Genomic DNA, 105,711 nt, shown 5'->3' on the forward strand with positions numbered 1-105,711 from the left:
AAAATACTTGTCTTTACCGTTTGTAGGGACAAGTTGTCTTCCGTGCAGGAGGTGCTGAGAGTCACCACCAAGTTCTCCCAGCTGTCCGGCAATGTACACATCAGGATGATGGCTTGCATTGCATCCTCCAACGGGAACTTGATCGCCGCAAGCTGGTTCACGAATCCCATGAACGTACTTACGTGTTCCACCATACTCTCGCCGTCCCGGTACTTGAGATTCACAATCTTCCTCATCAGGGAGGTCCGGTTCAGCGCATTCTTCCTCTCATAGAGGCCCGACAGCTTCTTCCACATTTCGTATGCGTTGGTGTCGTTCGCCACATGTTGTAGGACGCTTACGTCGACATATTGTCGGATCGTCGCTACGGCTTTCCGGTTCAGGAGCTTCCACTCCGACTCAAGTACCCCTTTCGGTATTTCCGACCTGTCAATCGGTTCGTACAGGTCCCGAACAATCAGAAGATCCTCCATCTTGATCTTCCAGTCGGCGTAATTCTGTGCATTCAGCACCATCATCATCGGCTGCCCGCTGCCGCCGCCTTCCATTTTCTGCAACAGTCACTCTGATACCACTTTGTAAAGCTTTGACGCTATCAAAGCTTTCGCCTCTCGGCCACAACCAAGACAACACGGATCAATGCAGCAGAAAAATGAAAACAAAGACACAGAGAGATGAATACACAGGGTATAACGTGGAAAACCCTAAACGGGAAAAACCACGGGAGTGCACGACTCCAACTACCACTATACACTGGAATATACAATGGCGAGGCTACAAGGCAACAACCTTGAGCTCGCTGTCCTCGCCACAGGCGGCGGTATTACACAGAGGCGTCGACCTCTTCGTTTCTCTCTCTCTCTCTCTCGGCTGCTCTCACTTCGCTCCCTCTAAGTGGAAAAACAGACAATGAGCAACAACCACATAAAACTGTTTGCCCTAAGTCATATTTATACACATATGACTTTCGGGCTATTTACAAATATAGCCTCAAGGGCTCTTGGCAAACATATTCACAAATATGTCTCCGCATCCGGATCTCTCTCCGGGTACATTCATCATCCGGTTCCGTAACCGGGGTCTTCATCATCCGGCTCCGTAACCGGGGTCTTCATCATCCGGCTCCGTAACCGGGGTCTTCATCATCCGGTTCCGTAACCGGGGTCTTCATCATCCGGCTCCGTAACCGGGGTCTTCATCATCCGGCTCCGTAACCGGGGTCTTCATCATCCGGTTCCGTAACCGCAACCGGGCTTGCCGTCATTCATCTCCGGACATCCCATCCGGAGGGACCGTAATCCCAACATAAGCAACATTGCTTTTAATTTGTCTTCGATCGTCATCCCTTGAGCTGAAATTTGAGAGTTTAGACTTTCGTACTCGTGGAGGTGTGCCTAAACCGAGTCGTGGTGCAGACAATTCTCTCCAGCCTTTGCCACGCATTCGGCTTGAATCCTTTTGGAGTGTTTTCTGTTTCGATTGGGTCAATTTGACCTTTGACTATTAGATAGTCTTGCATCAAACTTCCTTAGACTCATTTCTGATGAGCTGGATGATGATGCCATCTGTGTCAACCTTGGAAGATTATGTTTAGAGTTGACTACGAACAGTGGTAGTGTGCAGCTGACTAGCTCACCCAAATTCATTCTTGCCAGATTTGGACACGAGTTTGCCCATTGGGTTTCGAAGGACTTTTTGATGGTGAGTTTGCTCCAAGTGGCTACAGCGAGTGGAGGGACAGAGCTGACTGGTCTTACCGAATATCGCTTAGTTGAGTTGAGCACAACTATATGCCAAATAGGTTCTTAATACCAATTTTAGAGGACGGTCACAAATTGCGTGCCTCCTTTTCAGGTCGATATTGCTTCGAGTGACTACGATGATTGGAGGGACGGATTTAAACTATTCTTCCCGGATTTCGTATAGCCAAGTGAAGCACAGATGAGGTTGCTCCTAGGGTTGGATCTGCTTTGAGTGATTACAACAAATGAGTGGATAGTGTCTAACCTAGTAAAGCACGATTGACGCCGGTTTGATAGAGATTCCACTTAGAACGGTTGCAATCACAGAAGCAAGGTACAACCGGTTGGCTTACCTTAAGAATGATCTAGCTCACTAGAGTGCAAATCTTCGGATGTCTTTCTCTTCTCAAGATGAGATCTTCAACTCGGGATCTTCAGGAAGACAAGGACAAGAATGTTGTTGAAAATAAATGACAGCCGACAACGAGTTGAATAACCTGGCTCTAATACCAAATGTTGTAGTATGAGACCATCAGTGCGGAAACAAGAACATCATCTATGCTTAGAAGATCACTGAGTTAGCATGATAGAGCAAGATCAAACAGACAAAGTGAGAAAGAAACAAAGATATATTAACGTCTTCTGAGAGAAGGAGAGAGACACAATATGTAACCGTATTATTCGAACTCAAGAGTCAAAGTTACAATAGAATGGAGGCAACAACCTTATCAGCTAGGTTACAAAGCCCGTTATATAATAACGGGGCTAGGGCAACTGCCCTTTTTGACATATTTACATAATTGTCCTAAACCTAGTCTGTCCAAGGGACAATGTGAATACGGCCATTAAACACCCATATTCGACAAGATGCACTTGGATTTTGACTTAGTTTGGGCAATAGTTGTTGGCAGTTTACAAACTATCATTAAGGATTATGATCAATTGTATGTTTCAATCCAATATAAAACGAAATTAGTATCGCATACTAGACCTGTATCTTTTGTAGAAGAGGATGTGGTTTGTAGAGTAAATGTTCTCTAACTCAAAAACTCTTACCCTTGTGTCATATGAATGGCATGCACACACGTGGCCAAGGCACATAATTTGCCTATATGCGATGATAAGGCATATTGCTTGTCCCCTCAGTCGAATGGGTTTTGCTAAGAATTGGACAAGAATTCATTTATTGGGAGATAGCAACTTGATCAATACAATTCTTTTTAAGGAGAGTAATCGATATTGATATTGATTGTTTATCTACAATGTCGTTTACCTCTTATTGGTTGGTTCATGGACATGGTGAAAACAAAAGTTTTTAAATATTTGGACCATTTTTTGAGCTCTAAACATGGTAAGAGAGTGAGGTCTTTAGCTTTTGTCACAAGCAAAGTTAAGCATGCCACTTATATTAAATTTATTTGATCTAAAGGTGCTCACGTTGAAGAGGAACGTTACAATGAAAATTTGTATATCTTTGTGGGTTTTTACCTCACAGTGAGTTTCCCTACTAGAAATATACCTATAGTAGGTGTTTATATTTATTTACCTCTCATGTATTCATTCTCCTTCATTTATCACATTTTGAACATCCTACTATATAGCTTAAATTCTTAAACGCCCAGGAGATGGTAAAGAACAAAACAAAAAAACTGTTGCATTTTTCAGTATTGATAATTTAGTTTTGTTTCGTCATCTTTCAACAATATTACATAAATAGTCATAAAACAAGTTCAGTAGGTTACAAAGGAACAAGCACATTATACATTAGTTCACTTTACATGTGAAGAAATCATAAGGAGAGCTCATGGCTGCATCTATTTGAATTTATATGCATATTATCATTTATTATAAACCTCGCTATGTACGAAGGTTTCTATCCAAAAGAAGAAATTGAGATGGGTGTTTCCTCTCTATTCGGAAGTCACACCTTGGAAAGATGAGCTATTGATATACAAATGATCAACGATTGAAGAGAAGTGGGCATTTCCTCTGTATTCAGAAGTCACAACTTGGAAAGATGAGCTATTGATGTACAAATGATCAACGATTGAAGAGAAACATCATCGATATAAGAGCAAAAGAGAATGATACGTCATATAAAATGAAGATAGAGACAAATCACAAGTCACTATGAACTAGGGAACCATCCTTATTCAGAAAAACGTGATAGTCTTTGGTTCCACTCCAATATAGCTGAACGTAAAGACAGACTGGGTGTCAATTGCTTGTTTCGTAACTTCGCATTGGTCATTGGCGAAGTCTTATGATCCCGAAGCCATTGTTTGATTGAAGAGTACTCATATGTATAACCATCAGCTGCAATATGGGGATCTTTCATTATTTCCTAAAGAAAGAAAGAAAGATATATTTAAGTCTTTTAAAGAAACATGACATAATCTCAAATATCACCATTTAAATTAAATTGTCAGGCGTGGGTTACTTGGTTCTAGTAAGATAACACTTTGAATTTATTTAAACATCATCTAAATACATTCGCATGAATTTAATTCAATCTCATTTTAATAATGCAAATTCGGGACAACGTAATGCATATGCTCTATCTTTACTTATGTACATTGTAGACATAAACACAACATATAAGGGATGCTAAAATCTTTTGAGTTGTTAAGTATTCAGTCTTAAATTAACATTCTTTTTAGTGCACAATGATGAGAACCCTAATGGCAGTGCAAAGACATGGCTACAAACATAGGCAATTTGACGAGCTGTATTTTTAATCTTCTTTCATGTTTTCATGTTTTTTTTATTTTGCACTTGCTCCCCCTGAACTTTTGGAATCAGGCAAAATGTGTGAAACGGCCAATGTCCAATTATCAATCCCTAGACTGGAGGAGCCAGAGTTGGCTGGCCCCAAGATCAGCATGTAATTAATCTAGTTGGCATCGGGTTCTGATGTGCATAACATGTGTGCATCTTATTGTTAAGTTATGCCTTTTAAAGTCACTTTTAGGCTCCATCTTATGGTATCGTGTTCTATTAGTTTATCAGTAATAATGAAACAAAAACAAGTGGCAGTGTTTGGGACCAATGCAGTGTCAACTTGCTTGTTCAGAATTATTCTAGTTTTTTAGAATGTCGGGAGCAAAAGATGGTGTATATTAGATAATGAGCTTAATTAGTTCCGAATATACAAGAATGCTGCTAAGAGCGGTTTTTACGAATGCGTTCTAAAATACTGCAAAGCTATAACTGGTTATTACCATAAACACAAAATCATGAAGTGGGAAGACCAACTGTCATAACCAAGAAATCATGAAGTGGGAAGACAGGCAGTTATAACCAAGGAAGCTTGCCACGTTAAGTATACCACTCGTCTCCTAGATGTGAAATTAAGTTTAGTCGGTCCAAAAACTTAAGGAGATATTTCTGTTGGGAAATCGGTCCCTCCGGATGGGATCCGATTATGAATGAAGAGGACCCGGTGAGAACCTGAAGAGATCCAAAAACCGGATCGGGTGGACCCAGTGAGAACTGGAAGAGATCCGGAAACCGGATCGGATGGACCCGGTGAGAACTGGAAGAGAAGACATATTTGTAAATATGTTCTGAGTAAATATGTTCATATAAGTATAAATATGACTTAGGGCAATCGCTTTATGTGTGATGAGTGTTGAGTTGTTGTCATATTGTTGTATGTGTATAACTGCTGTACAGAGAGAGAGTGAGATACATAGCGATACTCTGTTGTAACCACCGCCTGGCGAAGATACAGAGCTCGAGGTAGTTGCCTCCGAACCTCTGATTGTACTGTTCTCATATAGTGATAGTTGGAGTCTGTGGGCTCCCGTGGTTTTTTCCCATTCAGGGTTTTCCACGTAAACATCCTGTGTACTCTCCTTTGTATTCATATCTATTCCCATTTCCGTGTTTCATTCTCATCGAAGTGATTCAAGACTCGGTTGTGGCCGAGCAATATTCTGCACTATTCTCGTCAGTTTCTTCATTCATATGAGATTTCCCAGGTTCAAAATTTTAGCTAGATTGGTGGTTCAACTGGTGTTTTACAACCCTCTGGAAATCTCATGTTCTGGATGAGAATGGCCAATCAAGAACCTTTTGGTTAAAAATCTCATGTGTACAAGGAAAGTGAGAAAATCAATTTCCGATAATAGATCAGGGTCAGAGGGTGTTGAATGTCTGCAACCACCCCTAGGGACATTAAGAATGACCCCCATGATACTTTTGGTCATGACATATGCCAATCAACATCTTTACTCTGAAGGTGAAGACATGGTCAAGGCCTAGAAGACGAGATAGATGTTTCTCTCATTAAGTATACTAATTACATTTCCTTATTCCAACTCTCTGTCTTCCAAATAATGACGGTTCATGCTGCTCATCTATTTAACTCTTGTAAACGCCAGAATATGCTTTCATAAGTAGCCTTCACATCATTTACTCATTCTATTTTCTTTGTTGTTCTAAGGTTAACCTCTTGCAGCGGTTTGGTCTATTACCAATGTTAATACTTTTTATTTCTTTTTGTAGGCATTTTGTTCACCATTTTCCTAGATGAGAATATCTTCAATGGTAATCTCTCTAACAGGGCTAAGCATAACAATATATCAGAGATTTTAGGCCTTACAAAAATTTCTCACAAATGACAAATATACCAGATATTATGAGGTTTACTGAAATTCTAAATGACAAATATACTATGAGCTATGGTCGTGTGGTGCTAAGGCTTGGGCTTTGCCCCTTAATGGTGTGAGTTCAAGTTTTTTGCAATTGGATTTAAAAGCTGCATCATTTATAGAAACTCTTCGAAATTTTAATTTGAGATCACACATTATAGTTTGCCCCTAATAAAATGGCTTTATAAAATTGACATAGACACATTTTCTACAATAAAAGAAGTGGAAATTTTGTGATGCTAACAAATGTATACTTCAGAGGCAATTAATTGCTAGGTTTCACAGGCTATTTTATGACAATGCACTAAACTGATTCTCTAAACTTGAACTAATCCTATAATTTGTACAATTTTAGTATTTCCTAGTACACTCAACATCTTGTTTGAAGTACGTTTAAAATATAGAATCAAATTAATCTTAACTATGCCTCAGCAAATTGTGCATACATCACATACTTTTGATAATAAAAAGACACATTCTCAAACTTACTCTACAGGTACAATATTTGCATTCAGTGCACAATTTTAGTCCTTCGAACATTTACACTGAACAAACTATAAATTCACAAAGCAGCAATACTAGGTATAATCTTAAATAATGAAACTGAGAATGCAATCTTACCTTTGAGATCGGACATATAAAAAAGCTCGGAACAGGTTGGCGAGAGTCCGAAAGAGCTTGTGTTTTCTTCCATGCTGTTTGAGCAATATAGTCTTCAGCAACGGATTTCAGCTTTAAAAGTTTTGGTAAAATATCTGTTTCAAGACAAGGGCGGTTTTGCCTCTTTAACTGTGAGCAATTGATAGCCATAATAGCCATCTCTGTAGCTTCAGAAATGGGCCAATTACCAGCCATTGGATCGAGAACTTTATCCAATGTCTTCTCTCGTAAAGCAATATCAACAATAGCAGTCAACCCTATTGGACCCCTTCCTGTCAAAAGCTGTAGCATGATAAGTCCAAGAGCATATACATCAGACTTCGGAGTGAAAACACCCGTCCTTTGGTACTCGGGATCAATATATGCAAAAGTTCCAACAGGATTGGTATCTTTATAGACTGTAACACTATGTGAAGTGATACTTGGAGCCAATCTTGCTAAACCGACATCGCCAAGTTTAGTTGAGAAGTTCTGGTCCAAGAGAATATTTGCTGGCTTCAGATCCCTATGAACATATGGGTCTGGTTTTAATGAATGAAGAAAAACAAGGGCAGTTGTGACTTCAGCAATGATTTGGAAGCGAAGATGCCATGGCAACGGCAATGTTCCACCCTTGCAATATAAACGATCCTCTAAACTGCCATTTACTAGGTATTCATACACAAGACACCCTTGCTCACGACAAGCCCCTAACAAGAGTACCAAGTGCGGGTGATGCATTCGGCTAAGAAAATCAACCTACAAAAAACAAAGCAACTATCATGTCACTTTTTTTTCTTTTTGATCCATATTTGTTTCATGTTTCATTTTCTTCATCTTTGTTCTTTTTCTTTTCCTTTTTCATCTTTTTTTTGGGGGTTTAAACAGGCTTATGTTAACTATACATAAAGTCCATCACATTCACATTTGGCCTAATGTTAAGGAAAAGTAGAAAAGCTAGTTAGGTTACAAGTAAATATAAATACATAGTTTCTTTTCAAAGGAGCTTTTCTTTTACCAAAAACAGAGCTTTAACTTAACTCGTAAATCCTAGCCCTAAATTTCTGTATGAATCAACTGGCACCACAGTACGTACAAAAATTTACCTCATGCTGAAATTCCCGTGGACCTTGAACACTATCTTTTTTTAGAACTTTTATTGCCACCATTGTATGATGAAGCATTCCTCTATAAACAGGTCCATATCCACCAAGACCAATTTGATTTAGCTCCGAAAACCCATTTGTTGCAATCTTCAGTTCTTCAAAACTATATTGTCGATATTTCATTTGGGCTTGCTGAAGGGCAGACAAAGCTGTTTGTCTGTCCAATGCTTCTTTGTTTGCTCGATCTTCTGCTTCTCTGCGCATTTGTGACTCTTTTTCTGCCATTAATCTGGCAGCTTTTAAAGCAACCAATGCCTCATCGAACTTCTTAGCTTCTATAGCAGCTTCTCTCTTGGCTTGCTTTGCTATTACCAAGGCTTGCTCTCGTTTCCTTCTCTCTTCTTTAGCATAAGTGTGAAGTTCATTTTCCTATCAGACATAATACATTGTCATACTTCTTTGCAAGCCTAACTTAGAAAATAATTGAAATGGCGTTCCTTTCATGTTCCACTCTTATTAAACTAAATGTTTAAGGGTGTGAAAAAGCTTTGCCAAAAAATTTAGTCTCATATTGTGCACATGCATAATTACCAAGGGGATTAAGAAATTCTCCTCATCATTTAAAAGTATGAATTTTCTTTCTTCGCCATACAAAACTTCGTAATCTTCTTTGAAATTCATGCCTTACCAGATAATCAATCAAGCCATCTATGAGAAGTAATGAAAAGGTTTTTCACTTGATGACAGTTACTCAATAAATGAGATATTACATAGCAGGGATGGAGGCAATTCTCTCAGCTTCTAGACACAACTATACACTACCACTTGTCAAGAATGGTAAATACATAGGACCTTCTATATGTGACAATACTCCTGTACTAGAGAGGTCCTCTATATGGAATAATACTTCTGAAGAGGTCTTGTACATATTAAGGACTTGGTACTACTTGCATGAAAGCTTTGCATGCTCTGTGCATATGCAGTACATAAGTTTTATCTGAACGTTATGCATATACATTACTTTGTTTCTATATAATCACATACTTATAGTGTACATGACAGTAAAGTTGCACAACCATGTAGAATATATTGCCCAAATACCATAGAATTCCTCTTAGTTATTGTAGCTCCAATCAAAAAGCCTTTAGCTGTTATAAAAAGGGGATCCCGTTTTACCTTTTGTACAGCCATGGCAACAGCTTGCTCTGCACTCATCACCCTTTGCTGAACACGCTTGAGTTCAACCTTCAGCTTATGGACATCATTTTGAACTTGATCCTATATACATAGATAAATATCCTAGTGAAATCACGTGTATCATAATGGTTGATTTGAAAAACTTCTTAAATTTAGAGACATTCACCTGGCTAACAGTCTTGTGAGCTGACTCAACTTCATCTAAGCCATTTTCAGCGTGAGCTGACTCAACTTCATCTAATCCATTTTCAGCGTGAGCTGACTCAACTTCATCTAAGCCATTTTCAGTTTCATTCATATAACTGACAGCCCCATCAAATGATGATCTTGTATCATTCAATACAAGAAAATTTCCTAAATTACCAAAATTTTCCTCAGAAACCATGGAATCACGCTGACTTTTCATTTGTTCCACGTTAATACCATCTGATCCATAACTATCCAAGACCTTGGAACTATGAACATCAATATGATCATTCAGTATTCCTTCAGGATCTTGTGCACTGTTTTCCCCTGGGTTGTAGTCAGAGATACAATTATTGGTAGATTTTTCTTTTAAAGAAGAAAAATGGTGTGCTGTAGCATTATTGTTACGCAATGCACGCACACTTGGCCATCCATGTTGCAAATTTGTTAAACAGGCAGCTCTCTGTATCTGCAATGGCAAAGGAGTTGAAATGAGAACTCTATCCCTCCTCCGTACCACCTCTGATTCACCATGATTTCGATTCAATTTTTTCTCAGGAGCTAATGCACCATGAACAGCTGATAACGAGTCACTGCTACCATCACAACCTGCACATTTGCAGCTGCTTAGATCATCAGAATATAAGGTGGTCAACTATTTTTCACGTTCAACAAAATGTAGATAGAAATTCGTTAGTGTGGTATGAATTCCTAATCCATTACAAAAACATTATGCACATTTGGTTTCAAAGAAAACACGGGTTTTTTTCCAAAAAAGATATTGTATTAGTATTAAGAAACGCCCTAAGGCTATATATAAAAGATCTACATTTCGGTAATGAGCCCCTTTCTAAATTCTAATCGTCGGCTTAAATAAATACTTCGGTGTAGAGTAGAACCACTCCACCTTATCAGAAATCCGTCTATAAAATATTCCTTTGTCCCAGATGGCATGAAACTCCAATCATTTGAGCTCCACTTGTTGCGTATTACCTTTTATGTTAGCCAAAGAACCTCTGAGATTATGCACAATCTCTGAGATTATGCCTCTATTTGTGGATCATATCAAATATTTCAAAGAAAACAAGGTATTATATCATAAAGCTTTTCATAACAGCCTATACCCAATGGATTGGAAACACAATAACCACTAAATGATATATCTTTAGTCTTACTCAAAGACCAGGCATACAGGATCCATAGAAATACTCAGGCACCCATAAAAACGACTGGCCAAGCAATCTGTCACATCACTTCAAAAACTCTTCACATACAATCTCCGTAATGGCATGTCCACGAGGGAAACTTCTATGATTGTAGTTCTGCAAACTTGGTAACAAGATGCAGTGGACATTGGTTGGGTTGTGTTAAGTTCATGAACCTTAAAAGTGTTCAATAAGATCAGCTTCCATGAATGCTATTTCAGAGAAGGCCTACCAGCAAGAATTACAGATAGAGGTACTGTTACAATGTCATAAGTTCATCCTTGCTACTTGTAGGAGATGTTAAGGTGATAAGGTTTTTGGATATTGACCAAATTTCTTTGGATGGGACTGTCTTCCTATTAAGCAACCACAAGTATATTACAATCAATATCTATCATCATCGCAATGTTTGAGAAAATGCTACAAGAGCAGGGGGCTATGATGGGGACAGATGGATATCAACAAGATCTTACAGTGTGACAGCCAATTTGAGGATCATAATGCAACTCCCCAGTTGGGTTAATCGCCAGATTCATTGTGTGGAGGCAGAACCACCATGGTCCTGAACCAGGTGCAAATTGAGATCAAAAAGGAAAATGAGCATACAAGGAGTAGGCATTGCCAGTGAAAGGATGGAAATTCGCAGTGTTTATGAGCCGTGATTCAAGAATATTTACAATCAACTATTAATATTAATGAAGTGTTATGTGAACAAGGGTCAAGCAAAAATTCTTAATAATAAAAGAGATGGAAGGACTACAAGTTAAGGTGGCTTAAACCCTTTATAGTTTACAAATCTGGAAGAGTTGTGGAGAATCATTGAACAAGAAGAAGAAAGACGGTGTTTGTACGACAATCAGTTCTAAGTTATTAATTCCAAAGGGCAACTTATTCTCTTCTACCTGTTGATAATTAACCAAGAACAAAACTAGCACCTTCAACTCTTGAAGCTTGGTATTTAACCCAAGATGGATCAGTATCTCTATGGTCCCTATCGTTTTTTGTCCAAACTAAGAAGAAAGAAAAAATAAACAAATAAAGTTTACAGCTTTGGCTCCCTGGAGTCAGAATTAAGTCTATGGGCAAAGACAAATGGCTATCATTCAGCTGGATAGGCAGGATTTCAAAAGGGGTTCACAATTGTGGATCACATATTAACCCCCTGAGTCATTATTGAGGAGGGCAGAGCCCATAAAAAGATGATTTAATGCTGATTTGTGGATTTCCGAAAATCCTTCAACAATGTACTGCATGTTCAATCCCCCCCCCCCCCCGTACATATGCAATTGGAATGTATGCACTATATGAATCTGTGTCAGGAAAAGGGTGATCTCACAATGGGTTGTCAGAGGCTGTGGCTAGCAGAATTCGAATAAAACAACAATGCCCACTATCATCCACTATCTTTGGTCTCTATATAGATGAGGTATTGCATTACACAGATTTGGCAGTTCAAAGGTACGCTTAGAGGGTATAGCCATACAGATATTACTATATGCTGACCACCAACTCACCAAAGGAACTACAAAGACATCTCAACACTTTAAAATCATTTTGTATAGACAAAGGTTTTATGGTCAACCTGGATAAAACTAAAGTGATGGTGTTTGACACAACTCAATCCTAGGAGTAACATTACAGAGCCTCAATTTTCCTTATGTGAGGCTGCCTGCGCTCAACTTTCTCGTGGATATATCATATGCAGTCCTTTGTGTGCTTGAAAGACAATGTACAAATATACAATTGCAAGAGCCACTAACTAGATTGCTGCTATTTGAAGCACTCGTTACAACGACACTTCTCTACGGAACAGAAATCATTTTGTATAGACAAAGGTTTTATGGTCAACCTGGATAAAACTAAAGTGATGGTGTTTAACACTACTCAATCCTAGAAGTAACATTACAGGGCCTCAATTCTCCCTATGTGAGGCTGCCTGCGCTCAACTTTCTCATGGATATGCAGCCCTTAGTGTGCTTGAAAGACAATGTACAAATATACAATTACAAGAACCACTAACTAGGTTGCTGCTATTTGAAGCACTTGTCATACCGACACTTCTCTACGGAACAGAAACCTGGGGACAAAGTCTTCACAAGGCAAATAATTGGACAGATTTGAAGAGACTGTTAGTCTCAATCATTGGCCGTATTTAAGGAGCAACGCATTGGTGCCCCGTAATATAAATCAGGAAGAGATGGGAGCAGCCCCGGTAATCACCAAGGCATTATTCCAATCAGTGACCAGTATCCAATGTCTTTGGGAGCTCCGGAAATGAATGTACTCAAGGTGGCACTTATGTCATCAAAACACCTTTCTGATCATGGAGACGATCATTGTTGGTATACTGAAATGCAACAATGGTTTGAGTCCCATGGCATAAGCATAAATGCACTAACCCCATTCTAACATAGTTTGGATTGTCCCCATCTGAACCTGACCAAAGTGCAAAAGAATAGAGCGATCAGAACTTATATTCTCAAATTGAATAACGGAAGAACATGGAAAAGCCCCACAACATTTCTTGGTAGGAAGATGGCCTACAACAAGGCACACATTTTACACACATCAGAGGATGGATTTATCATCAGGCCCTCTTATATTGATATACATCTATCGCATGCACTGTGTATTGTGATAGAGCAGCTACCAAACCTCTTCACATCAGTTAGAGATTGAGGTACCCAAGCATGACCTTCACTCCTACCCAAGCATGGTTGGCCAATTCGTATACTCGATCAGTACTGATACTCCAACTAGGACCAATTCCAATTAGCCATAGATAGTAGACATATTACAACATTGTGAGGCCCAATTGGATTAATGACAAGGCACTCCAAGGATTGCATTCCAAGCATCCCCATGCCTTTCTTGGATGACATAGCTATAAATTGATGCTGGGATGATGATAAGGATGAGATCAGAAATTGGAAAAATTGCAGGAGTTTGTGATGGATCACATATCTAATTGCAAAAGGATTATAGGCAAAATTTGAAGGGGCGCACCTGACACTATCTGGAGAAAAGTCAAAATTTGGAATAACTTGAGATCCTCATTGTTGAAAACCTTGTAGGCCCTACTATTATCGCAAGCCACCTCCAGCAAAGGTTGATGCTATCCAAAAGATGGAGGCATGTGAAACAGTCAGAAATAAGATGGCGCTTGGAGTCCACATTATGCACATATTACGAACCTGCTTTACTACTTGTTAAAGGAAAAAGTTAATTTGGATGGACAAACACAGTCATGCTATGTGGATACTACTCAAGGCTCTAGCACTAAAAAGTCAGATTAGGCCATTGGACGCCCACTCATAAGGGTTGCTGACACAAACCCAACCTAGATCAGCTAGATTATCAGCCAAACCATCCAATTCGCTTTGGGACAAAGGGTTTGAGTGAAAGACGAAGAGGGTGTGTCCAAGTCAAGCGTCTATGGGTAATTGTGTTGACCACCAAAATTGGTCAAGATCACCTTAAATAGCAGCACATACTGGAGGATGTGCCATGTTGTCTTCCTGTTGTCTTGCTTTGTCACACTGTGTGAACCACCTCTAAACCAAGCACAACGGAGAAAGTCTAACTAGGTCTAGTCTAAGAATCACAAATGAATTGGAAGAACGGGTTTTGAACCTTACATCTCAACATTACGAAGAATTATAACTATTGATGAGATAGTAGTTAGAAGCATTAAATATTCTTTAGTACTTAGAACTTACTTAGATAAAGTGTAAAACATATACATGTATATAAATCAAGTTAATGCCAGAGCACCAAGTGAAAAAATATGAACACACTATCTAGCATGTGTGCAGCTATATAAAGCACCTCAGTAACTCATACGTAAGCTAGTGTTTCATCTTTTCTTAAGTTTCTTCTATTCCATCCTCCCCTTGAGTTTTCTTAAAACATCTCCTATAAGATTCAATCCTCGAACCTCTTCTTTCTCATTCCAAATCAATTTCCATTGTCCTATATCATATCTTCTTTATCTCTTCCTTCTCATGCATTGGGTCCAAAACCCAGCCAATTCCACCTAGGTACGCATACATCAGCTAAGAAGCTACAACACAACATACGCTCTTCTTTTTAGTGGTACCTTGAATAACTGCCTTACACACATAATAAATACATGTTTTATAAGAACCATCATTTTCAAAGAAATTCTGAAAACTTCCACACATTAGATGACTACTGCCCCAAGTTTCATACCTATAACTTTGAATATTTCAGCTCAATGACAGTAGAAAAATATGCAAATTCCCTTCATAGTTTTGTTTACAGAGAAGGATTTTCCCATACAGGTGAGTGTTGATGGTAGCTGTCTAGGTTGCTTGTGAAACTCATTTGGTTTTATATGAGGATCACGAGAAAGAAGGTTCTGAGACAGCTATGTCACCAAAAATAAAAATATATTTTCTCTCCGTCATCATATTATTCTCTTAAAATTTTCTCTACCATAAAGAAGATTTCCCACACCCTAATTTGGAAAGCGGGGAAATTTGTCCAAGTTGTAGCTAGAACAATTAACACATATAGAACATATGATTTTATAACATCCACTACTTAAACAGCTTTAGTGTCGGGAACATTACTGCTATCATTTGAATGCATCCCGTCTTTCCAGTGAGGCAAATCATGAACCCAAATTGCTTCTTTAATAGCAATTAATTTGTCTTTCGCGACAACAATGATCGTGCAAGAATCAGAAGAATTCTTTATCACAAAATCTGGTATAGTGGGGCCCTTCAGCTTCCTGAACAAATAAATTTTTATTTGGTTACACTCAAGGAAACATATCCTACACAGCAATGTCATAATGTAAGATATAGCCTTCAGGGCTTTAGTGTGGAAGTGCTATATATACATCTACATGTATGTAGTAGGTGTGTGTTCTTTTTTTACTTCTTTTTATTTACCTTAAGAAGCCAGTTCTACTTGATGTCCCGATGATAAATTTCTTTGCTTTCAATCTAATGATATGATCCACCAGAGATTTTCCTACCTCATTACCCTCAACTATAATCAACTCTGCATGAACCTTCAGTAATCCACGGATATTGAAAGGGATGAAAAATCTCTTGTTAGCTCAAACAGAAAGACATCCACTCCAGAAGCAAAAGAATTTGAAGAGCAGAAAAAAAAACTACCTTCCATTCATCACAAAGCGTCTTGTGAGGTTCTAACTGTTTCTCTGTTTTTGCACGTATTTCCCTTGTGTTTGTTACCAATGCTTCTGGGCTTACCTGATCCACTGAAACAATTTTGGTATTAGCATCATCTTTCTTGATCATAAAACTGGAATTTCCTTTTTTCTAAAACGTTAAATGATATATTCGTAATTTACATTTTCAATCTGCCAAGATATTTGAAACCAGCCTTTCATTTTTTCTGTGCTCAATTGTCCATAGAGAATGTAAAGCTACAAAGATCAACAATATCAACGACAGACCAGAAACATGGGAAGGTATCTCAAATATTAAAAGTTCAATGATAGTTTCATACACCACATCCAAATGGAAACAAGACACGATTTTAAACAAGGAAATCTGGAAACGAAAAATAGGTACACAAACTACAGAAAGGAAATTTCCATCTCAAAATGACAGGTGATAACTCTGACCAATTTATTCCTTTCATTGAGTGGCTGATTGAATTGTCAAACAATGAACACAGTCAAAGAATATTAGAAACCACACCATACAAAAAACTATATAAATTGACTCAATCATCATTGAGAGATAATACATTTGTGACATTACACCGAATTAATTCTTAAATCAAATTTAGTTCCTTTCATTAGACTGCTGATGAATTGCCAATTAATAACATTGTCGATCAATTAACAAACCAAAGCATACAATGACTATATAACTGCAATCATTGTACAATTCTAAATTTCTGACACATTTGTATATAATAATAAAAGGAAAGAAAAAGAAAAGAAAGGGGGAACACCTGATGTTGGATTGGAGCAGAGGATATGCAAAAGTTTCAAAGAAACATTTGTTTTCACAATCTTATTAGATAATGACCATTTCAAAGCAGAATAGCTACTCGGATGTTTGCTTATAGCTACCAAAACAATTTCTTCTTCTGCAGCTGCTGTTGCTGCTTCTTCTTCCTTAAGACCCATCTCTTATCATATGTTAATTTATCTCTCTCTCTCTCTGTCTCTTTCTCTCTATCTATCTATCTATGATCTATCTATCTATGATCTATCTATCAGAAGGACCCAGCAAAAGAATGAATTGACAACCAGTGATCAAACTTCGTTCCACTAAGGGCACTTTTTATTTACTTTTGCTTTACTGGGATTTATTTGCTTACTCTGTTTCTTTTGTGTGTGTGTGTGTGTGTGTGTGTGTGTGTGTGTGTGTGTGTGTGTGTGTCTGCCTCTCTCTCTCTCCATTGTTTCTATCTCTTCAAAAAGAGGCAGGAAATGGCTGGTCCAAAAAGGTGTGTGGAAATGGCCACTCGGTCAACAAAAAGTTTTCTGCCTTTCTCTGTCTCTTAGGTGTCCTCCCAACCACCTCTAGACTCTCCATCACTCGGTCTTGAAAAGTCAGTCAATTACATGGTCCTTTTGAAATGTGTGAGAAATATGGTATGGTTCCTTGATCATGTAATTATTTATTAATGCCGACCCGATAGGGCAGCACTATAAACCTAATTATTACGCTAATATATGTGTTTGTTTTGCCTTTGGGGCTCTGCAATTACTACATCTGGGCTTGAAATGCAAGCCTAATATGATGATTTCTGTCGGTGAAAGGAATAAGAATTTGTATGCTCATGTTATCCGAGCCTAATATGATGATTTCTATCAAATGTTGGTCTCCACTATTTTGCCACGTGCTCTAGCATGTGTAGTGTAATAACGATTTCTATTGTGTACATCATACCCCTTTTCGCGCCTTCTCGATTATGATGCATGCTCTCCTTCGATAAGAGGTGTGTTGGAAAGCATACGAAACACGAAAGAGCAAAATCCAAGCATATAGAGACATCGTTGTTTAGACCAATTCTATATATAAGTACGAGTTCGAAGTATAGAGGTTTGTCATGGAAGAAATCAAGTGATACTTGACTATGTACAAAGAATAAGTATGATGCATAGCCATTCTTTGCAAACGAGACATATATAAAAGAGAGACTATGGGTAGATATACATGTAGTGTAGATATCCACATATATCACGTATGGAATCTTCAATTTATCGACCTTTAAAGTAAGACAAAGTTGACCTTGAGGTGTGGGTCTCGCTATATTGTCACGAACCCATATATGCGTATATCAAAGTGTGATACTCGTACTCCCAAACTTGCTTTAGGAAAAATGTGCACACTAAACTAGTCTTCACCACTTGTGTCCCAATGTTTCATTGCATATCGAAGTGAGTGTGAACTAAGTAAGTCACATGAAAGCAATGATTTGGTTGATAGACAACAAAATGGCCTCCAACATGTATCCATGCGTGGTTTCCCAATTCGACTAAGAGTATGGTTTATATAATTAGGTGCAACATATATAGCATAATGAGTGACGTTGAGCCTTTTTGCATGTCACAATACACTAGTGTTGAAAGGTCTTGTCCACGAAGGAATTTATTCATAAAGAAGGAAGTAGTTGTGTTGCATCCCATCTTCCAAACCTTTTTTTTATATGTAACATCCAACTGGAAACACAAAAAATTGCTTTTATGTGTATACATATTGGATATTTTCACTTACTTTTCATGTCATTCCATCAATCAATGCATGTAACTTATTTGAACCCTAAGCATGTACTAAACTACCCTTTTCATGGCCATTATCTCAATGGGAAGTGCTCTAGTCTCATGAAGTATCATGGTGTATGACATTTGTTTATTCATTCAAATAAACTTTGTAACAAATAATAGAATAGATTTTTTGTAGTTCATGAGGAGTCCAACTTTGACCTATGGTATCAAATTAACATTTCATATTGTATGTGAGTCCTCCTAAGAACGAGGTTCGCTATTCCATAATAAAATATATGTCTATGTGAAAATAATGCACGCATACGTGATCACCCTTATCAGTGGACATTTGAATTACATTATTATGCCCAATGGTTTTCATTGCAAACCTTGCATATCTTTGAATTCGGGTGATGATGCCATGATGTCACCATACCTAACTTCAGTGCGCAAGTTTGAAGAAGTTTGAGAGCCAATGCTCGTGGGATTGAAAACGTTTTTGTGTTTTTACCTTATATTCAAGCCAACTTTGGGGGTTAATATTTGCAATGTGATATTCCAATTTTGATAGTTCCACATTTTGCCACTTCATCATTAATGCCTCTAGTAATCTATCCTCGATGATCACATACTTCATATCGTCACTCCAATGTATCTTTTACTCTTGTCTTAAACCATTTCATAATGTCAAGTTCCAACTAGATGAGAGCACTTTGTTCTTATTAGTTTTTTGTACCTTGCACCGTATGTTCTGAGCTTGTTTTGGCAATATCTGACCAAGTCATATAATTGTATACTCTTTACATTGATAGTACATGTATGGGCCTAGCATTTGTTTCTAATAGTACAACAGGATATTATGTTTAGGAATTTACCACAATTGTCCAAGTAATAACATATTTTGGACTTTCTCTATTTCATTCCATGCATTGCACGAGATGATGACACTCCGCATGCAATAGACAATGAATAAACAAAATGGTGGATGATTATGAAATTGTAAAAAACTAAATACATTGGCTCAAAGTAACACCAAACTCAGACCTTTGTCTTGATAAGTTTTGTGGCCTATAGTTGAGGTCATCAGTCAAGGCAACAAAATCATATAACCTATTGTTAGTGGCATTGATAGGAAGAATTGTCAATGGTTCATAAGCTACCAATCAAAACACTACAAAAATAGAATAATCAACCCTTAATACGAATCAACTACGTTTAACACAAGTTATTGTTGTAAGGCTCAGAGTAAAACATTTGAAACCACTCTGAAGAGAGAGAGAGAGAAAGGAGCCAAAGTCTAAAGTGGGGCACAAACTTGACATTTAGGCTATTCCAAACAATAAATTAGATTCTCCTAAGGACACATGCTATTTACTACATCACAAACGTGTTGGGGTGGAAGCAAGCACCCTTTGTTATGACTTGCGACTATGATAATAAGGCAAACACTTATTTTCTAGACCACGCGGTGTTTTTTTTCTTCGTGTTACTTTCCCTTTCATGTAGTAAAAATCATTTAATCCATACAGATAGAAGATGTCACCATTTATTTGTATGTACTAGTAACATAAATGCTTCTTATTGACTCGGGTAGGTATTTGAGAGAAAATTTGAAAAACATTATTAAAATCTCATATATCTCAACTCAAGAGAATGTTAGAGATACCATATTTCACAATGGGCTTACCTTAGTGGTAATTTGGTAATCAACTAGGTTATCAACATAAAATTGTTTCACACAAATTTTGTTGCATTGCATATCACTTTCCCTAAACTACATGCCACATTGGCAAATCAAAGTAATGGCCTCACTATCTCCAAATCATTGGCACAACCATCTTAACTATGTTGTATATCTTCCTCTCCCTCTATCTCTCCAAATAATTGGCTTTTAGGATTGGCAACACAGGCACCAATTGACATACATGATAAAATGATCTCGGAAGCAAGATAGTGAGCATTAATTACAAAGTCCACAATACGACCCCCAATGATACTTTATCATTGTTCAATTTGAAATGTAGCGGTATTTCTGGTAAATATTTAAAAACTGTGAGATAAAAGGTTTAAAGAAAAAATGAGGAATATCTTTGCAAGACTATGATGATCATGAAAGCGTGCTTTAAAGACACGGGGGTCTATTATTTTGTGATGATATGAGTGAATTTAGAAGTGGAGGAGAGGGGTATTTTGGTGAATCTTTAAGAAACGTTTTGGGGAGGGGGGGGTATCATTGGAATTACATTAAAGGGGTAGAATGGTAAATTATGAAAACTTGGAGACAAACGAAGAAAAGACGACGACCAAAAGGGTAGAAAAAACAGAAGGAAAAAGAAGAAGAAGAAGAAGAAGAAGAAGAAGAAGAGGAAGGGCTGAGCGAAGGACGGCTTCATATCCATCTGCGTCTTCGTTCCTTCGTTCGTTGTCGTCGATCGTTTCGATCCCTTCTATTTCCTCTGCAGGGAAGTAGAGATGCCGTCATTTGCTCTTTCTTTGGCTTCTCAGATTTCGTTGCTCGTTCAGAACTTGTCTGTGTCGAACCAGAACTCCGTGCTCTACGAGCTTAGCCTGGTAAGGTTTTCTTGTTTCTCTCTGGACTCGGAAAGAGATATTTTGAGTAAGATGCAAGGTTTAGGTATGTGTATGACCAGGAAACTAGCAGAGAGACAGAGCGAGGAGGGGGAGGGAGTTTATATTAGTTATGTATATGTATTTAAAGTTAGCACAGAGAGAGAGCTTAGGTAAGCTGCAAGGTTTCGCCATGCATATGACCAGAAAATTAACAGAGAGGGAGATAGAGAGTGTGGGCAACCTGCAAGGTTGAGCTATACGTAGGACCAGGAAATTAATAGAGAGACATGAAAGGAGAGTGATTTACTTCCCATGAGAGTTTAAATGGTTTTTGAGACAAATCATGAGTACAAACAGGGGTGACTTAAAGTTTTCCATACCGGAACAAATATGTATGAGATCATATATTGAGGAGTATTTGGAATCCTTTAGCTCTGTATGAGATCAGAGCTAAAAGCTCTAGATTTCTTAAAGATACATCATAGTGATCTTAATGCATGTTGTGCAATGATTCTTGAGATGGATTGCGTGCATGAAGTGCATAACTAATATGCATGAGACGAGTATGAAGAGGGAACATTGTGGATGATTTTGGTTGGGGTGGTGGGTTGAGGGCCAAGGCTGGGAGAGGGAAAGTATTTATTCTTATGTATAAGGTCATTTCTGAAGTGAATTTGGCTTAATTTAGCTCTATATGAGAGAGATTTTTTTATTGACTTTGGAGGGCCAAATGTGACAGGGACCAAAAATATAACAATTTCATGTAATGCGTGTGAAAGTGAGTAGCGATTCTCAATTTTCACAAACTTTACTGACTTGCCGATTGTGATTGTGAGAGAAATTCGTGCAAGGATTGGGTTTGGTCAAAGATGTGTGGAAGGCATAACTGAATGTGATTAACGTCAAAGTATTGCATTAAAATGTGATACTCAGACACCCAAACTTATTAGGAAAAATGTGCATAGTCAACTACTCTGATCACCTATGTCTCAAAGTTCCATCTCATATTGTAATCAGTGTGAACTAAGTTGTATGGGAGCAATGGCTTGGATGGTAGACAATGGGATGGGCTCAAATATATATTGATATGTGCATTTTCCCTATTTGGCAAAGACTGTAGTTTTGTTGTTAGATGCAACATATGTAATGGTGAGCCTGCACATTTTACATTGAATCACCTCTTCCAAACCTTTTTTGCATCCAACCAGAAGACAAAAATTTTCTTTTGTGTCTTTTGGATCTTTTTGCATGCAATTCTAGGAAGTCAATGTGAAGGACTCTTTTGAACTTTAAGCATGCATTCAGCAACCCTTTCTGTGGCCATGATCTCAATGGGAAGTGATCCCATCTCAAGAAGAGAGAAAGAAAGAAAGAAAGAAAGAAAGAAAGAAATATTAACATCTTTTAAGAGACCAAAATGACCTATAAGACCAAACAAGAGATTACATCTAGAGAGAGAGAGAGAGAGAGAGAGAGAGAGAGAGAGAGAAATGTAGACTAGAAAGCCTTGTCCCCGAGCTAATTTTGGTTAGCTATAAGGTTTAGTTTTGTATAAGACCATAGAACAAACATGTTTCAGTAAATCATAAAGTTTAATTAAATGCAATACTGCAAAAGAAAGAAAGAAAGAAAGAAAGAACTATATATGAACTAGGAGGCCAAAGTGGTCTATCAAACTGAACAAGACTAAACATAGAGAGAGAGAAAACTGAAATGCATGGCTCAGATAATTTGTTTGGTAACTTGTATTATTTAGTTTTGTATAATGTGATAGAGGCTTGGAATCCTCTAGTTTTGTATGATTTAGTTTTCTTTAGCTATAAGGTTGGTTATGTATAACACCATAGAGAGAAAGAAAAAGATGAAAAGAACAAAAGACAATATTCTCTCTGTAGAGGCCAAACTGGATCAGTATGATTTAGCTTTATATAAGACTATATAGAGATAAATTCAAGAGACTTGAAAGCCCCTAGCTCAAAGCAAATGTTAGTGATTCATGATGCTTACTTATGTGTAAGACCATAGAGGGAAAGAAGGAAGATGATATTAAACTCTCTGTAGAAATCAACTTGGACAATGACCCAAAAACATTAATATCTTAACATTCTGTCATATCCCTTGTACAACACAAAATTCAGTATGCTAGAAGGTTCCGTTATGTATAAGATCATAGAAAGGAGCCAGAAAACGCTGGCTCCAATAGAATCTCTGCATACTGCAATGTTGAGTTATGGATAAAGCTATAGAAAGAGGCAATAATATCCAGATCAAAGAAATTTTCAGCGGTTGCAATGTTTCTTATGGATTAGACAATAACAAATACTAGATAGTCGTTACACACATGAACATACAAATAACTGAACAGAAATATGAGTTCTGTACCTGTCATGATACACGTAACATGTTATACACATAGGTCTTTTCTTACTCAAAAGAAAAGTCTTTGTAAACATAGATGGTTGATCATAAAGGCAATACCTTTGCCTTTCTTGTTCTCTTTTTGTTCTCTTCTCAGGGGTTCTATTTAATTGGATTATGAAAAGTTCAAACTCTTGGTTTGATATTTCTATTTGTCTATGCTGGATTACAAATTCTGAGGTTTAGTTTATCTTGATATTGGTTTATTATAGCAATTTAAGGCTTATCTATTCCATAAGTTCTTTACAGTTCTATGGACCTCTTTAAGCACAAGGGGTAAATACTACTTCAAATGAAGCATATGCAAGGATTTCATGTATAACTTAACTTGTTACAATCTCTGATTTTTCTGTTTACAGCTCACTGAATATGGAAGTGGTGGTAGCCTTCTTATGCTCCAGAGTTGCTTGGGTCAAATGAATTTAAAGGAAGGAGATGTCCAAAACTTACAACTAAAACTTGATCTATTGGCGATTGTAATTCGGCATTTGGTTCAACAACCAAATTTTAGTACAATTTTTTGTGAAGCTGTGAAAAATTTCCCATTCAGTGAGGCTTTGTTGGATAGCTTATCTGAAGCTTTGAAGCTCTCTCTTTTGGAGCAAATTAGCTTGGGCTTGGCATTGACCAATGCTGAAGATTTGCGATGGCAGCAGCACGGTAAGGAGCTGATGCACTTTAACTTTCTTTTCTCGGATACTTACTTTAACGAAAAACTCCGAAATATCCTAAAATGTTGACCAGGGGCATTTGGGGAAAGAGAAAAAATGAAGGGTACTTCAGAGTGTTTCCTTGATGTTATTGTCTTCTAAAGTTTGTACTCTTTGAATCCAGGCTACAGATTTTGCCAGACAAAGATAACAGAATTGTGTCAGACTCCATGTTCTATTAATGACAATGTTGTAATTGATCAGATTCTTTTGTTTCTGCATGAAAGTGAGGGTCTGTCAAAGCTCATACCTGCTTTTGTGAAATCATTGCCTTCTGATGCTCATACTTCCTTGATGTTGATGCCACTTCTTCAAGATGAAGCAAATGACTTGGATTGTCTAAGGTAGCTGTCATGTCAGAATGCCGCATTGAATTTTACTTCAGTTATTTACCAATAGGCCAACTCTATTATAAGGTCAAACGTTGCATGTGTTGTTGTTTGATACTGGCTTGATTGATGTTTGTCGTGATTTTTTTTAAAGATTTGATACAATATCGAAGTATACTTCACCAATTCCCTTGGATTTAATGGAGCAATTAGAAAACACAGTTGAAGTGGAAGACATTATGGAGGAGCTTGGATACAGTTGTACTGTGGGGGTGGCACAATGCAAAGAGATACTTAATTTACTTCCTTCGTTGCAAGAGGCAAATATTGCACGAATAATTGCAATGGTATCTCGAAGCCATACTGGTTTAGAGGATTCCCATGGGACCTGTGGTACCTTCTATAGTGCATTAACTGAAAGTGCTTTTGTGGATGGTATATGGGCAAGTACCTGGAATATTGAGGTTTTGGTTGAATCGATAAAACTTGTGGTAAGTTGGTATTAGTTAGCTGGTGATCATCCTATGTGAATGTTTTTATTAGTGCCACATGCATAGAGAATGTACATCACCTGATTTTATATTTTAAACTTTTACAGGCCCCTGAAACAAACTGGGCATTGGTAGTAGATAATTTTGATTATGAAGGTTTTTATTTGCCTGATCAAAAAGCTTTCAACACTCTGTTAGGGATTTATGGCAGGGCTTGTGAGGTATTCATTTGGTGAAGAAAGTAACTTTTTGGTGTGATAGATTTGGAATATTAACTTGAGATAACATCTTTATCAGGATCCCTTCCCCATAGAGAAGGTTTGTACAGCTCTGTGGAAGAATGCTGAAGGACAGATATCCTTTTTAAGGTATGCAGTTTTGTCCTCTGCAGATGTACTGCAGTTCGAAAGATCTTTCTCGAGTCAGGCAAGTTCCCCTTTTTTGTTTGCTTCTTTGTCTCCTAAAAATTCAAGTTTCAGGGAAAACTCTGAAATACTCCTGAGGTTTTCATTATTTCCTCAAAAACTCTTGATTGATCAACCCCTCTCAGGAAATTATATGTCCTACTTGAGCAATTGTATCGACAATACATTCCTTTTCCTCTCTTTTGGGAACTAGCCATGGGTATTTGAGGAAATAAAGAAAACATAGAGGCATCCTAGATCCTGTCTAATTTTTTATTTGCTTGCAATAGTTCACTGTGGAAAATTTACCTGGAACTGAGGTTTTACCTCGTGGTGCAAGCCATGCTTGGTTATCTGTCCCATTGTTGGAGACATTATGCTGGCTTGCTGAAATTGGACATGCGAGTGCTATACGGTCCATCCTGGAGTATCCCTTAAAACATTGTCCCAACATCCTATTGCTTGGAATCATCCAAGTCAAGGTTAGTGTAGCATATTCTTGGTTTTCTCCTTTAACATTTAAAGAACCCGTTGCTGTTACTAAGATTACCTGTTTTACAGACTACGTGGAATTTGATTCAGCATGAGATTCTATCGTCCTTATTTCCAGTATACCTTGGGGTGTTGAATAGTGGTGCTATGTTTCGCCAATTGTGGCTATTAAACTCTGAAATGGTCATAAGGGGGTTGTTAGAAGTGCATTCAAAAGATTCTACCTGTGTTGCAAAGATCCTGGATATTTGTCAGGAGATGCAGGTAGGTCTTTAACCTAACAGACTTTTCAGTTGGCTCACATTTGCTCTGCAGGAGTTTTGAAGTTCAAGTCTTCTTTTTTGCTTCCAACAGGTTCTTCCTCAGATTTTAGAATCAACCCCATTTGCATTTAGTATTGACGTTGCGGTCTCAGCATCAAGGAAATATGCGCTAAATCTTGAAAAGTGGTTGTTTGATAATCTGACAAATCATCGTAATATGTTTTTCCAAGTATGTTGTCTCTGTTTGTGCTGAGGTACATTTCTTTTGAGAGAATATATTGTAATCAAGTTCTGGCTTTTGTAGGCCTGTTTAAGGTATTTAAAAGAGAGAGCCTTAGGAGATGTGCATGCTGGAGCACTTAGAGGCTCCTCACAACGATCAAACCACTCTGCCACACTCCCTTTGGAGATTACTGCCACTATATTTAAGGTAAACTGCAAGATGACTGCATAGTTACATAAGATGCACACGTGCTTCCCCTGTATATGCAAATAGACAAACAAATGATTTAACGCATGGATGGACTAATATTTAAGATAAACTGCACAGTGACTGCATAGATACATAAAGTGCACACATGCTTCCTGCATATATGCAAATAGAGAAAAAAATGAACTAACGGATGGATGGACAGATGAACGAATGAAGAGAGGCAGAGAGGAGGGGGCCAAGGAATGAATGATTAAATAAATAAATGGATAGATTAGTGTATGCATATACATGCTCATACACATGCTCATATACAGAATCCAGATAAATAAATACATGCATGCATACATACATGAATAGATGTTAATATATATGCCCATATATGTATGCATACCTACAGACAGACATAGTTGATATCGATGGTCATTGATACGCATGTGTAAAAATTCTATCTTTTTCCAAAGTTTGCAAACATAGACAGTCCTTTTCCAGGTTCTTCAAACGGCACCCAGTCATGCAGTATCTCATGATCTTATGGAGGAAATGAAACACATGTATACCGATGCAGTTCGTGGAAATCCTCGCCTCTTGAGTGTGGGAACTCCTGATCAGACAACATCAGAAAGTTTTTCCAGTGATATAGAGGAAGAAGCTAATTCATATTTTAGTCGAATCTATAGTGGAGATTTATCCATTGAGAATGTTGTGAAAATGCTGATTCAATTTAAAGAGTCACCTGTAAAGAGGTCAGTATGAGGTTACCACTTTTGATGCTGCTGAGTTTTTTTACACAACTACCATGTGATCCAGTGGTTTGGCTTTTATAGGGATCAAGAAGTTTTTGCATGTATGATTCGGTGTTTGTTTGATGAGTACCGCTTTTTCCCAAAGTATCCAGATAGGGAGTTACGAATCACTGCGATTCTGTTTGGTATATTTTTATCCTTTCATATGGGATCTGAAACTGTGTAATTAATCACCCTGCATCATCACACTTGGATGATTGTTTTGCAGGTTCACTTATCAAGCACCAGCTGGTTTCCTCTTTGACTTTGGGAATTGCATTGCGTTATGTATTGGATGCTCTGCGGAAACCTGTGGATTCGAGGGTAGAAATAATCATTCTTCTCTACAAGGACATCAAGGTATATAAGCAGAAACAACACCTTTTCTAATGTTTATATTTTTATGATTGCAGATGTTTTCATTCGGACTGGCAGCATTGGAGAAATTTAGGGATCGACTGGTAGAATGGCCCCAGTATTGCAATCATATATTACAAATTTCTCACATGCGGGAAGCACACGGTAGCCTTGTGGAATTTATTCAACGTGCTCTGACTCGAGTATCTTCAGAGTCAACCACAAGTCACTCTGTTTCTCAACCTGAGGCCCAGAATTCCACTGTACAAGTACCAGCAACCATACCAATTGTCTCTACTGCAGAGAGTACAGAGGTAACAGAGAAACAAGTCTGCACAACATGACTTGCATTTACAATGGTCTTAGTGCAATATTTGGGATTTTGTTCATTAGGTTTCAGAAGCTTTTACTATTGGCAATTCTGACCCTCAGCAGCAACTGACACTGCAATTGCAACATCCTCAGGGTCAACTTCTGGGTTTATATGACGAAAAGTTCAAGAGTAGCTCAATGACAGCACTTTCATATTCTAAGCCATTTGTTTCCACATCAAATGCACAATTGCAGCATTCTGCGTCTACCAATCAACTTTTTGATGCAGTGAATGCACAGAAGGTAGTGTTACTTTCGTCTCACTTGCACTTTCTATTTAATGGAACAGTCATGATTGTCTATTACTGTCTAAATTCACCTTGGTGCTGTCATACCAAAATCATCACTTTTTCTTGTGCCCATTATCAGTGTGCTAGCAAAGTGAAGTTTGAAGATTTGCTGTCGAATCTTACTTCTATAATTAACTGAATCTTTCATATGTTGCTCTTCTTGTATCTTTTTCTTTAAACTGATAATAAACAGCATTGTCAACATTTTGGAAGTACAATAGAGGTTAACTATTTTGCACGTATGGTATAGCTCTGTTTTATAAGTTTTAGGGGATATCTTGTCAGGTGGTACAATCCTCTCAACCTGGAACTTTCCAAATTGCCCAAAGTCCAGGATTCTCTCGATCTTCCACAAGGCCTGGGGGAGGTAACTTTGAGTTTTTAACGCACTGGACCAAATAGAGGCTTAAAATTGAGTTGTTGATTTTCTTACCTAATGTTTTGGTAGTACGACAAGGTTTTGGTCATGCACTAAACATTGAAACGTTAATTGCTGCTGCTGAGCGAAGGGACATCCAGATTGAGGTATGTGCATTATCGTCAAGATTTTAATGCAACATTAAACCTGGGTTTACATTGCTAGCACATTGGCATAATGCATAAAGGATGCATTCCTTCTTTCTGTCATAGGCTCCAAGCTCAGAAGTACAGGACAAGATTGCATTTATTATCAACAATATTTCTTCTGTTAACCTGGAGACAAAAGCGAAAGAATTCATGGATGTTCTCAAAGAACAGTACTATCCTTGGTTTGCGCAATATATGGTGATGAAAAGGTGATATCCAAGCTCAACATATCATTGATTTAAATTTAAACTTGAGTCGTGCGTGATGTTCGTACTCGACTGTCCCTGTTCAGAGCAAGCATTGAGCCAAACTTTCATGATACCTATTTGAAGTTTTTGGATAAAGTTAATTCAAAATTGTTGCACAAGGAGGTGGTGAAAACCACTTATGAAAATTGCAAGGTTTGCTGTAACCAACTTAATCAACTTAGTTTCTCCTTGATTTCTTTTTATTTTAATTGTGATTTGTGAAGCATGTAACCTTTTGAACCATTTTTTCTTGGCAGGTTCTTTTAAGGTCAGACCTTATTAAATCAAGTTCTGAGGAACGATCTCTATTGAAAAATCTGGGTAGTTGGCTTGGAAAGCTTACTATAGGTAGAAATCAGGCTCTGAGGGCCATAGAAATTGATCCCAAACTTTTGATTATTGAGGCAAGTGAAGGCTATTTATTTCTTTTTCAGAGGCCAACTATTAACTATAATAATTAGTAGCACTCAATCATTTTGATATCCACGATTGAGAAAGTGTTAATATTTCTGTTTTTGCAGGCTTATGAAAAGGGTCTTATGATTGCAGTAATTCCTTTTACGTCAAAGGTATGGTTCAATGGACTACAGTGATGTCATTGATTGTAATCTTATGAAAAGGGTCTTATGCTTGCTTTAATTCCTTGTTTTATAGTTAGTTTTAATATTGTATATCATTTTCCAGATTCTTGAACCTTGCCAATCTAGTCTTGCTTATCAGCCACCCAATCCGTGGACCATGGGGATATTGGGTTTGCTTGCAGAGATATATAATCTTCCAAATTTGAAGATGAACATAAAATTTGATATTGAGGTAACATTTGAAATCACAATCTTTACAATTCTGTGCAGATGAAGATTACGCACAGTGGATGTGCAGGTAATAAACTGCTGTAACTACCATCTGTTTTCAGGTTCTATTCAAGAATCTTGGTGTTGATATGAAAGATGTGAAGGTTTCACAGCTGCTTAAAGGCCGTGTTCGGGAAATTGAAGGAAATCCTGACTTTTCAAACAAAGATGTTACCTTGCATCAGCCTCTATTCACAACAGAAAATAGCACAGTGTCTGCTCCGAGTTCCTTGGGTCATGTAGATCTTCCATCTGAGGCTTCTGTTTCAGCTTCTCACGCAGTCATACCATCTTCATCGATGTCTCAGGTTTTTTTCATATTTTTTTAACATTGACTGGAGAATAAATACACAAGTAAATTTTTTTCTCATATTCCTGCACATTTAGGTCCAGCTTGGATCATCTCATATTTCAGCGGGTCTTAATGTTCCTGAAGACGAGAAATTAGCTGTATTAGCTTTGGCCGAACGTCTGCCAGCTGGACAAGGTCTGCCTCAAACAGCAGGCTCAGCAGCACCTTACTCAGGAAATCAGGTTCATTGAAAGTGATGTAAATGTGTTGAGCATTTTGTGGAGGAAAGACTAACCATGGGCTTTTTCGTGCATTTTAGCTCCCAACGCCTTTGCCAAACTTGTCTTCATATGTGGTCATGAATCCTAAGCTTGCTGCTCTAGGTCAGCAGTTGCAACTGACAAGGTCTGTGCTGTGCTATTATGGGTGTCACTATTTTTAATCCTTATCATGTAACCTTTAGTAAATAAAATCTGCGTCCTTTATTGGTATTCAGGATAGTTCCTTTGGCAATGGAGCGGGCAATCAGAGAGATAATTTCGCCAGTTGTTGACCGTAGTGTTACAATTGCATGTATGACTACAAGAGAACTTGTAACAAAGGTAGCTTCACTGTTCATTTTCATAGTTTTAGCACCTTATCTATATATGTGTAAATTTTCCTACAACTTTTCTACTTCATGCTATGTAGGATTATGCAATGGAAGGTGATGATAGCCATATTCATCATGCTGGAAATTTGATGGTGTCAAGTTTAGCGGGAAGCTTGGCTCATGTAACTTGCAAGGTATTGATATTCCTTTCCTATTCATAAGTTTTTCCTTCATGCAATCACTTAATCTATTGGAATCTGCATTGCATGGTGACATGCCTTGTAATAAAATGTCTTGTTCATGCCACTGCACAATCTGTTTGAGTGTGTTGCAGGAACCTTTACGCGTGGCAATGGCAAATCATCTTCGAAGTCTGTTACAAGCCTTGAATATAACTGGGGAAGTGCTTGAACAAGCTGTTCTGCTTGTGACTAATGACAATCTTGATTTGGGATGTGCGGTTATAGAGAAATCAGCTACAGACAAGGTATGAATAAAGATTTGTGTCAGATTCTATATACTGTGGTTGTTTGTATTATATATCTCACACATTTTCTTGTCAAGGCTCTTCACGACTTAGAGGAGGTCATTGGACCTCCACTTGCGCACCGGAGGAAGCAAAGAGAATCTGTTGGAGTTAGCTTTTATGATGTGTCTGTATACTCACAAGGGCACCTTGCTCGCCTCCCTGAGATTCTTCGGCCCAAACCAGTACGACTGTCTTCTGCACAGCAGCGTGTATACGAGGTTAATTTTTTTTACTATTTCTCTGTGACAAAACTTTATTATTGGTACATTAAAGTTTACAGTGATGACAATAAATTCTGCACGTGTAGGATTTTGCTCGATTACCGTGGCAGAATCAACCAAGTCAGACTACAATAGTTGCTCCTTCTGGTTCTAGTGTTTCTTCAAATATTCCGGCTTCAGCCGGTCTTGCTAGGGCAGGCTATACACCATCTGTGCAAGGCCTTGGAGCATATGGTGGAATGACAGGACCTCAGTCAGCCATTTCAATGGGAGTTATGAATCAGAATCTTGATTCCAGTGCTGATGAAATTGATCACCGTTTGACCTCTCCTCTCAGGTTATTGGCCTCCCCTCCCAGGTTGCATTTTGTCCCACTTAATTCAGACATGGTGAATGTTCATTTCTTTTGTAATGAAACCATTCTGTATTCTGCAGCCATTCCTCAGCAGTTCCAGTTTTGGTTCCGGACACAGGAGTTCATCAGGCTTTAGCTGCAACTACAGGGCTTGGAAATCTAGGAAGCCCCACAATGTTTATGGAAACTGTTACTTCAACAGAACGTCAACCAATTCCTAAGGTAGGAGTCTCTCTATGATGATAGGATCATCTTTATCTTGATTTGGGATGTTAACTATGCTTGAATGCAGGACGTGACTCCTGGCATGTCAGTATCAGCTTCTCCTCCGCTGCCAATGGATCAGGTGAGCATGCCATCTGCAGAACCATCCTGGACAACTGGCGAAGCAATGGAGAAGTTTCAGTCTGTTATACAAAGGGTATGCTTCTTGCAAAATGTTTAAATGGTAATTGGGGTGATAGTGGCTAATTCTTCTGCATCTGTCTTCAGTTGGATAGTGCTTTATCTAAAGGTATTCCAATGGGCCTCTCCGTGCCTTCTCAGGATCAAGAAGTTCAGGTATTCTGATTTTCTTTCACATCTTTGGTGGTGCCATTGATAAAACCCTTTCATGACAAAGCGTTTTTTCTCCCAGTCTTTGATTATGGAGGTTGCGGATATCATTTCCCAGTCTATTAGCAAAGAAGAAGCAGCAGTTGCTTTCTCCCAAAAGGTAATGTTATAACCTGCCAATATTTGCGTGTAGTTTTTTGATTCTATTACTATTGCACCCCACTGGATTTTTCTAGAGAGAACGAGAAAGGGAGGTTGGGTAGGGATGGAGGGTGAGTTATTAAATTCCTCAATGGCCACAAAAGCTAAGACCGAAACAGGCCATTGATGAGTGAGTGAATTCCTCGATGGCTATAAAGCTAAACCCAAAATGGGTCATGAACCTGTTGTTTATAGATAGGTTTTGCATTTTGTTCTTTAACTTTATACTGAAACCATGCAACTTTCAATGGAAAATCCTTAATTTTGTTCTTAGCTAGGCCGGGTGTGAATGAAGATGTAGGAAAAATGTTTGGAGATTATGTTAGCATTATTTTTGTTTGCCTCATCTGAATTTTTTTTGCTACATAAAAACATTTATGCACTTCAAAGATTATCTCTGCGGTTCTTGTAACTTCATATTTTTGTCCAATTTCAGGCATTTAAGCGCTTGTATGAAAATGCAAATTCAACTCTATATGTGGCCACATATTTGGCACTTCTGGCATCCATCCGTGACATTTGCAAACGGGTTGTGAAGGAGATTACGAGTTGGGTATGTTTTTTTCATGCTTTTGATGCATGTTTGGACATTATTGGCAATGTCATTTGTTATTCTCTGGGGTACTGAATGCAGGTTATGTATGCTGATGAGGAGCGCAAATATAACAAAGAAATCATGGTTGGTCTTATCCGGTCAGAACTAATTCATTTAGCTGAGTACAATGTCTACCTAGCAAAGCTAATTGATGGAGGGCGAAACAGTACGTGGCATTCTTAAAAAATGTTATAGTCAAGTTCTGATTCTTACTCATCAAATTGGTGCATGATGCTCTGTTATATGTCCAGATGCTGCTATGGATCTTGCTATATACCTTATTCAGACTTGTGTTATTCAAGATAATGTCGTTAGTGCAATTGAGCTGTCTAACGTTGTTGATGCCTTGGCAAAGGTAATTGTTACTGAAAATAAAGGGTTCTAGAATATAAAATAAGTTTAAATATTGTATGGTGAATTGAAGTGGTTATTGTTATGTCTTTTAGAGATGTACATATATTAATATAGTTCTTTCCAATTGGATTTGTAATTGCATGATTTGATTTTTCAGGTTGCACAAAGGCCTGGGTCATCAGAATCATTGCAGCATCTTGTTGATCTTGCAAAGAACTCATCTTCGGTGGCTGGTAGTCAAAGTGGTTCCAAGGAGGACAAAGCACGTCCTTCAAAAGAGAGAAGAGTGTGTTCTTGTCTGGCTTTGTGTGAAATATTTTTTTTTATGCCTCTACTAAACTTAGCTTGATGAATAATGAATTGCAGCCCTCTTCTAGCCGTGGAAGCTCCCTACGGGACGAAGGTAAAGCGATTGGCAAAGAGTCTGCAGCAGTTGATCCACCTGGACTTCAAGAACAGGTATGTATTGAATTTTTTTTGAGTTGATCCATATGTTTGCCGAACAGCTTTGACTAATTTTTGGGTTTTTTATTCTACAACTTGAATGTTTCCATAGACAATTGGTGCCCATTATACGGTACACTTATCTTACAATCATAACTCCTTATTATTTCTTTTATTTCTTGCTTTTTGATGTGTAGGTGGCAATTTTATTTGATGAGTGGACAACTATTTGGGAGTCTTCAGGAGCAGGAAACAGTGATAAAACTTGTGCTGTATATATTTCAAAACTCCAGCATTCTGGAATGCTGAAGGGCGATGATATTACAGATCGATTTTTCCGAATTCTTTTGGTTGGTTATCTGTTTGCCATGTTCTTCTTTTGCAGTTTGAATTGTGGTAGAATAAGGCAAGCCCTATATACATATATGCATGCACATGATAGCTAAAAATAATCTGTGTGATTCAGGAGCTTGCTGTGTCTCATTGCTCAAACTTGGATGGGGGTGTGCCTGGTTTTCAACAACAGGCTGTTTCGTTTGCATCAATTGATATGTATGCCAAACTAGTTGTTTTATTAGTGAAGGTGAGTATCTAACTTTATTATTTTTAAGAAACTCATTTTCTTGGAGTACTTCAATGGATTTGTTGGCTGTTTGTTATGTTGTACGCTTGCCTCTTTCAGTACTATGGTGTGGATCCTGCTATGGCCAAAGTTAATCTTCTCAATAAGGTATTTGACCTATTTCACGGTGTCCAGGCATATGATGTCAGTAGATCATATCGAGCTGTGTATGATTATTTATATATTACAGGTGCTGGCAGTTACTGTGAAAGTAATACAGAAGGTGGCTGACGAGAAGAAGGCAAACTTTCTACCTAGGCCTTACTTTCGGTTATTTGTGATGTGGCTTATGGAATTCAGTGCACCTGACCCATTGCTAGATGCTAGCAACTTCCAGGTAATGTGTTTTTTTTTGGTGTAGCTATTTTGGCTTTATGTATTTGAATTGAGCATGCATGAATTTTTATACTTGCCTTGATGCAGGTGTTAACTGCATTTGCAAATGCTTTCATGCAACTTCAACCTTTGAAAGTCCCTGGGTGGAGGTATATCATTAATATGAGGTTTATGCATTTTGTCATGAGTTGTACATGATGTGCATGATCCCATTTATTTGTACAGCTTTGCGTGGCTTGAACTAGTCAGCCATCGAATGTTCATGCCTAAGTTACTACTAATCAACTCTCAGAAAGGATGGCCTTTGGTTCAACGACTCCTTGTTGCACTCTTCAAGTTCATGGAGCCCTATTTGCGGAATGCAGAACTTAGTGATCCGGTACAATGTGCTCAAATATCTCTGAGAAAACTCTGTAATATAATAAACACCGTTGGCTCATGGCTTTTATTGGTCTGTTTTGTAGGTACGATTGCTGTACAAGGGTACATTGCGGGTATTGCTTGTTCTACTGCATGATTTTCCTGAATTTCTGTGCGACAACCACTTCAGCTTCTGTGATGTTATTCCAACAAGCTGCATCCAAATGCGGAATCTCATTCTTAGTGCATTTCCAAGAAATATGCGCCTTCCTGATCCATTCACACCAAACTTGAAGGTGCACACAATTTATATATGGACTGATAGTTTTCATTTCATGCAACTTACACTGTTTCCTTCTAATTACTGTAGCCATGAATTTTTATCTAGCAACCTATAGATTTATAGCATTGTTTTACCCTTACCAATGCAATCTTATTTCTCTTTAAGATTTAACAGTTAAATATGTCTTATGGTATATCTGAATTGCTATTAGCTATTCCCATAATCTTCTCTGCATGCGTTGACTGAAATGAAGGAAAATGAAGGTAAATAGGTCATCTCTAGGTGATGTTACATATGCATCTTGTCATTCTTGATAATATCAACTTATTTCTATGAAGGGATGAGTATACATGAATCATGTCGAGGTAAACAGAATATAATATTAAGAGTCTGTCAGCTTTAAGCAAAATCTGCAATTTATAAATTGTAATGGTATTGTGGGTCTAAACTTGACCTTGCTCTCTGCCTCAGTTTCACAGGGAATATAGGAGTCTTTTGTCTCATCTTATATAAACAGAAAATTTATGGCTGGTGCCAACCAATACATCTATTGTAGATATTTCTCATCTCTGTGTAATAAATGCATATGCATCATAAACTCAAGTACAGTATCCAGTTGTAATCTCCTTTCTTTTGTGCAGGTTGATTTGCTTCCAGAGATCAGTCAACCTCCACGTATACTCTCTGATATTGAATTTTCATTGAAAAACAAACAACTGAAGTCTGAAATTGATGAGTATCTGAAGGTTTGTAGAAAATAACGACACAAGAAAGTTTGTTATAGAATGAGTATCAATTTTAAAGTGAGATTCTAACAAAATACCTACTTAATCACAGACTAGGCAACCAATATCCTTACTTTTGACGGACTTGAAGCAACGTCTGATGCTTCCTCAGCAAGAAGTTATATCTGCTGGAACCCGATATAATGTGCCACTCATCTATGCATTGGTTCTTTATGTTGGCATGCAGGTTAATCTTTGTTACTTATAATGTCGTTGTAGCAATGTGCAATATATGCATTGGTTATCTCAATGGTTAAGTTTCTGTGAAGGCAATACAGCAACTGCAAAGCAAGACAACACCTCAACAACTAGCTGTACCAACTGCTCCCATAACTCATAGTGCTCCAATGGACATATTCCAAAGGCTCGTGGTAGATCTGGATACGGAGGGGCGCTACCTGTTCTTAAATGCTGTTGCAAATCAACTTCGCTATCCAAACAATCACACTCACTACTTCTCTTGTGTTCTACTGTATCTCTTTGCTGAAGCTAATCAGGTAATGCTCCAACAAATAGAGGAATTGGGTTTAGCAATAAATGGTTGTGTAATTGTTTGGTGAATGTCATATATTTCAGGAGATTATACAGGAACAGATAACAAGGGTTCTTTTAGAAAGGCTGATCGTGAACAGACCCCATCCATGGGGTTTACTTATCACTTTCATTGAACTCATCAAGGTGGGTGTCACATTCTCCTCGGATATTTGTGGTTTAATGTTGATCTATGCCATTGATGCCTTTCTATATAAACTGTTTGACATATTTTTTCATTCATTTTAGAATCCACGATACAATTTCTGGAGTCATGCATTTACTCGCTGTGCTCCAGAGATAGAGAAGCTTTTTGAATCAGTTGCAAGGTCATGTATGGGGCCACCAATTAAGTCAGTTGAGGATGACCTCGCCTCTAGTATAACAGCTGAAGGCTTGAAGGCTTGATAGAGATCTACTATCGAACATGAATATTATGCCCGATGTGAGCAATTTTGCCATTCATTCATAACATGACTTACGAGCTCCTGGACATCTTTCATTTGCTATTTTTGTATGTTAGTTTCTAATTATGTCTCACATTAAGAACCTTTCCTTTCAACACCATATATGGAACTTTATAAGAAAGGCAATCATTTTTTTACAACGGATTCAAATGTGTTGATGCACATGATGACTTAGTGATAAATCATATGATTTACAGCATCAAGGTTATGGTGTCAAGTCATTACCTGCTTATTTGTGTCAGTATAGACATGCCAATAGTGGGTCTTTTGCCCTCCTATAATTGTTCCATATGTGTTAACATTTTAGTCAAGGAGAAATGTCCAGTTACTTCCATGTCCTTGTGCTATATCTTGATGACTCTCCATTCCCATGTTGAGACTCAGTTTCTTTTATGAAATTCATATCGTCTTAGCTTTCCCTTACTGGCATTGAGTTTGTGGCTTTCTCTTCTAATTTCCTATTGTGCATTATGTGGTTTGGTACAATAAAGTGATCATGTATCAGTATCATATGGGATGTGATGATGCAGGAGCATTTTGCCTTTTGCCTTTTGCCATTTCAGCTTAAATGGTCAATCTAGTGCATTCATTGTTTTGGTTTCAGCATGTCTTGGCAACTTCATGCTTAGTATTCCGAAATTTGGTTTTCCATCCCTAACGTCAAAGTTTTGTATGAATAGAATTGAAGGAATGTTTGATTATGGCACCGTCAATGACTCTTGTTCCTTTGCTACATCATATTGAATTACTTGAGACTGGTATATGTGGTAAAGAGCAAGAAGTCTTTTTTGACCAAAAGGTAAACTACAAAATATTAAAGAGAGACTTCTAGTGGCATTTGCAAATATAAGGGAAGTTCCAAAGTGTCGTGAGGCTTGATACATAATATTAGAAGGCTAACAAAAGCAATGCAACATAATGGGAAAATGTGAGGTTCACATATTGCATATCAGAATCATCGCTACCACCTTTCCTCTTTACACAAGATTTTATTTCGGTGTACTATGGCTAGAATTTGAAGCATAAGGTGGAAACCATAGTTTAGTTATTTTTCTAACAATTGGAGTGCTTAAATAACTAATGTGATCAATTCTTAAGTGTATTGAGACAATATAATGTTTGTGAGAAACTTTTGAGGAAATCAAGGTTTGAAGGTAATGCAAAACATCATGTAAATATGGTATCAAAACAAACTAATGCACAAAATCCAACATAACATGATGAAGAAATATTTACGTTAGGCTTAATAGTGAATTATGAATGTGTTTTCCTATTAATGTGTGTAATACATAGGGCTGTCCTTTATATAATCAATGGGAGATATTGTGTGCAATGAAGAAAACCCAAAACCCAATAAGGTTCAAAATGATGTTCATGTATGATTCATAGTGGTTGATAGTAAAAAGGAGGGGGAAAAGATATGGATCTTTGGCCATGGAACAAATCTTGATTAGACCTTTCAATCTACATGCAATATACATCAATGTCATCACATGTGTAATGCACGAAGGTGCATTCTTGATGATGTGTTGATATTATAGTTGTGTTGCACTCACAAAAACAGGATAACTACATTCACAACATGGCCTCGTCAATAACTTTTTACTTTACGAATGCATGAATGACATCTTTTAAATCATCAACACAAACCAAAAGAGAGTTGATGATAGCGAGGAGAGGAAGGGACATTGAGTCACCCTTTAGGAGTTACCTTTATCTTAGTTGAAACAAACTTACATTTTTACCTAGCAATAAGATCCTCACTAACAAAGCAGGTTAAGCAAGGAGTTTTGTGTTGTCAAATTTTTTTGGGAAACAAGAGATATACATACACATAAGGAAAGTAATCTACAAAATTCATGAGGATTATGTGACATGTCACATCAGTTGTACTTTGTATGACAACATATTATCAATTAAGTGAACGATATCAACGAACGGGTCATGTGAAAGCAATCAGTGTCAATGCACTTTTGCCAAGGAATTATGCCACTCAATGTTACTCCGCATGCTTCACTTTATAGTGTGATTGTGTATCTATAATCTTACTGACAAAGTTAAATGTTTTAACTAATAACCTAAGGAATAAATTTTTATTGATTCAATCATATCACATCTTGAAATAAAAGTAAAGACTAGTACTGGGTAAAGTTTTTGCCCTAATCACCCTATATCCTCTTTAAGAATATACTCTTTATGTGGGTTCTCCTTTTAATGAAACTCTTTAATATTTGATTTTGTATAGTTATTTCTCGTTGCCACATTTATGAATAGTGACAAACCATACCATTCGAATCCTCAAAAGGATACAACAAAAGCCTAAAATTTAGATTTCCATTATAGAATGACCAAAATACAATCACTAAGGTATTATTAGCACTAGAAAAGAAAACACAGAAATTTAGGAAAGCAATGAGACAAGTCTTGGGTTTCGAGCTTAAAATGCTTACTCAATAAAGCCGTCATTGTTGGGACACTTTAGTATCCACAACATGATAAGTTTCTCACACCATTTGATTTGATGTTAATCTAGGAAGATACCATACATACAATGTTTGGATGGGTATCATGGTGGCCATGTTTGGATGAGTATTTTTAACCTCCATAATCATTGTAACCCAATATTCCAAGAACTAAACTAAGTTCTCTTATGTTTCCATTGCCTAATGCAGAATCCTCCATCCTAAAGTAGGGCATCATAATCAATTTCCTTGCATACAACAATACCACATGACAAAGAGACAAATGTGACAAATTATAATGAACCAATTATCTTGCCTACTTTCCTTTAAAATATTGAATATGTACCTTGCCAAAGTGAACGTAAGCTTCTTCTTTTTTGTCTTAACAAACCTTTGCTTTGATTCTTGATTATCTTCCTTACAAGTGTGGAATAAAGTAACCGTCTATAGTGACGCTAGAATTTGGCTTTTGTAGGCACAATTGAGTGACATTCCATTTCCATATATATATTTGGGTCATCATTGTGGGGCCAAATCAAAGGGGCTTGAAAGATTGTCGCACTTTGAAGAGGCCAAACCCAACTGTCCATGAATGTCATTCTCAACCATCATAACACTTACAAAAAGTTACCATCATTGAGTTTGGGGTAATATTAGATCAATCATAGGTTGTTCTTAAGCACAAGAGTATAATATGGGGGGAAGTATCCACTTCATGTTTGTCGAATGCATCCAACCTATCATCAATTAGTAGAAGCCTACGAAAAATGGTGATGATTCACGAACAAAAGCTAATTCAAGAAAACCACTCACAGTTCTTGGTTTTAGAAAATACTCTTTCTTGAAGATTGAGAGAATATCTAGAGATGGAGGATAGAGCATTAAACCATTACACCAACTCAGAGAATATTTTGCTCCATTTGAAGAAAACAAGAATCTCATATATCTATGCATATGAATATTCAAAGAAAATATTCAAACACATGAATGGCAACCCTTGTAAAGCATTTATTAAAGCTCTTTGGATTTGAGAGAAAAGAATATCCTTTTGACTCTTGAGTTTCTAGAACAAAACAACAATGATGACAAAAAGGAAGAACATACTAAATACTAATTTTGCTAACACATTCCATGATATATGAGAGAAATGTCAAGCATCAAATATGGCTTAGGTGACCAATATGCTTAATTATGCTTAAAAAGTAAATGCATGGTCCTCGAATGTTTTAGCCATGGCTAGGAGGAACTTCACATTCTCAACTTTGAAATCGAAGGCACCTCTACGCATGGAAATAGTGAAAGTGGTATGGGCTTTATATGTAAGAATATCTATAAAGTACAAGTATTTTGCTCTAAAGCTTGAACGAGGGCCAAAAGGAGATTAAGATGACGTACCTTGAGGTCTAAGCTAACCATGAGGAGAAAATGCACTTGCATTGTGCCCATTGTGTTCAAGAACTTTACCAATGAATGTTGCAATAGAGAAAGAGAGAGAATTTGAAATGTACTTACAAACTACTTGCCTATGGAAAGGATTTAGACCCCAGTACATAAACATCGAGGGATATTTAGAAAGTATCGTGCTTCTACGAATACATTGTTGAAAGACAAGTGACAAACCATATGGTCAAAGTGAGTCCACAAAGATGGATCAAACTTACTTCCATTTTCTCTTTCCCAATTGCGCTCGCCATGCTCATTTTGCATATCTTTTCATGTTGAACGGATATGCATTCAACATGTAGAGGGGAGGGAGGGGGGTATGTAGGTAATCTCTTCGATAGTGTTTTCTGTTCGTCATGAATGAGCACTTCAGATCCCACGTACGAGGTGAAACACGATGGTAAGATTGTGGAGATGTTAGCATAGTTCATTCTCGGTCCATCAAGCGGGCAAAGCAAAGCAAGGCAAGTCCCACACCACAGCAACAATGCCTGGGATGGGCGGGCCAACCGACAAACCCATGAAATGGGTGGGGCAAGCGAGCAATGGGCCGTATTTGATCCGCTAAGTTTGGAGTTGGGTGGGTTTGATTGATAAACAAAGAAAAGTGGTGAAGATTTGGGGGTTTTGAAACACAGTTCTAAAATAGAGTGAGTGAGTTAGTTAGTTCTGGGACTACTACTACTACTACTATTACTATACTCTTCTACTATTAGTAACTACTACTACTACTACTACTACTACTACTAGAAGTAGTAAGAGTAGGTCTAAAAAGAGAGGCTTTGTGATATGATCTATCTATCTATCATCAGCATGTGAAGCTTTTGTCAGAGAAGCTTCAGACCCACTACCACCATCTCCATCTCCATCTCCGTCTCCATCTCCATCTCCACCATTCCCATTCATTCACTGAACATTCCTTCTTTTGCTTTTTCTTCCTCAGATCTTTCTTCATCATCGAGCATTAATTTCGCTCTGTCTGCCCCGTCCGTCTTTCTCCTGTTTCCTTATTCGCATTCCTGTTTTTCCCGTCATCCATTTGTTTCATCCATTAATCAGACATTAGATCTGTTTTGGGCCGCGTGTAGAAAACATATTATCCATCCGTTTCCTGTCATTTCCCCTCCTGTTCCTTTACCTTAGTCCCTGTTTTCTTCTAGGTATTCAGCAGCCTAATTTCTACCGTGTTAATTCCTTTCCTTACGTTTCCATAGCTTAAAACGAGGAGGAGTGGATTCTGACAATATGCGCTTCTATACAATCATCATCGTTTTCTTTTATTTTTCTTTCTTGTGCAGACATAACGTCGCAGATTGCAGACTTTTCACCCCTCGCGCAAATTCTGCCATAACCTCTCCTGAGGATCGCCAGGTAAAAAAAAGCCAATTCTTCTCTTCTTGTTTTTTCCCACAGAATTGGCCTGTCATTGTATGTCTTTCTTCGCATCAACATTATTCCAGATGGATTGATGACCTTCGATTCCCAACCTTCTTCTTCTTCTTCTTCTTCTTCTTCACAAGTTCATAAGATGTGCAGTTTTTTTCACATGGGAAAACTGTCCAAACCCTAATGCAATATGCATGTTGCTAGTGTGTAAGATTACATGTGTTTTTGGATTGCATTGTACTAATTGAACATTGTTTGTCACCTTGGATGAGAGTGCCTAGATGTGGTTAGTGTGTTAGATTACATATGTTTCTCAATTGCATTGTACTAATTGAACATAGTTTGTCACCTTGGATGAGTGTCTAGATGTGGTTAGTGTGTAAGATTACATATGTTTTTCGATTGCATTGTACTAATTGAACAATGTTTGTCACCTTGGATAAGAGTGCCTAGATGTGGTTAGTTCCTTGGTTTGGCTAATAATGGTTTCTCCTAGCTCGATACAATGTGAATTGCTTAACCATTTGGCAATGCTAATCATCATCATCATCATCGTGATAAGCAGGCACGTGGTGATGCTCAACAAAGTATAGTTGCCAGATTTACTCATGAGCTTCTTAACAAGAAATTGGTTGCAACAATAAGGCATGAAGATTATGGTGACTTGGAAGCACCTCCTAAGCTACCACAAGCTCAACATGGACCCGTGGTCTTTAATCACAAGAAAAAAAGACCCAAACATCCTTCAACCGACACTCATCATCGATCCCGATCTCACCCCTAAACAAATGCTACAAATTGAAATAAGCTTGGAAAACATATAGGTGATTGAACCTTCTTTGGATTTGCTCAAGAAGGATGCTCCAATAACATGGCTAACGTTAGCATGCTTTATACATAAAAATATAAATAAAGGGTTTTCATTGGCACATACATATAGATAATGCCATGATCGTCAGTCAACTAGTGATAGAATGGATTTAAGCCAACACCAAGTTGCACCAAATGGCACCAAATGTAAGACTTCTTTAGAGCTTGTCACAAAGTGTTATATCACTATCTTGATAGCAATCATGATGGTATTCCAGAGTCTTTCTCACAAATAACAATTTTTTAAAAATGTTTTACAAAGATTCATATTTTGTCGGAGTAGTAACTCAGCTCATGTCAAATGCATTTCGATTGATTTGGAGCCACATATGATCATATTGATAGAAACATGTAGCAGGATAGTTAATCTTTGGCATTGGTAGTTTGTCGTAACATTTTCATGGATGTGGATAATGTTACAAATTCCTTGCGAGGCTTAGGCTTTACTAGCTAGAACACAAGGAATTCCCCTCATGTTAAGGTACTCGCATTGATGTATATTGGATTGAGGCCCATATTAAAACTTGGGATAGTCTTGAGGTTGGTCATCCACTCGACTAGTCTATAATAGTCAACACCAATTTAGGCTTTTCATTCGTACATAGTTTCCTAACCATTAAATCTTTTGAGAAATGAGCAAGTAATTATATTCGTTCGTAGTTGTGGGAATACCTAAAATTAAGAAATAGATAAAATTAAGCGTTTTTTTTTAAAAGTCAAGATTCACCATGGTATTAACGAAAAGATGCCCAAAGGCTTCAAAGTATCCATACAATATATTACAACCCTCCCACCCACATGAATCAACATGTCTATTAGCGGAAACCCTCATGCATGGTCTTTTCAAGATGGGGACGGAAAAAGCCATCTTGGTGGAGCATATCTCCATTTTATTTTGTCCCCAAAATAGGTGAAGACCTCTGCCTTTTTCCAAATTTCTCTAAATTGTTGATGCTTGCGAAACACAACATCAGGCTCATCATGTATTGCCTCATATTGACCTCTTAGAGTATGCAGGAGCATCAACCATATCTCCTGGACTAACTCAACTGCATTCGGTTGGACATTCTGAAATACACACTTATATCTTGCCTTCCACAATATCCAAACTACTAAAGAAGATACAGTAGACCAAACCTTGTCTTCTTCCAAACAATGGATTGGTGTAGTATAAGAGGCCTCCAACACATGTATTCCATCGGAGAGGAGAAGAAAATCAACACAGTCCCTTTCATAATTCTGTATTTCTTCAGCCAGCCTTCCCCATCTCACAAAACCCCATGTGTACACCTGTTTACCATAAATAGGATACAAAATTCTCAACACTCTTTTCCATACTGCTCTAGCTATAGGATATACCCATAAAACATGGTTCACCATTTCATTGGGAAAACCACAATTGTCACATTTTAAATCATGACAATGCACCTTCATCCATGACTTCCGAGGGGTGCCATAATGTACCAACAACCATCTAAACAAGATAGCTTTTCTAGGAATTTGCACGGCCCATAGCCATTTCCAATAAGCATTTAACCAAGAGTGTCCTACATACCCAAGGTCCAAAATTTACATGTTGCTAACGTAGCAGCCACATGCCTCAGCAATTCTCAACCCATTTTTACCGAGTACTGAAAAAATGGGATTTGCTTTCCTAACATTCCTTGTGGTAATACGCTTTGCCATTTCCATTTATTGGGATCCCACAAAAGTTTGTCAATGGGATTATTCTCGTAGACCCACAAATTTTGGGTGTGAATTCAACATCCATTTTTTATCGTTTTTCCACAATATACGAACAAGCAACATTCTCCCTTGAGATACAACTTCGTCTTCCATAACAATAGAATGAAGCCGTCCAGACCGCAAAACATCGAAATATAGACAGTCATGAGAGTTTTTATAACCTCTGACCCCCAACAAGACATTTAAGGATGAAAACATACCATACCAAAATAGACCACTTTGAGAAGGTTGAAAGGAATACATCGTAAACACTCTATCGATTTCTGCATACATAATGTTTCCACCCCAAATTGTGCGACAAACCTGGGTTTTGTTTTTGATTGTCGAAGAAGATAAATACAGCCAATTCCTTACCGATCCAGCTTCTCCTCTATCAAAAGCAGCCCATTTCAACCTAGTTCTTTTCCTTAACATTCCCTCCTCCTCTGATAGAAATAATGGGTTCATTATTAGGGGTTGTCGCAACCATTCCTCCATACATGATGGTAGAGATTGGACCAAGTTATGTTTCAAATCCCACCATGCCTTCATGATACCCCTAAAAAACTTATCTTGGCGAAAAATATCAAGGGAACGATTAAAATCTCTTAAAAACCACCATCTAGTACTATCTTGCCAGTTGCCACATGTAGAAGGCATAACCTTAACCATTTTGTGCCTTAATACTTTTTTCCAAGGCTCCCCACCTGGCAACAAGCCTCTTATAATAAATTTTCCCAAAAAAGCCTCACATTGTAATAGAGGATCAATCAACCCAAGACCCCCCTCGTCCTTTGGAGCTATAATACCTTCCAAGATACTTTAGCTCTCACATATGAACCATCTTTCAATCCCCAAAGGAAATTTCTAATAAGCCTTTGTACTTGTGATAAAGCCAAACATGAACACAACCAAGCCGACAAAATGTACCACATGGAAGCCAACAATACTTGATTGGCAACAACAACCCGACCTACCAATGACAATTTAGCAGCATTCCAATATAACAATTTCTTCCTTATAGCAAGCAACAAAGGAGCTATATGATCTTCCGATACAAGGTTAATTCCTATCTGACATCCCAGGTATCTTACAGGTTTGCCATGTGGAATCCATTGAAACCCTTATTGTGGACACCACAAGGGGTTTACTGTAGTACTTACTTAGAATCCCACCGACTTATTCCAATTAATAACAACTTCAAAAGCATAGCAAAAACTATCAATAGCCCGATGTACTCTACACAAATTATTGTGAGAACCTTGCAAATACAGGGTTGTATCATCAGCAAATTGACAATCCACAATTTGCTCCTCTGACCAAGGCCATTGTAGTCCTTTAATATTCTCGGCATTACTTATAAGAAAACTACTAAAAGCTTCTCTAATCATCAAATATAAAAAGCAAGCTAACAGACATCCTTGTCTCACTAACCTTGAAATTGAAAATTCTTGGCATAGCTCTCCAGCTACTAATACCCCACTAGTAGCTGAGTTGTAAAGAGCGGAAACTGTCGTTAACCATTGATTAGGAAAACCTAGCTTTTCCATAATGCCCCTCCAAAAAGACCAATCCACCCTATCATAAGCCTTTTCAAAGTCCAACAACAAGATAGCTAGATCCTCTTTCCTTTCTTGTGAAATTGCAACCGCTTCCCAAAATAAGAAAATGTTATCCAATATACTCATATCTTGTAAGAACCCCGTTTGGGTATTATGAATGATGTCTGTTAAAAAGGGTTGGCATCTCATAGCCAACATCTTAGCATATAGTTTGTAAATAGTATTCAATATAGTAATAGGTTGCTACTTCCTAATATCAGCCACTACCCCTTCCAACTTCAGAATAAGATATATCATACCTTCTATCCATTTACTTGACATACTTCCAATATTAAACACCTCTTGAAATGCAACAGTAATGTCGTTCCCAAAAAATTCCCAATATTTCCGGAAAAAATATGTTGAAAGCCCATCAATACCAGGCCATACATGGGAGCCAATTGCATCTAGAGTAGCTCTTACTTGAAAATTTGAAATTGTCTTAACTAAAATAGTTGCCATATGTAGTGAAACCCATGCATACATGGTCTGCCACACACATTGACGAGTTTCCAAATGATTAAGTGTAAAAACATTGAGCGGACAATAGATTGCTATAAAACTGTGTAACAATATCCCTCATTTCCCCAACATCCTCCGCGATGGATCCGTCATCCCTTTGAAGTTGTTTCATCCCATTACAAAAAAAAAAAAAATCCTTTTCAATTTTGAAAAAATCAGCAAAGACTTTATTCCCCACTTGTGCCCACTTTGCAGCAAATGAATTATAAGAGAATTAAGCCCAAGAATCTTGTAGTTTAGAGAGCTTATCCATTGTATTATTCAATTCAGACATCACCCACGTTGTCCACGGCATGCGTTGTTGAAAATGTTGCAACGAAACAACCGTTCGGCTAGTACTCAATATCTTAGTTTTTAGTTGATATAGATCTTCCTTTGCTTTATTACAAAGCCACTTAATAACATTGGCAATTGCATATGCAACTCTATTACACCCCATCACTTGGGATACATCTGTATCCTTCCAAATTGCTAAGACATCTCGTCTAATGATAACATAAGCATACAACGAGGAAGGTATAGGTGTCCTAAAGGCCTTCCATTTTCCCCCTTTTTTCAAAGTAACAATAAGAGGTGAGTGATCTGAGAAAGTTGACCCAGCTAATATCTATAATGAACCTCCTAACATTAGAAAGAAGTCATCAGCATAGAATTTGTCTAATCAAGCAAGATTAGTACCCAACAACATGTTTGCTAAAGGAAGAAGAGTACCAAGTATCCTGAAAACCATACTTAAAGCACAAACTCTCCCAAAAGCTTAACTCTGAACCATATAAAACAGCTTGGCTACCTCAACTTCTATCCAACTTATCCTCAATCATATTAAAATCTCCAACCATACACCAATGATCCACATGCGGCAAAGTATCACACAGATAAGACCACAACCTCCTCCTGTCCGATAATGCATTATAAGCATATAGAATTATAAAACCCAATTGTAGATTTTGGATTTCTACAATAATAACTTGCACTCTTCCTTCCACTAAAATCCTATAGTCAATCACATGAGAGGACCATTTTTGGGCTATTGCTATACAGACACCAGCTTTATTGTAGGATTCGCCAATAGCGGGACTCCAAAAATGGGTCCAGGATCCATACGAATCTACCCTTGATGGACTCAAATGATGTTCTTGTAGAAAAACCATATCTACATATTGCATAAAGCTTTTATGCAAGTTTTGCCTAAGACTGGCCTTAAATTTCTGTGCTCGTGCACCACCCAATCCTTGAACATTCCATGAGACAATACGAAAATTATCCATAGGCTAACAAAAGTTGTTTACCTTTCATCCTCTTCTCCTCAATCGTTACTTTCTTAGGCTTATTGATTTGCCCAACAATCTTGAATCCTTTCCAGGATTTCCTAGCCACAACTTTTGCGTATGTATCCTTCTTTATTGATGAAGAGAGTGTGTTCTTTCCCTCCACCATCATACCTCCATTCATAACCATAGTATATGACCGCATAACCGATTTCCCAAGCATGAATCCTTATGCATTCTTATCGTGGCTTGCTAAGGCTTTTGTTTTAGCCCGAGTTAACCTTCCAGAATATTGCAAGCCATCCATATGACCATCCTCAAGAGATATCATGGTTTTACTCTCGTCATTCTTTTCTACCATAGCTAACTCCATGTGAGACTCACCTTGTAATGAGGAAGGCTCAAAGGTTGTCATATGTTCATGATCATTCCCTCCTTTCAAGGGTTTGACCGTCTTCGATTTGACAATATCACGGTCAATTACAATATCGTAATCCTCCTCTCTTTCAAGTTGTATATCATTATTATTAAAAGGAATTATTTGTAAATTTGTCTTGTTCAATTGTGAATCATCATGCGTTGCATGTGATCTTTTGGTAGATGTTATCCCTACACCACTAGATGTCCTCACCGAGGATTTCCTATCATGGTTCCTTCTACCTTCTATCCAACCTTCATCATTAGTGTTGTTAGAAAACCATTTTTGACGATTTTGTTCATCTCGAACAAGACAATCCTTGACCACATGTCCAATACGATTACAAACAAAACATTGATTAGGAAGTCTAGAATATTTAACTTTTTTTACCCTCACTAGGGCCTGAAACATAACGGGCAGCCTAACATATGAAGGCAATGTCATGCCCTAATGACCAATTAACCATATGTATGGTAGGTTGAAATTCCCAGTCACATAATGCACTGCATCAGATTCTTCATCCAACAATTGAGCAATCATGGAGGCCATATATGGCATCACTGATTTCCACTCTTTTGGCAAGGCCGGAAACATAATTGAAAAGAGAAAGTAATGAAATAATTGTTCACTAATGCATGCAAGCGTATTTTGTGGGGTATTGGTGGTTTACTAGCTTCATGTAATGATTTTGCATAACGTGCCTTAAAGATAGGTATTCATGGGAGCTTTTGGATCAAAATAGTGGTCGGTTCTAGATATGTTGTCAACATCCCCACACATGCAAATAATTAACATATAGTTAAAGTTAATTACAATTAACCTTCAATCAATTTGTAATATGAAACTATGCACTTTCACTTTGTGATCTCAAATTTTCTTTGAATGAAGATTTAGGTTTAATGGTTACCGTAGAGGTTTTCCTCTCTCTCTCTCTCTCTCTCTCTCTCTCTCTCTCTCTCTCTCTCTCTCTCTCTCTCTCTCTCTCTCTCGTAAATAATGGCTTTCATTACAAAACAAAAAACACCACCATGACTAACTTACTAAAAAGTATAGAACCCTTCTATCTAGGGATCTAAAGAATACTACGACACCAAACTCAATGCCACCCTACACACCAATTCAAATGGCGAGTATGATGATATGTGACCTTGTAGAGTTCTCTCTCTTCCTGGTTGAAATTTCGTGCCTTCTCTAGCACTGTCAATTGCCACAAAAGAAGTCTTGTTAACTTTAGAACATATTTTCTCACCCCAACTTGTGAATCAAAAATTAAAGCATTTCGCATATTCCAATTGAATCATAACCCCCAATACCTCAAGAACTCAAAAATAATTTGAAAATGAGGCATCAGTTCATTGTTCTCCATATGTGCAAAAACCCAACTGAAGGAAGATAGACTCCTCTCTCTCTCTCTCTCTCTCTCTCTCTCTCTCTCTCTCTCTCTCTCTCTCTGGTAAAAGCACACAATTATATTAATTGTATGTAAAATCCACTTAGTTACAACACTTCTTAGTCTCCTCTACCTATCATATGCCTATGTAGGGAGAGGGAAGTCATGTAATGCTATTAAAAACCTAAATATGCATTTGAGGAAATGATCCCCACATGCTCTAACATCCAAAATTTCTACATGAGAATACCTTTCAGCTTCTTTATATAGGCTTTCACCCCATGTCTATTATCAAACATGAAAGCATTACGCATATACCAATTGTGTTGTAGACCCCAATAACGTAAAAATTGGAACAATATCTCCATCTCATCATTTGAACCATTTTGAACATATTGAGAAAAAACCCATTGTTGAGGTCTCTCTCTCTCTCTCTCTCTCTCTCTCTCTCTCTCTCTCTCTCTCCCAATGTAAATGTAATAACATTGAGCATGTATCACCATAATTACACTTTTTTACCCATAAAAATATCCTCCATTGGTATTAACATAAAATGGCCCAATGCAATATATAAAATAGTCCACCATTACAAAGAAAATTGCAACATAATTAACTAGAGAAGTATTGAACGTACGTGTAGCTTCAGTAGTCTCAACAACACCAAGTTCAAAAAACCCCATCTTTTTACAAACTAAATATGGATTTTTGGGCTTTATCAAAGTAGTCTATGCCACCTATATTGCTCAGCATCTCTTATATTTTGATGCAAATTGATAGCGTCATATGTTACATAGTGCCTTTCCCTACAATTTGAATACAACTCTGCCAATGAGTTCCAATTTTTGCTGTCAAAAAATGTGTGTTGCTGCTAGCAACATGTAGAGCCTGGAACCAAAGTGATATAGATTTTCACAGTTTTCTTCCCCATCATCTACAACAAAGAAAAGAGGAAAAAACTCTCCAAATCTGAAAATTATTAAACACATAAACAATCTCCCTTTCACTCCCTAGAAATGCTTCATCCTCCATTAAAATCTTCCATCTCTTCCACCATAATTACACTTTGATCATATGAGGGGTGGATTCTCGGATGACTATCGTAACTCAAAGGATTGATTTGGCAATTGTACAATAATAAATTGAAGCTTGACCGAAAATATATATATATGATGTGTGAAAACATTTGTCTAGCAACACTATAGTTGAGTGCCAATAATCCAAACTAAAGTACCCTTTCTGGGTAGTATCAATGTTTGGTGAGGTCTTTGATGGTATAAACTTGTGTGCAACACCATTTGCAGTTTCATAAAAGTATAAGGATGACGATATTGGGGCTGAGGGGTACTTTGGGTTTGTTAAAGTTTGGTGAACTATTTTGGTAAATCAACCCAACATACCAATTTGATTTATTTCGCATCCACACGCATTCAATTCTAAAGATACATTTTTTGTACTTGACCAAGAATTTTGTTTGTGAATCCCAATGGATCTTGATGAGTGCGCCTAAAGGGTTTGTTCTTTGTTAACACATACAAGCATTCTTAATGTTCTTTGCTATCATCTTATGTCATGCACCTAACTAGTGTATCTTAACTTAGAACCCAAAGCTCAAGTCTGAATCAAGTGTTTGAGTCGGTGATTGTAGCTCTTGTAGAGAGTCTCTTATTAGAGCTCATTGTTATTTCTTGGCTTTGACTTCCGTATTTATTGTATTAATTACTTAGCATTAATATTTAAGTGATTAATTATGTTAGGTCAAGTATAAACCTCTTGATTGCATGATTAGTGATATTAGGTTTAGAGTTTCATTGCATGTTTATTGATATTTGTTAGTAGGTTCATGAGTATTGATACCCACTCCTCATCTTACGAGCAATACAATAGAATTTTTGTCAACCCCATAGACTAGTTAGTTAGGTATTGATATTTGTTAGTAGGTTCATGAGTATTGAAAGCCACTCCTCATCTTACGAGCAATACAATAGAATTTTTGTCAACCCCATAGACTAGTTAGTTAGGTAAACTAGTTAGAACAACATGAGATAAGCCTTATGAACTTCCCAAAAGCACGATCAAAACAAGATCATGCTTGTGCTTTGTTGTACTAGAGGAAAGATAGTGAGGCATTTGACAATTAAACCAAGAAAAGGTAGATTTTGATTCCTATTAATCACTTTTCATAAGTAGTAGGACCCATGAAGACATCGGCATTGGTACTAAATACCAAGCACATGACCAAGAGAAGGGAATACAACAAAGTTACGAAGAATATCAAGATTAACTTATAAAGAAGATATGAAAGTTTAGTCACATTGTTGCAATAGTAGACTAGTTTAGTTTTTTATTTTTTCATTTTGATAATTTTATATAATTGTGAACGATTTTCAATACTTCTTTTTTGACATGTTGGAGCAACAAACATAGACAAACTTTGCCTAGATGGGTGTAGCTTAGTTGGTAAGGTTGTCCAATGGAGACCACAAGGTCATTGGTTTACCTACATTCCACAATGGCATCTGGTAAATTAATAGAGATATATATGGAATAATAAAGAGGTGAGAAAATCAATTTTCGAACCGAAAACGTGGTGTTAGTAGTATTATATTAGACTCCTTCCTAAGAATGGGGAATTACTACTCTATAGTAAAAATTCGCTATCTCAAAATAATGCATGCACATGTCCTCACCATTGTTGGTGGACAATTGCGTATGACACATACATCATTTTAACCAAAGTAACATTTGTATTATGAACATTTATACTTTATTTAGGAAACATTTCTTTAAAGAAATATGACGAAAGGAACCTTTATGTTATTTATATTTTGATTTCGGAAACCCTTTGTTAAAGACAGATGACCAATGGGAAAATTGCTCTTGACAAAAGCAATTTGGCAAATCAATTTCTACTTTATTTGTCGGTATCCTCTATTATTGAAACATCTGTAGAAATGTCGAAGTCTACAATTGTTTCTGGTTCGAATTGTCAGCTTCCCCAACTTCTCCGTGGCTTTTTCAAAGGATCAGCCATAAATAAGAGGATGTCTTCAACCTTGAACTAGGATGGAAATTATTGGTTAAAAACTTTTTGAAATTCTGTATAGATTACACGTCACATTGAGTGTAATTGTGCATTGGTATTTCGTTTATTTTTACCCTTCATAAGTTTTTACCTCATCCTGAGGTTTCTCACCATTAATATATGTATTCTAAAAACACAACGAAGATGATGGGCATTGGAGCATTCAATACACCTAAGGAACCTTAAGTGTAAAAGCCATGGTCCACAATCTGGAAACATAGAAAACATTTCAACAATTTTGTCTAACTTCTCACTTTTCATTGGCCCCCCTTGTATTGAAAGATAAGATTTCAATCGTTCAGTAGCAACCATGAGTGTATCCCAACCTTCGTCGGTAAATACATCCAAATACCTCCTTCTACGGTTGATGCATGGGAGTACAATTCAAAACTATATCATTGTCTTAGTCCATAAACTTTACAACTTATGCATGCTTCTTGTTTAATTGTTTCTTGTTGCATTCGATTTAGAAACGTTATCCCATCTTGGGGCCTACTATGATGACAAGAAAACTAATTGCAAGAAGATGAAAATCTAATTACCGACAATTCTGAAACAAATGTCTAATATAGTAGAGTTCATATACCTAATGGGCCCATAATGCATCAAAAACTTAACATGGGCTTTTGAATCACCTATGCTTGATCATTGAATCAGGAAAACATGAATTTAAAAAAAAATGGTTGCAAATGCATATAACCACTTGCCTCCCTCTCACAGATCAGGAAATTTAACTAGACAAAACGTTTGCGGGCCTTTTATAAATCATGTTCATGTGACAATGGATTTGTTGATAAGAAAGTGGGACCAAATTTATGAAGGTCCTAAGCAGTTGTATGTAATTGCAAGAGAAATAGAACCAAGAAATCAACAAATGTTTATATTATTAAAACAAGAAGTTCCTAAAGATTTAGTCTTTGTATTGAACGATGTTCATTAGAGAAAGGAAGAAATGGATCAATGATAGCAACTCTTTGTTCTAATACAAATTGACGTGTAGTAGCTAGATTACATTGGTTTTAGAGGGCAATTTGGTCTCAATGAATGCTCCGAAATGCATGCCCAAATCAAACACAATAAAGAAACTCAGAAATATTATGTAAACAAACCTAGACATTCCAAGAAGAAATAGAAATTCACACTACCAAGTGGTACTGCCTAAAGTAAAGGTTGAACGAAAAAGACCGAAATGAAAAAGATTATGGTTCCGAGTTCCTTTCTAGGCCAGAAGAAAATCAAAGAAATCAAAATAAAGTGGATTTCTGAATAATAAAAAGCATGGGATCATTTAATACTTTAAAAAGGCTTCTCTAAGCCACACATAGTAGAGGAATCTTTGAGTTAAAAAAAACAAATTTCTGAAGCATTTAAGTCTTGTGGAGACTTTAATTGAAGGTGCATGTGCAGAAAGTGCACAAGCATGTTTAAAGCAACCATGGAATGGCAATCCATGCATCAAAGCAAAACGAATTGTTCGCTGGTTATAGCATTGCTAAAAGAGATTATGATAACCAAAGTGTATGTTCACGCCATAGTGCAAGTCAGATATATCTATGTGGTGGTTTCTTGACTAGACAAATTAAGGAATCCATATTATATTGTGGGCTTTCATGGTGATGGATGAACATGCTCAAAGCCCAAGGAGTATAGGAAACTAAATGTGGAAGAAAACCGAGGCTTTGACAACATACACAATGAAGGCAAATGAACTACTATGATTTGGCATTATTGAAAACATCCAAATGAGCAAGGAAGATAGTTGCACAATTGCTCTCACATGCGTATGTATGTTAGAGGAAAAAAAGTAGAGAACACATAGTCTTGCATTACTACATGACTGCCACTACACACTGAGCAAAGGCACCACTATACAAGGACCATGTCACATTCCTACCGACCAATTGGCTTGTTTTGATGGGGCATATGGGCAGACATGACTTGGAGACAAAGTATGTCCTACCTACCGTAAAAGCGAAACCGAAAAGCATTGTTAACAAGATCATCCAAGAAATGCTTTGGCATAGTAGAAAAAGGCTGCAAGTAGAGGCAGCAATATGAAGGTGTGCAAAGTGTAATAATGAGTAAAACTCTAAAGATCAGCACTTCCTCACAATGAGTGAGGTGTACTACGAAGACAATCGGCACCAACACCACACATGGGCCAGACTCCACATCATCTATCTATCTATCTATCTATCTATTATATTCGGTTTTGTTGTTTGAATCATGACCATGTGAGGAAGGGGGGAGAGAGATTAGGAATTTTTAAATTTAGAGGAAAATAAAGCAGCTGTTGGTTGGATTTGTGGGATTCAAAAGAAAAACAAAACAGAAAGAAAAGCCCAATTTTTTCTCCAAAACAGAAAGAACATATTGTAATAACTACAAGATGTTATTATTGGAGAGGTAGGCCCAATTTCTGTACAGATAGAGAAGAAAATAATAATGGATAGGGAGGAGAGAGAGAGAGAGAGAGAGAGAGAGAGAGAGAGAGAGAGAGAGAGGCCACATGACTGTGACAGACTGACAGTGACAGATTTGAAAAAGCCAAAAAAGGAGGAAGTGCTATTTTTTTTTTAAGGTACACAACAAAAAGCTGCAGCTTGCTTTTGCTGCTGCTTCTCTTTGGTCTTTCTTTTTTCTTGTTTTGTTTTTCCTGACTCCCCCAACCTAAATATGTATATATAGGACACAGACATCTATCTGACAGACCACTACTAGTATTAGTAGCACTACTAAACCTGCCAGATAGAAGAAAGAAAGCACATATATACATATATCAAAGGAGAAATAAATAAATTTAACAAAAAATAATAATAAAACAATATGTATAGACTAGACAGGTCTAGTTGTGCTCTGTTTCGGGTGTCAGCCCTACTCCTCGATTATGGTTTTTCGATCGAGAGAACAGGCGACCGAAAGCCGACCCTGACCCCGAATTGGCACCTCCTGTCCCCTGTTTCGTGGCCCGTGGCGTGACAGCAGCCCCCTCCCCCGATTGTGCCGACACCGTGGCCATGGTGTTCATTGTCTCGGCCAAACTCATCCGAAAACCCCCTACTTGGCCAGAGTTCTTCCTCGTCTGGGCCACTGCAGGTTGTAGTGGCGCCCCTCGGAGCGATGCATCCTTCTGTTGTTGCGTAAAACGGCCCGGCGACTGAGCCGGTGACATCATCATCATCATCATATTATGGCCACGTGTCATCATCGTGGGGCTACCGCTCCGGCTCCGGTTGTTGTTCATGTAATGAGACCCACCCACATTGTTACCACCACTAGGGTTATTATAGCATCCCACATTGAGTGGTTGCTGCCTTCGATTATGAGGATGAGGATGAGGTTGAGATTGAGATTGAGGATGAGGAAACTCACTTGTGCCTTCCACCATGAATGATTCCTCCTCACAATAACTACCACCATCAGTTGTAGTGTTATTGTGGTTATTGATGCATTGAGCATTGCCATTACCATAGCCTTCTAATGGCAATGACCCCCTCCTGTGTACAACTACTCTGTTATTATTGCTTTGATACATGTCCACTTGCCCATTGCTATAGGGGTTCATATTCATCATCCCTTTGTTGCTAGTATTAGGACCACCATTGTACCAACCACGTTGTAGCACCATTTGATCGTCGTCGTATAATTGTTGCCGCTCGGTCTGAATGTATCCACTGCTGGCCCGGTGTTGATAATGATGATTTTGTGGTGCCACCACTCCACCTCCACCATTGTAGTACATACCTCCATTATGAATACGATCGTGATGATGATGATGATGATTATCGTCTTCCTCTCCTTCTTCATCTTCTTCTTCCTCCATGAAGCCCATTGATTGTGTATTCATATGTTCCGCATGCATTGACCTTCGGTCTAGTTGTTGCGATGCAGAGTCCATCGATGAGGACCCTGTCCCATCAAAAGAGCCCATGGACGAGCTATGATCGACTGGTGGCGATGTCGATAAAGTTGATAACTGCTTCCCTAACGCTAAGATTGTCCTTTGGCATTCCGCCAGCTTCGTCTTTGCAGCCAAAAGCTCTTGTTCCTAAACAAAGATTAGATTAGGTTAACCTAAATTAGATTGGATTGGCACATGTCATACATACATCCAAAGGCTCGTTTAAATTTGATTTGCTTTACCTTTTTTGTCCTTATGCATTCACCCTCTGGTAAATTATACCCATTTCGCTCGTCATTATGGTCATCAAACCCGAGCCTGCATTATTGAAAGGATTAGCACTTCTATAAAGTATCCACAATTTCACGAAAAGTCGGGGCAAAATAATTTGATCACGCCATTACCCTTCTAATTTATGTTCAAGCTCTTTGCACTTTGTGACCACTCGATCATGAAGAGCTTTCTGATCGGCCAATTCGAGTGTCAAGGATGCAATACTTGCTTGAAGTTTGCTCACTTCCACTTGGGATGCCTCCAGTTTCTTTTGGATCTCAGCCTTCATAAGCTCTTCATCGCAAAGCCTTTTCTTTACACCCTCTAATTCAGCTCCTTTTGCTTGGATATCAGCAACAAGTTGTTTGCTCTTGTCAAGTTCCATTGTCATTGACTCCAAATCTCTGCACGACGTGGCAAGTTGCTGTTCAAGCTCAGCTTTTCTTTCCCCAAGTGTTTGTAGTTGTTCTCGAAGCAAAGAGAGTTCGCTTAAGTATCCAGTTGAACTCACTTCGGTAAGGGTTGAACCCTCATCAGTAGAAGTAGCATTTAATTTGGATAACAAATCTTCGAGTTCACATGCCTTCGTATTACATGCTTCGCATAGCACAGCAGCCAAACGCAATAGATACTCAAAGATGCTCGATTTACCTACCAAAAACTTATCTTTGGAGGACACCAGAGCTTCCTTTAACTGATTTGATCGAGATTTAGAAGGTGATTCTTCCTTTTCGCTCGCATCCCCATCTATACAATCTTTGGTTTCTTCGATGGAGATAACTGGATGTGGCCACACCTCAAGCAGTGAAATAATCTTGCTCAAGATCATATCAAGTCGAGAAATGGAGATAGGAACAGCCACGGAAGTAGGATTGACAGCATCAGAAGCAAATTCCGAGGATCCAACGGCATTGTTTCCTTTCTTGAAATGCGCAAGTTCACTAATTAGCGCCGATGCCCATGATTCTGCGCATGAACTTTCTTCAACATCATCTGATGCAGACGCAACACTTGGTTCCTTTGTCGGTGTAATCGGCATAAAACCATTTGTCTTTATTAATGCTCGAGGAGTGCCTTGTGGAGAATCCACAGTAGTGTCATCACCAAGATAGAGCTTACTAGCCGTCTTGGCACAAAGCAGTCTAGAAGCTTGTAACTCCTCATTCCTCTTCGATAATGCCTCTTTAAGAAGCTTGGTTTCTTCTTCCATCGAAAACATTCTCTCCCTAAGCATCTCAACATCTCTATTGTTGGTACTATAAGACCCTGATACTGAAGTTGGGCTACCTAGCTTAGGCTTTCTCTTTACATCTCCCGATGTATTATAGTCCCTGGAACCTGGCAATATATCGACTTCTTTCCTCATCTGAGCTATAGCTGCCGCACCAGGTAGTTTCTTCCTTACCAAGTTTCTTAATCTTGTGCAATCAGCTTCAAGATTAGCCATCTTCTTCACATTGTCTAGATGCTGTTTGTGCGCAGCATCAGCTGACTTCTTTATAAATTCCACTTCTTCATTCCTTATGTCGAGTTCTTTGCTCAATACATGCAATTCATACTTCAATGAAGAGATCTCTTTTTCATATGAGCTTAGCTTCACTTGAAGTAGTTCTACTTCAGTTTCAGCCTTGGTTTTCACCTCATTTGCTTCGACGATTTTCTTTGCTCGATCTTGTAAAGATTTGGCCATGGCACTGTTTTGTGCTTCGGATTCCATTAACCTTCGTTCAAGCTCGGATTGCTTTGCGTCAACCTCAGATTTGATCTTCTCCCATTCCCGCGTCGTGCTCGAGATCGCCTCTTGTATCTTCTTCTCTTGCTCTTCCTTAACGACCCTCACTTGCCGTGTACACTCTTTGAAAGCTCCATCTAGCTGTGCTACTCGATCCTCGAGTATTGACTTCTGTTGTGATGTCGCATCGAGCTCGTGCTTGAACAAAAGAGCCTCTTTTTCAGCATTCTCTTTCCCTAGATTTTTTTGAGGAAAGAAAATGAAGACAAACGGAGAGATGAGCTTAAGGAGAAACAAAGTGATAACAAAAAAGGCATGGATATTGCAACCCAGGCCACAAATGCACACAATAAATCTCCATAATAGTTTCAAATGTCTATAACACACCATCAAAGTGTCCATAACATAGTGACAAAATGCACGGGATGAAAGTGTCAAGGTGCCCAATACATAGCATCAAAATGCACAAAAAAAGCGTCAATGTGTGCATTAAATAGTGCTAGAACTTCAGAGTGTCCATAAAATAATACCAAAGAACCCAGAACATTGAAGTAAAATGCCTAATATATAGTGCCAAAATGTCCATTAGGATTTCCTTAAAGTGGACAAAAAACAAAAACATTGTTGTCCCCATAGCATTATTATCATTGCTACGAAATTCCCACGACATAACATAGTAGCAAAGTGCCCATAACATAGCATAATGTCAAAGTGTCCAAAACACCATAGCTCTTACCTGAGTTAGCTTCTTCAAGAGCTTTCTGGTGATGAGAAATCGATGCCTCCTTATCAGACATCTGAGCCAAAGCTATACTTAGCTTCTCTTCTAGTGATGTGACCTTCTCTTCGAGCGACATGACCTTCTCTTCAGCTTGTTGTCTGAGATGCATCTCTTGTACAAGTCTAACTCCATCATCACTCTTATCAGACTTGTTGTTCACATGCATATTGAAGCTGATGTCAGCGAAGGAACTTTCGTCTTCCCCTTTGAATGAGGAGGCAGGGGAGGTAAGCTGAGAGAGAGAAGGAAGGGAGTTGAAAGGAAGAGGTGTAGAGGGTGTGAAACATGGCTTTGTACTATTATTGTTGGAGCTTTTCTTCCTCCAGGGCCAGCTACTTCTTCTCTCGGCCATGGTTTTTTACACACAAAGGGATGGCAGGAGAGAGAGAGAGAGAGAGAGAGAGAGAGATTGAGAGAAGAAGCCCTAAACCAGAGAGAGTTGAGAAACAGAGCACTTAGAGAGAGAGAGAGTTGCAAGTAGAAACAGGGGAGGTATGCTCTCATTCATTCATTCATAACGAGAGAGAGAGAGAGAGAGAGAGTAGAAACAGGGGAGGTATGCTCTCATTCATTCATTCATAACTAGAGAGAGAGAGAGAGAGAGAGAGAGGAAGAGAGAGAAAGAGAGCCAAAAGAAGAAGAGGGGGAAGAATGATGCTTCCTAACTTTAGTCCTCCTCTTTGTATTTTGTTGACAGTCTCAGTTTACTTGCTTAGCATAACTTTGTGTGTGTTTTGTCATCTTCTTGTTTAAGGTCTCTCTCTCTCTCTCTCTCTCTCTCTCTCTCTCTAATTCATAAGATTTTTTGAGCTTGTGCCCAACCAATCAATCATGAAAGCTTTTTCCTTCTTGCCCACCTATTATAATGTTTTGTCCCTTGTGAATTCCACCCAATTGTTTTTGTGATGAGGCTTACACAAATGAGTTCTCCACTTTCTCAATTGGGCCTTACCTTTCATCACACACAAGAGTGTGCAACTAACTCTTAGATGTCGTGCAACGTTCTTTCTTGACCAATTTATTCGTATTGCACTCACTTGTATTTTCTTGACCATTATTGAATTGTCTTATTGTCCGTCTCTTTGCCCACAATGAATGTTCATTGACTCCTCTGATCAGTTGCCCAAACGAATGAAGCTCGTTAAACAACTCTGTGTTTTTAAACTCCGTCCACCTCTCAAGTGTAACCAAATGCAACATTTTGGTCATATTTTCAATGTTTGGACCTTTTGAATCAACCAAACCGTTGTCATTTCATCCGCCACCTAGTGTAATTGGGTCTTTTAAAATGTGAGATACTTTTCCTCTTCGTCCATTGTAATGTGAAAGCAAGCTTCATAGCACACTGGTTAATGGTGATTTGGTTTCGATAAATAACCGAGTCAACGACCTTTATAAAAGATCAACGTGTTTTTTTAGTAATGAAAAAGCTATAAAAACTTTTCCATCCTAAACTATAATGCTTATAATAACTATATTCAAATTAGGCTCTCAAATCAATATTGCCTCTACTATAAAAAAAAAGATAATTGTTTTCGTATTGACCCATAGACTTTTTAGTTACTTTTCAAGCTTGGCTTTTCACGTTGTCTCTACTATGCAAACATATATATATATAAGATCTACAATAACTTTTCCAAGTAGGGCTCTTGAAACAATGGGATGATGCAACAAAAAAATGCTCACTCTAAGATATAGCCATTACATTACTTTTCGATATAGGCTTCGGAGAACAGTAGAGAGTTTTATTGGAGGGGCGGTGCTAAAAAAGTGACGATAAAATATAGAAAGAGCGTGTCATTAGATATCGACACATACACATGAATTGTCACCTGGGACAATGTTGAAACAAGCTGATTACTCTTCTCGTTAAAATGTGAGATTGGCTTTGGCTCTTTTCACATATGGAATGAAGAATCCTTTATGGTACATTGCACCTTATCTCCTCAAATTGTATACTCAAAATAAGATCATCTCGTGTTAGAAGTAAAAAACTTGCATGTTTTTAGGCATGTAGTATTTTTATCTCCACTCCACTAATATTTCCATGGACTTCTCTACTTATTTACTTATACCTCATTTGAACAACATAAATTCATCATTGTATGCAATGTCACCTACTCTTAAATGGACACATACAATAGAGGTGAGATGAAATGTCTCCTTATGTTTTCTATATGTACATTTCTCAAGTAATATACTAAGGTGTATCTTTCTTGAAAAAAGAAGAAGAAAAATGGACACATACAAAGTGAAAACAAAGCTCCCTAGGAGACATTATTGATTTTGTCCAAAGTCTGCTCAAAACTAGAGCTTATTGTTCCCATTGTGAATTTTCATTTGGTGGGAGAGTTCTGCAACCTACCCACCCATATTATAGATGTTTCCTTATTTAAAAAATACTTGTTGCGTTTCCATACTTTCAAGAACTTGAACTCTTCCATGGAAAGGAAACAATTGCCTCTTGCTTAAAAGTGTCACATTCTCTTAAGTAAATATGATTTTTTGGACCTTCAAACGAATATGTTACTCTTATGGTTTCATGTATTCAAATTCATGAGATCCAAAACTTGCTTTCATAATGACGCTATAGTGACAAATTATTGGAACCGCATAATCCATCAATCCGAGGTATGACTTTCGCCAATCCCTTTGAAGTCATTATTGTCATTGAAACCCATCACAAAGTGACATGCACCCTTCACCAACACTTTGGAGTCTATTCTTGCTTTACAGTTAGAAGGTTGTCGTCATTTGTGTGAGCATTTTGCACGAGTGTCAATAAAGACTATATCATGCCCTTTCACAAGTGTCTTTATGTTGTTTCATTTTTGTTGTAACCTCTATCCACAAACCGATTCGCATGAAATGTATATCTTGTTTCTCTCCCTCAAATGTTTTTTTTTCTCTTCATGGTTTATGGATAAAATATATTGTTCTTTCCTTTGATAAATGCGAACAACTCTCCAAATATGAATGTTGCCCTTGTTGCATAAATAACGTCGAATAGAATAATTTCAAACAGAGACCAAATTTTGCCATAAGTATATCTAGTATATAATCATTCTAAGACCTCTTGAAATGATGGAATTCAAGTTTTCTTCTTTCTAAATGGATAATTCACATGTTCATTATACTTTTCGTGTGACCTTTATTTTGAGATTGATTATATGTGGTGGCATTCATATATGTTTGGAAAATACATATATGTTTGCGTCCGTCCTATAACAAAGTGTCAATCAACCTTATAATGTTGTGATCCTCCATGGTCCACTTACTCCAAATCCACTCGAATCAACATCTCATCAAATCTTCTCAATCACCTAATATGTTTGTTTCGTGTTTCCTCTAGAAATGTAGACAAGCAAGACTTTTCGATAGAAAATTTTGTGTTTAACATAGGACTCTCTCAAAGTTCCGTTGCAATAATATAATCATATATGTGCATCAACAAAGCAAATGCTTCTAGGGAAAGAAATTTAATAAACACCTAGGAAATATAAGTTGCATTGGAATGCTAACAAAGCCTAGGAAATATACATGTTAATATCATATAATATGTGATAGAGAGACATACCAAACATCTTGAACGAGGATGTGAAGATGTTAAATTTGTTTTTTTATAAGCTTGCTTTCTAAGCATCGAATGACAACCATACTCATGTATATCTACTCTAGATACATGTGTCCTTTGGAGATCCATTTCATAATTTGTGAAACTCAAACTTTCCTCCAAACTATGAGTATTAAATAAGTACTTCAACATATAGGTATAATTTGTATACGGTAATTTGAATGTAGTGTTTGTATATGAAGTTGCCCATGTTGCATCCATTTCTAGGAAACATAGCTTATTCCAATTATCCTGGAAGGATGATGGATATGTACATACATTTGTGTGCAGTTTATTGAAAAAAATAAAACTCGCAACATTAATGGATATTCTCTCGTGTTGGTTTGGCAACATAAGAACCTAATTTATCGTAAGTTCAATTATATTGTGTACTTGTACATAGTCAAAAATGATATATCGGTGCATGCACGTTGTGCCACACACACACACACAATATGTTTGTACAAACACAATACTCACATGGGGGAGTCCTTTTGGCCCACGTTATAAAAACAAAATATTTGAAGATTTGGTTAGTACAATAAGGTACATGATTTTGTATTGAAGGATCTTAGCTGAACTTTGATGATATACATAACCATATTACCATATCTCTATATTCGTATCGTACTCTATGAAATTATAGTACCTGAGAGCGCATGGTTGTCTTTTTAGTTGTATCCAAGGTTTTTCGGCTTCTTTTTAGTTACTTGTATCAAATGTTTTTTGGTTTAGTATAATCCAATGCACTCATTGTATATATACACGATTATCGAGTGTTTGCTTAATCTTTTGTATCAACACTCAATCATATCCAAGGTTTTTATTATGTGTGTGCATTCAAGTTGCAAATGTAGTGGCACATCATTTAATTACCCATAATAGCATAAATGAACGAACAAATTGCCAAAATCATTTATAGAAGACCATTTTGGTATCAATGCTTTTACATTCATCCACATCGGACTAGCCAAACATGGTAATTGTGTCATCAATAGGTGACCATAGCCATAAATGTGCCAAACAATATTGAAAACTAGAGTTTACTTAAAAGTTTCACCTTTGTGTAAGGTTGTAACCTAGCCTTACGAGGGACACATGAACATCGTATGTTTAGTTTCAATATCTACATTTGAGTTCGTCTTGACGAGGAAATGCATTTCTAGCTCATATATGTGGCGTAGTTAACATATTATTTGAGCCAAGAGAGATGCTTCTGCCATTATCTGAATCTCTCTCTCTCTCTCTCTCTCTCGCAATAACAATGAAAAGGTGCACAAATGTCATAACTTGTGAGCTTGTGAGCATGTGCCATGGGGGGTGGCAATCTTCATATTGTTATTATTTAACATGGGCCAATGCTTTTCGTGGGGATAAGTGGAATAACTATTTTCAAGTCAGTGTGCAATAGAGAAAGAGCTAAAAAAAGTGCCATTTTTTAACATTGGAGAGACCTAAGTTCAAATCCCAAGAGCAAAAAGAGCCCCCTTTTTTTAACTCTCCTACTAACTTTTTAGTTATTTTTTTATTAGTTATGTATTGAATGTGGCGGTTGTGGTTTTTCTGTTGTGTGTGTATAAATTATAAGAACACTATAATATTGTTGTTATTGTTATTATTGTTACAACGTGATGATGAATTGATGATCTCTATTTATTCAATGTGCCCCTCCAAAGATCCTAGAAATGAGATAGAAATAAATAAAATCCAATCCTCACGCAACTATACAAAATATCCTTCCTAAAAGCCATCGGGCATAGACTATAGTGATAATATTAGGCCTTCATAGCAAGTGGAATTCCAATCCCTCACCTCAATACAATGTTTCACGTCCTTAGATAGTGAACAAAGATACATAAATGACTAGGCTCTGATAGCGGCTGCCTCGCCGCCATTTTGACTTCCATTTTTGTCCTTCCTTTGTTTAAGCACGACAATAAGCCATTTTGTACTCTCGAGTCTCTCCAACCTTTAGAAAAAGAAAACCAACCAACATACATTCTCACATTCACTCCATGCTTACTTGATGTTGCTAAGGAAACACTTCAATCACAATTATTCATCCTCAACAACTCCTAGACATGCTTTGTTATCTGCATACTTTTGAAGCTACCTTCATAATTAATTATAGACTCTACTCGTCAATTACATTCTTCTTCCCCTCTTCTCCAACCACCTTGCAATAGAAGATGTTTGAAACTACATCCATTCTTGGATACTTTATTCTCCCGCCGCCTTCTCTTTCTTTGCCTATAGGCTATTAGGATGAGGACACATTGTTCTTGCTTTGCCCCTCCTACTAGAATGAAGTCTTGTTCATGTTGCATGTCCCCTCACAAGGACAAGACCAAATAATTTACATTACCTTTTCAACTTTCTCTATACAAATCTAGGGTGATCCCATTATGCCCACACAATGATCAATTGCCATTATACCAAGGGAAATTCCATTATGCGCATTCTCCGATTCTCCATACCGACACATTGTTTATGCCTCCTATTTCAATTTTAGTTGTACATAATCTGAAAATCAATTTTGCCAACTAGAATTTTCTTTCCTATGTTGTCTCTACCTGAGATAATAATTTGATTGTAACACAAGCGCAAGTAATAGATTAATCGCATCTCAAGTTATGTTGTGTAATGAAAGAATGGATGAAGAGATGAAATTTTGTTTTTACAACATGTTGCACGGATTTCATAATTCTTTAGTTTTAGACATAGCCTTTCCAATAAGATGTATTGTACTTGTATGAATTTGGGACCAACTTCAATAAACTACCAGTCAAATTTAGACCAATTCACTTTAACATAATCTCCATGTTTCCAATAGTTTCAATGGTTGTAGTTGTATGATGTTATTTGCCAAGATGGTGTCAAAATTAATATCACCAAAACTCTATCTATAGTAAAATGTGCAATATCAAATATCACTCGAGGATTTTTTTAATCTAAAACTTGTTGAGTGGGTATCTCCTCTTAGTCAAATTATCGATTTAATTCCCCAAATGTACAATAACCTTGATCATTTACATAGGGCTTCGAAAAATAATATCCACTAAAAGTAACCCATTTAAGCTCTCACAAGCTCCCTTTAAATTACTCAAGACAAGGGGAATGGTTTCTTTGGATAATCTTCCAAAGCTTCATGTGGGAGGAGACTTTGATACAAGGTGATAACATGGAATTAGTGTAATCACTTAATGTATGAACTTTTGGTTTCCACCAATCAACCTTATCAACTAAATTGTAGCCAAATGGCCGACATACAACATACAATTTGTTAAACTATTAACCTAAGTTGAAATACCCCAATAATTAGTTGCTACCGGCATCACCATAATTTATCCTCGCGTGTAGAATGCTATGGTACAAATAACCACAAGATTAATTATTGGTCTAATCTATAATTTCAACTCTAAGTGATATGCATGTTCCTCGATTCTAGTATGTCAAGATGTAATTCATTTTCATTGTGGAATTCCTCAATCATGTGAAGTAAATGTTGACACCATGAGATGCATACCCAAATGTTCACTTAAGCTCGGTACCAAAATGTCACTCAAGACATGATAAATTTCTAATCCTCTTTGAATGTTATACCAACACCACAAGTTTTCGTAATTAAGAAAAACAATTCACGTAATTTCTTATCAATAAAAACCTACTTTCATACAAATTTGCTATATGTCTTATAATTTTAGTATTTCGATATGTAATTACAAGATTGGAGCTTCAAATTTCCAAGAAACCTCAAAGTTTTAACTCATACACTTAACCTCATAGTCTCTTGACATGGGCGTTTTGCACTTCAAGAAGTTCTTCCATATTTCGATAACACAACTAAAAGTTACTTTCTTAAATGAGTTTTATAAATTGGTTGTCATCCAGACAATACCAGTTTTTTTAAGTTGCACGATAATGCAACTCAAGTTTCTTTGTTAATCAAACTTCATAAATTCGTCTTGACAATATTTGATTTGGGATACTTTTGTAATTTGTCTAATTTGAGAGTGAAATGAAGTTCCTTTAAAATACCAATAAATGGCAAAGACTTAAAAACCTATGAATTCAAATTGTTGTATGCCATTATCAATATCCAATTTAACATTGAACTTAAAAACCTTGATCAAGGCCCCTAATGCTAAAAAGTGCCCCTAAAAGTTACGTTCAACACACAAGCCAAAATGATACTTCGACGATGAACCTTAAAACACTATTTATCATTATGCTAAAAAGTGCCCTTAAAAGTTACTTTGAGCATACAAGCCAAAATGATATTAAAACATTAAAATGAGTTGATGCCAAGGTAGTTAGACAACCTGAGAATAGAGCTAAAAAAACTTGGATACAACATTGAAATGTTGCTAACATGATTAAAACGGCTGATTTGAAACTTCAATAACATCAAAATCATAAGAAAACATTTGTCTAAAACTTGGGCAACATCAAATCATTTCGTGTTCTAAGCTAATATATTTATTGCATATATAATTACTTGCCTCCTACCCATAGAAACATCGGGCCACATAAAGTGGGTTTAGTGAGTTGATGACATCAAATTCTAGACAAAGTGTGTTTTTCAAATGTCTTAATATCATATAATGGACTCTCAAACCGTGTGGTCATAAAAAGTCCCATTCCACTACCTCTCGACAAAGTGTGTTTTTCAAATGTCTTAATCATATAATGGACTCTCAAACTGTGTGGTCATAAAAAGTCCCATTCCATTACCTCTCGACAAAGTGTGGGCTTAAAGTCTTAATTCGTTTAATAAATTTGTCAAAGTGTACAAACTTTCAAATTAAGGGTCATTCTAAGACTTGCAAATTCAACTAGAAGGCAATAAAGAGCGGCTTGAAAATGATGCTATTAAATTAGTTTGGATGACAATAAAAGCATAATGTGATTCATTCAATTTAAGATGATCAAGAGTGGCACCAAAAATTGACTCATTCAAGTAATTTGGGTAACATTAAGATCATCATTATGTGATTCTCATTTTGCCAACCAAAAAACAATCCATTATAAAAATGTCTCAATTGTTTCATGGTTAAATCAAATTTTAGTCTTAAGAAGTCTCATTACCTCTAGCTTTGAGGGAGAGTAATAGTTTAGTTTCTTGGACGTTAAATTTTCTTAAGTATTTCAAATTAAAGATGAAAATGTTACCCTATCAAGAAAAGATGAGCTAGTTTAGAAATGTGAGTTATAGATTATATGCATTCAATGTGTCGAGCATATGACAGGCAAGGATCTTTAGGATGTGAGAGGGAAGTCCTAACAACTAAGCAAAGAAATAACGTATGAACAAACTAGACCTCTAAAGTGAACTCCATGCCAAAATCAAATGGTTTTGGTCCTGGGAGCACTAGTAACATTGGGAGATCTCCAAAGTCAACTCCATGGTAAAATCAACATTTTTGGGCTTGGGAGAACTAGTTGCATAATAGGTAACCACATAATAGAACATTTGACTAAACGTGATGATAGTTTGTTGCACATGAATGGTTTGCACAACCATAATTGGATGTGACCAATTATAGTGGTTTGCATGAACAAATCATGCACGACTCATTGCTAATTTTAGAATTAGAAACCACAAACATGAGTGAAACTTCCAATTTCTGATACTAGTGATGAATTTTGGGAAAGGAAGTTGAGTATGGAACTTTTTGTTCAACAAGAAACCTTGGGTCAACAAGATGATCTTTTAAGGGATCAATATCAACTTCTTGCTCACAAGCAACCCTCATCCCAAAGGTAAACCATTTATTCAATTCCCTACTAAAGAGATCAATAGTAAGAAAACACTAGAGAGATCAATATCAAATTCTGGATAATGGCCAATCAACATGCCCATTGGTGAACCAACCTTTAATATTAGGAAAACAATTTGACCTAGAGCTTGCCAATAGATTGGATGAGAAATTTTCCTTGCAGAAAGTCGATGGACATGGCATGACATGCCAACCTTTGAATCAAGTACAAAGTTTTGACTTCATAAGTTCTTGATTTTCTAGCTTCATACAAACATTATGGCAAGACACATGGTAGAATGTGTATAATAAGAATGTGAATATTATATGAACACACAAATGCATGTGGCTATGGGAAGGTGTCATTGCCAAGCATTAATCTCATGCATTTCAATGGTGATGGCAAATGTCTCACACAAAGTGAAAATTTATGCAAAATAATATGTCCTCATGGGGGTTGCACATCAAAGGAAAGGCAAAAACTTTGCATGACATTGGCGAAGCATTGATCTCATGCCTTTCAATTAAAGGTGAAGGTAATTTCAAGCACAAATGAAATAAATATTATGTAAAATAAGATGTCATCACAACTTGCACATAAAGAGAAGGCAAATACTTTGAAGTTTGCATGACTAAAGAAAAACTTACATTTAAAAAGAAGGATGTGACTTTCTATTATATACAATAGATCATGAGAGTATGGAATATATTTTCCATGTTATTTGAGGACATAAAAAGAAAGAGAGCTTATGTGCATGTAGAATGACCTTATGATATCGACAATTTAAGCTCCGGGCGCAGCTTCTACCGCTTTTCCCTGTATGGTGTCTGCAATGTCACGAGCTTTGTGGCGCACTTGTTCTGCGGTGTCATGGATACGAGCACGTGCATAATCCACTTGTTGGGTGCCAGGAGGGTGACGACCTTGGAAGTAGTTGTAGAGCCATGCACCAAATGAAGCGACACCCCAAGTGGCCACACAACCCAATGATGCTGCCGCTGATGCAGAAAACACTAAGAAACCCAAGGGGACCAATAGAGGGCCAAATAACATGAGTAAAGGGCTTAAGAGAGGGAGGGCAAATGCAGCTCCGCTGACAAGCATGAGTCCAGCAAGGCAAAAGGCCAATGTCGCAGCTAATAACTGGTGCCAATGGTCTCGGAGCTTTTCCATGATTCCACCCGTATGTTCGCGAGCCTGTCCAACCATATTTCCGGCTCGCTCACGAACTTGTCCGACGGCACCTCGTGCTTGATCCTTTGCCTCTTGAGCCGACATTTTGTTTTGTTGTTGTTGGTACCTCCTGAAGTGAGAACACACACACACACACAAACAAACAACACTCTTGCTCACTCACTAAATATAGGATTTGATGCGTCAAAGTACACAAAATGTCAATGTAACAAACACAAACAATAAATATGTATATATATATATATATATATATATATAGATAAGAAGCCTAATCTTCTTATAAGGTAGCAGAGAATTTCTTCTTTATTGTTAGTGATGTGATGATTACGTATACAACCTCATGATTCCCAATCTTTATCCTACTATATTTTTCTTTAATTTAGGCATATTATGTTGTTCACCGCTTTCCTAGAGGATGCATGCACTCGCCCCACGTGGCACACATAAAAATAGGCTTTTTTAAAATTTTAGCAATTTCTAGACACAAAACAACCAAACTTTAGATTTCCAACCTCTCTCTCTTTTCCTCATCGTGTATGAAATGATAAAAAGTCTCTCTCTTCTACTTCTCAAATTCATCCTTTTGAAATCATAGTGTAATGTAATGGAGTGTCTCTCCTCTAAATCAACTTCATCATATAAATCTAGATGCATGTTGCCATCCTTGCAACATAGTAGGATTCCCGTGCAATGTATAGGAATGGTGCTTTTCTAAATCGTGACAGTCATATAGATCCATTTGTACGTTGTCATCCTTGTACTGTAGTAGGATACCCTCTTCACAACTCTTCCCGACCATTGAAATGATCACGTTTTCCTCGCAAATGTAAAGATGAAAACTATCCTTTCAAAGACAATGCTAACAAGAATATAAGTGCTCAATTGAGTGTTATTGCAACTCATGAATTTTTTATGTTTGTTTATCGCCATTTTGTCTCGTTTTGCTTGTTATTGTATGTAGTCAATCAAAATCATGTTGACGTATTTATGCTTAAATAAGTTATCGTGATTTTGATTGGTTGAGTCAAATTACATGTATGTTGTTGTGGATATAGCAATGCGTTAAAAAACACATTGCACAATTTACCACTTGAACACCACTTCAATTGATCTAACTAACTAGCAAGATTTCCTTCTTGACTTGCGTGAATATAGCCTAAGCTACCATTGCCCAAAGTTTGTTTTTTGATCTCCCTCAAACAAGCTTGATTTTTGCACTTTTTTATCCTCCTTCATAATTGATCTCTTAAACGATAAACATATCCATATATTTTCATTGTAATCTTCCCCTTATTTGCTTTATATGTTTCTTACCTTGCGATAAGAAACCTTTGAATTTCATGAGTGAGTGTGGAAGGATTCTTTAAAATAAATGTTGGTTTTGTCATGCACATTATTAAGTCACACCTTAATTAAAACTAGGAATGTACATTCTGCATGATGTAGCACTTATGCAAATGGTGAAATTCGAACCGCATTAATGCAATAATATGGGTCATGGTATTCACATGTGACAAAATGGTTCACCAATGGCCTTGAAATCGAGAATTTGTTACCCTTACTCTACACATGGTTTTGCAGCAAGATCCATAGCAAGAAACTCTATTTCCAAAAGATTTGCATCACACATGAGATCTTCATCCCACAAAGATGGCATGATACAAATATCATTTTATGAACTTCAAATAAGATGAATTCGTATAGAGGCAAAGGTACATTGTTGTCTACATGACCCTATAATGGTCACAAAGTAATAAGCCTAACCCGAGGTCTCCTTATACCAACCAGAGATCACAATAGACATAATTTTCATCTTCCATAACTATTCATACCATACAATTTACTTAAATACTCTACTTATAAACCAACTAAAAAATCATTACACATGTATGCATTACCATCATTATCATGGATCTCTAGGAAAGCTTGAACTTTTTTGCAATATGGATAACTTCAACTAAGACATATTTGTAATATCCCGTCTATTTTTATTTTGAATATTGTAATTAGGTTACCGTAGTGGTAAGATTCTTAGACTATCGATTCTAGTCTTTACATTTTGCTTAATTTACTAGATGCCATTGTGTAATGTAGGGGGTTGAGAGTATGATCCTTTGGTCCCCAATGGAAAACCTTACCAATTGAGCTACATCCATCTGGATCTCTCTTTATTGATGGAAAAAACAATTATATTAATAAAGGTGTGCCCACTACAACTTGTTGGTATCATTACTACATGGGCAGTAGGATATGTTGAATCGTCAATAGCGAAGACGAACGCTCCACTAAGAAAAGAATTTTGAGTACTTAATCTAATAAGCAAAATAACTACATCAATACTCCTATTAACTTTCGTAGGTATGTTCTAAATCCATGCCCATTGTCAATTACAAAAGCATTGTGCATATCCTAATTATGACACAATCCCCTCTATCTCTAAATGAGGGAAACAATCTCCATATTATATGCTCTCAAGCAAGCTTATGTAAACACACCCATTGTCTTTTCAGAAGTGTTGGGGAAGCCCAAATCCCAATGTACTCTAGTAGCCTTTGTTTTCCCTTAACTTGAGAAATTTTACTTTGCATTTCATGTTGGGATGTGTCATTGTCCAATAGCTCTTTTCGTCAACAATTTCTTCAATATTGTTCTTAACCTCTGATTCCTAGACTTGATGATACCATTGGCTTATGGATAACACATCATGTTATATATAGTTATCACAACGTATCATTGTAAGAGCTTTGATGACTTGTTTGACAAAAGTTACTACACTAATTGCTAATTACTTGATTGGGCAACCAAACCAACACTTTCTACTTGTTCAAACAAGTACCTAACAACTCCAGTAAACCTCTAATTTTATCCAATTTTCGAGAAAGGATTGCATCTAAACTTTCCATTGCTTCAAATTCTTGCTAGATCATCATGGCTTGTCAACAACGTTAATATATAGGATGGTCACATCTAGAAAATGGTTTGAGATGCACATATGCATTCGTTTGACTTGATTTGGCATAGATAGTCGGCCATCACAAGATGTTTGTGAAGGAGGTCTTTGAAATTCACACAAAAAAAGAGTGTGTCATGGATAATTAATTGTGTGGAGTAATGATGTAAAGTCGGGTATGCCACTGTATATGATCAAAGTATCAACTAAGGCCTTTTTCATTTGTGGGGAGTTGGCATCTCATGAATGGCCTTTACTTTCTTTGGGTATATCACGATGCTTTTATAATGATATGGCCAAATAACATATTGTTAGATATGCCAAACTCTTAATGTTGGAGTGCCCTTCATAGAATTTGTTGAGGTAGAAGGACAAGCTACACAAATGGTTGTTAGACGCATCAAACACTATGAATGGTTCAAGAATATCTACATAAATGAAGGAATATATCGTTCACATATTTCGACAATTATGCGCTAGAATGCGCTAGAATGACTTGAAGATCATGACAAATGCACCAAATACTCCCCATTCCACAATGAATAAGGCCTTTTTCTAGTCTTCCAATGTCATCCATATCTCGTTGTAGTCGTTAAACCCGGTTTGGACGCTATAGATTTCGTGTTCATGGACTTATGGAATCATATAAATAGATTAATTCACAAAGGGAGGCTAGATCATCAGGTAGGTACCCTATCATTAACATTTACATTCACTTAAGTAACAATGACTTAACCAATAAATCAACGAAATCGTCATGATCTCCTTTGATGTCCCTATTTGGCCTAGATAGGCTAGATCAAACCTATAACATAAGCATATAGACACTCACCAACCTAAGTCCCTAACTTATTTCCAACGAAACCCCTTCCCGACAAAAGCTCGTACACGATGATGACATTGCCAGGTAATGTGTTCATTGAAAACAAATCCTATACCTTGTTGCCACATGGAAAGCCATGGTCTGTGATACGCGAGTTAAGGATCTCATGCAAAGGATTTGATCGTCCGGTAAAGTCCCAGATTTGGATCGTGAATTGACCCAATGGACCATGGAAAGGCATGGTCGGTCTCTGTTACGGGAGTTAAGGATCTCATGCAAACGATTTGATTGTCCGGCAAATTCCCAGATTCGGATCACGAACTGATCGAATGGACCGGTCACACACAACTTGTGTAGGGAGTGTGTCCGGTGTGTCTCAATAGCATTATCTTCTTCTTCTTCTTCTTCTTCTTGGAATGAAAGAGATGATATTTTGCCCAACACAAAAGCAGAGAGACCAAAAACCTCAAAAATGAGGATATGTTTTGTTCTAACTTGTTCTCTAAGCTTGGTTGTGGAGGTATGGCCCTGAGGTCATCATCATCACCATCTTCTTGTTCAATTGTCTGTCAGAACAGAAGCATAAGAAGAGCCAGAAGCAGAGATTTCATGGCCTGCTCCATTCTCCTCCCGAGGTGTATACCTTCTCCAGATTCCAAATCATATCAACGAAATTCTCAAGGTAAATTACTTTGTTTCTCCGCAGCCGATAAACATAAAGAAAGGTTTCGAGACTACCTTTTTCCCCCATCAATGAGACAGAAATGTAACTACAGTAGTGGTAGTAATATTATTCCGGTTAGGGCGTTTTCAAGCCTTGTTTCAACTAACAAGGATTCATCCACAAGGACTTCTCCTTCTATAACGTGGGGTATAATACCTCAGAAATCCGAAGGAAGGAAGAAAGTAATAGAATATCTTGAATCACAAGGCATCACCAATACGGCGGAGTTGAAAGGAATCGAACTACCAAACTCTGTTGAGGTAATGGAAGAAAGAGTCAGCTTCTTGAAAAAGCTAGGTCTCACCATAGAAGCAATAAATGATTATCCTCTTATGGTTACATGTAGCATCAAGAAAAACCTCATCCCTGTGCTCGATTACCTTGAAAATCTTGGTTTCCGATCCCGAGATTTGCCGTCATTTCTAGAGAGATATCCAATGGTCCTCCACTCGAGTGTGGTGATAGATCTAATACCCACTGTTGATTACTTGCTCGGTTTGGACATCCAGCGGAAAGATGTTCATCGTGTCTTGTTGAGGTACCCGGACATCCTCGGTTTCAGACTAGAAGGCACCATGAGCACATCAGTGGCTTATCTCATAAGTATCGGTGTGAGAGCAAGATGTATAGGTCGCATGTTGACCGAGTTTCCTGAAATCTTAGGCATGCGGGTTGCCAATATGATTAAACCTAAGGTTGATTTCATTGTAAGTTATGGAGTGCCGAAAAGCATCATTGCAAGAATACTTGAAGTTCGGCCATACATCCTTGGATTTGACTTTGATGATACTATGAAACCGACAGTTGATTGTCTTGTAAAAGCTGGTGTGAACAAGGAAGGCATTTCGCGTATTATTACTCAATATCCTGACATTCTAGGACGTGATATTAGGAAGCAACTCTCAGAAAAGACGAAGTGGCTTGTTGGTGAAATAAAGATCAGTCCTTGCAATGTGCCAAGAGTAATTGAAAAGTTGCCTCAGGTATTATTTATCAAAGAAGATATGGCTATGGAGAGGGTTGATTATTTCATTGATTCAGGTTGCTGTCGCGATGATGTTGCCAAGATGGTTACTGAATGCCCACAACTTCTTGCATTGAGCATTGGACAAGCCATTGATCCCAGCTTGAAGTTCCTTACAAGGGACATGAAACGCTCTATTGAAGAAATTGTGAAATTTCCTTCTTACTTCACATATGATCTTAAATCGAGGATTATGCCTCGCCACAAAATGATTGCTCTACGGGGAATCGACTGTAGTTTAGAATGGTTTCTAAATTGTAGCGATCAGAAGTTTAAGGAAAGGTTAGAAGCAGATTATATTGAGGATGATGACAAGGATGATGAGGGAGAGTCAGAATATGTCTTTCGAATGGGTGGGGCCATATACATTGATGAAGAAGATGAGAAAGTCGATGCAAAAGTGGATGTGTCTAGTTCAGTGCTAGAAACCAACGATGACTTTAATACGGCCTCAGACATTGATGACGAGGAAATGGATTATTGGGATGATGATGATGATGATGAAGACAAAGAAGAAGAAGAAGAAGAAGAAGAAACACAAAGATGATACTAATGTACTGGTTGGAGATGGTTTCACCAATGTGGACACTACATGATTTTTCTCTTGGCTGAATCACACAATTTGAGGACTAAAAGAGCCTTTTGATTATGTGAATGGAATGGAATCCCTGCCCTTGTGGGTGATACCTGAAGCTATTAATTGATACATGCAAAGATGAATGTCTGGTTTGGAAACTTGCATTTATGAATTAAACCCTGGAAAGCTCGGCATTGGCAATTTGATCTTCATGATCATAATGGGTTTGTATTGTAATTGGGATTGAGAGATATTTGGCAGGCTTACTTTTCTTTCCCTCATTTGAGAAAGTATAGATTTTGTACCTTTTCAAACGGTATCACTCTCTTTTGTTCAACTATGTGCAATGTTCTCATTGTGGGTTATATATTATTGGTAGGTGACGATCTTTTTTCTCTGTATTGTATGCAAGCATCCATTTTATTTACATCATTATGGTTCACTGCATACTTGTGCTTAACTTAATATGTATAAAATCCTTCTATGGCATTAGTTGGATACCTGCTTGATGTTCATTGACTCAATAGTGATTGACATCCACGGAGTTGCATCAAACTTGCAGAAAAGGGAGGCTTGATCAGCAAACTTCTGCAAATCTTTCTACAAAGTACTAGGAGTAAATGTTGGTATCAAAACAATTGATTTGGGGCCTTATTCCTCATTCTTTTAAGTGATATTATGTATAATTTTCTTGTGATATCCACATGCTGAAACATGGCCACAATATCTACACAATCCATTTGTTAAATACATACCTTTTTATTCATAATTGATTCTGTTATTGGTGTAAGAGAGAGCTTTTATTATTGTGTCTAGAAGTCAAATATGACCTGTAGGACAGTGAAAATGGAGATTAGTGACTCTTGATGCTCAAATTTTTTTGCTTGACATATGTTGTAATTGAGAGTGCACATTGCGATTGACAGAATTTTGAGTAGATATTTGTACTCACATGTGGAGAACAATCTCAAATGAGTCTCTGCACTTCTGATACGAAATTCATCTCACATTGAATGTGAGCTAAGTCATATGTAGGCAATAGTACAAATGGCAGGCAAGGGAGGTGGGTCTCTAGCCAAAATGGTGGATAAGTATGATTTGTCCATTTGAACAAAAGGATTTTGCAGTTTAGAACATACGTAACACAGCATGTGAACCTTGAAATCTCTGCATGGTCCTCAAACATTGGTGATGGAAACGAAGCCTCCATGGAAGATACTATCTAGCATTTAAAAAACCAGATCTGCATAATTGCAGATAAATTTCGATACAATTATTCTTTGGTATATTGTGAAATATCATGAGACAATGACCAAAGAAAATTCATGGGATTAAGCAACAAGGGCCAGTAACCTCCTTGAAAATTGATTTGCATGTATAAGTGAAAAAGTGAAAAAGAATGATAAGTGATCATTGCAAGTGTAGTGTCATTGCTGAAAATTCTCAGCCAAGAAATGTGAGTGCATCTCTCCAAATAAACATATGGGGAGCATCAGAGACTAAAGGATTATATAAAAGAATTCCATTTATTCAATCACATGGTAGCTTACATTTTGAGAAATGCAGCCATGCATCAAAATTCACTTCCAAATTTCATATAGGTCAGGAATTCAGTTGAATGATGATAGACTTATTGTTAACATTTAGTTGAATAGGAATCAAAGTCTCACATCTTGGCTAGGCATGCTGTAAAATGTGAAGGCAAAAATATAAGTTATACATTCTATTACCTAAAAAATCAATGCTCAGAACACTAATCATCCCCATCTCTAAAATTGTGTAATGCCAGTACAAAGAAAACACACAAAAAATGTTATCTTCACTAAGACCCCCAAAAACTTATCCAACTACAAATTAAAATCCTCCATATACTGTTTTTACTGGAAGAATCAATTTCTTTACTGAAGCTTTTTTCACAACCATTTTCTGTATATAAATAAAGAAGCAATCATAGATCATTTTGCACAACTCTCTTGCTCTCGCTCTTGGTCATATTTGACATTGGATGATAACAATAAAATCTATCCATATACTTATCACTTAATGACGAAGTGGATAGACAGGATGCAATAGTACTGGATCCAGTAGTGTGTACCCATCACTCAAAACCATTGGAGCCAAGAAAACAGAATTTTCAGTTTGGTGCCATTGACACCTAAAAAATCTATTCAAATTTTTACAATCGATGATCAAATAAAATTTTGAGACAGCTTTCTCTCTACAGTAAATCTCTAAAGGCAATGGCAAAATTGGAGAAGGATGGATGAGGCATTATCATATCATGGTACATACAATGTTGACTCTTATGTATAGAGATGAGAAAATGGACCCTGCACCACCATCAAGAGAACCCATCGTCAAATATAAAATCTGAACTAGAATCTGTCCTCTTTTTCTCTTCGTGTGCAACCTGAAACCGAAATTGACACTAATCGATCTGCCTTTCTGTGTTTTAATTAAGGTGCCTGAATGAGAGGTTAACCTTCTGTATAATAATTAAAAGAGCACAAATAGCTCTCTTTTTTTAATGCATCAATCTTGGTTTATAACGGAACTGTGCAAGGAGTGCAATATGATCGGAGGACCACTCAGGTGATGGAAGAGCGGTATCTCTTCGCAAACCATCTTCTTCAAGTAACTCCAACAAAGACTCCACTGCTAGTGAGTCAGCTGGAAAAAAAGATATTGAAAAAAAAGCATATTTAGTTTTTTTGTTTTTGAGTAAGAATGCTATTTAATTTCTTTATTTCAATATCATAATAAACTTATTGTAATGAAGACAGGAAATAGCAAATTTCAATATCATAAACAAACATATTGTAATCACAACGGGAAATAGCAAAAAGAAATAAAGAGCGTTCAGGATTCACAGAGAAAGGACCAAGAACTTAACAAGAAGTACATTCATTACCAGTATAAAATATGTAATCTAAAGTTCCTAGAAAGTCTCGAGTACAGTTGGTGAACAATGGTTCATTGCTGGATGGATCCAGCTGCCGATGCTGCCTATCTAACCGAGCCAAAGAAGAATAGGCACTTGCCTACATCACAAAAAAGTATATATACAATCAAATCAAATCCATTACAGTAGATTTCATTTTTAGGTTTTGGGTTTAAGGCAACTTACTAACTGCAATTGATGGCATAGCCTGCTTGTAGGATGCAGAATACCAAGAGGATCGGTTGCCAAATCTGGATGAGATGCATCAACTCTACCCGATGCTAAAAGAGCATGAGGCGCACTGTTTATTGTTACAGCATTCTTTATCAATATTACTATTAATCAAAGAATAATATTTAATGGGAACTTGTAATAGCTAAATTTTAACAACCTTCCTGGTACAGAATTGAAATCACCACATACTAACATAGGTATGTCAGCCCTGGCAGCTATTTTTTCAAGGCCTTTCAGAAGTGTTTGGACCTAGATGGCAAAAATAACAATGCTGATCACTAAAAAACAGAGAATCTCATTGACTTTGTTTTTTAAGATGTCATGAACATACATACCTGCCATAATTTCACATCCTTCAGTTCTGGATTGGCATGAATGTGAGTATTCGCCTGCAGTTACAGAATGCAAAAAACGTTTTTCAGAAAACTCACAAGAAGATTGAAGTCTTGTGTAAGCACATAATTGGGTTCAAGATTCCTTCATAGTTATTAAGTTGTATGGTAGTGTACACATACTGTTGAAAGCAAGAAATTTTGATTGGGACAATCCTGAGGCCATTATTGCAGAAAATCTTACAAAGTAAAGAAACTAACCGCCTCATAGTGTAAAGGCTGAAGAATTGTAAAAAGAAAATGGAAAAACAATTTATCCAATTTGAGAATTTGCCCGCAACTCTCCAATATGCATATTATTAGAGAATTGTGTATTTATTTATGATATTTTTTCAAATGCTACTTTCACCATCAATGCATGTCATGATTCATTATTAGCCTGAGTAGGTATTTAAAAATATATAACCTAGTATTTGAATACAAATAATAAGGTAAGGAGCATATGGATTTCCATTATTTTTGGTACTTATAGAAAGATAAATGTACCTGAATTCTTATTCATTGAGAATTTATGCATGTTTGTGTTATAGGCATAGCTTTAAGAACTAGTATTAAAGGCTAACTCTAATGGGTTTAAAGGTATGATAAGATGGAAACAGGTAAATCTATGACATGGGACTAGCAGTTTAGGAGCCTAAAGAGTTTTAATATACAAATACACCTATGCCACGGCATCTCAAAGACACTCTTCAAATTCTACTGGTGAGGCAAAGTTCACATATTTTGGATCACGGTCTGCTAGTCCTCCAAGATATAATACAGGGCCACATTCGGGGGCATGGAATGTCAATTGGGTTTTTTGAATTTATATCTAGTCCTTTGCTCGGGGATTGTTGGTGTGGTTAAACATCCTAATATTGCTTATCATTGTTATTGATCATAACAGTTTTTATTCGTGTTCTTTTTTTCATTTTTTTTCATTTGGAATCGATCATAATAGTTTGTATGCTGGCTTCGTTTTTTGTTTATTTGGAAATATATTTTCTTTTAACTCTAGAATCTTAGCATAGTTTGAATGATTCTTTGATCAAGTTGAAATGCGCTTCTATACTACATGCTTGAACATGATGTATAAGGTTGTTACCAGATATTTCGCATACTTAAATTTGCTTCACTTTTTTTAATGGCTAAGTTCAACAATCTCTCTGGAGCTCATGTTAAGCCCTTGTTAAATGCCCATCTAATCTATTGCGATATATTTTTATATAATTGAATAGAGGTATATAGCATTAAAGAAAGGAAGGAGGAGAGGATTCATAGAAATCTCACCACGCAAAGTAATTGACGCTTTGCAGGTGAAGAGCCCTCAGAGTTATAGCTTGAATCACGAGCTTCAAGCACAACAATGAGAGCCACATTGTCCTGTAATCATAATAGGAAAAAACATTAAGGCATCTAATCTTCTACTGAATATGTGCAAAACTGTCTTTTATGTTTAAAACTAACTTAAAATACCTTCAAAAGTCTACTTAAGGCAGCCTTCTTTTGCGCAAGAGGAATCGCAGTTTCTGTCAAAGACTGTGCTGCCTTATTAAACTCAACCTGATACATTAACAAGAAACAAGTTCTCCACATAATTCTTTTCTTTTTCTTCATGGATGCATAAATATTAAGTTTCATATCAGTAAAACAAAATACATTTTTAAATTCTTGTTTACCTCATATTTCTTCACTAATGTGAAGCAATCTCGGCGGAAAAAGGTAGCACATCCATCATTCGCATAAGCTGTTCCTGTATACACCTGTACGCAAATTCTCACACCTTAATAACGGTGACTAATGGGGGATAAACTCAGGTAGACACAGTCCTCTAGTCGTGCTCTCTCCTTCGGTCTCTCTCTATGTATAGGCAAAGCACAAGTGGTGAAGAAGATGAATATGACGAAGGAAATGATTATGCAGATGAGCAACAACAGTAACAGGGGCGTGGTGTATTCTCTAGATTTTTATCCCAGCCTTTGGAAATGCCTTTATAGACTAACCCCCATTCACAATGTGCAACTCCTCACCAACGCAATGTGCTAGGTCCACACCTATGCCTAAGGATGTCTCGGAATGGTCCCACGACAATTAAGGTCATGACACTACTCGTGCCTAAGAGTAGGTACAAGCTTGGGAAAAGATCCAGTCAACCAAGTTCCACCGACTCTCAAGATGTGCCATTAAAACTCCACAGTACAATAATGCAAAAGAAACTCTCTTTACATAGTGCAAATGCAAACATGTCATGAATCATCATGAAACATATGACGATGTTCAAGCTCAGTCATGCATCAAATGTTTCCCCCCAAATGCACTGAGTTTTTATTATTCCCTCTCAGCTGACTCCCTGAGAGAAGAGAGGAGGGATAGAAAGAAAGAAAGATATATTAACGCCTTTTAAGAGGCCAAAATGGCCTATAAGACTGAACAAGAGATTACATCTGAAGTGTTGTCTTGCTTTTGAGAAAAAAACAAAACAAAATAAAGAAATGTTATTAAATAAAAAAAGTAAATAAGATAAAAAGAGACCAAAGAATCGTGTTATCGGTACAAGTAAGATTCTCAAGCCACACATATTGTAATTTTTGTCTTCAAAATATCTCTAGCATAGGTCAATCCGGAATGGAGAGGTCTTCGAAATGAGAGAAGCACTACCATAGCGGGAGATAATGGCCTTTATCTGTCAATCTACGATGACAATGGTGGTGAGATCGTGGTCCATGGGACCAAGGCCTACATGCACAAAAAATTTCTATTGCCCGATCTATTGTAATCCCTTTGTTATATCCTGGTCATGATTGACTTGTATGAATAGGAGTGAAGGAGCTAAAAAATGTTATAATCGTTCTTTGTTGATGAGCTCGTGTGACTGTACTACTGTCCTTTAATAACGTTCCCTATGTCTCTTGAGTTCTAGCAAGAAAAGTCGTAAGCATTATTGGTCCTCATATTCCATTACCTTGCGTAGTAGCCAAAGCCTTGTCTGAAGAGGCAATGGTATCTCTTCTTATTTCACAAAAAACGCTATAGTGATAAACATAGTGTTCATCAAATTCCACTCCCTAACGACACAATTCGGAAACTCTTTCTTCTACAGGTATTCATGTGTATCTAAGTGATGTGGTGAAGTTTGCAGCTGCCCTATAACACAGCCCAATGCATAGGATAGATTTATGTGCATATAAGATGGCGTAATGATAAATACATCCTCTCATGTGTGTAAAAAGCGTCTTATAGTGGGCCATCTTCTTACCAACTGATATTTTGGGGGTGATCCATGTTATCTTGTTTTCCAGGTTAATATCAGTTCCGATCACTCTATTCTCTGAGAGGTTAGGATGTTCTGCCTCGGGAAACTTTAGCAAATAAACTGCATGGGGCTATTTTAGTTATATAACAAAAGGTAGTGTTTTATGTTATAATTATTAAGAGGGCAAAAAACTCTGGAATGCTTGTGAGTTTGAAACTTTCTTTCTTTCTCAAAATATCCCTGATTTTTTTTATTTTCCCAGAGGTCAGTGGGGAATCCCACATACATACATATACATATACATATATGTATGTATGTATGTATGTATATGTATCTATATATCTGTGTGTGTGTGTGTATGCATGTATATATATGTGTATATAATCTGGGCAAAGATGGGAGCAGCCCCTATGATCATTGAGGCATTATTCCAATGAGGGATCTGTATCCAACGGCTTTGGCAGCTCCCTAAAGGAAAGCACATTCATTGCTGGTATTGTTGAAATGAAACAATGGTTCGAGTCACATGACATAAGCATAAAAACACTACCCTCATTACAATATAGCTTGGATTATCCCCATCTAAACATTTATATCTAGGAATACTCTTGGGCAATGTGATTCCACCTTTGACTTTTGTATCTTGTGGATTTTTTCTACTTGATCTGCATATTTCAAGGAATTATTTAAATACATGTTACATTACTGCTGGAGAATGTCCAACCTATGAAATTTTCTCTTTAAGAGAAAAACATAGGTGTTACTCTAAGAAGACATATAATTATTATTTGGCTTCTTGTTAATAAGAAAGATAAACAAAACAAAAACCTCCACACAAAAGAGAAGAAGTGAATAGCTGCCCCTCACACCATTTTTGCATGGTCCCAAATGAAAAACAGTTTTTCGAAATAAAAATTTTTTCACTGACTTTGAGTATAATTTACACCAAGGAAAATGAGGAAAATGATGCAGAGGATTTTGCCGTTTTGGGCAAGCCAAAAATAGTTTTCTAACAAGGACATGCACCTATAGCTTTACATATATCAATCAATATGTTTACCTCTGTAGTTTTCTTTTTGTAGACACCAATATATCCATGTTTGTCCAGCTCAGGTGCAAAAAATTCCTCATAATGATCACTTTGGACCTGTAACAACCAGAATATACCTTTGTTAACAACTAACCAAATTTCCATAATGACATATTGATAGCTTTTTTTGACAAATGCATTCACCTCTTGGAGACACAAGATGTTTGCCCGATACCCAACAATTTCACGAAGAAGATTTTGTCTCCTATAAGTCCAAGATAAAGCCCAAGGAGGACAATAGCTATACATTTCCCCTGTTGCATAGAGATCGGCCAGCACATTATATGATAAAACTGTAAATGTTCCCGCCGCTGAAGTATGATTTTCAGAGTCTAAACCCAGTAATCCATCCACATAACTGAGAGGAATCATTCGCCTCGGTGTGGGTGAAGGTGCAGGAATCACTCTAGCAGTAAGTAAAGTGCTTGCCGGAGCAACCCCTTGCCCAGTACTTAACTCTATTGCAGTACATTCCAGTTTCAATACATGGCCGATATCATCCGCAGATGGTGTATATGTTCTGTTTCTGCCTACTTCGTACCATGTTTCTCCACCTCCGCTCCGATCTGATACAAGAACAGGTACAGTAGAGCCATTGCTTAGCCCCAACAATGTTGCTCCAACCACTGAATTCACAGAACTACTCCCATTGAAGCTACCGAATAGCTCTTCTTCTTCCAATCCATTCTCTTGAGCGACGTTCGCTGCACGTGCATGCAACGACCTGTGCTGCCTCCATGAATCAGCAAAACATTCAGGCGAGCAATGATAGCTTTTACTAATTGTTTTTGCCTTGACACATCCTAAACACTGCAAGGTTGCTGGTTCTGATGGATGTACACTGCATACTACAGCCCCCTTGTCACTTTGGATGCGGTACCTGGATAAACAAAAACAACCAAACAGAAATCCATGCCCTGTTAATATGAATTAATAACATGATCAAAATACAATTGGCAACAGCAATTGCCTACAAACAGCATGTTAGGCTACCAAATTGATCAGTCCAAATGTAACACTCTCTGCAACCAGACCAATTTTACGTACTGAGTTGGTTTGGCTTCAGATGATAAAAGTAAGCCAATGATGTTTCCAAGGCATGGTTATCTATCTCTCTTCAAACATCAAAATAAGATATTCTTGCAACCCATGAGCTAAGATACAGAGTTTCGATCTGAACATATTTGGTTGCAGCAACACCGCAGCTAGCCAAACTCTTAATATTTGTTCAACCAGAAAATATTGTTCTTGCAAAGGAAATGAAAAGCCTAATAGTGTTATGTATCATGAAGCGCCTGTCCCTAACCATTTATTCTTCCTCCTACTATTCCGTTTTTTAATAATTCTTATATTCCTCAACTATTCAGATGTTTTAGTGATGCAATAACAAAAATAAATATTAAACCATGAGTTTATAATCTGTGTTTGAGATGATTTTATAGAACTAGGGAATCAAATAAAGCAGTAAAAAATGGCTAAAATCATGAATAAAAAACAAATACTCATTGAAATACAAAATGAGACTAACTGAGGCCAAAACAAGCTTAAAACCAAGAGTAATACAGAGTTAGGGGGAGATCAGCATCCACGCTTAAGAAGATTTCCTGAACTTAACGAAGCTAAACGATCTTAAATCACAACCATAACAGAAAATTAAGGGAGCAAAACAGGCAAGCTAATGAAACAAAAAAAGAGTTCAGTTGTGACAGAGACTCAGAAAGCAAATCAGCTTAAACACATCCGCACAACACAGGTTTGATAACACAGCCTAAACTGACTTAGAGGTGACTCCCACCTCTAGTCTCGAGATGATACTATAGACTTAATGAAGCAAATCAAGCTTAAAATATGACCAAAACAAAGACTACACAAGCAGAAGACGTATTAACAATAATCAAAAAACTGACATGAAGGAAAACATAAGAAAACTAGCAACCTAATGAGCAAAACAAAATAAAATAAAAACCTGTGACCAAATTAACAGATTAATAATAAATCTAAGAGACGTAAGATGCTCAATGACACAAATCAAGCTTCACATATGAGCAAAAAAAAGGACGAAATGAGGCAGGACAAGCTTTAAACATAATGAAACAGATGGAGAATTCACGAAGCAAACAGGCCTGTAATGAAAGAAGTAAAACAATGTACCAAACACAGACTTGACGATGCAAAACAAGCTTAAAACATAGCTAAGACAAGACATGTAGAAGCATATCATGAGCTAAACTCTGAAACTTAATTTAGCAATTAAAGGCTTAAAGAACATCCAAAACAGAGACGCGGTGAAATAAATCATGAACAGACTAGAGACTTAATGAAGCAAAATTAAGTTTAATCATGACCAAAACAGACATTCTATTAAGCAAAAACAACTCGAACAATAAGCGAAACAAACAGGTGATGAAGCAATTCATGACCAAAACAGAGAAATGATGACGCAATTCATGCTCAAAACAGAGACATAATAAAGCCAAAAATGAACAAAACGGAGACACTATGAAGGAAAGTCATGAGCAAATTATAGACCTAATGAAGCAAAAGCAAGCTATGACCAAAACAGAGAAACAAAAAACTTAGCTTACATTGTGACTAAAACAGAGAAACAAAAACCCAAGCTTACATCATGAGCAAAACAGGGACTTTCATAGTTGAATTAAAACAAAAACTTAATTAATATATACAAAACAGAGAGACGAGCTTAAGAAGATCAAATCAAATCAAAATGTAAACAATGTCGTCAATAAGTATCTATGTGCTGAATTATAAATTAGATTAAATTAATAATGAGCAAAAGACGAAGATAGAGGGAGGAGGTCTAACCATCTATGTTTGAGGAAGAACCCGTCTGAAGGTGAACTCTCAAGTATATCATCAGAGGAGATAGACCCATCAGGGCGGCGAAGAAGAACATAAGGAGTTAGCTCGCAACCCACAATGGGTATATCAGAGGGTAAATGAACCCTCACCACACTCAGCATTTTTCGCACTCCGCTTTCCTTGTCACATCACTGTGCAGAGTGGTGAGGACAGAGCAACATTCAGCGCGAGCCAGTAAAATCTCCATCACATATGAAAAAAGAAAGAACAAAAATTCCGCTTCTTGCTTATTTCTAAATGACTCCAGTGCGATCTTGCTGCGAGGCTATCTATGCAGGACAAACTCTATGTGTAGCTAAAAATCGTCCTGCAAGAGGATTGGTGAGGAAGTAGGGTTTTGCGTCGTTCGTCGTCTTCTTTTCTTTTCTTTTTCTTTTCTTACTTCTGGTTTTTCCAATCGGAGGTTAGAGAGAGAGACAGAGACAGAGACAGATTGATTTGACCTAGAATAGGGCCTTCCTATTAATCTCTCTCGCTCTTAATCTCTGTATGTGTGTGTGTGTGTGTGTGTGTCTGTATGTCTGAGAACTCTGAACAGAGAGAAAGAGAGGGAGAGGGGAAGAAGCCGAGGAGGTAAAAAAGCTAAAAAGCCAATGGCCATGGGATACATTATACATATATATATTATACATATGTTTCTTCTCCTCTCTTTTTCACTACAAACCCCCCCCCCCCATTTTTAGAGGTCTTCTTCTTCTTGTGTATAATAATATATGTAGTATATATACATTACATTATACACATACATACATACATACATATATACCACGACTCGACTAATGTTCCTCTCTAGCATCGTTGGTTCCCCCTGTCTCTGTCGACAATTCTCCGGAACTTCATCCATCCTGCGCTTTTTCCATGCCACATGGAACCATGTATGTACACATATGTACATAATCTGCTCTGTATTCGGAGATCACTTGTGAGGAACGTGGAGCACACCCCTAGTAAATCCCATGGGTATCCGTGGAGTTGCCTTGCAAACCCCCCCCCCCCCCCCGATAAGAGCAACTCTTGATGTTTTAATGTTGTTGATCAGGAAACATGAGGTAAGATCGGTGATTCCCACCATCTTACCCTAGCATGTTGCTCGTTGTATGGAAACATGAATGAAACTGTGGTTGGTATCAAACCTTTGAAAAATTCATGGATGGGAGAAGTTGATATATAAAAGAGATTGATGTCGATATAATGCCAAAATAATCACGCATTAGAACTCAAGTTCGTTTTCAGAACGATAAGTCACTAAACCATTGGTGAAACAACCTCGATAACTAAGTCATTCATGAGGCATTTTGCGGTGTCAATGGTTGATTCATAACTAAAACTCATTCACAATTCACCGTGGCATTACCTTTCAAAGTGATGTACATGGCAACTTCATAGTGGTCAAGGTCAACAATGACATGGAAAGGACATAGCTTATTGCATTTATGTACCAAATGATGTCATTCAACATAACAAACTTTGACAATGCTCGTATGAAAACCTATTTCTTGGGAGAATGATGTTTTTCTTTAGTGATTTGAAAATGGTGTGTGATGTGGTCCAATCCACCTTGATGTCTTGGTTTAATGGATGTTCTATAAACCAATGTTTGGAACTTACTAGTGAGAAGTGTTATTGCGGTATGATGCATGGAGTTAGATTTATGAGAAAGGTCGTGGTTGTACCTTTCAATATACGTATATTAGAAGAACATGGAGTAGGTTGGATTGCATGAATTCTAACTAGTTGAGTTTGGGGCTTTGGTAAGGCTAGTGTACATATGCGCATCATTTACCCATTTTCTAGTTGTTTTGGAATGCACACATCAATCAATTCATGGTTTCAGTTGCGCATTATAAATGCAATGCCTCGCATTGAACGAAAACAGAAGATGGGTCTCATCCAACTCTTGCTAAACATATACACTAATGAATCAAACATATTTCATGTCTTCTTTGTGGACAAGGCTAGCATTTTCTATTGTAGCGGGCAATGATTCAAGCGTCATTGTTGCATGTCATTGATCGTTTAAATGCTCAAAATATATTTTAGTTCAATGCTTACTTCTCTCATAATAATGAAGTTTGAGACTGGTCAAGCATTGACTTTTAGAGTGTATACAATATTGCAACCAAGACAAATGTTATTTTAGAATTGTGCAAAGTAGGTTTCACACACCTCACGAACTTGATCATTTTTTGTGATCATTATATGCTTTTCCTATCCTTTATGTCGTATTTGTAAAAATTTGGTAACAAATTAACATGAATACACAAGGTCAATTGGGACCCTTTGCAATGGACGTGGTATGATCCTTATGCGGGTCATGGAACCAAAGCCATCCCTTTCTTCCAATTCACGACTAGATTGGGTCACCACATTGTAGCTGCTCAAACTGCCCGAGAGCCGGCTGCTGCAAAGGTATAACACACATAGTGTGTTCCTCATACAATTATCAGTAAGTTTTGGTAGAAAATCTAGAAACAACAACACACTAGGCGAATTACCACGTTCCAATGGTCATTGATACATAGGTCAATACCGGTTGGGGCGTGGGAACATGGGAACTTTGGCTCTCCTAAATGTGTAGCATGCCCAAATGCAACATAATTAATCTGACATGTTCAGTGGGACTGCCTAGAGACCCATTGAATATGGCAAGCCCAGTTGATAGGTATGAACATCAGGAGGAGGGGATGACCGTTGTGATAAAAGCACAAGAGATTAATTTTTCCTGCCATCGACAATATCCACTCAACTCCTATTAATGCCAAAGCTCAAGTTGTGTGTGGAATTGGTTAGCGCAATAACTCTTTGGAGTCAATGGAAACAACAGTGTATACGGTGCATCAAGTAATGTTAATGCAAGAGATATGGAGTGAAGTTGTAGCCACTCTAAAGAGCCAATACAATGGCCTCATGAGCAAATACGATGGAGTTGAAAGACAACGACTAGCCTTCATCTAACAATCTCCCTTTCTTGAGTCAGTGGGCATCCATATAAAATGGAACTATCGCGTCCCTACAAGGATTTGTATATAACACTCTCATTTGTAAAATTTTATAACTAATGGAAGGAGTTTAGTTTTTTTGGAAAGAAGAAGGAAGTAGTGGTTATTCAATAGTAAAATTTCAATCTTAGATTCCAGTCCATGTGTGAGTTTTTCTTTGGTGTAATAATTATTCCCAGAGGTAGTCCAAGAGGGTATCTCCTAACCGTGAGTGCATTACCTCCCTCAAAAATGATCCTTTAGGCGAGCTCCTTTGCCTCTCATGCGCTCTATTTGGGCTCAAGTGGGTTTTAGGACATTGTGGTACATGGGGAAGCAAGGAAAGTTAAGATCAATGGCTTATCTAGTATTATTAGAACTAATCTCCACCAACAAAATTCCACGAGGTAGAGACCCAAAACACTACAGTAACCAAGTTGTATGAGAGGGTGCGATGAGAAGAACAGAAGGTCATGGTTCCCTCCCACAATAAATAAAGAGGTGTTGGTCACATCCCCGACCTTCAAAAGAGATGGCCTTGACTCTTGACCCAATCTCACATCATAACCTACACCAGTCTTGTGTACGTGCTCCACTCCAGCCATATCTATGTCTCTCTGTCTCTGATATCATGGCCATGGAAAGGGTTGTCCAATACATGCTTAAGTCTCGAACATAGACAATCGGCACTCACTATCACATGGACTATGGACTACGTGAAAATGTTATAATTAAGGTCTCATAGATCATAAAAAGGCCTTAGAAGAAACACAATAAAACCTATGTTTGTGGATATATCATTCATATATGTATGTATACATATTTGTAGAGTATGTATACATACATACTCTACAAATATGTATGTACAAAGTCTAATGAATCACTAAGTCTAGTCACTAGTTTTCCTCTTCACCCTCACCACAGAGGTTTTGCTGGTTTTCCTGCTCCCTGGGAACAGAGTCCCTCTTTCTCTCTGTGGGCGTCACACGCCGCTAGAATTTTATTTTCTATTCGTTTCTTCTTCTTCTTCTTCTTCTTCTTCCTCAGATCAATGGAGCGTCTTCTCTCAGAAGAATCAAGCATTGCAGAAGAAGAAGAAGAAGAAGAAAGCTCACACCATGACCAAAATTTCTTCTTCTCGCAATTACATCCAAAGAGCATCATGTCTGCCATGGATCCATACATCCCCACCTCTTCTTCTTCTACTCCTCGGATTCTCTTTTGTTTTCATGATGATGATGATGATGCTCGGATCATGGGTTTCTTTTCTGGCCTCGGAACACTTTCATCATCGGAAAACTCACATCTCTCTCCACTCTGATCCTCAACTAGTCTTAAAGTAAGTGACCCCCACTACCTCTTAAAATTTCATCTCTAAAACCGCATTTTTTTTTCATTTACTTAAGAGTTTTATGTGCCTATGATCTGGAAGTTGCCAACTCTTATTATTTTGAGGTTTTAGGTTGCTAATAGTTGTAAGTATATTATCATCTATGCTCGCACATGTGTATGTTTGGTATTTCTGCATGTATGTGTGTGGCATGTATATATCTATGTGTGAATATATAGCCAACAGAAAATGTTTTAAAGAATCTTTTGGATATCAATATCCTAGTTGGTAGTTATTGAAGACATAAATCAAGGTTAAATGATGCACATCACTAATGAGATGGTTTACCTAATTTTGTGATATTCCGTTGTTTTCTCTTAGTGTTGACGACGAACAATCATTGAAAGAAAAGCCGTGGGTTGAAACCCTTTCTTGGGAGCCTCGAGCTTTCCTCTATCACAATTTTCTGGTACTCCCTTTCCTATACTTTTCTCGATCTTTCTTAATTTATATTTCTGAGCACCAATCTCATCTTACTGAAATGCCTACTTTTGTACTAGTAGTTGCGCATTTTGTGCTAGCATGCTGAATGGAAAGGATTGAAAATCAGCATAGTGTGACACACATGTTAACATTATTATTATTCCGATATGTGATTAAATGACAAGAATGTATGACAATGAACTCCCAACAGGACTCTAAAATTCTGAGAACTTAGTGAAAAACTCTGAAATGCACCAAAGTTTTTCTTTATTTCCCTAAATGTTTTGAAGTACTGGTTACTTCCCTCAATTCCCTTGGTGGAACCCCCTCTTGAGCAATTATATGAGCTATTTGAGCAATAATATGGATGATTTATCCTCTTTCTCTTTCTTTTCGGATTTGGAGCAGAGGCATTGGGGAAATAAAGTAAAACTCTGGTGTTTCAGAGCTTTTGCCCAAAAATTATGACAATTAGACCTGTACTAGCGCAATGGCATCTGGTGTTTGACTTCTAAGTAAATGCATAAAATCACTCTTGATGCTAATCTAACCGTGTGACGAAATGCGTGTAAACCCTAACATCTGGAGTTGTCATTTTCATCGAAATCAAGAATTCTAATTCTTGGTATCTATTATGTTTTATTTAATTCTAAAGTTGCAGAGAGTAGATCAACTTGGTATCAGTTGCTCTAAGCTCTATTCAATCTTTTTGTAATTGATTTCACAGTCCAAGAAGGAATGCGAGTACCTCATCTCTCAAGCAACACCCCATATGGTGAAGTCGACGGTCGTTGACAATGAGTCTGGAAAGAGCAAAGACAGCAGGTTATTCCACATATTCTCTTGTTCAGATTGTGTTATGTGCTCACATATAACTTTCAGCATGAATCAGCACGAAGGCCAGAGATAGGTTCCTTTGATGTTAGTAGATTTGTCAATCCACAATTGGAAAGATATGGTATGTACATTAGACATAGTTTCACTGTACTAAATTTTCTTCCATTTGATGAGTGAGGTTTGCTCGTGCCACAATTGTGCACATATATCTAATCCAAGGGAGGTTCCTAAAACCTGAAGATTTTAAGGTTTAGATTGCTAGATCCATTTGGGGAAATTTACAGCTTTGTAATCCAAGTGCGGAGGGAATATCGGAATGGATGAGCTCCCTGAAGTTGTCCCCAGGAAATTCTAAGAATCAGGATCCAATAAAGTATGACCACCATACGATTTCAGTGATTATAAAATTGTAACCTCCACATAAATCATGCAGGGTACGAACGAGTACAGGGATGTTCTTTGCACGCGGTCAAGATAGGATACTACAAACAATAGAGGAGAGGATCGCAGATTTCACATACATTCCCATAGGTAAGCATATCTATTTGGATGTTCTTTAAACATATATACAAGAATTTTCATAGAGCCATTTAACTTATTCTACAAGTTGTATCGGAGACCAGAGCACGGAGAAGGAATCCAAGTTCTTCATTACGAGGTTGGGCAGAAGTATGATGCACATTTTGACTATTTTAGTGACCCATACAATATTCAAAATGGAGGACAACGTCAAGCAACAATGTTGATGTACCTGTAAGTTGAGCATCTCTTTTATATATTAAATAGGTCATTTCTTATTAACGTGTGCATTTTTGCTCGATAAGAACTGTACAATAATAAATAAGTGCTGTTTTGATCAAATACACAAATGCCTAAAGGAGTATAATACATCCTTAAATATCTACTTTATATACAGTCGTTATAAGGGTGAAGCTCTGAAATTCCCTGCGTTGCTGTATTACCTCAGATATTCCCATGTTTTTGCCATCTCCTTAAATGCCGTTAAATCAATACTCATGCTTGAAGTTCCATGGCTTTCCCTTGTCTGTTGGTGAGAATACTCCCGCATGTCATTCGCGGGTGTTGGTTGTTGTGACGACCATGGAAAAAGAAATACAAATTGAAATAGTGTCAAAATGATGCCATCATTTCTGCTAGATAAATCAACAATATGACCTACAGAAGTTTACCGCCAATCGACCTGCTCCAGTTTCCATGGGAATAAGATTTTACAATGGGAGCTTGGAGAAGTCAAATAGTTATCACTACCTACAGGAGTTCCTCAGTAAGTTGTATAGGAATGGTACCAAACAGTGTCAACAATGAATGTCCACTTTTTTGCTTGCAAGTCAGAAGATGGTAGGACAGTTAAGAGTTACTGCCACTGTTTACCAGGGCGTCCATTCAAAGCTTATAACCCTTCTTTTTATTTTCCAGCACTGGGCAGATGTCAGAGTCTATATGTCGTGTTAGGACTTAGCAGAGTCCCGTGTTTTTAACGTACACTCTCGCTAAACTCCCTCTTGAGCAGATATATGTGCTAATTTCTCGATTATATGGTCAAATTGTCTCATGTGTATGGCCAATTCATCCCGTTCTCTCTATTTCGTGGGTTGAACAGAAGCATTTAGGGAATTAATGAAACAGAGGAACAAAAGATAAATAAAAGGGCAAAGCTCCAAGGTACTCCTGTGTTTTTCTTTTCTCGATTACTCCTGAGTTTATGCTATTTTTCAAATGATCTTGTTCAAGTCTCGACCCTTCTCGAACAATTATGTCATATTTGAGCAATTTGATGGTCAATCATCTCCCTTTTCTCTCATTTGGGGGTTTATTGGGGGCATTTAGGTAAATTCAAGTAAAATGTAGAGGTATTTGACAGTTTTTCTGAAAAATATAATCTCATTATGTATGTGTATTGTTATGAAAATGATTACATTTTCAAAATATTTAAACTTGCTATATATGTATATTGTTGTGAACATGAATACAATTGCTTGAATTTTATAAGCATAATCCCAATAAACATTGTATTTTGTATAGTAAATTGAATGATATGAGTTTTGATTGGCAGCTCAAATGTGGAAGCTGGTGGTGAAACTATTTTTCCATCTGCAAATGTGAACAAAAGTGTGGTTATTTGTAAGAAAGATGATCTCTCAGAATGTGGGCAATCTGGCTTGGCTGTCAAACCGAGACGTGGAGATGCCTTGCTCTTCTGGAGTATGAGGCCTGATACATCTGTAGACCCTTTGAGCCTTCATGGTAAAATAGAAGGAGCTACTTTGCATAATTTATTCTCTTGTTTTTTTTGTTTCATTGCTATCTATCCTCACATCTGCTGCTCATTTGGTGTATACCTTTCTGTATCTTTGATTATATATATTTTACAGCTAGTTGTCCAGTCATAGATGGTAACAAGTGGTCAGCCACCAAATGGATGCATGTTAATGAATACAAGATGTGATGAGTCACTGGGTTAGAAGACAAATATGAGCTTTGTTTGTCTTCCATCAACTTCCAGTGATTTTTTTGTACCAACATTGTTACTTCTGTCGATGATAGAAGGGCGAAATAGTGAAGGGTTGAGGTCAATGGAATGACAGTGTACTTATATATTTAGCACTACCATGAAATGTTTCAGTACTGGAAGGGGTTGATGCAAAATGGCGATAGAAACACTTGATAACAGATATAAATCATTATATAGGTACTGTTTTCAAAGTTTTGAAAAGCAAATCATCAAATTAAGAACGTTTTACTTGAAAGAATTTGGAAAACCATGTAAAGGTTGTAATGAAACAAAAAGAATTGATGAGATTTGTTTCAAGAGCCATGCTTCGCAACGATTGTGTTATTGCATTGGGGGGTCAAATATAGATTTCACAGGTGTGGATGAAGTGATTAGTGGCTCTTGATGCTCAAGAATTTTACTATATGAACATCATGGAATTGGTAGTGCATGTTGCTAAGAGAGAAATGCACGTTAGGGTTGAAAATGTATTGAAAGGGAATCTTTAATGTGTTTAAAGTTGGATCCTTATATTCATGCTTCAATTGTCATCAAAATCTCTCAATGATGCCTGAACTTGGGACATAACTAATGCTCCAATGAAGACAACAAGTGTTTGTATTGTATATGATGGTTTTGTAGCAATGTGTGAAATCTATAATGTGAAGTGTATCTATGGCATATTGGTGTTTTAGAATATCCTCGTTCATGGAGCTGTTCATTGTGATACCATGAAGGAAATGTAATGCATTTCAAGTTCCAAGTTTCTCTAATGCATCGACCATAGGAGGTCACTGTTGTTATAACTAATCCGTAATCTTATCAGAGTTTATCCATTGTGACATGCCTTACAGCAAAAACACCAAAGTTAGCCACAAAAAAACATCTTCGTATTCATGTGGAGAAAGATAACATTGATAGGGCTCGTCTAGTAGAATATGCTATAACATATTAGATTGGGCATCCAAAGAAGGGCATTTTTAAGCCCCCCTTTTACACAATATGTAACTAACGCATGCTTTGTCGAAGTCATAAAAGAAAGGGTACGCACAAAGGGTGTGCACACAAACATCATGCATTGATAAATATGTAGCTATAGACTGTAAGCGCATCTCAATGAAAGGGCATCTTCAAGTTCATATTTTGCATATCATTTACATAAATATAGGCCATTTGAGCAACATAAAAATATGTATATTATATTTAAATAAAATTTGTTATACAACATTAATCTAGCAGCCGTACGTTAAAATAACCATGATAACACTAAAAATACATTTGGATTATATCTTCGTCCTAGAGTACACATCTAAATATTTGACACTATTGATTGCTATGTATACCGAGAAATTGCTAAGGTATAGAGTTCCATTAGACTTCTTTGGAACTTTCTTTAGTATGCAAGTGTGGACAAATTCACTATTTCAACAAGATATTGGGAAATTCTCATTTGTGGGTATATGAACTTTGGCATAACAATATTAGAACAAGATGTCGTTGACAACCAATTACACACAAAAAACCATCATTCAAAAATAAACTTGTACATCCAGATTTGATGTCTAGCTGTAATATTGGGGTGTCTTAAGATAGCGACATAAACCCTTTTTCTTGCACAATTTGATGTGGATGTGTGTGTACTTAACAATAGTTCATCAATAAAACCTCTAATCGAGTAGCATGTGGAGTTATTACAACAATGAATAATTATTTGATCTCATAAATTTTCGACCCCTTCCACTGAGTTTTTGTTTTTTATTTCTCTTCTAGTATTTAAGATGCTTATTTTATGGACAATGTATAGATAGGTGGATTTTCGGGTGGTTGTTCTGTGATGTATGAGAGAGTTGTAGATAATTGCATGATGATGAATTCATGTTTCTTCATGTTCATGGAATAGCATTAGTGTTTGTAAAGAGAAAGAAAATGCATGTTTTTTTTGTTCATGCACACTATCTCTCTAAGAAACTCGAGATCGAGACTCCTTTTTTTAGTGTATATGTGAGTTTGGATGCATCGAACAACAACATGAGGATCATTGGGTTATTAAAGGATCTATATGCACACAACCACCTTGGATAAAACTTTCAAGTGTTGTGAATTGGGGGTGGCCTTATGAAAGGCACATTTTTTCATACTTCAAATCAAAAGAAGAAAAGGTTTCTAGTATACTGAACTAATTTTATATTCCAATCGATAATAAAACCTTATGCTAAAAAAGAATAGCAAGCATTGCCATGATAACAAAGGCCCAAAGAGTAATTGCCATAATAACATGCAAAAGCGTAGATGTCATCATTAACGTTGTAAAAGAATAGGTTATATCATGAAAATGTTATCCTTCCCCTTGAGAAAACACCCCCTTGAGTAGAAACTTAAGGGCACTTGGGTTATTTCACAAATCCAGGTATGCAACCCATATTTTGCGATTAAAAGAAAAATCTAACCAATGCTGAATTATTTAATCCTCAAGGCAAATGCAAATGGGAAACTTTGGTGTCTGATCAGTTTGTTAAAATTATTATGAGGAAAAAGAAAGCCTCTAGTTTGCTATCTAGACTCATGGTTTTTTAATTCTTCAGTTTGACATTAGAAAGGATGAAGTTTTTAAAGGAAAGACTTGCACGTGAGCACAAGGTTGGAACTCCTTATTTATTTATTATCAACAATGAGTTCAATCATATAATTTAAATTAGTTCTTTCATATGAATATCAACACAAGAATGTTGGTATCCGATGGAGTTGAAAGACAACGACTAGCCTTCATTCACCAATGGTTTCCCTTTCTTGAGTTAGTGGCCATCCACATAAAATGGAACTATCACATCCTTACAAGGATTTGTATATAACCCTCATCTGTAAATTTTTATAACTAATGGAAGGGGGTTTTTTGGGAAAAAAACACATGAGAATGTTGGATAGTTTTTTAGTAATAAATTTTAAATCTCAACTTAATAAGTATGGAATTTGATAAGTGATTTCGTATGACTCTTGAGTTTGGGGCTATGGATGGGCCATAGACCAAATAATCAAAGTATCATTCAGGCTCAAGATCCAAGGATGGCCAAATCCCCACTTCCAACAAAAAATCAAGCCTTCCAAATGAAGCAACGTGCCAATCACTTGATCACCCTGAAGATAATTCCCAAGGCATATGAACATCAACGACGATTCAAATATTACATAGAGCATTGCGGACTTGTAGATCTTTCCAATAACTTCTCCTTGTTACGAATAACTTCTACCTCTTTCCACATTCTTTTGGATAAGAAAGATCACCATTCTAGGACTTGCTAAACAGTTCTAGGTATTCAGGAAACTTAAAGATCTTTCAAAAATTTGCATAGCTTATCAACATAATAGAAGAGTCAAACAACTTCTATATCTTCTTTATTTATTGCGAAAACTTCTAGGCCACATGGTGATATTCCAAGAAGGATTATTGTGTATGTGGTAAAAAGAGTAGATTTATCCTTATGAAGTTGTAAATAAAGTAAGCTTCGTGATCATCAACACCTCTTACCTATTTGTCCAATGACATTCAATAAGTAACATCATAACCCTAGTTGGAAAGAAGCTCCAATAATGAACACGAAACATATATTTCAAAAGAAAACTTGGGTAAAATGTGCATTATTTCTTTTGAACAAAAACATTGACTCGTGTAGAGAGAGAAAGGAAACAAATCGTTTATGCATCTCCTAGATTAGATAAATACATATGAAGGGCAATGAGTTTCGTATTTGCATCTATTACATAAAAGCATCCATTCACATCCCATATCTCCACCTCTCATGTGCTACAACATCATGGGATTGCAGAAATATTATTATAAACCTTATATTAGTTAATATCCTTGAATTCAATGTCAATATTTTATAATGTTGTTCATAATATTTGGTACTCCATGACTATGCAAATCTCATAGTACATAGTAGACGATCATAAAAGTAAGAGAAAATATAGATCTTCATAATGTTTCTAGATAATGTTGATCAAGTTACTACACATAATTGAGATCTACAAATTTGAAAGAGAGGAATTTCAAACCTTTTATCTTCTTTTTCACATGATGTACAATCTTTTGAGTCCCTTAGAGACCCCAATCTCGATCTATCGAGTTAAAATAATTAACCTTATTAGGTTTCTCTCATACATATGTTTTTTTTCCCCAAAAAAACACTCCTTCCATTAGTTCTAAAATTTTACCGATAAGATTAGTATATACAAATCCCTGTAGGGACACGATAGGTCCATCTTATGTGGATGCCCACCGACTCAATAAAGGGGGAGGACGACCATTGTTGGATGAAGGCTAGTCATTGTCTTTCAACTCCATCAGAGTCACCCTTGAGGCCATCATATTGGCTCTTTAAAGTGGCTACCACTTCACTCCATATCTCATACATATGTTTTGGTGGGGTACTTGAGCTTTTTGTTTCATGTTTAAAATAACTTTTTGATGATTTCTATCTTGTATATAATGTATCTCAAACGTTATCTAAATTCACACCGACGTGAACAGTTCCATTGCACATTTATTGCAAACAAAAGAAGAGTACGATTTTTAGTAGGGTAAATCATCTATCTCTATCTCATATTTTCTCCTTATCGAAAAACTCTCATGGGCAAAGAAGCTAAGTCATGATATTTCCTTAATGAATTCCATTCGTGTTCACATTGATGCACATATCTAATCCACCAATTTAACTATAATTTTGTTGGACTTCCTTGTGGTACATTCTCAGTGACACGTTCTTTAAAATTTGTGGGTTTTCTTGATAATGTTTTTTTGAGGTTATCTATGCCTCATATTATCCCCATCTGTCGATCACAATCAGTCTCCCGTGGACACTAAAAATATATCTACCTATATATCTATCTCTATCTCTCTCCCCCCCTTTTTTGTCCGTGCAAGAAGAGAACTACTAAGACCTTTCTGAATGAAACGATAATCTTGTGCATACCTATCTATAGTCATCTCCTTTTATTCTTGTTTTGTTTTATGATTGTTACATGTAACTTTTCTTGCGTATTGCAATAGAATGTAAATAACCAACAAACTACACACGTACCATTCATGGAGTGTATGACCATATCAATGGTTTATACACACACATATATCATTGACGGTCATAAGAATGTGTCATGAAGAAACAACAACTCACACCACCACCACCAATTTGTATGCTTCTAGTTAATATAAAGCCAAGAATGATAGGAATGTGTCACGAAAAAACTACCATTTTGCATTAATACGTTTCCATGCTTTTAGATAAGATAAAACTAAGAACGTGTCATGAAGAAATTAACATTTTGTAGTAATAAATAATATCCTACCAATTTGTATGCTCTTAGATAAGCTAAAATTGTGGGGCCCATGTTCTCTTCACAAAGATGTGGATGTCGAAAGCTCCTAGAGTGGCCTATTAGAGCCAAAAAGAACTAAGCTAAGGGTGCACTACACTCCTTTACAATTGAAAGTCATAAGTAAAGTCATAAATAGAAGCAATAGAGTATCAAATAAAAAGACCCAAAAAGGAATTGAATAAATAAAAAGGTACAACTGTGAAAATTGAAAAGCCACATGTTGCATTCATGATAATGCTCATAAAAACGACATCCATGAGGAAGGAACAGATGGTGAAGTTTCCCGACGAGTAGTTCTCATAACAAAAGATAAGGTAGATCTCGCGGTGCAAAACATAACCAAGTATTGATCGTTCTTTTAAATATCCATACAAGTTTCACATAGCAAGTTCATCTAAGACTAGACCTTACAACTTGAATAGAATATGAAAGGCAACAATTTAGGGTTGGCATAGATGAGGGTTTGGGAAGTACTTTATGATGATATCTTCATTTAAGGAGCCACCAAGCTATATCTAAACCTCTCAAGCAATTCCCAATAGAAGAGATAATAATAGATAGTATTAATGATGTTAAAATGAAAACATGTACGTCTTTGTTACTAGAAAGTCATAAAACCATGACGGTAGTACTAGTTTGATGATTCATTTACAATGTCACCAACATTTTGTAGATTTTTTAATCAAAGAGGGCACCATCAATAGCATTAATGGGTCTATAATGGCATCATCATCAATGTTAATGATACAATGAGTCTAGCACAATTGTACTATGGCATGCAGTCATTGTGTGTTGATTGAAGACGACCTGACATATATTTTCTAATGCCATCAAAATCATTCAAGGGGAAAGCAATGGAGTGCCTTATTGTCTAATGCTAACAACATAGAAAAGCTCATAGTAAGTGGGATCAGATCATGTGTGACACCGCCTCGCCATTATTTATACATTTACATGTCTACATGCATAGTGACACAAATAGTTCAATCGCAAACTTAGAAAATTTTGACAAAGCTTTGTCACAAAGGTTCTCCTACAACATATATACTATATATCATTACACCAACCATATCTTTCCACGTTTATGATTCTCTTTAAAAAAAACCTACATAATAGCGCATCTTCATAACAATATCGGTAGATGTAGTCTTACAAAAACTCAATGATGGGGCAACTTCAGTTAGTGGCATGTGTGATGTTCTATGTTTTGTTATCTCCATTAATGGAATCGATGTCCTCACTCTCGTCCTTGTTTTGTATGAATTACATATATTTTCTTTTGTGCTTATGATAACATGTCCCTATCAATGTCATGCATCTTGTGGCCATGACAACATGGTACTGTGGTTAGTATTACAATAGAATTGATGTCTTTTTGACAAAGTGGTTGATATTTAAGTGAATGACCCAGCCTATAGTATGGTTCTAATGGGTGTGTGTGTGTGTGTGTGTAGTGAGGAAGGTTGGCCTTGTGAAGGTCAGAGTTTAGAGATGGCAAGTGTGCAAAGGTTACGTAGTAAGATGAGGTTTATGTATGGAAGAGGTAAGATACAAGAATTGCTTAATATATTAGACAATAACTAAAAAATGGTAACAAGTATAGTAGAAGTTTTACTATTAAGAATTAGAGGTAAGAAACATTTTGTTATTGCCATGATGAACTTGATTGCTATAGTTGGTTGTGTCATTGACAATGACCAACAAACTAGTCAATAGCCTAATATACGGCACAATTATAGTTGAGAGATAAGAGAGGGATTATGTGCGGAATGGGATGAAAATTTGTCTACCATTAGATAACTAGAATGAGATGATATGAGAAATGCATAATAGTTTAGATGATACTTGCAAATGGCCAAATTTATCCTGCAAGTGTTGGTATCAAAAAAAAGAAAAAGAAACTATCTCTTATGATCTCGACATGATAATGTTGAAGTTGGAGGTTGGTAGGTCTCTCCCACATGCATAATTTTAAATCTTTACTTATATATAGGTCCTTGTGGGTTTGTCCCAAGGTTGAGGATAAGTGGTTTCCAACTTATTTTACCCTTAAACAATTGAAATTAGCCTTTAGAATGGTTCTTACGGCATATCTCTAAAAATAACACAAATAGCCCTCATGTCAAGTGAAGTATCAACCACGTCCATTGTATTTTTCCAAGTACCACCTTGCTAGACAAACCATACGTAGATCATCATGCCAACCTAATTAGTTGTGTTTGCATGATAATCTAATTAGGTTTATATGGTTAGGTTTGGATCATAATCTCATTATGCCGGTTAAGATTCCTAAATAGTTAGAATAGCGTAACACTTCCCATTCTTTTTCCCTTTTATATTTACTGCTTTAAGCCTTTAGAAATGCATCCTTTAGCCTTTCATCGTTTTCATAGATCTACCACGGGTAGGTTTGTTGTTACCCCATACACGAAGGTATTTACAATATATTATGTATTTTCTGCTCCCAAGGTTTTGTGAATCGTGAAATGCATCGGTGTGTCTATTTGATAGAGAGGCATGCACGTGTTGTGCAAGTTTATATAAGCTCCACTTTGGTTTCTCAACGACATAATTGTAGGGTGTAATCTAAGCGTTCTTTCTTACCATAGGTTTTTGTCATTCGACACAATTTGACATTCCACATGTTTTGACTTCTTGAAGAAAACATGTATTATGAAGATTTTCATGGCGAGTTACTCCTTTTACCTAGTGTTAGCGGCGAACTTGATATTCGTGTCCTAAGATTAACCCCATGTGTGGCAATGAATATTCACATCATTGTGACAAACAAGGAGGTAGAACAATGTGATCTTCATTAATATGGCAACAAGTCCATTCAAATTTCATAAAACACATTAATCATATTACGCTTTGATGGTGCATTGAAACTTGAAAAAGTGAAGTGTATTGTGACACTCATTGATGCAAACTAATGAATAAGTGATAGAAAATGTGAACCACATGAACTACTTTTTCTTGAGTAAAAAGCATATATGTAATCATTTGTGTTGATATGTCTATATGTATGTATCACATAAGGGAGCTCTACTATCCAACATATTTTATAGAAATCTTGTAAATTGAGAACAAGTAGAACCCACATTCAGTCAAAGCTTCAACTATCAAATGAAGGCCATTACCTCTTTCTATTGTAGAATATATGTTTGGAGAGAATAAGATGACAATGGTTCTTCAAATAAATATATTTTGAAACCACTCAATGCAAGTATACATCATGATGTTGGAATTTGTTAAAACTTTGTTGTCTAAACACAATATGGGGTTTCTAAATCTTGGCCCATTATTTGATTGCTTTTTATCCAAATAACGTCCATTATCAAGCACGCAAATTTTCCTTGTAATTCTCCTTACTCAAATTTTGCTCCTTAAGATTCTCCTTTATCTGAATAGATACACAATTCAAGGCTACGAAATTTATTTTCCAAGCGTGGAGAGGTGATGCTCAATATTCTTGGCCTTTTGAATTTTGTGTGCATTTATTTGTTTGATGCATTTCATGTCATGTGTGCATGATTGTGTACATATGTATGTATGTACATAGTGGAGCCATAATGTGATCGAATTGCAAAGCCTATTCATAAATAGAATTTCAATGGATTGTTTTCAAATAAACTATTATTTATAACCTTATCGAATTGTTAGGTCAAAATTTTATACATGGAATGATAGGCATGTTTTAACTTTTCAATAGAGTTTTCTTTGTTGAGAGCAATAAGCAAACAAAGATTGATGAGAAGATCATTCTGGGAGTTTTGCTCTTTGTATAGGTAGGCAATAAAATTGCGCGGAAAATCGCTCTAAGAATTCTACGGGGGATGTGAGCTAGGAGAAGGCAATATAAATGATATCATAGGATTAGGTTATATAAACCCTCATTTTTAAGAGTAAGTTCACCGTTAAGGTGTAGGTTGTAACTTTCTATATTAATGTGTATTTACAACACAATGAACATCATGTTAGGAGCATTGTACAACCGTGACACTAAACATCTGAGTACATCAAAATTCAGTTAGCTTTTGAGCTCCATGATCTTCATCGTTCTGTTTGCGAGTTCTCCATGTGATGGTATGCAAGAGGATGCCCTAAATGTTGGAAATGTAGCTCTCAAGAACATGTCGAATTATTCGGGGTCCCCGTCAATGTAGTACATTCATTGTCAATGGCATTGAAGGGATAACAACATGTTTGAGTCGAGAAGGCTACATACATAGTCACGAGAGGATGGTGGGAATGCCAACAATGGCTTTTCAACTTGTCATTCTGGTTTATATGATACAGGTGGGTACAACATTGATCACACGTTCACATTAACAACAATGTTAACTATCATATTCCGATG

The 105,711-nt window shown here is 37.1% G+C and overlaps 6 protein-coding genes and 1 pseudogene across 10 annotated transcripts; 3 read left to right on the plus strand and 4 right to left on the minus strand.

Moving 5' to 3' along the window:
* Window positions 1–3,371: 3,371 nt before the first annotated feature.
* On the minus strand, window positions 3,372–16,938 carry LOC147858454 (U-box domain-containing protein 35-like). The gene is made up of 10 exons (XM_087326828.1): window positions 16,689–16,938; window positions 15,881–15,984; window positions 15,650–15,771; window positions 15,326–15,486; window positions 9,593–10,134; window positions 9,506–9,520; window positions 9,319–9,420; window positions 8,143–8,571; window positions 7,019–7,795; window positions 3,372–4,086 (listed from the first exon to the last, which is right to left on the minus strand). Exons 1-10 carry the CDS (start codon window positions 16,864–16,866, stop codon window positions 3,892–3,894), a joined length of 2,625 nt encoding a protein of 874 aa, XP_087182954.1. The 5' UTR covers window positions 16,867–16,938; the 3' UTR covers window positions 3,372–3,891.
* Window positions 16,939–20,818: 3,880 nt separating this feature from the next.
* LOC147858455 (transcription regulator) lies at window positions 20,819–37,976 on the plus strand. Of its 5 annotated transcripts, none has more exons than XM_087327172.1 (51): window positions 20,819–21,024; window positions 23,802–24,102; window positions 24,277–24,496; window positions 24,636–24,972; window positions 25,080–25,193; window positions 25,270–25,398; window positions 25,667–25,858; window positions 25,938–26,132; window positions 26,223–26,360; window positions 26,436–26,561; window positions 27,054–27,307; window positions 27,389–27,492; window positions 27,576–27,670; window positions 27,760–28,017; window positions 28,097–28,318; window positions 28,651–28,732; window positions 28,814–28,890; window positions 28,996–29,141; window positions 29,225–29,333; window positions 29,438–29,584; window positions 29,702–29,749; window positions 29,865–29,993; window positions 30,094–30,339; window positions 30,419–30,565; window positions 30,643–30,728; window positions 30,820–30,925; window positions 31,014–31,109; window positions 31,250–31,402; window positions 31,480–31,662; window positions 31,752–32,023; window positions 32,101–32,242; window positions 32,313–32,441; window positions 32,513–32,581; window positions 32,658–32,735; window positions 33,213–33,329; window positions 33,411–33,537; window positions 33,623–33,726; window positions 33,883–34,011; window positions 34,092–34,184; window positions 34,367–34,519; window positions 34,636–34,752; window positions 34,852–34,899; window positions 34,982–35,128; window positions 35,215–35,276; window positions 35,353–35,506; window positions 35,592–35,783; window positions 36,412–36,516; window positions 36,608–36,742; window positions 36,825–37,052; window positions 37,132–37,233; window positions 37,336–37,976. In XM_087327172.1, exons 1-51 carry the CDS (start codon window positions 20,926–20,928, stop codon window positions 37,492–37,494), a joined length of 7,401 nt encoding a protein of 2,466 aa, XP_087183298.1. In that variant the 5' UTR covers window positions 20,819–20,925; the 3' UTR covers window positions 37,495–37,976. The 5 variants fall into 5 exon arrangements, with proteins under 5 accessions (XP_087183298.1, XP_087183301.1, XP_087183302.1 ...); XM_087327175.1 differs by having other exon boundaries at window positions 36,834–37,052; XM_087327176.1 differs by having other exon boundaries at window positions 31,752–32,002.
* An 18,574-nt stretch (window positions 37,977–56,550) lies between these two features.
* Window positions 56,551–60,916, minus strand: LOC147858456 (filament-like plant protein 4). Its single transcript, XM_087327037.1, has 4 exons — window positions 60,363–60,916; window positions 58,026–59,862; window positions 57,864–57,939; window positions 56,551–57,768 (listed from the first exon to the last, which is right to left on the minus strand). The coding sequence occupies exons 1-4, from the start codon at window positions 60,757–60,759 to the stop codon at window positions 56,566–56,568; spliced, it is 3,513 nt and encodes a 1,170-aa protein (XP_087183163.1). The 5' UTR covers window positions 60,760–60,916; the 3' UTR covers window positions 56,551–56,565.
* A 9,576-nt stretch (window positions 60,917–70,492) lies between these two features.
* Window positions 70,493–71,093, minus strand: LOC147858457 (oleosin G pseudogene; annotated as a pseudogene).
* Window positions 71,094–75,159: 4,066 nt separating this feature from the next.
* LOC147858458 (transcription termination factor MTERF4, chloroplastic-like) lies at window positions 75,160–77,409 on the plus strand. The gene has a single exon (XM_087327393.1). The coding sequence runs from the start codon at window positions 75,228–75,230 to the stop codon at window positions 77,040–77,042; it is 1,815 nt and encodes a 604-aa protein (XP_087183519.1). The 5' UTR covers window positions 75,160–75,227; the 3' UTR covers window positions 77,043–77,409.
* A 1,774-nt stretch (window positions 77,410–79,183) lies between these two features.
* Window positions 79,184–88,077, minus strand: LOC147858459 (carbon catabolite repressor protein 4 homolog 1-like). The gene is made up of 11 exons (XM_087327367.1): window positions 87,785–88,077; window positions 85,106–85,841; window positions 84,932–85,018; window positions 82,298–82,381; window positions 82,095–82,181; window positions 81,909–82,001; window positions 80,583–80,636; window positions 80,405–80,496; window positions 80,200–80,314; window positions 79,984–80,113; window positions 79,184–79,742 (listed from the first exon to the last, which is right to left on the minus strand). Exons 1-11 carry the CDS (start codon window positions 87,940–87,942, stop codon window positions 79,597–79,599), a joined length of 1,782 nt encoding a protein of 593 aa, XP_087183493.1. The 5' UTR covers window positions 87,943–88,077; the 3' UTR covers window positions 79,184–79,596.
* Window positions 88,078–91,724: 3,647 nt separating this feature from the next.
* LOC147858460 (putative prolyl 4-hydroxylase 3) lies at window positions 91,725–96,316 on the plus strand. The gene is made up of 7 exons (XM_087327716.1): window positions 91,725–92,158; window positions 92,531–92,618; window positions 93,360–93,457; window positions 93,903–94,000; window positions 94,093–94,222; window positions 95,544–95,734; window positions 95,863–96,316. The coding sequence occupies exons 1-7, from the start codon at window positions 91,938–91,940 to the stop codon at window positions 95,934–95,936; spliced, it is 900 nt and encodes a 299-aa protein (XP_087183842.1). The 5' UTR covers window positions 91,725–91,937; the 3' UTR covers window positions 95,937–96,316.
* Window positions 96,317–105,711: the final 9,395 nt, after the last annotated feature.

This window comes from Azolla caroliniana, unplaced genomic scaffold (assembly GCF_043228905.1).
Source record: "Azolla caroliniana isolate FFs.n. ecotype wild unplaced genomic scaffold, voAzoCaro1.0.p SCAF_11, whole genome shotgun sequence".
NCBI lineage: Eukaryota > Viridiplantae > Streptophyta > Polypodiopsida > Salviniales > Salviniaceae > Azolla > Azolla caroliniana.

What these genes read in the sequence shown, in the direction of transcription:
- LOC147858455 (XM_087327172.1), top strand. Translation starts at nt 20,926, where the DNA reads ATGCCGTCATTTGCTCTTTCTTTGGCTTCTCAGATTTCGTTGCTCGTT. An exon ending in CAAGAGAACTTGTAACAAAG is followed by an intron (nt 30,926 to 31,013) that starts GTAGCTTCACTG and finishes CATGCTATGTAG; the next exon opens with GATTATGCAATGGAAGGTGA. An exon ending in CAGTTGCTTTCTCCCAAAAG is followed by an intron (nt 32,736 to 33,212) that starts GTAATGTTATAA and finishes GTCCAATTTCAG; the next exon opens with GCATTTAAGCGCTTGTATGA.
- LOC147858458 (XM_087327393.1), top strand. Translation starts at nt 75,228, where the DNA reads ATGTTTTGTTCTAACTTGTTCTCTAAGCTTGGTTGTGGAGGTATGGCC.
- LOC147858456 (XM_087327037.1), bottom strand. Translation starts at nt 60,759, where the DNA reads ATGGCCGAGAGAAGAAGTAGCTGGCCCTGGAGGAAGAAAAGCTCCAAC. An exon ending in TCTTGAAGAAGCTAACTCAG is followed by an intron (nt 59,863 to 60,362) that starts GTAAGAGCTATG and finishes AAAAAAATCTAG; the next exon opens with GGAAAGAGAATGCTGAAAAA. An exon ending in CTTGAACATAAATTAGAAGG is followed by an intron (nt 57,940 to 58,025) that starts GTAATGGCGTGA and finishes TCAATAATGCAG; the next exon opens with GCTCGGGTTTGATGACCATA.
- LOC147858454 (XM_087326828.1), bottom strand. Translation starts at nt 16,866, where the DNA reads ATGGGTCTTAAGGAAGAAGAAGCAGCAACAGCAGCTGCAGAAGAAGAA. An exon ending in CACGGGAATTTCAGCATGAG is followed by an intron (nt 7,796 to 8,142) that starts GTAAATTTTTGT and finishes TGTTTTTTGTAG; the next exon opens with GTTGATTTTCTTAGCCGAAT. An exon ending in TTATATGTCCGATCTCAAAG is followed by an intron (nt 4,087 to 7,018) that starts GTAAGATTGCAT and finishes TTCTTTCTTTAG; the next exon opens with GAAATAATGAAAGATCCCCA.
- LOC147858460 (XM_087327716.1), top strand. Translation starts at nt 91,938, where the DNA reads ATGACCAAAATTTCTTCTTCTCGCAATTACATCCAAAGAGCATCATGT. An exon ending in GGAAAGAGCAAAGACAGCAG is followed by an intron (nt 93,458 to 93,902) that starts GTTATTCCACAT and finishes TAAATCATGCAG; the next exon opens with GGTACGAACGAGTACAGGGA. An exon ending in GCAACAATGTTGATGTACCT is followed by an intron (nt 94,223 to 95,543) that starts GTAAGTTGAGCA and finishes TTTGATTGGCAG; the next exon opens with CTCAAATGTGGAAGCTGGTG.
- LOC147858459 (XM_087327367.1), bottom strand. Translation starts at nt 87,942, where the DNA reads ATGCTGAGTGTGGTGAGGGTTCATTTACCCTCTGATATACCCATTGTG. An exon ending in ACAAAAAGAAAACTACAGAG is followed by an intron (nt 82,382 to 84,931) that starts GTAAACATATTG and finishes ATTTGCGTACAG; the next exon opens with GTGTATACAGGAACAGCTTA. An exon ending in AGCGTCAATTACTTTGCGTG is followed by an intron (nt 80,637 to 81,908) that starts GTGAGATTTCTA and finishes CTGTAACTGCAG; the next exon opens with GCGAATACTCACATTCATGC.